This window comes from Malaclemys terrapin, chromosome 6 (genome assembly GCF_027887155.1).
Source record: "Malaclemys terrapin pileata isolate rMalTer1 chromosome 6, rMalTer1.hap1, whole genome shotgun sequence".
Taxonomy (NCBI): domain Eukaryota; kingdom Metazoa; phylum Chordata; order Testudines; family Emydidae; genus Malaclemys; species Malaclemys terrapin.
The window spans coordinates 22897153-23021958 of NC_071510.1; the positions used below are offsets into that span (position 1 = coordinate 22897153).

Here is a 124806-nt window from a genome sequence, read left to right on the forward strand (position 1 = left end):
AAGAAAGCAATGGAAGTAAAGGCACATAGTCTTGCAGCATATTTGCATCAGCCATTCACCTGTTTTCTGGGAAAGGTTAGATGCAGACTCAGCTGGGTGAAATATTTGCTAGAATTTGATTAAATATTGTATATTTAAATTTCAATGAAAATAGCAGGAATTTTTATTGGAATTTTTTCCCTCTGTGTCAGCCAGCTTATTTGAATGTGAAATAAGAGATTAGTTTAGCCCCTTTTCCTATTTGCAAATAACCTGCAAATAAATTCAGAATTTGCTAATGTGTTTATTTTAAATGATTTGACAAATGGTTTATATACATTCCACTCTGATTGCTCAGGAGCTCCTCACCACATCTTTTCCTATGAGTATTTGCTATGCATAATTTGCTACTTGTTCTGTATGATGGTTCACCTGAGCCAATGCTATTGTGTTTGTTCCCAGACTGGTTGCCTTCAAATTCAAAACTGCTTTCAAGATGTCTGCATGAACTTTTCTGGAGAAAATTCTCTTTAAAATATGTATTTATATGAGTGTGTGTTATACTTTCTCATTACACTGCTCTACAGCCAAAATGCTTCTGGATAAGTGAGTTATAAAGGGAGGGGATCTCAATTTAAACCAGAAATGACTAAAATACCTCTTTGACTGGATCTATGAATAAATCTATGACTGGGTTTGGACAGTACTTGCTTTTTAGGCAAAACAATGAATGATGCAATCTGAAGCTGGTATTGCGTCATACATGATATGAATTGCATCATGTTATTCCTAGAAGTCATAGATGATGCAATCATAACAAAGCTTACATCATTCTGCTGAACAAATTGCCCTATATCAGCTCTAGAAATCATACAGTGTCGTGCTCTCTTATTTGTCAGTGTTTGATTTTGCAAAGGGACACATTTCTGATTAGCCAAAGTGAGCAGAGATGCCTCGTACTTGTGTGAACAGTGCAGATAACTTCTGCTATGTTTGTGGTGAAGTGACTTTTGCATCACAAAAGCGCAGTATAACCACTATGGTTAAGAAAGCCTATCGCCTTTATTTTGGCTGCAAAACTGGAGATCAGGACAAGAGGTAGGCCCCACACATATGCTGCAACACTTGTGCAAGAAATCTTTGCCAGTGGTTGAACAGGAAAAGGAAATCTATGCCTTTTGCGGTGCCAATGATTTGGAGAGAGCCAACAGATCATACCAGCAATTGTTACTTCTGCATGGTGCCTCCAGTTGGACAAGGTGTACCAAAGAAGAAAAAGTGGACTGTGCATTATCCAAACATTCCATCAGCTATACGCCCAGTACCCCACGGAGAAGGACTGCCGGTTCCTGATGCACCAGAATCATTCTTACTTGAGTCAGACGAGGAAGAGGAAGAGCATGAGGATGAAACTTCTGGTCCTGAACCATCAATGTCACAGGACCCACATTTTCTCCCATCCTCCTCCTCTGAACCACACCTCATAACACAAGGTGAACTGAATGACCTTGTCAGGGATTTGGAACTACCCAAGAGTAAGGCAGAGCTGTTGGGCTCCAGACTACAGCAGTGGAATCTCCTGGCAGGTGATGTTAGGGTTTCCATGTTCCGTGACCGTCAAAAGGATCTTGTCCCATTCTTCTTCATGGAAGGTGATCTTGTAGCCTGCACCAACATCAATGGTGTGATGGCAGCCCTCAACATCGTTCACGATCCAGATGAGTGAAGACAGTTCATTGATTCATCGAAGATGAGTCTTAAAGCTGTTTTACTGCATAATGGCAATGTTTTGCCATCAATTCCAGTTGCTCATGCAGTCCATATGAAGGAAACCTATGACAACATGAAACAACTTTTGAGGTGCATAAACTATGACCAACATCAGTGGCAGCTTTGTGGCGATTTGAAGGTTGTTGCTCTCTTGCTTGGTCTGCAGACTGGATACACAAAGTACTGCTGTTTTCTCTGCGAATGGGATAGTCGTGCAAGAGAGTTCCACTACATCATGAAAGATTGGACACTCCGACAGTCATTGGGGCCTGGGAGGAAAAGTGTTCAGCATCCACCACTTGTTGAATCAAGGAAGATTTTGTTACCACCCTTACACATCCAGCTGGGTCTGATGAAGAACTTTGTCGAGGCCATTGACAAAACACAGGCAGCTTTCAAGTACCTCCGTGGAAAATTTCCAAGGTTAAGTAAAGCTAAGATAAAGGAAGGTGTCTTTGTTGGTCCTCAGATTCGTGAACTTCTTTGAGATGATGCATTTGACCATGCACTGCGTGGCAAAGCCTGGAAAGCATGGAAAGCCTTCCAGTTAGTGGCAATAAATTTTCTCGGAAACAACAAGGCAGACAACTACAGGTTGTTGGTGGAAAACCTCCTCAAGGCATACAAAAACCTTGGTTGCAACATGTCACTAAAGATACATTTTTTGCACTCTCCTCTAGATTTTTTTCCACCGAACTGCGGAGCAGTGAGCGACAAGCACGGCGAGCGATTTCACCAGGACATTGCAACAATGGAGAAATGCTACCAGGGCAAATGGAGCCCATCAGTGCTTGCAGGCTATTGTTGGACAGTGACAAGAGATGCTCCATTTCATGAATAAAGTGATTTTTAAAGTGTTACATAAACAGGACAGGTGAAATATTATCATGTAAAGCAACCATAAACATATGAAAAGACCTAGGTTTACAATTTATGATTAAAACTCTACTATCTACACAATATACATAGACATAAAATGTAAAAACTTAAATATCTTAGAAACAGTAGCCAATCAGTTGTTTTAACTGTCATATTTGAATTCAGCACATCAAAATACATAATAAATAGCACATTTTATCTCTGAAGCAGACGACTTCTCAAAAATTGTAGACCAGTGTTACAGAGATGTTGTTTTCTAACAAAAACTCACGTGTACAAATATTTCAGAAAATGTTTACAAAGGGCCAAACATTTTTCATAAATGTTTAGGCTGTAGCTGAAATATGTTGTTGGCAGTGCTACTGTTGACTGATAGCTCTTCAGAGCTACTCTCCACCTATGAATGACAGATGAAGAGAACTCAGATCCAAATGCAGGATTTCCCCTGTTTTGTGATATTAGATATAGAAGCTAAAGTAAAGTTTTGGGCTGGGAGATTGACAGGCTCAGGTGGTAAAGTTTTGGGCTGGGACGTTAACAGGATCAGGTGGTCTGGATACCAAAACTGCCTTTGCCATGCTGGCTATAAGGATCAGCTTTGCTGCATTCTGTCTGATCTTGCATAGCACTCTGGGGATCAATGAAATTGAGGAATAGGCGTATATCAGTAGTCCTGACCATGGAATGAGGAATCCATCAGCCTGTAGTCTGGGCTCAAAATGTAGTAAAATCTCATTCTGTGTCAAGTGAATGATAGAAAATTAAGGGAGCTCTCATTTTATTTGTAAAAATCTACAGAATCAATTTCAATTGTGTCACCCTCAGTGGCATGGTGTGTGTGAGGGGAAGGGCGACGCTTCCCCTCACAACTCCTAGTCCTGTGGTTGGTGGAAATTTTGATATGGTAATTTAATCAGAAATCAGTTGAATTGGTTATCTTTCGAAAGCTCTCTCCCATGAACACAATGGTACCAAAATATCTACATTATTGTTCTGGATTTGTTATGTATTTGAGAAAATGTTTCAAAATCAAATTTTAAATTATGTTTTAACACAGAGATGTACTGCTTACATTAAAAAAACATAGGTTTTTGGTAATCCTAAGGAAATTAGCCTTGACATATAAGACTGAAAACATTTATTCATCAAAGTCATCATCGGTGTCATCTCTGCCTAGGGCACCATTGTTAGATATGTCACATTGATTCTCGTCCATGCTAGAGTCATACATCATACAAGATAGGCTGCTGGCCAAACATTTGATGAATGGTGAGCATCTGGTCTTTGCACAAGAGCATTTCATTAGCTGAAAGACTAATTCAGGAGTGTATGATATTTCACACGTAACTGGTGTAATCAGTCCATCGTCCAAGACCGATCCATGCCCACTAGGGAAGGATACTTTTGGATGTGCTTGCTCACCGTGGAGCCATTCATAATTTGCCCTCTTGATAACAGGTGCATCCCTTGTTGGTGGGAATTTTTCGCTGCTTGTCTGTTCTTGGAAAACATCCATCAACATAGCTCTGCAAGTGCCATAATGGTGGTCTGCAAATGGTAACCTCAGCATATGAATGCCTCCTGTGCATTGATGACCTCATCAGTGACTGTCACATTCATTCTAAGCCCCTTCAGAGTGAGGACAGTCTTTGGAGGCTGAATCAAATGCCTTCCAGTAAGATAATATGATCCTTCCAGCCAACCTTCCAGTAGTGTTACATCCTGAAAAGCTGTGGAAACATGGCAGAATGGTGGCTTTTAGTGGTCCAAGTGATAGTGACACATCTCTGAGGAATATATAGCAATTCTGTTCCCCAGCAGCAGGAACAAAAACAGAATCTTGTAGAAGTCTTGGGAAGCATCTCACAGAGAGAACCTGAACATCTGTGTCTTGTGCAAAAATCCAGAGTTTAGGAGCATCTCTCTCTGTGGCATTGATAGCATTCAAGATAATTTTAGTATCAGCCTCCTTAGAAGAACTATGAAGAAACTCCACTGAACAGTGCAAGGTGGCAGTTTCATTACACCCTGTGATGATAAAATTCTTGTTTACCCTGTCATAATTCCCGGTGCTGAAGTCACTATGACCACCAATGCACCAACTAAAAAAGACATACAGGTCACACAGTATTACTTTTTCAGTTGTTGCATCTGCTATGTATCACTGAAACTCCCACATACTGCAGGATGAAATTTTTCCATAAAAATTTAGCAACTGCAAACAATGTATTCATATTACTGTTGATATCAGCGCTTTCTTCCACTTTTGATAGTACCTCTGTGGGATGTATGTCTCACAAGGCAACAGACACAGAGCAAATGCCCATCAGAAACCAGGATTGACAACCGGCAAGTGAGGCAGCATTTGAAACCCAGGGAGCTGGGCATGCCCCTTAGAATAGGGGTTCTCCCGTGTGGGAGGGTAACTATATTACACTAAGTTACTAATAACTGAAACAACCTCCTAAGAGAAGAAGAAAAAAAATTTGCAGAAAAGAAAACAAACAGGGAAGAGATAGGGTAGTTAACTATTAACTAACTAACTAACTGGGTTCTAAAACGAGTACTCCAAAGTTAAAATTTTGACTAAAGATAAAGCTCAGAGGCACTGCTGATTGCACCGTCTCAAGCCAAGGGTAGTAGAGAAGGAAATGAGGGGGGCATTGATCGCACAGCAGTATGTAACTGCCAGAGACAGCGCAAGACAGGGACAGTGCATGTGCGACCAAACCAGGCACTTCTACTGAAATTCTCCGATTACAAGCATAGGGCTGCAGATTCACTAAAGTGGAGCATCCACTGGGACACTCCTTGAAGAATAATTTGTAACTTGTGGGATGTTTCTTGGACTATCTCCCCAGGAGAATCCAAGATGTCTGTCATGTCATGTAAAAGGTCTTGGAAGATTTTAAAATCATCTGGCTGGCTTGGAGTGGAAGGAACTATTGCCTTTTCTGAGCAGAAGAGGATATTTCTGCTGGAATCAGTCACTCTTCAGCTTCCTGCAGGTGTTCTTTATCACTATCCTGTTCTTGCAGGTACAAGCTATGGGACTGAACCAACTGGCCCTCTTGAATAGGCCTATGATATCTTGCAGGGGAGAGAGATCTAACTCGAGGGTGGTTAAGCAAGTAGAGGAAGGTTTCCTAGCTGGCTGCATACCCCAAAGGGCCCAGTAAGACCAAGAATGTATATTACAGGAGTAAGGGGCTGAGGGCTATGGAGATGAATACCCTGGTGAATTTTCCCCGTAAGATCCCAGGGGCCTATGTTTATAAGGGCAACTCCTGGATTCCCTGTCAAACCAGTAAGGCTCATATGAATGGGAGTGAGGTGAATGCATAGGAGGGTAACACCCTGGGAGGATCAGAAGGGGAGGAAGAGACTGAATACTCTTCTGGGGAGAAGAAGGTGGGGGCTACACTGTCTGGTGTCCTAAGGTGAACTCAAATCCCCACCCCAACCAAAGCAGGAGACCTCATTGGTACCCCAGCAGTACTAGTGATTGGTACGAAAGGTACTCTAATGGCAGACAAGAGCAGTGGTGACTCTGGGTGTGTGGTACCAAGTATGTCTTTGATGACAAAAGCATCTGCACTGAAGGGGTCAATGCCAAAGTCAAAAGTACCGGGTCACTGGCATCAAGAGAATTGATATAGGGACTGAGAGGTGGGAACTGGTACTGGGTGAAGTGCAGACTGCTGTCTCAGTGACCAGACCATGCCAAAGTATTCGAGGAATCCAACTTGGTCCTTGAACAGCCTTTTGTTGCATCCATGTAGACAATCACTCAAGGAAGACCATTGTTTTCATTTTGTGACATCAATAATGGCAGACTTGCTGAGCAAGGCTTTGGAACCTAAAGCAAAAAATAAAACCGAAGTAATGGTGGCTTCTTTTCCTCCTAATTTTGTTTTCCTGATAATATTCCCTGATCTTAATGCATCCTATCTATCAAAGTCACTCAAATGCTTGAAAGTTGTGTCCCATTATTAAATTTTCTATTACTTCAAAATCACTGTTAGAATCTGTTTTTCGTTCAAAGCAGAGATGAACAAACCACATAAATTCAGGGGTTCTCAAACTTAATTGCACCATGACCCCCTTCTAATAAAAAAAATTACTACATGACCCTAGGAGTGGAGACTGAAGCCTGAGCCCACCTGAGCACCATCGCCCCAGGTGGGGGGACAAAGCCAAAGCCCAAGCCCAACCACCCCGGGCAGGGGAGCCAAAGCCAAGGGTTTCATCTCTGGGCAGGGGGCCTGAAATCTGAGCCCTGCTGCCCAGGACTGAAGCCAAAACCTGAACCCCGAGTGGTGGGGCTCAGTCTTTGGCCCTGGGCTCCAGCCAGTCTAATGCCAGCCCTGGTGACCCCATTAAAACAGGGTTGCAACCCACTTTGAGAACCGCTGATAAAATAATGATCTACCTACATCTTCTGTGGATACGATGGCCAGCCTGGAAGCCAGGAGACCCAGTTTCTATTCTCAGCTCTACCACTTACTTTGTTGTGTGACTTCTGTACCTCAATTTCTCCATCTGTAAAAGGGGAAAAATTATACTTATCCACATTTGTAAAGCACTTGGAAATCTACAGATGAAAAGTGTTCCTTAGGATGATTGGTTCAAATAATTCCTTTCACTTTTGCCCTCCCTGACTTTTACATACCATTTTCACTTGTTTCTGCACTTTCTTGGTTCTTACTGAGACTGAAAGAGAAAATGCTGAAATAACAAAATATTCTTGAAGAGTTTCTTGCCCAGTCAGGGCAAAAAAAAGCATATCCTTGGTTTCCAGATGTGTGGAACAGATCTGAACAGGGACATTTTGGGGGGGGAAGCAAATATGCTAAAAATGTATTACTTATTAAGTTAATACATTTTGATTTAGGTCTGCCATTTCCATCACTGTATTTTCATTTCAAGTAGAACTTTAGCAGCATTTTATATATATAGAAAAATACATTATGGCATGTAGTAGGTCCTAGCCGGGGCTCGACCCTTCCAGGCAGGAGGGGAGCCACACCGACTCACTACTGTGGGAACAAGCAGTCAGTTAGTCCCGAAACTCCGGCTCTTTGGTGCCGAGTCGGAGCAACCACAGTTAAAGCTCAGGCCCTCGACTGCAGGGGCTGAGCGAGCAAGCAGTTCAGAACCCAGGCCCTGGATCAGGGCGGGGCAACCACAGTTAGCCCAGGCCCTTGGTTGCAGGGGCTGAGCGAGCAGACAGTTCAGAGCCCAGGCCCTGGATCAGGGCGGGGCAAACACAGTTAGCTCAGGCCCTTGGTTGCAGGGGCTGAGCGAGCAGACAGTTCAGAGCCCAGGCCCTGGATCAGGGCGGGGCAAACACAGTTAGGCTCAGGCCCTTGTTTGCAGGGAGCTGAGCGAGTGAATAGTTCAAAGCCCAGGCCCTGGATCAGGGCGGGGCAAACACAGTTAGGCTCAGGCCCTTGTTTGCAGGGAGCTGAGCGAGTGAATAGTTCAAAGCCCAGGCCCTGGATCAGGGCGGGGCAAACACAGTTAGGCTCAGGCCCTTGTTTGCAGGGAGCTGAGCGAGCGAATAGTTCAAAGCCCAGGCCCTGGATCAGGGCGGGGCAAACACAGTTAAGCTCAGGCCCTTGTTTGCAGGGGCTGAGCGAGCAACTAGTTCAGAGCCCAGGCAAGGCACGCCTAGGCTTTCTGTAGCCGAGTGTTGGGTGAGGGGGATGCCTGCCACCCGTGAGCGGGGGTGGCAGGGGGGAACGCAGGCCCACCCACTCCACTGCGTTCCAGCCCGGGGCCCTAACAGTGGTTGCTGCCGCTGCTGGTCAGTGGGGTATCCAAACCGCAACACACTGACATAGGCTCACACTCAGGTGCAGCCGGACCGGGGTCGGCTACCCCCGAGCTACTTCCGTGATCCCCCTCAAAGCCTACCTCGTTCGTTGCGCCGGGACCGGGCCAGTCCACCTGCATGGGCTCCTCTCTGCCCGGGCTCGGCGGCAAGTCCGGTAGCTCTGCCGGGAAGTCCGGCCAATGGTCCTCAGGCGGCTCCTCTGGATAGCAGCAGGGGCGAAGGGGTTCGCGTCCAGTCTCACCCTCAGGGTTAGTGGGGTGCGGTTCCCAGGGATTCTCCCAGTGGCGGGCGTGAACGGGCTCCGGCGGCTCCTCCTCGTAGCGGGCCCGGGGTAGCTCAGGCCAGCTAGGGTCCAGGCCTCGGTCTTCGACGGTCTCCTGGCCGGGAGCTCCTGGCCGCACGTCTGCTCCCTGTGGTGGCTGGCCGCCGACTGAGCTCTGGCGGCCGGCCTTTATACTTCCTGTCCCGCCCCTTGACTTCCGGGGGGCGGGGACAGGCGGTGGTGGTCCCACCCACTCTGGTGCCTGCACGTGGGCTCCCTCTTCTGGGCAGGAGGGGAGCCACACCGACTCACTACATGGCAACATTTGCAAAAACAGCCTCTAAAGTATCCACAAGTTTTATTTTTGAGCGTCCACAAACTTTAGATTTGCAAATGCAAACAGCATGCATGCAAAATGAGTAATCGTTTAGCTATTAAATTCACACATGAATATCCAAGCCCAAATCGTTCCCTAAAATGTACACACAAAAACATGCAGAAACTAACTTAGGAATTGTCTACACACAGAACTTGCATCAATTTAACTGAACCAGTGAAAACCATTGTATAGATACATCATTTTTAAGTGATCAGCAAACATCAGTTTAGTTTGCTGTTGTAATTTTACAGGTGCACTCTAAACTGCTACAAGCCAGGTTTAAATAACTGCAAGAGTTTCCATAACCTGAGAGTTGCACCAATTTAACTGAATTGGTTTTAAAATCATATCTTTTGTACAACTGTACAACTCTGTCAGTGGACCAGGCATCATAGGCTGAGTTCAGGCTACTTTGAATAAGTGACATAATATTATTCAGCCTTAAGGAAATGTCAACTCTCCACCCATTCATTCACTTCAATGAATTATTCACTTCAAAGCCATTTGGAACTATTAAAATTCCACAGTATATCAATATTAAGTAAAGGTAGCTAGGAAATAAACACTGAGGTCCAGACAACGGTTTATGGTCTTGTCTCATCTCTCCATCCTTTCTACAAAATCAGCTTTTTCCTTATTTCACAATGGGACTTTCTTGACACAGTGACAATGTTAAAAAGAGATTAGGTTCTTCTCTGCTTCTTCCCCCAATGGAATTTTATTACATTTCCCAATAGGCTTTTAGCTTGGTTACAAACACAATTAAGAGCCAGTTTACACTACAAGCTAGAACCATGTTTGTGACCAAGGGCTTCCTCACTGGATTGTAACTGAAGGGTAACCAAGGCTTTAGTTCCTCACCTATATGCACATTTTTTTGGCAAATCTCCCAACACTACACTGCCCTGCGACTCCTGCAGGAGTTGTTATGGGCTACTGGTGCCAGGACATACATGTTTTAACCACTGTGTTGTGAAGCTCTGTTCAGAGCAGGTCTGTATGACATGATGGTAAAAATGTTTGTAGTTGGTTTCTAGCATAGCTGCTGCTGGTGAAGCTGCACTGGTGGTGCAACCCGGGGAAATTTCCCTAAAAATGCTAGTGTAGGCACAGCCAAACTGGTTACAAATATATTAGAATACTTATAGCTTCACCAGTGCAGCACAATGTATGCTGTTTCCTGTCTACATTGGTAGAGAAAACCTGTTCCTCTGGACCTGAGTTAAAGACCTCATCCTAAGTGTGGTAACCGTTATAACCCAAGTTTGCAAAATGCCTGGTCATTTTGTGTGGGTGCAAGACTTTTTACAGGTGATGAATAGCTCAAGGGGCTTTCTGTAATGCTTTTTATCTATTGTAGTCTAGGCACCTTTGCCTCTTCATCACCACTACGGCTGAATTCCACCCTTCTTCATTATTCCAGCAGAGTTTTTTTATATGTAACTAAGGGCAAGGACGTGATATACCTCTCTCTTCTGCTTTTAGGTTTTAACTGATAAACACCAATAAAATACCAATTTCTTTTTTATAAAAAGGAAATCTGTGTTAATTCAATAAACACCAGAAAAACACCTGACATGGTTACTTGGACGAAAGAGCTTGCCTACATGGAGCAGTAATGGGGACTATAAAGGTGTGATTTCTAAAGTGCACTGACATGTTGTGCATTAACTGATGCATCTAAATCCCACTGATGCGCACTAAAGGTTCCCTAGTGTGCTTTAACGCAGTTAAACTATGTTAAAGTGCATTAGGGAACATCACAAAGAGATTACTCATTACAGTACATACTATTGTAATGTGTAATGTATATAATATACAGCTATACAAACAGAAATCCTCTGATTCTTGGACCACTACATAAAACTCAAGAATTGCTAAAAATAAACCCCAAAATATGAAATTAATAAGCCCCCAAAACAGAATCCATAGCTATATAGCAAATGATCAAGAGTCCTTTCCCCCTTTATTTTTAGTTGCTCTAGGGAAGCTTGACTCTGGCTACCATCATTTGTCAGAGAATAATGATGAAGAGAAGAATTGTATTCACAAAATTACTCTTTGCCAATTTTATTATTTAGTCATCAAGCCTATTTGGCAGTCAATCAATCTCAGGTTATTTCAGTTATCAAACAGGACTTTTGACATGTGAATATACATTTCCAATAATTCTCTTTATAAAACAGGACAGTCCACGAAAACTGCAGACTGCTATGTACTTCTCCAAACAAGCACATTTGCAAATACCTCCATTACAAGCTTACACTTGCCAAGTTATTTTTCATGTAGTCATCTGAAGTTTCACTGTAGTGACAAATAAATTTGCAGAAAAATTCAAGCAGAACTAATTACAATGTAAATAGTATTTTTTAAAACCTGCTAATGGGGTTTCTCCAATTTTCTTCCACGTGCGATAAAACCATGGCATAAATCTTCCTATACCAGCAGGAAAAAAGAAAAGCTTGTGTGACATTATTCCCTCTTTAAAACGAGACTGAATCTCCAGTCTTAAATCCTCCCAAGCAATAATGAAAGTAATTCTACTAAAAATCAACCAAAATAGTCTTGAGAAGAACAAAATCTTAGAAAGTCAATACCCAGTTCCACCACCAAAATGAAAACAACATGCAACAAATGGGATGGCATATGTGATCTTGGAGAAATTAAATTATCAGATAAGAAATCACCATTCTCCAATGTTCCTTTCTGCCTGTCCAGACATGAGGAACTTCCACTGCAGCACTCAGGTCCAGAACACAGTCAGTGCCTAAAAATTTTTGAGTTGTACTAAAGTACAGCATACAGGCCCTGCCCACAAATGGAAGCACCTAAAAAGAGAGCCACATGCCTGTAATTGTAAAGGCACACATGGTGGCTGCTTTCTACAGTTTTGAAGAGGAAACAATCCATCTCAAGAAGCAGACAGCTCTTAAAAAATGAGGCCTGGTCTACACTACAATTTTAGGTCAAATTTAGCAGCGTTACCTCGATTTAAGCCTGGACCCGGCCACACGATGAAGCCCTTTTTTCCGACTTAAATGGCTCTTTAAATTGATTTCTTTAAACCACCTCCGACGAGGGGATTAGCGTCGAAACTGGCCTTTCCTAGTCAGATTTGGGGTAGTGGGGCCGCAATTCAACGGTATTGGCCTCTGGGAGCTATCCCAGAATGCTCCATTGTGACCGCTCTGGACAGCCCTCTCAACTCAGATGCACTGGCCAGGTAGACAGGAAAAGGCCCGCGAAATGTTGAATTTCCTGTTTGCCCAGCGTGGTGGAGAGCCCAGTGAACACGCAGAGCTCATCAGCACAGGTAACCATGATGGAGTCCCAGGATCGCAAAAGAGCTCCAGCTTGGACCGAACGGGAGGTACGGGATCTGCTCGCCATATGGGGAGACAAATCAGTGCTAGCTGAACTCCGTTGCAGTAAATGAAATTCCAAAACATTAGAAAAAGTCTCAAAGGGCATGAAGAACAAAGGCCATAACAGGACGCACAGCAGTGCTCTGTGAAAATGAAGGAGCTAAGGCAAGCCTACCACAAAACCAGAGGCAAACGGAAGGTCCAGGGCAGAGCCGCAGACATGCCGCTTCTACACGGAGCTGCATGCCATGCTAGGGGGTGCAGCCACCACTACCCCAACCCTGTGCTTGGACTCCATCAATGGAGAATCACGAAACACGGAAGCGGGTTTTGGGGACGAGGAAGATGATGATAAAGACATTGAAGATAGCTCACAGCAAGGAAGCGGAGAAACCGGTTTCCCCAACAGCTAGGATACGTTTTTCACCCTGGACCTGGAACCAGTAACCCCCGAACCCACCCAAGGCGTGCTCCCAGACCCTGAGGGCACACAAGGCACTTCTGGTGAGTGTAACTTTGTAAATATTACACATAGTTTAAAAGCAAGCATGTTTAATGATTAATGATTAATTTGCCCTGGCATTCGCGGCCAGTACAGCTACTGGAAAAGTCTGTTAATGTGTATGGGGATGGAGCGGAAATCCTCCAGGGACATCTCCAGAAAGCTCTCCTTGATGTACTCCCAAAGCCTTTGCAAAAGATTTCTGGGGAGGGCTGCCTTATTCCATCCTCCACGGTAGGACACTTTACCATGCCAGGCCAGTAGCACGTAGTCTGGAATCATTGCATAACAAAGCATGGGAGCATATGGTCCCAGTATTTGCTGGCATGCAGACAACATCCATTCCTTATCTCTCTTTGTTATCCTCAGGAGAGTGATATCACTCATGGTCACCTGGTTGAAATAGGGTGATTTTATTAAGGGGACGTTCAGAGGTGCCCGTTCCTGCTCTGCTGAACAGAAATGTTCCCTACTGTTAGTGATAATCCCAGAGAATTGGGTGTGGGGGGGATAGGAGGAGGTTAGTTGCATTTGTGCTGCAAGTTAACCCGGAAACCGCAGCCCCTCCTTTTAAATTGCAAACCCATTTTAAATGGCCAACCCAACGGCCGCTTAGTATGGGAAATGAGGGTGCTGCTGTTTGAAATCATTCCCACATGTTATGAAGGTTAAAAAAGCCAAAGGACTGTGGCTTACCATGGCTGCCTGCAAGCCGAATTCTGTTGCCTGGCACTGCGTGAGTCATCTCTCACACCAAACCAGCAGGCCCTCAATATAAGAGGAAAAATGCAACCTTGTAACGAAAGCACGTGCTGTGTAATGCGAAAAGCAAGATTTAACTTGAAAGAGTGTACCCATTGTTCTCTAAAATGTGTCTTTTTAATTACCACCTCTCCCTTCTCCTCCACCAGCTGCAAATGTTTCTCCTTCACAGAGGCTAGAAGATTAGAAGGCAAAAAAGACGTACTCGGGCTGACATGTTCTCGGAGCTCCAGATGTCCTCCCACACTGACAGAGCACAGCAGAATGCGTGGAGGCAGACAATGTCAGAGTGCAGAAAAGCACAATATGAATGCGAGGAGAGGTGGTGGGCTGAATCGCGGGCTGAAGAGAGCAAGTGGCAGGCTGAAGAGGATAGGTGGCGTCAGCTTGCTGACAGAAGGCAAGAGTCAATGCTCTGGCTGCTGGAGCATCAAACTGATATGCTCCAGCGTATGGCTGAGCTGCAGGAAAGGCAGCAGGAGCACAGACTGCCACTACAGCCCCTGTGTAACCAACAGCCCTCCTCCCCAAGATCCACTGACTCCTCACCCAGACGCCCAAGAACGCAATGGGGGGGGGGCCTCCGGACACCCAGCCACTCCACCCCAGAGGATTGCCCAAGCAACAGAAGGCTGGCCTTCAATAAGTTTTAAAGTGCAGTGTGTCCTTGTCCTTATCTCCTCCCCCATCCCACCCGGCGCTTCCCTCCTCCTCCACCCCTCCCGGGCTACCTTGGCAGTTATCCCCCTATTTGTGTGATGAATTAATAAAGAATGCATGAATGTGAAGTAACAATGACTTTATTGCCTCTGCAAGTGGTGATCAAAGGTGGGAGGGGAGGGTGGTTAGCTTACAGGGAAGTAGAGTGAACCGGGGGGGGGGGAGGGAGGGGTTCATCAAGGAGAAACAAACAGAACTTTCACACCGTAGCCTGGCCAGTCATGAAACTGGTTTTCAAAGCTTCTCTGATGCGCACTGCACTCTGCTGTGCTCTTCTAACCGCCCTGGTGTCTGGCTGTGCGTAATCAGTGGCCAGGCGATTTGCCTCAACCTCCCGCTTACTCTCACAGATATTGTGGAGCGCACAGCAAGCAATAATAACAATGGGAATATTGGTTTCACTGAGGTCTATCCGAGCAAGTAAACTGCGCCAGCGTGCTTTTAAACATCCAAATGCACATTCTACCACCATTTTGCACTTGCTCAGCCTATAGTTGAACAGGTCCTGACTACTGTCCAGGCTGCCCGAGCCATGGCATTAAGGGGTAGGCTGGGTCCCTAAGGATAACTATAGGCATTTCAGCATCCCCAATGGTTATTTTCTGGTCTGGGAAGAAAATCCCTTCCTGCAGCTTTTGAAACAGGCCAGAGTTCCTGAAGACACGAGTATCATGTACTTTTCCCGGCCATCCTACGTTGATGTTAGTGAAACGTCCCTTGTGATCCACCAATGCTTGCAGCAGCATTGAAAAGTATCCCCTGCGGTTTATGTACTCGCTGGCTTGGTGCTCCGGTGCCAAGATAGGGATATGGGTTTCGTCTATCACCCCACCACAGTTAGGGAATCCCATTGCAGCAAAGCCATCCACTATGACCTACACGGTTCCCAGAGTCACTACCCTTGATACCAGCTCTTTGATTGCGTTGGCTAATTGAATCACAGCAGCCCCCGCAGTAGATTTACCTACTCCAAACTGATTCCCGACTGACTGGTAGCTGTCCGGCATTCAAAGCTTCCACAGGGCTATCGCCACTTCTGAACTGTGAGGGCTGCTCTCATCTTGGTATTCTGACGTTTCAGGGCAGGGGAAAGCAAGTCACAAAGTTCCATGAAAGTGCCCTTACGCATGCGAAAGTTTCGCAGTCACTGGGAATCGTCCCACACTTGCAACACTATGCGGTCCCACCAGACTGTGCTTGTTTCCCTGGCCCAGAATCGGCGTTCCATGGCATGAACCTGCCCCATTAACACCATGATTTGCACATTGCTGGGGCCCGTACTTTGTGAGAGGTCTATGTCCATGTCTATTTCCTCATCACTCTTGTCGCCACGCTGCCGTTGCCTCCTCGCCTGGTTTTGCCTTGGCAGGTTCTGGTCCTGCATACAGTCCAGGAAAATGCGCGTGGTATTTAAAGTGCTCATAATTGCCGCGGTGATCTGAGCGGGCTCCATGATCCCAATGCTATGGCATCTGGGCTGAAAAAAGGCACGAAACGATTGTCTGCCGTTGCTTTCATGGCAGGGAGGGAGGGAGGGTGGGGGCCTGACATGTACCCAGAATCACCCGCGACACTGTTTTTGCCTCATCATGCATTGGGATCTCAACCCAGAATTCCAATGGGTGGCAGAGACTGCGGGAACTGTGGGATAGCTACCACAGTGCAATGCTCCGGAAGTTGACACTAGCCTCAGTATTGTGGACGCAGTTCACCAACTTAATGCACTGAGAGCATTTTGTGTGGGGGGACACACAATCGACCTTATAAAAACGATTTCTAAGCAACTGACTTCTATAAATTCGACCTAATTTCATAGTGTAGACATACCCTAAGACTTCACTGAAGGCAGGGCCTCTTCCTCCAGGAACGGTAAACTTCCTTAATGCAACGTCTTACTCAATGAACTTGGAAGTCTTATGAGGTTAATAAGCCTTTCTTGGGAGTAAAAAATGATAAACCATTGATCCAAATTCCTACTTTCCAGACTTCTTTTAGATAGATATAGAGTCCTCTTTATTGCAGGATTGAGATGGTGCTTTAATTTCTCATTTCAAGGTGCTAGACAAAAATTATGTAGAGAGAATTCTTGGGGCAAGTAGAAAGAGGGAAAACCATCTGGGGAAGAAACTGAGAAACAAGTTTGAGCCTTAACTTGATGAAAAACCAGGCTGAGGCAGCTGCAGGATAGAGCTTGAAGCTCCCCACTCCCCTGGCTGTACAAATGCCTCGCAGAAGAGCAGTTTAACAGTGATGAGCTGTGACGTTATTGATATAATCTGGGCCCATATAGATCATTGTTGCAACCAAGGTCCTGTAGTGGCACCAAATCTTACATAAAGGGGGTCAAATGAGGTGTCTAAGACAAGATTATGGTTTGCTGGTTATAATTATGCTGTTTATATGTGTGTATCAAATTTTGTAGTTGAAGTCATGAATATTGGCTCTATACTGTCTGTATTTCAAACTTATGCTATGCTTCTGGGAAACATCCCAGACAATTTAGTGTTAGCTCTGCCTAGCCTGCTTGATGGCCCATTAAGGACCATCAGCTATACAACTGACCCATTGAGAGAAGGCAAATACGCCTTGCAACTCAGCAAAGTATGCAGGGACTGGCCCATGTGACTCCAGACTCCATTTTGCTGTAATTTTCCACAGTAAGGACAAAAAGGTGTTCTTATACCTGAAAAAGACTATAAAAGGCTGATGCCTCTCCTCCATCTCATCTTCAATCCTGCTTCATACTTCTGGAGGAACTTTGCTACAAGCTGAAGCTCTGAACAAAGGTCTGATGACCCATCCCAGCTGGGGATGTATTCCAGAGATTTGATTTTGAACCTGCAATTTATTTCATCACTGCTACAAGCCTGAACCAAGAACTTTGCCATTATTGTATGTAATTGATTTCATTTAACCAATTCTAGCTCTCATCTATATCTTTTTCCTTTTATGACTAAACCTTTAGATTTTAGATTCTAAAGGATTGGCAACAGCATGATTTGTGGATAAGATCTGATTTGTATATTGACCTGGGTCTGGAGCTTGATCCTTTGGGATCAGGAGAACCTTTTTTCTTTTACAGGGATATTGGTTTTCATAACCATTTGTCCCCATAACAAGTGGCACTGATGGTGATACAGGAAACTGGCATGTCTAAGGGAATTGCTTGTGTGACTTGTGGTTAGCCAGTGGGGTGAGACCAAAGTCCTCTTTGTCTGGCTGGTTTGGTTTGCCTTAGAGGTGGAAAAACCCCAGCCTTGGGCTGTAACTGCCCTGCTTTAAGCGATTTGTCCTGAATTGGCGCTCTCCGTTGGGTCCCGCCAGAACCGCATCGTTACAGGAGCTGAGATATTTCTTAGGGGTTTAAGAGAAACACGTGAGGGTATTCAGCATCATGCTAAGAGAGTCTCATAGATGGTGAAAATTCAACTTTTAACATATTCTAAAGTAACTCCCCTTCTACGGATGAGAGTTTATGGACAAACACTCCTTCCTTGTTTGATAAAGGACTAATCAAACTCTCACTAATGTTAAGAAGAGTCTTTCCATTCCCTTCAATGGGCACTAGATCAAAGCCTAGTTGTCACAAACACCCAGGACAGGACTGTAAAATTTAGGACAGTTCCAGCCAAATTTAGACTGCTGACGGCTTAGGCAGGGTCTAATGTGAAACTTTCTCCAGGAGTCCTGTACGATTGCCTGAATGGTTTTAAAGTGGTTCTGCTCTGAAAAATGAATCTTAAAAATGGCATAAGGGGTTTCCCTGTTTATTATCATTCAATTTCTTAATCCAATATGCTCAGTTTACAGACTCAACCTGGGATCTTAAGAGTCCACCTGCATTGTTTGCAAAAGAAGGAATAGGTGTGATAACGGCAAGGCTAATGGGTGTAAAAAAGCAGTGAAAGTGTTTCTCTCATCCACGTCAGCAGATATAACTGAATACAGAGATGAAGCAGATCTACTGTGTAGGTAATATGACATTTTTACAGTCACTTTTCATAGTAGAGCCAAACATGTACTTTTCTGGTAGGCTTTGGGTCCCCCACCATCCTCCCCCAAACAGACATCCCCAAGTTATACAAACAGCTTAAAGGAGGATTTGAAAGACCCCAAAAGCAAATTGCCTGTCTGGTCAGCATATTTCCGTTTTGAATGGAAATGGAAAAGACCCTGGGTAAATGAAAAAAGAAGGGCTGACCTTCTGGGATTTAGCTGTCTAAATAAATATGGTGATTAGCACATCAAGAAATATGTATTTTATATAGCTCTTGTTCAGCCAGTGGAATCTTTGGTCAGAAGGAAGGAGGGAGTCCTAGGAATTGTGGTGAACCAGCTTGTGTTTGCTAAAAAATTTTGAGGGAAGATGATGGTAAAAGAAGCCAAATGCATTGGAATGAGATCCACACAATGCTAGGGAGAAAGGCAGAAAAGCACCTTGAATTTGGGAGAGGGGACTTCTTTTCTGATCTGAAGGTCAAATTCAAGAAACAGATTAAAGAGGAGTCCAAAGTGAGCAGAACGAAAAGGCTTCCCCTAATGCAATCATACCTGGCACCTTGTTATCAGAAGGGAATCTCGTGGAGGCTGACATGTCTGCCCAGAGCTGGAGCACTCAAGAGACCTCTTCTCCAGGAGCTTGAAGGGGTCCAGGCAACAGGAAGCACAGAAGGCATCACCTGATGAATTGATCATCCCTGATCCACAGCTGGAGCTCCTTCTTTTTCTGTTTACTAGAGCAGTTGCCACAACCTTGCTTGAAGAGCTTTACTGTACCCATGCCCGTTATTTTCAGAAGAAGAAGAAAAAACTGATCTAATGGAAGTGACACAGGAACTCACTGAGTATTCTTGATTGTGACTGGATGGCTATATGGCGATACATGGGAAGGAGAAGCAGTCCACTGGATCTGGATCGGTGGAGCCCAGCCCAAGCAGAAACAAAAATCCATATGAGTTATATTCTATCCATGTTCCTTGTGCAGAACTTCATTTGATGGCAGCAGATGTTATCTCAGCAAAGACTGTGGATACTAGATGGTCATATATTTGCATGTCCAAATAACTAAACATGCAGAAGCCTATATCAAAATTACATTAGTAAAAGTTACATTTATGTGTTGTTGGGTTCCCCCCCCATCCAGCACACTGATTCATATACATACAAAAAATATGAATCTGCTATAGGAAACAGGAAGAAAATAGTTCATCATAAACACATGAAAGAAAAGATTTGACAGAAACACCATTTTGAAAGTAATGAAAATGATTTCTTCTGCAACATCGAAGATAGAAAGCAAAAGGTCAAAAATCACTTCATAATGAGTAAGACTATGATTTAGTCACACGTATTTTTAGTAAAAGTCACAGACAGGTCACAGGTGCTAAATTAGTCACTAAATCTTAGGTGCTGGGGAGGAGGGGGCTGCTGGGGGTGGGGGGGGGCGATGCTCCAGCCATCGCTGCTGCTCCTGGGGCGGGGAGCGGCCCAGGAACCTGCTGGGCTGCTGATCCTGGGACGGGGCAGCCAGTGGCCCTGCCACTGCTGCTCCCCTAGGCGGGTGGTGGCCCGGGACCCCGCCACTGCTGCTCCCCTGGATGGGAGGTGGCCCGGGACCCCGCCACTGCTCCTCTGGGTGGGGGGGTGGCCTAGGGCCCCGCCATCGCCTCTGCACCTCCAGGCAGGGGGCAGCCTGGAGCCCTGCCTCTGCCACTGCTGCTCCAGGCGAGGGTGGCGGTGCTCCTCCTGGACCACTGCTCTGGGGCAGCACCCGGGACCAGTTGCCTGGGGCTGCCAGAGTAGCGGCCGGTGCGGCTGGTCCCAGGGCCGCCCCAGCTGCTCGGGCGGCCCTGGGGTCAGCCACACCAGCTGCTGCAGCTGCGGAAGTCATGGAGGTCCTGGAAAGTCACAGAATCAGTGACTTCTATGTCCTCCGTGAAAGACTCTCAGCCTTAATAATGAGAGTTTCTTTGAAATATGAAATCTGTAAATAGGAAACCTGTTCCTAATTATTGAAATCATATATGTAATGCAAATCACAGCTCAAAGCTTTGTGGCTTAAATAATTCTTTTTGGCAAAGTTCCACACTGCAAAAATTTTTTGTATTAATGCATGCACACTGGAAAGAGGTGCATGTATAAATTCTTCTCCCACAATGCAATAGTCTTAAAATACTGTCAAAACAAAGCAGTACAGCAACTTGATTTATTACACGCAGATTCTTCTGCATTGTTGCTTAACAGTACACTGGTCCAAAATTACTAAAATACTTAAAAAACTATACATTATGTAAACAAAACATAAATAAGACAGCATAGTTCTTTGTACATATAGTTTAGTACAGATTGTTAAGGATCAGGAATATGTACAATTTTACACCATGGACTGGATTTTTACAATGCATAAATATATTTTTTACAGAAACAAATCAAACAAAAATAAGATTTGACAAAAATAAAAAAAGACACATACTGTTATAAACATGCCGCCTAATGGTTCAAATCGTAAAATGAAACATGTCAATGTAAATGTGCAAAATGCTAGATTCCTTTAAACTAAAAGCAAATTTTACACTTTTAACATTTTATATTAACAAGTTGGTCATTTTGACCATTTTATTAAATAACCCTTTGAAAGCTTAGCTTAGAGGGAAATCAAACAGATCCTCTCACATCTCCCACAAGGAAACTGAAAACAGCTGCAATCTAATACAAAGTAGTTTAAAGAAATCAACTATTTAAAGTATGTTTCAAACAGTGTAAAAAATGTTCAACAGTTATAATGATTTCCAAAGTCCAAAGAATGCCCCAAACATGTGAAATTGTCTCGCTCACTCCAAATTCAGGAGGCGGCTTTGTCAGATTTACCTAGGCCAGATGACTGAAAAGCAGGGAAGACACTAGTAGCATTTATGCTTTTGGACACTGCAACTGGTGACAGGGATGAAGACAGAGAAGAAACCACCTTTGATGCTGGAGTATTTATAGCATTCAAAATGGCTCCTTCTGGGCTGACCAACAGTTTCTTGATAGATGTATCCAAGTGAAATACTGAAGTGCTATTTGGTAACTGAGAGTTACCAGCATTTATGGCAGGAACAAAAGAAGTTTTAGCTAAAACATTAACTGGAGGTTTTATCACTGAAGACACAGACAGTGTTGTTGTAGAGGGTGGAGCGCATGATTTAGCAGCAGTGTTTACTATCTGTGGTGTTGCATGTACGATAGGCAGAGTGTTTGCTGTCCCAAGAGAGTTCACAATTTTTGTAGAGCTTTTCAGAGGATGTTTTGATGTCTGCCAACTTAATGAATTACTTGGTGCTAGTGTGATGTTCTGGGGAATATGATTAACAAATGGTACACCTCGAGCCCCTTGGCCATTGTTAAGAAGTAGAGGAGGCCCATGTTTTGGATTAGCAGAGATGAGAAGAACATGGCTGCCTGCTCCAAGGCCTTGCGGTGGAACAATAAATCGAGTGCCATTAATCATGATGTGAGTTCCAGGTGCCAAAGGCGTACAGGTGTTAATAACTATTTTCTGTTGAATACAAGTTTCATTCAACTGACCCATTGCCTGGCTAGTTACAGTCGGTGAAGCAGCAGCAGTCTGAATGACAGAGGCACCTGGAGCACAAGAGTAAGCATGAGCTGGTTTTGCTAAACTAGGAGGTATCTGCTGGCATGGGAGAGAAGCAAAGTTGGAAAAACTAATTATTTTACCTGTATTTGGTGAAGCAGATGGCAATACATTTTGAGGTTTGTGAAAGTTTGCATTAGTTGGCACTGCAGCTGAAATTCCTGGTGACTGAATTTTTACTAGTGTGGGGGGCTGTCCTTTTGGAAGGGGCAGACACTGTGCAGCAGCTGGAACTGCCGTCAAGCGAGGAACAGTCTGAATGACTTTAGTGGAGGCTGCCACAGGTCCAGGTAAGGTAACTGGAAACTGTAAAGCAGATGATACACTTTGAGAAGATACTCTTGGTTGTGTAGTTGAAATAAGAACAGATGACGCAAGATGTCCTGTTTTAACAGTTGATATGGCCATAGTATTTCCAATATTTGATGTACATAGTCGATTAGTTAAAACTGGCCTTATTCTTGAAGAAGTGTCATTTCCACTAACCAAAACAGAGGGTCGCGTGCCAATAGAAGTCCCACTTGGTGTCACTGAAACAGAATCTAAACATGCATTTGCTGTTGTTACTGTAAAAACTTTTGCTGCTTTTGTTGCAATACCTAGAGATTCATTAACAGATGTAATACTTTGACTCACAAAACCGGAACATCCTGGAACTAAACTACCACTTGTTGACAAAGGCAAAATAAAACCCTTGCTGTTTATGTCATCTGTTCCTTTGGGGGCTGCAGATTTCAATATGTTAATTGGTGGAACATGCTGTGCACTGCCTGTGGTATTTACAATGGCTTGACCTATGTTTAGTCCAATTTTAACATCTTTTACTTGAGACACAGTAGGTGATGAACTTACTTTTACTGGTGCCCCCATTGTAGATGGAATTAGAAGTAACTGAGGTTGTTCCGGGGTGTTAACATATGTTTTGCCTATGGAGGAAGGCAGGGCCTGTTTTAATGATTCTGCAACTAGACTGGTGTTTGATGGGCTACTGGGAATTGGAGTATTAATGAAAACTAATTTTTGGGCAGTAACACCAGTGGATGTTGGAGCAGGTATTATATTTACTCCTGTAGCTCTACAAGGAGAAAGAATAGGTGGATTTGTGACCAACATAAGTTTTTGAATCGGAGTACCACGGATCACATCTCCATTTGTTGCTGTAGCAGTCTCAGGTTGTGTAACAGGATATTTTTTGGTTTTAATATCAACTTGTTGCTGTGTTGAAGGAGTCTGGGTAATGCCTGTGCTCCTTTGTTCAATATTTCCTGAAGAAATGCTAACTACATTAACAGTACTGTTTGGAGTTGCTGGCACCAAAGTGCTAGTTGATGAAATAGAGGACAAGAAAGTAGGAGATGATACTTCTTGAGTTTTCTCTATTACTTGATCCAAACTGCCACTAGTGGGAAGCTGCCCTAATGGAAATTTGAGATTTTTCCCTATTATCTGGTTTAAGCCTGCAGGAATGGCTGGAATGGTAACAGAAGATGTTGTTGAGGGGACAAATCCAGAAACAAAAGACTGACCAAACAGTGGGAGACTAGATGCGGCTGTCACCACAGATGAAAAAGTAGAGGTTGACAATGCAGTGGATTTTGGAACCAAAAATGCCTGAAGCTGAGGTGCATAAGTGAAAACTGAATTTGGAGATAAAGTATTAGGTGAAATCTGGTCTGGGTTTGTCTGTACTTTAACAATTCCAGTGTTCCCCCCTCGTGTTGTGACAAGAATGGACTGCGATTCTCTTATACAAACTGTTTTAAGCTCCTGTTTAGCTTCACAGGAGTCACTAGTCTGCTGTGGTGCTACACTGTGAATGGAACAAGTAGTATTTGCAGATCCACTTAGTGTTGTTGCTGATGCCAAAGGTTGACCTAATGTGGAAACAGTGGATGAAGGTAAAGGTACAGAGAATGTGGCAGGTGAAACTGAAGTCTTCGTTTTGCCAGCTTCACTTTGGCTCATTTTAACTGCTGATGCTTGTAAGTTACTTGTTGCAGTTACAGAGGACAAAGGTTGTGGTCTGTTCACTGGACTAGTCACTTGTGACAAATGTGTAACACTCTTGTTAAAAACTGTACAAGACAGTTGAGTGGTAGCATTTACAGCTGGATTTACAAGAACAGGTGTTAAAGAATCATTAACATGTGCTGCCTGTGGAAAAGATGTACAGTGCAGCTTTGCCACGGCTTTTCCTTCTTTGTGTTGTATGAGAAAATTTTGGGGTAAAATAAGAACTTGCTGCATGACTTTTTCTCCTGTTTTAGGGTCAATCACAGGCTGCATTTGAATCTTCACTGAGCTGTTATGGACATCTATTGGTACACAACGGCCACTTGGCATTTTGTATACCATTTGTAAAGGACTATTTGAATTGGTCTCGCAGGGCAATGCTGGCTTTAGTGGGGATGACTCTACAGGTGACATAACTGCCTTTTCAGAAGCAAATATGTCCATACCCATAGGGGTTGTCAGCTGATTTGTTAAGGTCACTTTGTTCCCAATATTCTTAGCAAGCAAAGCCTGGATGGGTTTGGTCTCTTTCAGAAAGCTTGATACTGACGTTGCAGAATCTGTCAGGGCAAATGATTCTAGAGGTGATAGCTCGCTTTGTTTCAGTTCACTCAAACAACTGTTAGTGTGCATCTCACTTTCTGCAATCTGGACTGTAGCCTCATTTGTGCTTAATTTAGCTTTCTTCCTTGGTGAAAGGTCTTTTGTGCTATCATCCAGGTAACTATTTTGCTTGGACTGACGTTTAATAGATTTGAGCAGTGTCTTCTGTATTTCTTTAGAAGTTAATTCTTTCTTCAGTAGCCTGCTCCTTCCTGCAGGAAAATCCATTTCTAGCAGTTTCATTTCATCTGCAGAAAGAATTAAAACAAATAATTGTAAATATATCACAAGTTGAATGTTTGCAACTGACACAGCTATATGATAGTTTATTAGTGTTTAGCTAAAAGCAATGCAGTAGTTTATAAGCATGCTGTCATGTCAAGAATAGTTTCTGATGGGATGACAGTACTTATCACATTACCTACATGCTTAAACAATTTAAAAAAACCCATAACAGCTTAGGCTCCAGCCCATTTACATTTAAAATCCAATTGAGCAAGCACAGAATTTCATTTAAAAAATCATTAAGTCCCAAATTTGTATTTATGAATGCATCAAACTATAACCTTTGCATTCTAAGTGACAGCACAGTTTCCAGGATTTGATGTTACAATACTTTAATTTAAAGAAAATTCAGGAATTAAAAAAAGAAATCCAGAAGTTTTTATACAAAACCAATAGATAGTTATGGCTTCACTGCCTTTCATCCCAATTCATCCCAACTATTAAAAGAGCACAGAGAAAATACTAGGGATTGATCAGGAGTAGGAGGGTACACTGAGGTCAACAGGAATTTGCAGTATCGAACTATCCATAGACAGTCCTGTAGCAGATGCTGTCAGTTCTAAGCTCTAATTCACATTGGGTACCATTTCAGCACCCACCACAGGCCAGAATCCAGAGGGAACAAAGGTAGCACAAAGACACCTTTGCCCATCCTTTCTCTCAGCTATGCTTCCAAGGAGGTCAGCACAGAATCTAGACCAATATAATTCATTATAGTAAAAATAACATGTAATACACAGCTACAACAAACAAAAAACCACAACACCAAACACAGGAAAACTGTAGGCCTTGTAGCACATCCACATGGTCACTAAATCCCAGCTAAGTGCTTACCAAACTCTGAGTGAGCTTTTTGCAGGATCTCCAGATGCTCTGCAGCTTCTGAAGATTTACTGGTTACTGCACTGAAAGATTCTTTTCCATTATCAACTTCACCTTCTTCATTACTCCATAGTTCTCTGGTAAATTTATCATGGTCTGGCTGTCTTTTGAAATCATCATAGTCCTTCTTCAGTCGAGACCTTGAACAGAATGTCAGACATAATGGCTAACTTCTGCAACCTATTTTAAATATTTTATTAAGAAAATACTTAACTGTTCATACTTGTACCTATACTTACTGCCCAAAAACTTCATTAACATAGTTAAGATTCCCTAGCACAGGCTTGTGCCCTTCCCAACTGACCACAGTGACTAAACTTAACCCTCTGAAAACCAGGAAATACGGAGCTAAGGTAATGTCTCCCCTCTTGCCACAACCAAAATTCTGTCCCCCTGGAGCTGGCAATAGTTACTGGGACCAAATCAAATCTGACCTATTGCTAACAGTATCTGCCACTTTTTGTGTTGTATCCAACACTATTCTATGCCGTCATTCCTCTTCATACACTCTCAGAGACCCTCACTGTTTTAGGTGCAGCTGTATTGGTTCAGGAATCAGTTGCAGCAAGTTCCCCGAGCTCACCTTGACATCGGAGTTGAGGTACAGCTCCAGCTAGAGAAATCAGGGATCTCTGCTTTTGGTCAGTGTTATATACTAGATCCAATTAGATGATCATAATGTTTCCTCTTGACTCTAAAAATCTAAGAATGCCTGAAAGAATTTTTAAAATGTCTCGTCTCAGGGTTGCTACATCAGTTGCTATTTACCTCCAGTGCCCGATATTCCACTAGGTATGTAAAGAAGATGTGACCAGAAGAGTGCTTCACCCCATTTTAATACAATTTTACATATTCTCGGCGCTCACCAGAATTCCACATCTGTCCTAGCATTCACACACTACCAGGCACTCTTTGTCCTCTGTTCTGCACTTCTGCTCTGAGAAGTTCTACAGTTTGTTGGAATATACCGAAGTGAACCAGAAGGATAAGATATTGGTAACTGAAGATGATGACTGAGAGGGAATCCTTAGTACAAGGTGTTAACAACTAGCAAGTCTGGAGATTTGTCTAGAACAGGTAAAGTGGTCAAGTGTAATATACAGAGCTAGAAAGACCTATTAACAACATTTTAAATACAGCTCCCTTGATGTGGAGCTTTGTGTTGATCTGCAGTTGAGGTTAAATCTGACACCAGCTGAGGTCAGTCCAATCAGGTAATCTCAGTTTCGTGCAAATCAGTGCCAAAGTTTGAGCCACAAGTGGGTGCAAAAAATTCATAAGAACAGGAAAATTTTATTCAGTTAAAGGTGTTGTATCTCAGGACCCATGGGACCAAAGGAATCCAAATTTCCATAATTAACTCTACTCTGGGCATTGGCTTGGCATACTAATTCTAAAAACAATCTGAGTATGCATGGGGATTTTAGGGCATTTTGAAAAATCAGTTGTTAGTCAAAAAGCTCTGCTCAATCATATCTATGGAGTTGTTAGCACTCCTGCATAACATAAAAACATATAGCTCTTTAAACTAAAATACTGTCTATACCTCACACATAGCCTTGAAGGATTGTTGTCACCAGGATTTTAGCATCAATTATTACTTTAAAAAACGTAACTTTTGTGTTTTGTTCATCTCTCTGACATTGTTCCAAAGGGTCTCTCATTTACCTGTTTCTCTGAAAAGCCTTCATTAGTTTTGGTTCCCATGGTAACAATTCATTTAGCAGTCGTACCAATGTACAATGCAATTCCTTTACTGCTTGTTTCCGATGGTACCATCTTCCCTGCAAACATAAAAACATTTCTTTATTATTGCATTATAGCTGCATCTAATAAATATATTAGTTTGACACCAATGTCAGTGTACTTCCGTGCAACATATAAAAAAGAAAATACAAAACTAAATATATATTACATTTGACTTTATCAATGCAGTCCAGTCTCAGCTTTAGTAAGGCAAACGCTAATCTTATTCAGAATACTTTTATTGAAAACAAACCCAGAAACAAAATCCTCATAAAGGTCTCTTACTGAAATGTTTACCTTTTCAGGGTGCTGAAAACTGGGACTCAGGTCCAATCCTGCAAACGTTTAGACATGTGCTTAACTTTCCTTCTATGAGTAACTTTAAACATGTGAGGTAGTCCTATTGAGCTCAAAGGGACTACTCAAATGTGTAAAGTTTCATGTGTAAATGTTTACATGATTAGTGCCTAAAATTGTATTACAGCAAACTAAACACTATTTTTAATTAAAGGTACATATTTTATGAATTATCAGATTTATATAGACACTTTACAAAAAGAAAAGATATCTTATAATTTTTCAGACTATAAATTTCCCAGAAAATTACTTTTGGGGCAAAAGTGTCTTACAATTGTATTTTATCCAAAGGTGAGTTTCTTGGGAAAGTTCTATACCAGGGCTATATCTGAGTTATCAGAAAATAGAAGGAGGAATACTTTCCTTTTGTGACAGATTTTTTCTAGGGCTGCCAAGCAATTAAAAATATTAATCATTATTAATTGTGCAATTAAAAACATTAATCAGGATTAATCTCACTGTTAAACAATAGCATACCATTTATTTAAATATTTTTGGATGTCTTCTACATTTTCAAATATACTGATTTCAATTACAATACGGAATACAAGATGTACAGTGCTCACTTTATATTTAATTTTGATTACAAGTATTTGCACTGTAAAAAAACAAAAGAAATCGTATTTTTCAATTCACCTAATACAAGTACTATAGTGCAATCTCTTTATCATGAAAGTTGAACTTACAAATGTAGAATCGTGTACAAAAAAACTGCATTCAAAAATAAAACAATGTAAAATTTTAGAGCCTGCAAGTCCACTCAGCCCTACTTCTTGTTCAGCCAATCGCTCAAACAAATTTGTTTACATTTTCAAGAGATAATACTGCCCGCTTCTTGTTTACAATGTCACCTGAAAGTGAGAACAGGCGTTCGCATAGCACTGTTGTAGACGTCGCCGCAAAATATTTAAGTGCCAGATGCGCCAAAGATTGGTATGACCCTTCATGCTTCAACCACCATTCCAGGGGACATTCGGCCATGCTGATGATGGGTTCAGCTCGATAACAATCCAAAGCAGTGCGGACTGACGCATGTTCATTTTCATTATCTGAGTCAGATGCCACCAGCAGAAGGTTGATTTTGGTTCAGGTTCTAGAGTTTCAGCATCGAAGTTTTGCGCTTTTAAGACTTCTGAAAGCATGCGCCACACCTCGTCCCTCTCAGACTTTGGAAGGCACTTCAGATTCTTAAACCTTGCATCGAGTGCTGTAGCTATCTTTAGAAATCTCACATTGGTACCTTATTTGCATTTTGTCAAATCTGCAGTGAAAGTGTTCTTAAAACAAACAACATGTACTGGATCATCATCCGAGACTGCTGTAACATGAAATATATGGCAGAATGCATGTAAAACAGAGCAGGGAACATACAGTTCTCTCCCAAGGAGTTCAGTCACAAATTTAATTAACACATAATTTTTTTAACGAGCGTCATCATGGAAGCATGTCCCCTGGAATGATGGCCGAAGCATGAAGGGGCATATGAATGTGTAGCATATTTGGCACGTAAATACCTTGCAATGCCAGCTACAAAAGTGCCATGCAAATACCTGTTCTCACTTTCTGGTGACATTGTAAATAAGAAGAGGGCCACATTATCTCCCATAAATGTAAACAAACTTTTTTGTCTTAGTAATTGGCTAAACAAGTAGTAGGACTGAGTGGATTTGTAGGCTCTGAACAAAAAAAAAAAATCTACATTTGTAAGTTGCACTTTCATGACAAAGTGATTGCACTACAGTACTTGTATAAGGTGAACTGAAAAATACTATTTCTTTTATCATTTTTACAGTGCAAATATTTATAATAAAAAATATACACTTTAATTTCAATTACAACACAGAATACAATATATATGAAAATGTAGAAAAACATCCAAAATATTTAATAAATTTCAATTGTTTAACAGTGTGATTAAAACTGCAATTAATTGTGATTAATTTTTTAGTTAATCGCGAGTTAACAGAGATTAATCGACAGCCTTAATTTTTCCACTCAGATAACTCAAAAATGGTTTTACTTTCCAAACTGAATCTTAGTTTGTATAATCCTCAATGAAGAATGCATGTTAAACAGAGTAACGTGCATGTATAGTACATTGTTTTCCTTACTAGTTATTTAAATGGGCATCAATTGTGATTGTTAAAAAAAATTAGTAATATAACACTATCAATTTACAGGGCACTTTATATATAAGCATACATGTCCTGCTGTGTGTGTGTGTGTGTGTGTGTGTATCTCAATAATTAAGCGCCTGTGGCGTGCGTGCGTATCTATATATATAATATATAGAGAGAGAGAGCGACACACACACACACACACACACACACACGCACGCACGCACGCCACAGGAGCTTAATTATTGAAATAGTCATAAAAATGAGTCTGGATATCCAGACTCTGTCCTCATACTTTTGCCACGCCACTATGTTCAGTGTACTAGAGGAATGAACTGGACTCAATGGGCCAAATCCTAGATTCGCTCTTGCCATAGATGATATTGAGACAGGGAAAGAATGCATGGTTCTGCTGCAAAAACAGGGAGAGGAGTTGGTGAGAACTCATCTCCACATTTGATCTACACCCTTAGTTTGCTGCAGAGCTCTGCTTCTGTACCCCAGAATGCATGGAATTTTGGGTCAGGTGGCTGCAAGAAGAGTTGGATTAGGGCCTGAAGTTACAGCCCTTCAAGAGTCTGCAGTAGTCTCCATGGCTTGTTGGAAGGATTCTTTTCCACCCATCCCCAGGAGACTTCCCCCAGTCCACAGAATGATCACTCAGGTTGCTAGCTGGTTTGAAAACAGTCCACTGTTTTTACTATGATGTGCAATCATTTGCATTTTATACAGCAGAATGAATGACTACTCATTGCTTATTCTTTAATTAAAACTACAAAAAACAAGGTACTTGAATGAAAAGCTATACATTAATGCCAAGTTATGATTAAGATTTAACACACAGAGAAGTCAGGAAATTATGTGTTTTAATTCCCCCATGTGTAAGTTGGTCACACAGCACATATTATATATTGAAGTAAAAAACTGTCAATGGATACTATAATAAAAAGTTATATAAGTGCAATATAGCCTAATTAGAATCCTGATACTGATTACTCGTGTGAGTAGCCAATAGAACTATTTACAATTAGTTTGAGCAGATTTATTTCATTTTAAAGAGTATATTTAAAATCCCAAATAGAGAATTACAGAGATAAATGCATTTGTATATTATATATTACTATTGGAATACATAAAATGGGTAACACTAAAACAAAACATTAAAATAATTAAATAGAATGAGACTGATTTCAGGACATTGAGATACTGTACATGTCTTGAATTCAGCACAAATTAAGACACATAAAAGGAAGATAAAGATGATGGATTAATATGTGAAATGTAGCTTGGGTGGAACAAAGACTGAAGGAATAGACGGATTTTTCTGAGACTCTTTTACCTCTAGAGATGACTGATATTATGATTTGGGCAGGGAAAGCAGAATTTATATTAGGTGTATTGGGCCACTGAATAAACTTTAAAGTAAAAAGTTGTATAATGTGCTGACCAAATTGGCACAAGCATAGGCTTTAGTGTAAGATTGGACTATGAGCTTTTATTAGATTAAAATCACCTGAGGAGGGAACATCAGATGTGTAGAGGTCACATTCCTCTAACTTAAAAAGCAAGATGAGAAATTCTAAATTCAATTTCTTAAGAAAATTCATGTCATCCAGATTAAAATCTCTGGACAACTCCACATTCTGTTCATTTTCCCAATCATTTCTGTGCGACTGATACAAAATATCACGGCTTATTTGAAATCTAATTATCTTCTTGAATCCCAACTGTTCATTTTTCTCAGGATCCTGGAGTATAGCTGTTGGAGATAAACCCACTGGTATTAATGCATAATGATGAGTAGAACAGAATGTGCAGAGTACTCTTTCCTCACATATGTTCAAAGCACAGTCGATAAGAAAAAAAGGTGCAAGGCCATTTGTTTTACTGGACCAGGTTTTTTATCAGTGCAGTTCAATGTAGCTTTCAGGACAGAGAGTGTGATTTGTGAGAAGACCCTTTGTGGAATAAATGATCTGCTAGCATACTTCATACATAAAACTAGTCAAAAACAATGAAAATAGAAAATATGTTTTCTGAGGTATATTACAAAACCCAGTATTTTACTTCCTACACAAGTGCAAAATAACCAGGACTCTATTTCACATCTATGATAGAATATATAGCCTTGTATTCTTTATTACAGAGAAAACTAATTCACAGTTAAAGGCAGGGATCAGATTGGGTCAGCTCATGGTATTACGCTTATATAAGCAATTCCTTGGTGGCCCACTAGTTTCTACAGAAATTAAGCCTTCATTTAAAAATAATTATTTCTAGTCCCTACTGTCTCAAAGACAATGTTCTGAATGGGACTGGATTCAGTGCCGAATCTACAGACAAATTGAATGAAAAATGGCTGTTACAACCAAATGCTGCTTTTCTTCCTTGGGCACAGAAAGGGCCAAATGCAGTGGAACAATGATGATTCAACTGCACAAAGAAAGAGGGTTTGGCTGCACAGGGAACTCTACAGAAGTGGTTTCATGAAGTGACTAATAAATCTGTCACTTTATGATTCCATGCACAACTCCTTCCCTCAGTGAGGGGGATATGTATATGGGTTTCAACATTACCAAATCCTGTGGGTTGTATTAGTGGAAGTGGATATGCTCCACATCAAGCCACTGTACTGGAGGGGTAAGGATCCTTTCCCCCAAACACTTTTTGAGCAGAGGTCCAACATTTGTTCTTAAGAGAAATGTGACCTCTTACAATTTGTTTCCTTGAGCTTACTGCAGACCATGATTATAACACTTTACAATCAACATTCTTAACTATTTCTCTACTGATTAAACAAATATCCAGCACCTTTGGGGTTGTAGGCAGAGCTTTACATTGGGGGGCAGAGCTGGAAGAGATTACCAATACCACTGCTTTTCTCCCCAATGTGACTCCTATTTATAGGCAGTGGCAAAAAATTTGTATTTTTGTTCTGGTAGTAATAAGTTATGATATTTGGACCTTTGAACAAATGATCAAGAATTTGTATAAAGAAAGGTGTAAAATGTGCTCTTTATTGGTGGCTTATAACTAAATTTAACCAAAGGAAAATATCATTTAGAATGATGTGCTGAATGTTCCCATATGACGAAGGTTAGAGAGACAGTCAACAAATTCTGAACTTAAAACTTACCTTTCTTTTTTTAAAATTAGGTTTCCGACATCCAGAGCAGCCATGGAATGCTGACTCCGCTCTCCGTGATGCCCCAGCATACACTAGTCTGATAATGGCATACTCATCATGGAACCCCAAAGCAGACTGGAGCCAGGATATGTATACAGGGGGTAAGGACTAAACTTTTATTTTTTAAATAAACACACACACACAACCACAATATTATGCAGTTTTATAAGATTTTTAAAAATTCTTATTTTATATCCTACAGGACATAAAATAAAGAATATTAGGAATCTTATAAAACCATGCAATATTGTGGTCAAAAAGGGTGGTGGTGGAAGGAGAAAACTTACCTTACCCTTATAGGCCTGCTCCATTCTGCAGCGGGGTTCGGTGGAATGTGTGACATCACCAGTCTAGCGTGTTCTAGTGATGTTACACGGAGAGGGAGCTGGTGAACTGCAGCTGCTTTGGACATCAGACACCTAAAAACAAAAATTGGTAACTTTTAAGTTCAGAAAGTTTTGAATGCCTTTCTTACCTTATGGGAGAAATCCTACAACAATTCTTACTCAGTCCCACTGGATTCAATAGGTGTTCTGAGTGACTAAAAATGCAGGATTTGACCTTATGGGGGGCATTTAAAATATAAAACACAGGTGCTTCCATTTCAGTTAACAACAAAAGTGGCTGCAGGTCAATGACATGCATTTTAACTTCTGCAACATAATTTCCAAATAAAAATTACGTATAAAATATGTGGCTTTAGTTGTCATCTGAGGAACAGGAGTGGAAACAAATGAAAATCTGTGAACTGTCTTTCATATTCAGAAAGTAGAACTTCTAAAAAACTCATTGCACATCTCTGCATCAATTATATAGTTAAGAATTTCTTCTGTGGCTATGGAACTGGCAGGGAAATTATCAGACTTCAGCTCAATATGTTTCTTTAAAAATATCTGGTTGGGACTGCAAGATGTGTAGGGAGAGCCAAGAAAACCAAGCTGTTCCCAGAAATGAGGCCTAGCCTTTCAGTGGCTGTCTACTATTAACAGTACTTCCTTTAACAGAAAATAAGACTTAATTTCTAATACAAAATGAGTAATAATTTGTTTCTCTTAGCGCTCATGTATTCTCTTAGCAGGCAAATGTGCCAGACTACAATAAAAAACTTCGGTAGATCCTCACCTAATGGTTAACTATTCTTTTCCTCATCAGTGGCACATCCCAATTTTACCTGGTTAGTTACAACAACGTTCTCCACATAACAGAATCCTGAGAAGAGTACAACTACCAACAAAGCGATTGCTGGACAATCTGGAACTATCAAACCTCAACAGTTATCTCCTCAGTGAAGATAGCACTATACATCAAGGGGTTCTCAAACTTCATTGCACCATGACCCACTTATGACAACAAAAATTGCTACACGACCCCAGGAGGGAGGACCGAAGCCGAAGCCTGAGCCTGCCTGAGCCCCGCCAAGCTAGGCCGTGTGTGTGTGTGTGTGTGTGTGTGTGTCAAAGCCTGATCCCCCCTGGGGGAGGGTGGGGGGGCAAGCCCCGTCACCCAGGGCTGGGGGGGGGGAGGAGGGGGGAGAGCCCTAAGGCTTCAACCCCAGTCAGGGGGCCTGTAACCTGAGCCCCACCACCCCGTGCCAAAGCCCTCGGGCTTTGGCCCCGGGCGGTGGGACCCAGGCTTTGGCTTCGGCCTCAGGTCCCAGCAAGTCTAACACCAGCCCTGGCAACCCCATTAAATTAGGGTCGCGACCCACTTTGGGGTCCCAACCCACAGTTTGAGAACAGTTGCATCAGACTTTTGCTATACTAAACCCTTAAACAACTACTGTAGGGTTACCATATTTCAACAAGCAAAAAAGAGGACGGGAGGAGCCCCGCCCTAGCCCCGCCCCTGCCCCTCCCACTTCCCGCCCCCCCAGAACCCCCAACCCTCCCCCCGTTCCTTGTCCCCTGACTGCCCCTTCCTGGGACCCCTGCCCCTAACTGCCCCCCGGGACTACACTCCCTATCTAAGCCTCCTTGCCTCTTGTCCCCTGACTGCCCCAACCCTTATCCACACCCCCACCCCCAGACAGACCCCTGGGACTCCCACGCCCCATCCAACCACTCCCCACCCCCTGACAGCCCCCCCCAGAACTCCCAACCCATCTAAACCCCTCTGCTCCCTGTCCCCTGACTGCTCCGATCCCTCTCCCCACTCCTGCCCCCTGACAGCTCCCCCCCAGAACTCCCAGCCCCCTACCCCCCGCTCCTTGTCCCCTGACTGCCCCCTCCTGGGACCCCTGCTCCTAACTGCCCTCCAGAACCCCACCCCCTACCTAAGACTCCCTGTTCCTTGTCCCCTAACTGCCCCCTCCTAAGACCCCCCCCAACTGCCCCCCAGGACCCTACCCCCTACCTGTACCCTGACTGCCCAAAACTTTCTCCACTCCCCTCCAAAAGCCCCCCCCCCGTTTCTTGACTGCCCCCTCCAGAACCTCCCTGTCCCTTCTCCTGCCCCCCCTTACCCTGCTGCTCAGAACAGGGTGTTGGGCTCTGTGCCAGCCGGACACATGGCTGAGCTCCCCTGCACAACACAAAACCCGGTCCCTGGCCCTGCACAGGGTTGCCGGAGCGGGCTGCAGGAGGAGGAGCTGCCGGCCGGCTCAGAATGCAGGGAGGGGGGGGTGGGAGGAGGAAGCTGCTCCGGAGTCCAGCCCGGGACTTTCCTGCAGCCCTCCCAGCCGCTTGCTCTGCCGGGGGAGGGGGAAATCCCGGACATTGTGAGTGCTTTACAAATTCCCCCCGGACGCTATTTTTAGCACACAAAAGGAGGACATGTCCGGGTAAATCCGGACGAATGGTAACCCTAAACTACTGCCAATTATGTTTTATCATGAAAGATAAACAAGCTGATACACTTTCAGAATCATGCAAAATACAACCGATTACATCAGCACTTTTCTTTCAGAAATGGGTCTTGAAAAACAGTATCAATGAAAATAAAGAAATCTTGTTTCTGTTTTCAAAATACTGAGGCATCACAAAATGAAAGCAAATTAACAATAGACTCCTAGCTGCTGATAATGTCTTCATTTTGTGGTTTAGTCTTTATTACAATAAGCCTAATCAGAGAGATATGGTCAGCCCATTCAGCAGTGTTCTAGTTTCCTTAAGGAAACATAAATTATCATTTCATTAGTTAATTTATAGCATCTTATTTTTTAAAGAAAATTTGGGAAAGCGTAATTCAAAAATAGCAGACATTTTTTCTAGTCTCAGTATGAGCTCTGTAAATTTTATAAACCAATGGCTCTCAACCTTTCCATACTCCTGTATCCCTTTCAGGAATATGATTTGTCTTGCATACCCCCAAGTTTCACCTCACTTAAAAACTACTTGCTTACAAAATCAAATACCAAAATACAATACACTATCACTGAAAAATTGCTTACTTTCTCATTTTTACCATAAAATTACAAAATAAATCAATTGGAATATAAATACTGTATTTACATTTCAGTGTATAGTATTATATAGAGCAGTATAAACAAGTCATTGTCTATATGAAATTTTAGTTCGTACGGACTTTTCTAGTGCTTTTTATGTAGCTTGTTGTAAAACTAGGCAAATATCTAGATGCGTTGATGTACCCCCTGGAAGACTTCTACGGACCCCTGGTTGAGAACCACTGTTATAACCTGAGACAGTAAGATTCTTCAACACAGGACTAGTCATTTGTTGCTCTCTGTCAAAAGAAGCTCCTGGTTTTTACCAACATTCATTCTCAACACATTACAGCATATACTATATGCCATCTCTTGAAGATTTACAGAGTTTTCCTTTATGGATACTAACAATCCTGTTAAATTCCCTTCCAGTTAGTTGAATCTTCCACCCTCTTAACTGCTGATAACCAAACATTTCCCTACACCTTTTCATGCCAATATTTTAAAGAAAAGTTAGATATTTAATTATAACTACTGCTGATGTTTGGATATGTTGCCTTACCTACTTTTGAAGATTAAGATAACCTTCAGATATATAAGGCACTTTAGAACAAGTTGAACAAATAACAGCATCTCTATCATAAATATTTCACAGTCTAAAGGCATGAATCAATACAATGCAGAAAACTAAAATGCAGAACACACAGAGTAGTGTGTGGCTTTTACAGCTGGAATGGTTCAGAGAACAAGCAGGTAGTCAGGAGTTGCCAGAGGATGGCTCTTGGAAAATATTCACTGGAAAGCTGCTCCAACAAAGAGAAAGCATGAAAGAATACACAAAACTGTATGAGAAGGAGCCAAACGGAGCAGTTAGGAAAAAGCTTGGGTTAAATACAGGGAAGGAAGAGGCATTACAGGTGTTTTAAGAAAAAAACTGAAGGCTAGGGCAAAAATATACAGAGCCTTGAAAGTGGGGACAAGTATCTTGAAATTGATGGGCCTGTGAAAGGAATCTGAAAGAGGAAATAGGTGGAAATATAGTCAGAGCAGTAGAAGAAGAAAATTATTTTGGACTTGATTTCAAAAACTGGAACCTAATATTTGACTTATTCATTCATATTTAGGCCCCTTATAAATGACCTCATTTTCCAATGTGCTAAGCATCCAACAGCTTCCCACTGATCCTCCAATGGGAAATGCTAGGTTCTCAGAAGTTTTCAAAATCAGGCCACTCCTAGGTATGTAAATATAAATGTACACGCCTAGCTTTAGGGTCCCATTTTTGAAACTCTTGTTCCTTGACAACACTACCATGGAAAGACTGGAGGAGGGAGAAGTGGTGTACAGACACAGGGAGGCCAGAAAGTAGAGGTAACATTAGTCAAGACATTACAGCCATTACAGAGGAAGAAGTGGCAGGGCAGTGACAAGCTGGCTGTAGTAAGCCAGAGTCTAGATGTAGGGGAAAATAAAATGTTTCAAGGGTGTGACAATTTTTACAGATTTTTTTTATTCTAATGGAAAGTGAGTTGCATGTACAAATCCCTGTACATGAAGATGAAACTATATCCCTTACTCTCCACCCCAACGTAACCCAAAAGCAAGCCCAGATTTTGCCCTTTGTGGTTCTACTTTGTCAGCAGATCATCTTATTTTTCACTTTGTTACAGCCTGCTATAAAGGAATAAAGGTCCATTCACCTTTCCAACTATTTACTTTTCCATATTTATCTCAGGCAATAGCATTACCTATCTCTTAAGTTTCACAACTATAGAAGAAAATTAAGAAATATAACAGGCAACTCCTTATGGCAGTGGGTCTCAAAGCATTGTGTACATATCACCAGCAACATGTACCACAATCAGTAGGTTTATCAAAACGAGAACCTGCTATAACTACATTGACCAAATATTATGAAGGTGGTACTCAAAGAACAACTGTGTTTTGTAGGTTATACATTTTATGACCTAACATGGAATACACCACTCACAAAAGTAAATCAAAGAGAATGAAACTAAGAGGCAACTGAATGACAACAAAAGTATTCTTACCACATATTCATAAAAAACAAGCAACAACTGGGTTTCCATGGGTGCTGAATGAGAAGACTCCATAGGCTTCTTTAGTTTATCAGTTAGGGAGCTTCAGTGAATTCACTAACATTTTGGTAGGACCTCAATCAATTATTTCAGATTCCAAGAATTTCAACAAGCGAGTGGTAGCAAGTCCGTTACAAAATGCGTAAATTTAGTTACTTAAATGTTCCATGTATAAATGTGATGATACACTGGCATGTTGCTGGAATCAGAGACATAGGAAACCCAGTGGTTCTACTTGTCCCAGTCCTCCCTTCTGGACAGAAACTAGTTACTGTAAATGTACCTGAATCCTGAACACCACATGCTTTACATTAACTGGCCAAAGTAAAATCACAAAATCTACATCAGTCATGTCCATCCTTTTCATCCTGAGGAACAAAAAGTTTCTGAAAGCTCAAGGAGCCAAAATCAATATTTTGAGGCAGACACTCTGCCCTATTCTACTCCCTTTATACCATTCAGGCAGAGAAAGTGAGGAGAAACCACACACTAACCTCCACCTGGAGATTCCCCTGGAGCTACAGTTAGTACAGCCAACTCCTATGCCTCTCTTTTTACAGCCCCTGGCACAAGCGTCTGTTGGAAGTGAGAAGAGGAAATGGCTGGAGTGCACGGTGTTCTCATTATCCCTAGCTGGTGTACGGCTCCTCCTAGAAGATACTGCCAGCTAGCATGAGTCAAAAGCAGCCATCAGAAAATCAGGGAGCTGTACCTGGTTGATAGTTTTCAGCTTCTACTCTTTTTATCCTCTCTGGGGCTGCCCTGACCTGCATGGGGAAGAGGAGCCACCATCCTTCACTAGATACTCCTCTAGGCTCAAGCAGATTTGCATCTCTTTGACTCCCACAACCCAGAAAGCAAGCAAGCAATGGATTAGCCAGATTTATTCCCTGCAATTCAATAGGTAAGCTAGCAGGGGAGCTGCTGACCAGCTGCAGCAGGGAAAGGACATTAGCTGCTCAGGAAGCACCCAGCTCACATCAGAGGTACTGCTGTGAAGGGCTGGGGCAGCAAGGAAAGTGGTGCGAGGCGATTTGGCAGGACGCAGTGATGGGACTGATTCAATTCCAGTTTAAAAATGAATGGAGTACCTCATTTTCAGTTCATAATCAAATACACATTTTCTTCTTAACAGGTCATCCTCAAGGGCCAAATGTTGGACAGCTGTGATCTATGCCATTAGGCTGCTACAAATCTAGGAGTAATCAGGAGATTGATCCTCTTCTGCACAGTTTTTCTTGATGGAAGAACACTACCCACGACTAAAGCAAAAGATATTAAATTGTACAGAGGAGTCTAGGATCAAGCTGCTTGATACATCCAGACACAGAATGAGTGAAAAACTTTTTCAATAGGTCCATTATTTTCATTATTGCAGGCGCAGCTGATAGCAACGCTGATAGCTAAATTAAGGTTGCATATCACTTTCCATTATACGAACCCATTTTCAGTTGCTTATAATTTTGTAAAACTTAAAACCATAAGGTCTGAAATTTTCCATGCCACAAGTCTACCTCAGGCTGAACTGTCTTGAAAATTTCAGATAAAACTGTTTAGCCATTTCAGAAAATGAGATCTGAGGAAAATATGCTGTTTTTCCTATGTTAAATAAACCTTACAACTGTTTAATTAAGAGGCTCTGGCACCTCCATGTTTTGGAGCAGAGATCTGAAACTTGGCAGCAGTTACCTTAGTATCAAGAAAAAAGAAGAACAGGAGTACTTGTGGCACCTTAGAGACTAACAAATTTATTAGAGCATAAGCTTTCGTGGACTACAGCCCACTTCTTCGGATGCATATGCTCTAATAAATTTGTTAGTCTCTAAGGTGCCACAAGTACTCCTGTTCTTCTTTTTGCGCATACAGACTAACACGGCTGCTACTCTGAAACTTAGTATCAAGGATATGCTTATTTGCTATTCCTGGGAAAATCCACCCAAATTTGACCAAACGATGAGACACTAAAAACTGCAGTTTGCATGTGGTCAGAGGTATGTTAGCTTAGCAACTAAATTCTCTGAAGATTTACTCCGCACTGAGAATGCTCCATCTCCTCACAGTTCCTAAGTGCTGACAGAACAGCATATGAACTAACCCAATACATTCATTGAGCATGTTCCTTTCTAGAGCTGCAGGAGCTGAGCAGGACTTTCCAAGTAATTGCTCATCGTGGCTCTAGGGATCCCCTGTGGTGCTGGGCAGAGGAACTGAGAGTAGGAGTACTACTATCTTGCCTGTGTTCTGAATGCTCCTGTTGCTAGCGCCCAAGCAGCAAGGAGAAGGAAAACGTATGAATGTATGTATGAAGTATGTAAGTCTGAAGAAAGAAGTTTGGAATGACTAAATATCAGGAATAAAAATCTCTGGCCTAGTTAGGCTCTAGCATCAATTCTGCCGTTTCTAAGAAGTTAACTTCTTCTGATAGTCTCTCATGAAAAAAATCTCTTAAGAGGTGAAGAAGCTGGTTTTGAACTAGAGGGTGTGCTCCTCCCATCATCAGATAAACTCAAGGACTCACTGGTCTTCAGAAATATTTCCAAATCTGGCAAAAATGAGGACAGATGGTCCCTAAATGGAAGAATAAGGGTAAGGCTACCAAAGTCCTCTGGTAAATCTTCATACTAGCTTTTTAGCCAGAATTACAAAAACCTGATGACCTTGAGACCAATCAAAAAGACAGTTTATGCCTCCACTAGCCCTTAATCTTTTCCAGCTCACTAGCCCTAGAGTCTTGGTAAGACTGGAATCCACTTAAGAAGGAAAAGCAGCTGATGGAATTGGCCCTTCTGATACACCCTTTTTCTCCCCTCAAATAGCAGACCTATCACCGTTGTCTGCATCTTTATTGAAAGACCAGAATTTCATAGCTGTGTGCCTACAAGCAGCATTGATTTCAACCAAAAAGAAGTTAGTAGACAAAATCCTAATATTTACAAAAAGCAGTAACCTGCACAACTATGGACTATGCAACACACTATAACAGTGACCAAGTTTTAACAGAGTAAGATAAGAAAAATCTAACTAAATTTAATAATGTAACTACACAGGGAGAGTGTTATATTACATGACAGAACAGACTAGTGGAGAGAAACTGAGGGATGACTTGTGGGTAGGAGATTTTATACACTGTTTTAAAACAATGGGTTTGAGGGACATACATCCTCCCCCCAGCAATGTTTCACTGTGACAGATAATACAACTCCTAAAATGGGGATCAGCAGGGGGAATGTCATGAAGGAGAGAGAAATTCCAGTCGCTTCAAAGGGGTCATAATTCCAAAAAAAGGCCTCTGATAATTCAGCTTCTTCCAATGATCCTGCTAGAAGAGTTTCAGTGTCACTCTTTGGACAGCCACACAGAGAGAGCCAAAAACAAACCAGGCCTCAAGAGGAGTACAGCTCAGCCCAAGACCATCAGATATAAAAAGCCGCTGAACTTTTTTTGGGCAACAAATTAGAAGAGTCTGGTCTTAACTATCAAGACATGATAACACGCAATATAACATAGGAACTGCCATACCATATCAGACAGTGGTACAGCTAGTGCAGTGTGCTGTCTCTGCGAGAACTAGATGTTTCAGAGGAAATTGCAAGAAACCTCATTGCAAACACTTATGGAATTGCCTCCCAAAAAGGGAATGTTATTCTTAGGGTTTATCCACAGGAAGACATAATGCACACTAGCCTGCCATGCAATAACTGGCTCTGTAGATCCTGCTACTGCATATTAGAAGTCCAAAAGTACACTTCGACATACGCAATACAGCACTTTTTAGTGCATGGTAGCAGGGTCCACAAGACCAGTTAGTACAGAGCACGCTAGTGTGCTGTAGATTTACACCCCAGCTTGCCACTCACTAAGTTTCCATGTGGATAATCCCTAAGCTTCTGTCAAAGAGAGACTGGCCCATGCTCTGAAGAATTAAAATGTATATCAATTCTATTTTTTAAATTTCGTATCGAATTTAACTGTGGATGTTACAACTGTGGCTTATTATCAACATAATTTTATCATAATTATCAAAATAATTATCTTATTATCAACATAAATTTATTTGAAGCCTCCTAAACTCTTAGTTTCAATGACCTCTCCTGGCAATAAACTCCACAGGTTAATCATGTGTTGTAAAGAATTACTTCCTTTTATCAGTTTTAAGTTTGTTGCCTAATGATTTCACTGAATATCTTTTTGTTCTTGCATAGTGAAAAAGGGTAAATAGAGCATATGATTTACCTTTTCTATAGCATTCATTATTTTGCATCATTTCCATTATTATTTATTAATTCCCCGTTCAGTAATCTCCTCTTTAAACGAAACTAAACTTAGTCCCAGTCTTTTAATGTTCTTAAATTTTTATTTTATTTTTATGTACCATTTACATTGCTGTAGTGCCTAGAGACCAAGCAGGTCAGGTCCTCATTATACTAGGCCTATACAAATATATAGAATGTGATGGTCCCTCCCCCAGAGAGCGTTACATGGAAGTCTTGTCCTGACTCTGTGCATTGTTTGTATCTGTACTCTCTAGGATTAATGCTATATTCTTTTAGAGACAAGGCAACCAGAACCAAGCACAGCATATATAAAGGTGTTGTTACATTTCAGTTTAATGAGCAATTATGAAAAATTTAGATATTTACATACCCTTCTAAAAGTCTTGCTGGTATTAGATAATCCCTGATAGGAGGAACACCAGCAGAATACACATACAACTATTAATTTGTACTGCTGTACATAGATATTACTTCTATATTACTAATCTCTGCCATTCTGGTAAACCTCTCTCAGATTATTGTCTTGAAACAAGGTCACAGTCTTGCAGCTACAAAATAATTTCAAATGGGGTCCATAACTGCAGCTTTGAGTGTTGTTATAGGCATCATTCTGAGTTTTTAAAGTGAAGTCTCTATTTTTCATAGTCCAGGTTAACATTTAATACCTGCTCCATTTCTCTAAACCTACCAAATCCACTTTTTTTCTTTTTTGCAAATAGAACATTTGTTGTATCAATAACCTAAGGTGACCTGAACATACGTCTTCAAGCACTTGAAGCAATATAGGCTGAATAGCCTAATTTTCCTTCTAAAATACAGAGACAAAGTCATTTAAAATTGTTAGGCATTTCTGTGGCATTTTTATGAACTCTATTGATCACAGTTGCCATAGATGAAACTTTTATCAAGAGGCAGAAAGGAGAATGGAGCTCAATAGTAGAAGGGGTTTGAGCCAAAGAGTCAAGAAAACAAATGGGTTCCACCATTTATGCTTTTAAAAACATTCATCTTGGTGGGAGACTCTCCCTCTTTGCCACCACACCCAATATCTGCTGGATTCTTTGGTCTAATGGGTCTGATTTTGGCGTCTTGAGTTATGTGGTCCAACGTCTGCTAGGTATGAATCTGTCCCTCAATCCCCACTCCAAAGCCAGATGAAATGATCGTGATGCATTGCCTCCCCTGAATGAACGCTTCAGCAGCTGACTATAAATACAAAAGTCAGTTAAGCTGAATCTGACTACACATTTGTGGAAGGGGAGGAGTCAGACATCAGCATAGACATTATGTGGCTACATCACAGGGCCCTATGTAACCATGTGTCTGTCTGGATGGAAATCTAAGCAGAACCACAAATATGTGAGGATTCCATATTTTGAATTAATATCAGAATATGGCCCCAAGGAAAGGTGCTCAGAGAATAAGTACAAATAAACCTACTCTTGTCTAAGGTACTATTGCCCTGCCCAAGCTTTACTAAATCAAAACCCTGAAATAATGGTTAAAGATTGCTATATACTTATTAATTTCACTGTTTCTTGACAGTAATTGTGAACTGAACACTAATATAAAGATATGATGGAAATAAAAAATAAAATCTTTCTAACTAGTTAACTCTAAGGGCTTCCATACAACTACTCATAAGACCCACATTATAACAATTCACAGGCTCCAAAAAATAACTGGAACAATTTTATACCCATACAAAAGAAAGTTTTTGAACATCACATACCGATTTCTTTCTAATGTTCTCCAGATCTTTGAGTTCATTCTCGATTTTTGTGATTAATTCCCTGAGTTCATCAAGATTAGTGCAAATAAGCTAAAAACAAACAAACAAACAAAAAAGACTTGGTAATGCATCATTTAAAAAAAACACACTGAATTTGAAAAAAAAAAAAACACATCTAAAAAACACATTCTAATGCTTAAGTTTACCACTTGATCTTTTCTTTACTTCTGCAATTAATATAACAACAAACAAGGAAAAAATCCCCATAACTTTTATAGAAAAATCTTATTAGACAGACTTCAGTCTTACATACAGATGGAGCAGCTGAAATCTGGATGTGTGGCTGCGTCTCCATAAGTTCTTACATAATTTACACTTCCCCACTTGTCAATGCCTGCATCAGAATCCAGGCACTTTCTAAAAAATAAACTCACAGTGCAGAATAACACAGATCAGGAAACTTGCCCTAGTTTTAACTGTGCCTCTGAATACCTTTGTGCATGTTCCAAATGATTCCTTAGCAAGTGAACCCATGCTAACACTGAGCTGCAATTGTGCTAGTAAGGTAATTACACCTTATTTTTGTTTGTTTATACAAAGTACCAGTAAATAAGTGTAACTAAAACAGAAAGTCAACAAAAGACAATGGGCCAAATTCAATCTTGGTGTAAGGAAGTACAACTTCATTGATTTTAATGAGTTGCACATGTTTTCACTAGACACCCATGAAAGGTAATCCAAATAACACAGCTGTTTTCACAAAGTAACATGATTTGAACAAAAATAAAGCACCCAATATAATGTAACCCAATATAATGTACTGTTACTAATTTCTTCAACAAATGGCTTGTTTTCCTAATATTTCCTTTCAGAATGTGGCTGTTAATTTCTTGATTAACTATGGGCTTGTCTGCATTAAAAAGGCTGTGCTGCTACAGCTATGCTGCTGAAGTGGTTCTGTAGATACCATCCACAGCAATGGGAGGGATTCTCCCATTGGCGTAGGTAACCCACCTCCCCGAGAGGCAGTAACTTGCGCTGTCTACATGAGGATTTAGGTAGTTTTAACTATGCTGCTAATTAGTGTGGATTATTCACACCTTAATGTAGGTAAACCAACCTAATTTTCTAATGTAGATCAGGTCTATGAGTACAAACATAATGTGAGCAAATAGTAGAAGAATTCTGGTTTACTAATGTCAACAATAGGATTTTAATCTAGAAACCATAAAACTAGAAAATTTTTTTATTCATAACATTGAATTTTAGGAACTGTAGGTCGGTGGTGGTGGTGGTGGTGGTGGTGTGTGTGGAGAGAGATTTCAGCTGACAGCAACTTTTTTCCAAAGGCTATAACTCTGCATGGTTGGTCACTGGATTTAAAATATCAAAATAAGTGATATCAAAAACCATTCAAGTCCATCTTCAAAATGTTCACTAATGATTACAAACATAATAAAATCTTTTAACAACAACAGAACACAAAATAAAAAACGACAGAATACAATTACTAATATTTATGGCAAATCATCAAATTATTCTAACTCACTCTGATTTCAGTTGTTTTAACACAGGAAATTTTAGCATGGAAGCAAGTTAAAATAAAATTGTATGTACACCGATTTGACTATTTTAGCGTCCATATGCCTACCTTCCCCCAATACAATTTTTTGTTGTTGTTTCTGATACTTCCCTTCTCTATTTTTTTTAAAATAGCCTTGTTAATAAAATATAGTACATGATCTTTTGGCAAGATACTGAGGTTTGAAAGACAGCTAATGCATACAGGCAACAATTACTTTCCATAACATTTTACTGAAAAAAAAAGAGAAGTTTTATGCACACTTCAGAGGGTCTTTTTAAGAAAGTGGAGTCACTCTAACTTTATTAAAAAAAGCAGAAATGAGAGAATAAGTGAGCAAATGATCAAGATATCTTAGGCTTTTTCAAAGTATTCCTTTTTTACTGCAAAAACAAAAAGTATATGTTTGCACAATCTGCTCTTCAGGTAGCTAGTAGTGCCACCTATTCTTAAGTTGCCCAACTCTTTCCATTATAAAACTGTTTTCAGTTGCTTATAACTTTGCCAAAACTTGAACCATTTGGGCTGAAGTTTCCCAGGCCAGGTTTCTGCCTCAGACTGATGAATTTTTTTTGTTTTGGTTTTGGTTTAAGTTTCAGAAAAAATGGTCCAGCCATTTCCACAAACGAAAATAGGGAAAATACATTGTTTGGCCCAATACTGAATAAATTATTACAACTGCTTTGTATAAAACTCTAGCACCTCCATGGTTGGGGGCAACAGCTTGAAATTTGGCAAGGAGATTACCGGGGGAAGATGAACTGTGAGGGAGAAGGGATAACTGGAACTCAGATCTAGAAGTTAGACCTGGATGGGCATGGAGACTGGGAAAGGGAAAAGTTGCCCACAGTTGGAAACTGGGATTAGCTAGATGAGAACACTGGGATGAGGAGCTGTGGAGGTGGAGAAAACAGACTGGGATAGTGACTGGATGAGGGGGGTGGGGCAGAAAGTGTCAGGCTTAGGGAGAACAGGAGCAGAAGGACTCACAGGACTCCTGCATCATTCAATGTACAGGATGTACTGTGTTCTCAGGATGAATCAGAGTTATATAGTGAAGGAGGCTGTAATACCCCTACCTCATTTGTTGCAGAAGTTGGAAGGTGTGCAGTGAATAAGGCAAGGAATTACAGGAAGAGAAAGGATGGTCTCATGATTAAGGCATGAATACTACCCTAGAGAACTGGATTCTATCCCTGCCTCTGCCGCAGAATTCTTATGTGATGCTGGGCAAGTCACATCCAAACTTTTCACAGATGTTCTTGGATGCCCAAATTGAGACCCTAGGGACTGATATACAGAAATGCTGAGCACTTATAGTTGCACATGAAGTTAATGGGAGATGTGCTCTGAATATATAAAGGGCTATATAAAACTAAGTTGTCTGAAAAATCAGATCTTAGGTGTCAAGTTGGGCACCCAAAGTGGATACTTTTGATTTTAATCTCTAGGTATCTCAGTTCCCCATCTGTAAAATTGGGATTATATCATCCCCTCACCTCACAGGTGTACTGCGAAGGTAAATTAGTTAATGCTTATGAAGCACTCAGATACTATACTAATAAATGCCTTAAAAAGTCCATGAAAATATCACTAATTGTGTATTCACAGCAGGATTTGAAGAATTTGCAGTAAATAAAGCCTGAGGCCACACACTGAATGAGGATACAACAAAATATTGAAAAAACAGCTCCGTCAGTGAACACTATCAATTCTGTGCACTGAATGATGACAGGATTCTATGGAGGGAAAAAGTATGTGATGATGTAATTATAGACTGTACCATAATGCATAAGCGCAAGAGGGCAGAATTAAGGTTGCACAGGCTACTTTAATTTTTAAATTTCCTAAATTTTGGGTACTTGACTTTGAAAACTTAATGATTTTTAGCAGTTTTTGTGGGAAATATAATTTAAAGGATAGTTTTATGGCCTCTTAATGGAGGATCAAATTATTTACAATATTTCAAATATGAGACAAATCAAAGAAATATTTTCAGCCTTTATTCTGTATTTTCTTGCATTTGCAGCTTTAACCCAAGACTCTTTACTTTAACTTCTACTGTATTAGGGAAGAAAAAAGACTGTAAAATCATAATGTACTGTTTCCCCTTAATACAAGATTTAAAATACATTATTCTATCTTCCTCTATAAAGCCCACTGACACATAAAAACAACAACAAAAAGAAGATAAGTTTCCTTATGCATGCTACTTTGAAATGGGAGCAAGCAGTCAGTTGTTTGAATGAGACTGCATAAAGAAACATACCTTCTTTTTGTTGTTGTTGAAGGACTAGTAAGCTGAATTTAATGTTTCATTTTTTTGTGATAATACTGCATTCTAAATTGGTTCAAAGATTTTGCCACTCAGCTTAAGGGAAAATGCCACTAAGGAAACCAGAACACCTACATTTTTCTTCATGTTGTCATGTCCTTATAGCTAATTGCTCGGGGGTGGGGGGGAGGGCAAGAGAAGCATGTAAAACAACACACTTTCTACTACTAAATATTTTGAACAAGAAAAAGAATGTGGGAAGAAAGCCGTGCCCTTTATGGTTTTTGCGGGTGGTGACGGAAGACAAAGTTTGGGTTTTTCAGGCACCTAGTCTGCAAATATTTATGTATATGATAAAACTAAGCGGTGTGAATAGTTCCACTGAAGTCTATGCACATTCGAAGTTAAGCATGTACATAAAAAAGAATAAAGGATTTGGGCTGATTACCAAATATGGGCTTGATTTTCAGAAGTGTTGACTAATTACTATGGCACTCTGTACCTCAAAGCAGCACCCTGGAACCCCCATATTTATGCCATGTAAGGTATCAAATGAAAGGTCATGATTTGCTGAAACCCATTTTTCTGCCAAAATATGTATATCATTAGTGTGTATGAAGTAATCAGATTTTGCTGTATGGTTGTTACTGAAATATGCTGTAAGTTTGCTAATGACATGTTAATGATGATGGGCGATCACTCATTACCGAGTATGATCATCTTCCATGAGAGTTATGGGTCCTCAGGTGGCTAATAAGGCCAATCTTTGAACCACAAGTTCTATTACAATGAGGGCAGATATTTTCAGGCTCAGCAGGAGGCTGTTGACCATGACTGGAGACCAGTCTCTCCTTCCTCCTGCGCCCTTGTCCTCTTTGGCTTGTTGGCGAGCAAGTTCAAAATGCAGGGAACCATCACGTAGGACTTCACTCCAATTTAAGCGATCCTGGGCAAGTGTCTCCCAAGTATCAATATCAATATTAAATTTTTTAGGTTGTCCTTCAGCAAGTCCTTATAACGCTTCCGTTGTCCATCCACGTTACGGTACCCTTCTTTTAGCTGAAAGAACAGGACCTGTTTTGGGAGGCAATGGTCTGGCATCCGGACAATCTGACCAGTCCAACGGAATTGCTGACTGATGATCATTGCCTCAATACTGGTGGTCTTTGCTTCTTCCAGAACACTAATGTTGGTGCGCCTGTCTTCCCATTTGATCTTCAGAATCTTACGAAGGCAGCGTTATTGGTGCCTCTCAAGGACTTGCAAGTGGTGTCTATAGGTTGTCCAAGTTTCAGACCCATACAACAGTGTTGGGAGAATAACAGCTTGATAAACAAGAAGCTTGGTGTCTGTTCGAATGTCATGATCTTTAAAGACCCTGTGCCGTAAACGAGAAAAAGCTGCACTGACACAGCTCAGGCAATGTTGAATTTCTGCATCAATATCTGCCTTGGATGAAAGATGATTTCCAAGGTAGAGGAAATGATCGACATTCTCCAGTGCCACTCCTTTGATTTTGATAGATGGGGCATGTAATACCTCATTTGGAGAGGGCTGATAGAGCACTTTAGTCTTCTTGATATTAAGAGTGAGATCAAGACATGCATAAGCATCAGCAAACACATTCAAGATCGTTTGAAGTGGGCAAAGATTGCGTTGTGATCAGCATACTGTAGTTCCACAATAGATGTTGTGGAAATCTTACTCTTGGCTTTCAGCCTGCTAAGCCTGAACAGTTTTCCATCCATTCTGTTATTTCAACGCCACCTGTAAACTTCCCAGCAATTAGGTAAAGAATGACGGCAATAAAAAGCACAAACACAGTTGGAGCGATGATACATCCCTGTTTGAGTCCTGTTTGTACTATGACAGGTTCACTCAGAGCCAGTGCTGCTCAGAACAGTTGCTTTCATGTTATCATGAAGCAATTTTAGGACATTGATATATTTATCAGGACATCCAATCTTAGAAAGTACAGTCCAGAGGGCTCGGCTTTAGTTAGATCAATAAAAGCCATGTATAGTGGTCGGTTTTGCTCCTGACACTTGTCTTGCAGCTGCCGTGCTGTGAAGATCATATCCACAGTTCCACGACATCGGAAACCACTCTGTAACTCCAGTAAAATTTCTTCCGACAGGGCAGAAGGCGGGTTGCAAGGATCCACACCAGAACTTTGCCTGCAATAGCTAGGAGGGAGATCCCACGATAATGTCCATAATCCACTTTATCCCCTTTCTTAAAGAGGGTGACAATCAAGACATCCCCTATTTCACGGGGTAGCTCCTCCTTTATCCAGATTTTAAGGAGAAGCATGTAAAGCTGCCAAATTAACTCTCGTCCACCGTTTTTAAAGATTTCAGCAGGGATCCCATTTAGACCTGCTGCCTTGTTGTTCTTCATCTGCATGGTGGCATTGTGTACCTCATACAAATTGGGAGGGTCTCCGAGCTCATCCCTAAATGGTCATTGAGGGATTTTCTCAAGGACTTCATCTACAACCACAGAATTACTGTTAAGGAGATCTTCAAAATGTTCTTTCCAACGAGAATTAATGGTTTCGTTGTCCTTCAAAAGTGTGGTTCCGTCCTTAGAGCCAAGAGGATTCATACCATGACAAATTGGCCAACAAATAGTGCCAGCCTTAGTGGCACTAAAGATACCACATGTATTGTGGATGTCCGTGAGACATTGGAGTTCTTGCACTTTCTTAGGCCACCATTTGTTCTTAAGTTCTCTGGTTTTACATTGTACTTCCGCCCTCGCCTTGGCATGGGCTTCTCTCTTTATATTACAATTTATGTTGTTTTGCTTAGCATGAAATGCCATTCTCTTCTCATTGAGGAGTTGCTAAATTTCAGCATCATTCTCATCAAACCAGTCCTGATGTTTTCTGGTGTGGTAGCCTATGGTTTCCTCACAGGCATTGATGATTACTGCTTTCAATTGGCTCCAATGTTCTTCAATTGCTTCTGGAAACTCTGATGGAAGCTTTTCTTCTAAGACTGCTTGGAAGTGGTCATGCTTAATAGGGTCCTTCAAATCTTGAACCTTCAGCTTGCGCCTGACCTGCTTCTTTTGCAGCCTCCATTTGGGAGCCATCTTAATTTTCATTGTGGATCGAATAAGGCAATGATCTGTCCAACAGTCATCAGCACTTGTCATTGCTCTTGTGAGAATTACGTCACTACAATCTCGGGCACAAACTATGACGTAGTTGAGGGGATGCCAGTGCTTTGACCGTGGGTGTCTCCAAGATGTTTTGAACTTTTCTTTTTGTCAGAAAAGGGTGTTCGTAACAATAAGTTTATGTTCAGCACAGTTGGTCAGAAGCAGAATTCCATTTGAATTGCTTTTGCCAACTTCTTCTTTCCCAATAGTTCCTTTCCACAGGTCTGAGTCTTGTCCAACAGGTGCATTGAAAGCCCCCAGAAGGATGATCTTGTCTTCTGTAGGGGTCTCCAATAAAATGGTTTCCAACTGAGAATAAAAAAAATCTTCCTTTACATTCTCATCGGCATCCACATAGGCACTCACAATAGTTGCCTCTTGATTTTTGGTGAGCCTCAGTCGGAGTGTCATAAACCGTTCATTCATGCCAACTGGTACCTTAGAGAGGCACCTTACGAGCTTGTTCTTTATAGCAAAGCTCACTCCATGCAATCGGGGTTCATCTATAGATTTTCCCTTCCAGAAGTAGGTGTATCCTCCTTTCTTCTCCCTCACCTGTCCTTCATCAGCTCTTCTAGTTTCGGACAAAGCAGCAATATCGACGTTAAACCGACTCAATTCACAAGCAATAATGGCTGTACATCGCTCTGGTCGGTCACTGTTTGAATTGTCCATCAGGGTACGTACATTCCAAGTTCCAAAGTTGAAAAGTTTTTACATTTTCGACCGCTGAGGTGGTGATTCTGCTGAATGCAGCTATCCAGCCAGGAAAAACAGAGGAAAGACTATTTTTAAGGTACCTTTTCTAAACCCCTCCCCATGTAGGGTGAGCAGAGTGAATCTTAAAAAGGACTGCTCAGTCATGGGTGCAGCTGCCGAGATACTCAACCCGCTTCAATCCTCGAGCAAGACAACTGTATCCCACACCCACCACCTGTGTGTCGGTCTGTGACTAGGAACTTCCGGATTTCAGTGTCCTGTTCCCATCACCACTCGCGAATCGCCACCGGACTTTTGACTTGTGCAAAAGTCATTTTCCTAAAAACTGGAAGATGCCTGTGCGGAACTTCTTTTAAAGTGGTAAGACTGATGCACAACCGTCACCACGCTATCCTTGACAGATAGAGGACTTTAAACCAATGGAATGGACACCATGACAATTGGAAATGCTCTATTTGCTGCAGCCTTCATCCACCTTCACAGCTATTGTAACATTACACAACAGTTTCACCTCCATTGTGCAGTTATCCTCCATCTGCTCTGCTGTTAGGGACTTCTTGGATCCAAGAAGTCCCAAGAAGAAGCTAGTGACATACAGAGGTGACTGTGGCATTATCTGATTAAAATATGACCATGTAGATTATTGTTGCTACCACTGTGATATAATTGCAACAAATCTTATACAAGGCGTGTCAAGTAAGGCGTCTATGGAACGGTTCTGATTTGCTGAATAGGATTATACTATTTGTATGCATGTATCATTTTGTATTTGAAGTTATAAGTATTGTCCGTATTCCTGTATTTCAAATATGTTTGCTCCTGTGGTAATGCCCACAAGGTATTTAGCCTGCACATCTTGAAGGGACTATACAAGTTAAACGGCTCATCAAGGAACACTTAACTCACAATGGACCATGGAAGACGCCCATGCACACCTGATAGACGTCTAACTAGAGTATCGGTAATGGCTTCTGCTATGACTGAGCAAAATCATGCATGGACATGTGACTTGCCCATGTGACTCCAAACACCATCTTGTTACCTGTAATTTTCCACAGTAAGAACAATGGATTTCCCTTCAACTGGCAAAAGCTATAAAAGGCCCTGGAAACACCTCCATTTTGCCTCTTTCCTGCTCAAACCTCTGGACTGTGAACTTATGCTAATGGGAGCAGTCTAACCAAAGGACTGAGGACCTTCCAATGATTTGGAAGCAACCAGAGATTTAACAAGACAGCATGGGCGGCGAGTTCTATGGGCCCGTGGTGCCTGGGCACCATGGGCCCGGCTCCAGCATTCTGAGGCCCGGTCTCTCCCCTGGCCCCGCCTTCTGTCCGGTGCATCCCCCAGGCCATTTAAAACAGCCCGTGACCCCCACTCATCACTGGCAGCGCAGCAGAGCTGAGCAGCTTCCTGACTGCTCACTCCACGTGGCTGCCAGCCCCACCCTGCAGCCCCTGAGCAGGGTGGGTCTGTGTGCCATCCCAAGAGCCCCTGTGGCCAATGGGAAGCTGCGGGGGCAGTGCCTGGGGGTAGCGGCACATGGAGACTCCCGGCCCACCCTGCCTAGGAGCTCCAAGTAAGTGCCACACTCCCCCACCCCTTCCCAGAGTCTGCACCCCGCCCTTTGGCCCCCAAACTCCCTCCCAGAGCCTGCACCCCAACTCCCAGCCCAGAGCCAGCACCCAAACTCCGACCCAGAGCCTGAACCCCCACCTCCTTCTCCCACCCCCTCTCCTGCCTCCAAACTCGCTCCCAGAGCCTGCACTCAAACACCCTTCCAGAGCCTACAACCCTCACCCCCTCCTGCACCCCAACCCCTTGCACAAGCCCAGAGCCTAGATCCAAACTCCATCCCAGAACCTGCACCTCCACCCCCTGCCGCAACCCGGAGCCTGCACCCAGCACCCAAACTCCATCTCAGAGCCTGCACCCCAGACCTCCTCCCCCACCCAAACTCCCTCCCAGAGTCCAGCCTCTCACCCGTCCTGGACCCCAATCCCCTGCTCCAGCCCAGGGCCTGCACCCCAGACCTCCTCCCCCGACCCAAACTCCCTCCCAGAGCCTTAGGCAGGTTGGGGACGGAGTTGGGGGGGGGGGCAGATTCTGGGCACCACCAAAATTTCTACAAACCTGCCGCCGCTTGCAAGCCAGCAATTTATTCCATCACTGCTACAGGACTGATCCAAGGACTTGGCAATTATTGTGTGTATTTGATTCCTTTTTTATAAATAAACCTTTAGATTTTAGATACTAAAGGATTGGCAACAGCATGATTATTGAGTTATATATTGGGTATGTGGCTGGTCCTTTGGAATCAGAGGACCCTTTTGTTTGATGAAATGGGTTTAAATAACCATTCTCTTTAAGTATAATGTCTGGGTGTTGAATCCAAGATTGGAATGCCTAAGGAGACTGCTTTTTTGACTTCTTGTTAGCCAGTGTGGTGAAACAGAAATTTACCTTTGTTGCTGGTTTGGGAGCATAACTAGCAGTTTTGGGTGTGTCTGCCCTGTTTCTCAGCAGTTTGTCCTGAATTTGGTATTCTCAGTTGTGACCCACAAAGGCACAGTGACAGTGACCCCCACCCAGCTAGGGTTGCCAGGCATCTGGTTTCTGACCGGAATGTCCAGTCGAAAAGTGACCCTGGTGCCGCCAGTTAATACTGCTGTTAGTTACATGTTTGTATTTTGGGCATTCACACCTGGTGGCTGTTAGAAGGTGTGAATAATAATTTGCTCAGCCACTGATATTCTTTTTAACGGATCTCCCCAATAAGATCTATCCTGATAAAATGAAGTTCAATAAATAATATGTAATTGGCATGTCCACATTATGGTTTTGTACATACAGCGTGAAGAGTTTCTATATTGCCAGATATGTCTCATGTATATAAAGCAACTTCTGAGAACAATTCTGACCTTTATGTATTTGTTTTACAATAGGTCTATGTGCAAGGATAGCAATACTCTTATGATTATTAAAGTGCCTCACTTTGCATATTTCATATCCTAAAAACAGGCTTGCAGAGCCTCACTTAATTAAAAGACTACCACTATATTAATGAAATGCTATAAATATTTCTTGAGTACATATTTAGAGCACAGGTCACCAGGAGAGCATTATAAAGGCACACTTTATCCTGCCATATCCAAAAACTTTAACAGTATTTCCACTATAACTCCTTTCATATGTATATATGCTTGGACAGGACTCCTCTTCTTCAGCCCTGCCTGCACACTATTAAAAAAGATTTCCTGGTAAGGCTGAACTGTCAGTATTGACAGGTCATAACTTAGTTAAAATAGTTTTGAAACTCACTGGGGCTCCATATTATCTGGAAGACAGTTTAGATAAGTTATGTCTTGCCTACATTGGAATCATAGCTCGACTAACAAACAGTTTTTAACAAACAATAGCATATTCAGGGCCTTATGAATATTTAATTGTAAATTAAAATACATGTGGATAATATGCCAAGAAAATACAATTTTTGTGGCATACTTGACATATTTTCCTTTCTCCCCTCTGTTGTACCAGTACCCTTTCCTCCTCCATAATCTAGCACTTCTACAGATGCTAGTTGCAATCTAGTACCATACTAGGAGCACAACAAAAATGTTTAGCTATAGGTAGTGATCTAGCATCTAGGGTTAGTTACAAAGCATTACCATTTAGAAATTCTTCCTGTGACCTCTTCTGGGACACTGCATCTTCACAGAAGAAATGGTTCTATTTGTGGTTTTCCAAAATTATTCCAATTTATGTAAGGCCTAAGTGCTAAGAATATTATTGAGGCCTTTTTTTTAGGTAAGAGATATAAAAGAGTAAAAAGACATTCTTGTAGTTACAGGAGCTCTCCAATCCAAGTGAACAGGCATACATAAATCATGATCTATAATAGAAATCCTGAAAGACTTTAGCTGTAGTAGCACAAGAAAACAACACTATTATAGTTAGCATTCTCTGAGCGCTCCAGTCTAAAGTTCATGTACAGATAAGAGTTAAAACTTAAAAAAAAAAAAAAGATTTCACAAGTCTGGCTTTTTTCAGTCTCAGAGTAAATCAAGCAAGGACTCCCTTATACAAGGATATGCAATGTCACACAACATGTAAAAATGCAACTAATTATACCCATAGAAACTACAGGTCTGTTAATATGTACATAGTATTACCTGAACCACTATTAGTTTTTCAAAGCATGTTCTGTATTTTTTCCTTGACAAACGATCTTACTTACGTAGCTCTCAGCAACACTACGGAAGGTTGTACATGATTAAATATATACGAAAACATTTACTACCACAAAAAGCAGCACACACATCCAAAGAATTAATCTGATAGGATTTTCAGATCTGCTTGTCTGTGATGGGAAGAAAATAAGAGTCACTCCTCATTAATTGCAAGCGTAACTTCTAGAATCACAGTCAATTGCAGTAGGAGATACATGCTCTAAAGACATTTAGATTTCAAGTATATACAACAAAAATTAAGACATTTACCTGAAATTCTGGCACCGCAGGCTTTGTGACAGCTTTCCTCTTCTTTGTAATTGCTTTTTTAGATATGGATTTTTTTCCTTGTAAGATTAAAAGAGAAAAGTTTCATAATGCTGTTTATTGCGCTTCATTAATAAAACCAAATTACATACAACCTTGAAAGTTATAATTTAACTAACAGATAGCTGATGATGAGTCATGTAAACATCATGAAACAGAACCGGACTCAGCAAAAGCAAACATTAAACTACAAGTACCTGTGTGCGGGGCAGCCTTATTTCAACAATGAACAAACCCAGTATAAACTCCAACACACCAAATGAAAATTAAGAACATTAGTAAACTATGAAAGAAACATTCACACTACCATTGTGATGGGGGGATGGGGAGAGGGGGAAGATGCATAATTTAAACCAGAAACATAAATTGGTTTAAAAAAAAAAAAAAAAACAAAAAAAACTTACCTACAAAAACTCTTCTCTGATGTTAGTATCCCACATTGATCCACACACTAGGCCTGGGGCCTTTGGCATGTGATATTAAGTGTGCTCTCAGAGCACAAGTAATTTCTAGAAATCACCTCATGGACACACTGGAGTTACCATACCAGAGGAGACCACTGCTCAGTCTAGTCCAGCAACCTGTACCTGGCTGCAGCCAAAACCTAATCTTGCTTTAGAAAAGGCAAACACTTTCCCCACAATGTGTTTCCTTCCCAATTGCACAATGTAATGATATGAAAGAAAAATTCCTATTCAACTTTAAAGGCAATCAGTTTACCCTTGAAATATCAGGGATAATATTCCTTGTAATCTCTCAATCTAACAAAATAGCTATAAATGTTACATGTGGGCAAGATACCCAGGGAATAAATTTCTTTATTTCTACAACCACCCAGAACTGTACATATTTAACATCATTGATCTCTTCATTTGCACTCTAACCATTAATCCATCTCTGCCAAGACTACTATTACTATTCCAAATCTCAGAGTAATTTGCAAAAAGCTGCAAATGAACAAAAATAACCAAATAATTTAAAAACAACCTACCACATAAAGTTCCCTTTTTTCCCCCTCTAGTATGAATCAGGTAAAAAATTACCAAGTTCTTCTCATTGACTTGCCTGGAGTAAGTGTTTCGGGTTTTTTTGTGAAGTGATTAAAATTTCATTAACCATATTTTGGTCCATATTTTTCCAAATTTAGTCTGATAAATTTTAATTATTATTTTAGTGTGCAATGTACTTTGTAGTGAATATTCAAAGATATGGCTCCTGTTAAGATGTATCCAGAACAGCATAGAAAATAATAGTGAAAATATTATTTATATATATCAATGATACATTGTCACCTGGAATACTCTGTTATGGAATATTCTGTTCTCATCACACTATTTCAAAAAAGATATAGCAGAAACAGAAGTGGTCTAGAGATGGGAGACAAAGACTTCCATATGAGAAGCAGCTGAAAACCACTGGGACATTATAATTTAAAAAGAACTTGAATAAAAGAGGACATGATAGATGAACACAGAATAATTAATAGTATAAACAAAGACTGAGCACTCCTACCTGCTATAACAACATATGAACAAGGGGACATTCAATTAAACTGAAAGGTGACAAATTATACAACTATTAAAAGGAAATGGAGCAACAAAGAAATGCAAGGCCTGGTTGCCCTAATGAAACAACATCATGAGAAGAAGTGTTCCTTCTCAGGAGGAAGCTGCGTTGAAGATGATGAAAGGAACAGGTCTGAACACGGAGGATCTTCAAGTTGGTAAACTTTTTTATTTCATACTTCTTTCTTAAGGACTGCCTGTCTTCCTTCTGGACTATTCTTGAATTCTCACGTTTGAGCAAAAAATATAGTTGTTACTCTATGGTACTATCATTTTAGATGCAGTTGTGATTAAAAAATAGCTGAAATAGGCAGATCTTTCTTTTACAATTTCACCTTTAAAGTAGTACTGAGTGTCAGTGAATGCAATGAGTAATATGAAATGAGCAGTATGCTAATAATAATTAAATAACTGCATTGACTTATTTTGTTTAGGAGAATCAATCCTCAACATACAGGATTCTGAAGACTATCCATCTTCAAGATCACCATCATTTTCTATAATTTCAGAGTTATCTGACAATGGTAGTGTTTGTCACATCATGTATGTTACATAGCCACAGTATAGCACCTGTAGCAAAAAGGGAAAAAAAAATCTCCATCATCCAGAACAATAGATAAGTTTGTGATAAGAACCAGCAGATTACAAAAAGAGGTAATTGATGGAAAAATTGCCCTGTTTGTTTACGCACAAACTCTCCTTTCCGTATGATTGAGAAACCATATTTCATTAACATGGTTCGGTCATTAAGACCAGGATACAGTCCACCCAACAGAGCAGATGTAGCAGGCAAATTGCTGGATAAAGTGTATGAAAAAGAAATTGAGCAGTGTGCAAAAGGTCTAGAGGGTAAAATTGTTAACCTGAGTCTTGCTGGGTGGAGCAATGTCCACAATGATCCTGTTGTATGTGCTTGTGTGACAACAAAAGAAGGGAATGTCTTCCTTACAGAAACAATTGATACATCAAGAAATGCACACACAGCAGAATACTTAAAAGAAGTAGCAGCAAAAGCCATAACAAACTGTGAAAAAAAATTCAAATGTCTAGTACGCAGCTTGGTCACAGACAATGCTGCAAATGTTTCCAAGATTAGAAGAAACTATTTAGAAAAGAGTGAAGAGAGTCCCAAGCTAATAACATATGGTTGCAGTGCTTATTTGATGCACCTCCTCGCCAAAGACTTCAGTGTTCCAGAAATAAAGGCGAATGTTGTTGAAACTGCAAAATACTTCAGTTAACAACCACTTTGCAGCAGCTGCACTGAAAAAAGTGGGAGGAACCAAGCTAACTCTCCCACAAGATGTGCAATGGAACTCAGTAGTGGACTGTTTTGAGCACTATATCAAGAACAGGCCTAATCTGATGAGTTTATGAACAAAATAGTGAAAAAATAGATAGCACTATCATAGCCAAAGTTCTCAACACTGGGTTTAAGTTCCATTTCTTTCCCTCACTCTGTCTTGTTTCTAATTAAATCTGTATTCTTTCTTAAACAAATCCACTTTTGTTTTATTATAAGTGCTCACAGGTACTATGTAATTTACAAGAGCAGTGGTTTAAGGTAAAACTGGTGAACTGGGGTACACTGCTCCTTTGGGGGCACAGGATTGGGGATATCTATGAGTAGCCAGTGTCAGGGGCTAGACATCACAGGGTAATAATTCAAAGGGATTCGGGAATTGGGACGCACCTGTTAACCTGCAAGGTGAAGACTGGGTTAGCATTGCCCAGATGAAAGTGCTTGAGTGGCTGAAAGGCTGGTGATGTTAGGGAGCTAACACTCAGCTGCCATAAACAAGACTCCCTCATGCTGGAGAAAGGGGATAACAAGGTGACTCTCAGTCCTGGGTACCCCAAAAACTGTCTCAGCTACATTTTAAAAAATGTTACTAAATATTCAAAAGCTAGGAAATTACAGAATTCATTATGCCTTCATTAATTCTGCTTCCTTATGAGCACTTTGAGATTTATTGATGAAAAGTGCAATGCAAGAACTACATGGTATTATTATGTGAATGCACCACAATTCAGTCGTTAATCACATGATCTTTTTTCCATAGGACCTTTGCCTCAGTTAGTACTCAGTGAAAGAATGAGGGGTGTGTAGTGAATATGGCCGTTGTTTCTACGACTCTGAGTCATTCGCTGTAGAAGGTGGAAGATGTGTAGAGAATGAGGCAGAAAAGGCACACGAGCATTTAATTTTCAGCCAAGAGAGAGTAGGTTTTGTGATATATTAAACTAGGATTAGATTACTTGCTGTTAGTGCAAAACACAATGTGATATGATTTTAGGAGGGAGATGGCTTCCCTCTAATATTATGTGACAGCCTTGCAATTGCACACATAACTAGTGTTGTCAGGGACAAGACATTTAATTTGCAAATCACTCCTTGCATTACACACTTATTCAAACACAGGTGTATACAAATTATATATGCACAAACTTTTTTTTTTTTTTTTTGGTAAATATCTGAAAAATGTAAGCCAATGAGATGACTGAGCAGACACATTATTCCAGTAGTGGTCAGACCAGTGCCAAACACAGACATAATATAACCTCCTTACTACTCCTATTTAATATTCATCTGTTCATGCACCTAAGGATAGCATCAGACCTTTTGGCTACAACCTCACACTGGGAGCTCATGTTGAGCTATTATCCAACAGGACCCTCCCAAGTCTTTTTCCAGAGTCACAGCTTCCCAGGATAGAGTCCCCCCATCCTGTAAGTATGGCATTGTACATTATTTGTTCCTAAAATATATGATTTTACACGTGGCCAGAATAAAATGCATATTGCTTGCTTGTGCCTAAGCTGACCAAAAGATCCAGATAGGTCACTGATCCAGAACAATCTTCTTCATTATTTACCATTCCCACAATCTTCGTGTCATCTGCAAATTTTATCAGTAATGATTTTCTGTTTTATTCCAGGTCATTGGTAAAAATAACTAGCATAGGACTAGCACTAGAAGCACAACTACTACTTGATGATTCCCCATTTACATTTTGAAACCCATCCGTTAGCCCATTTTTAATCCATTTAATGTATGCCATGTTGATTTTGTATCATTCTAGTTTCTTAATCCAAAAGTTGTGCAGTACCAAGCCAGATGCTTTTCAGAAGTCTAAGTTCAGGCAGTCCTCGATTTTACGACATTCAATTTACGACAAACAGCACTTATGACGCTTCTCGATTGACACGCTGATTCAACTTACAACAATTGGTTTCGACTTTACGACGCTCGGTCCCGCAATGGAGTGGGTTGCAGTTCCCAGTTATGACGTTTCAACTTAAGACGCAATTTTTAGAAACCAATGACTGTGTTGTAAGTCAAAGGACTGCCTGTATATTACATCAACATGTCTATTTTTATCACCCAAACTTGATATCTCAAAGAGTTAGCTTGACAAGATTTATCTTCCATAAATTCATGTTGACTGGCATTAATTATATTACCTTCTTTTAATTTTTCATTAATCTAGACCCGTATCAGTCATTCCATTCTTTTACCTAGGACTGATGTCAGGCTAACCGACATATACCTATCCAGGTGGTCCCCGTTTACCTTTTTCAAATATTGGCACAACATTAGCTTTCTTCCAATTCTTTGTAACTTCCCAGTGGTAACAATATTTTATTTTATTTGAGAGAATGAGACCAAAGCCCAACAACGGGAAAAGCAACAACAAAAATTCTTGTTGGACTACTAAATTTGAAGTGGCTGTGGAGAAATCATCAGAATTCACTTTCCGCAGCCTGGGAACATCTAATTGCAGCTCCCTCTTTTCTCCAATAGACAGAGAGAGCTTTCCTTCCTTATTCTGAACTGGAGTAATATGTACTATATAAAGTTCCATAGGTCTGTTCTAAAACAAGGACCTTATTTTTTCTTAAGTTTTAGTGCTTAAACTACCATATTGACAGCCCTGGGGACTACTACACAAATCAGGCATTAGCAATAAGAGTACAAGTTTCCTCCGTAATGACATGTCCATGGGCCTCAACTCAGACCTAGAAGACCACCTTTAAAATGCAAGAATATAGTGTAGTCCTATACTTGATATACCTTGACCTCTCTGCAGAGGTCCAGTAAGACATAGATAAGATAAATTTATAGCAAGTCTAAGCAAAAAATAAAAGTATCAAATACCCAAATAACTTCTGCACTCAGCAGGTTTTATATTCTGATATTTTAATTCCTTCCTCAAAGCAGTCTTTGATCAGCCAAAGTTCCAGGTTTGAAAATGCACACTCACTGAATATATGAGATAGAGCTGACACTAGACTAGAAAGGAATTTATCAAGTGATGCACCACTAAAATAATATCTGATAATTAAACCAAGTGTTTTTGAAAGCCATGATTTATTTTAACAGGGACAATGGAGATCATATTTACCATTCTGACCGACTTTAAACAAGTCTACTTGTATTTGTAAGTTTCACGGTAAGGTCTCACTGATGCAATTCTCTCAAAATATCTCATAATGGCAAATATAGTGAACATCCCAGAAAGATATTTTTTGAGACTCTTGAACAATGCTCAAGACCTAGCTTTTGGAAATTATTTTTAGACAAAATTTTGCAAATGCTATCACCTGTAACCTGTGAGGAATTCCTCTTGACTTGAAATTGTAATGGTTTACAAGATCTGGAACCTCTTATAATAAAGAAGGGTGGGGTTAGGTGAAGGTTTGCTGCATAGAAAAATATGGTTTGAGACCTTGTGGCTCTTGATAACTTGTTTTAGTAAGATGCAAATATTTTCACAATGGAGCTTTTTTGAGTGGAGTGTCTGAAGCCTATGCCATCAGATTCTCATAAATCCAAAGCAGGGACTAAAAACAGGGAGTGTCTTAAATCACTCTAATTCTTGCCATTAGCCACAGCAAAATACAGGCTTATTATCTACACTTGAAATGCTGCAGCTGAATTCCAGCACTATCTAACCAGGGGTTAGGTAGGTTTAACTGCGTCATTCAGGGGTGTGGGTTTTTCACACCCTTGAATGACACAGTTACACCAACCTAATTTCTTAGTGAGAACCAGACCTAAGGGTGAACTCATATAGCCACTTGGTCCTCATGCTTCTTAAATCCACGAATTGTAACATTTTCAACCCAATCCCATCAAAAAAATTGACTTGCCCTACCAGATCTTAAATTGAATTGCAGGCCTGAACTATCTGTTAAAAATAGTAACACCCGGTTACCTTTATAAGGGTGTAGGACACACTTTATCCCCTCCTTTTGTTCCCTGAAGTTCAGAGGGCAACTGAAATCTCATTTGTTAGGTGCTTCTTTTATTTTTAAATGTAGACTATTCTAGTCCCACCCAACAGCTCCTCATCTAGAAATACGCAAGGTTCAGGAGTCCAGCAAATCAAGAGACAGAATGCACGTCAGGGGTTTCTATGCTGACATTGTCTGCATCTGTTCTCAAAACAGCAGAGGTCTTACAACAAATGGATAATTAACTGACTCACAACACAGAATGATGTTAGCAAATAAAATGAAATCTCAGTGACACACATTTCTGAGGACATTGGTGCTGAATGACAAACACAGAGGCCTGATGCTTCAAGAACCCTGTTACAACTTAGAAAAATAAAGTGGTCCTACAGTATTTCATTATATGCTCATGACCTAGTTGACAGGCCTTTCTAAATCTAGATCAGTGGTTTTCAAACTTTTTTTCTGGCAACCCATTTGAAGAAAATTGTCGATGCCAGCGACCCAGCGGAGCTGTGGATGAGGGGGCTCTGGGCTGGGCTGCAGGGCTCAGGGCTGCAGAGTGGGGGTGGGAATGAGGGGGTTAGGGTGTGGGAGGGGGCTCTGGGCTTGCTGCAGGCTCTGGGGTGGGGCCAGGGAAGAGGGGTTTGGGGTGCAGGAGGGAGCTCAGGGTTTGAGGGGGCTCAGGGCTGGGACAGGGGGTTGGGGTGCAGGAGGGGGTCAGGACTCTGGGCTGGGGGTGCAGGCTCTGGGGATGAGGTGTTTGGGGTACAGGAAGGGGCTCCAGGTTTGATGAGGGGCTCAGGGCTGGGGCAGGGGATTGGGGCACGATCTTACCTCGGGCAGCTCCCGGTCAGCAGTGCACGGGGGTGCTAAGGCAGGCTCCTCGGAAGCAGCCAGCAGCAGATCCGGCTCCTAGGCAGAGGCACAGAAGCAGCTCCATGCAGCTCTCACCCACAGGCACCACCTCCCTCCCCCCCCCCCAAGCTCGGTGCTCGGGGCAGGGGCAGCACACGGAGCCCCTGGCCCCCCTGCCTAGGAGCTGAACCTGCTGCTGGCCGCTTCTGGGGCACAGCACGGTGTCAGAACAGGCAGGGACTAGCCTGCCTTAGCCGGGAAGTACCGCCAGCAGGACTTTTAATGGCCCAGTCGGCGGTGCTGACCAGAGCTGCCGCCATCCAATGCCTTGCATTCCGCGACCCACTACTGGGTTGCGACTCAGAGTTTGAAAACCACTGATCTAGATTACATTTTATGCTATTGTAACAGAATTTTTACATCTCCAAGAACAGAGTTGAGGGTGTGGATGGAATTTATACTAAACACCACCAGATTAATTACCCATGTGTTAAAAGGAATCAGTACTTAAATCTCAGAGTCTGAATTCCATACCAAACAAACCATGTTTATGTTCTAAATAAGTGTTTGCAATTTTGACTACAAAGAAGGGAGAAACAGTGAATACTTAGCAAGTGTATTGCTTTGAAGCTCTTAGAACATTATTACAAGGTTCAGGATTTATATCAAAGCTCCTTTGAAGCCAAGTATTTCAGGGAATCTCTTGCATTCTGGTAGAGCTGTCACACCATCCCAGAATGGGCTTTCTAGATCAATGAATCAGATTTACAAAAATCAAAATAATTATTTTAATCCACTTTCGTAGAGTTGTCACAGTACTGCACCTCTAATCTTTCCTGGTCTCTCTAAGCACACCCCTCTAGATCTCAAGCCTCAGGAGCTGTCACCGCTCAATGTGGATTCACACAACTGTCCCACACTCAGACCAGGCCTTGAGTTGCAGTCTCCTGTGTATCAACCATGATCTATCTTAGCAGGTCTCACTTGCGTGATTAATCGTACTGTTAAACAATAATAGAATACCATTTATATAAATGTTTTTGGATGTTTTCTACATTTTCAAATATATAGATTTCAATTACAACATAGAATACAAAGTGTACAGTGCTCACTTTATATTTTTTTTATTATAAATATTTTCACTGTAAAAATAAAAAATAGTATTTTTCAATTCACTTAATACAAATATTGTAATGCAATCTCTTGATTATGAAAGCTGAACTTACAAATGAAGAGTTACATACAAAAAATAACTGCATTCAAAAATATAAAACTTTAGAGCCTACAAGTTCACTCAGTCCTACTTCTTGTTCAGCCAATCGCTCAGACAAACAAGTTTGTTTACATTTGCAGGAGATAATGCTGCCCGCGTCTTGTTTACGTCACCCGAAAGGGAGAACAGGCGTTTGCATGGCACTGTTGTAGGCAGCGTTGCAAGATATTTATGTGCCAAATGCGCTAAAGATTCATATGTCCCTTCATGCTTTAACCACCATTCCAGAGGACATGCGTCCATGCTAATGATGGGCTCTGCTCGATAATGATCCAAAGCAGTGCAGACCAACGCATGTTCATTTTCATCATCTGAGTCAGAGGTCACCAGGAGAAGGTTGATTTTATTTTTTTTTGGGTGGTTCGGGTTCTATAGTTTCCGCATTGGAGTGTTGCTCTTTTAAGACTTCTGAAAGCATGCTCCACATGCCGTACCGCTCAGATTTTGGAAGGCATTTCAGATTCTTAAATCTTGGGTCGAGTGCTGTAGCTATCTTTAGAAATCTCACATTGATACCTTCTTTGCGTTTTGTTATATCTGCAGTGAAAGTGTTCTTAAAATGAACAGCATGCTAGATTGTCATCCGAGACTGCTACCACATGAAATATATGGCAGAATGTGGGTAAAACGCAGAGCAGGAGACATACAATTCCCCCCCAAAGAGTAAAGTCACAAATTTAATTAATGCATTTTTTTTTTTTAAACAAGCATCATCAGCATGGAAGTATGTCCTCTGGAATGCTGGCCAAAGCATGAAGGGGCATACGAATGGTTAACACATCTGGTAAATACCTTGCAATGCAGTCTACAAAAGTACCATGTGAATGTCTGTTCTCACTTTCAGGTGACATTGTAAATAAGATGCGGGCAGCATTATCTCCTGTAAATGTAAACAAACTTGTTTCTCTTGGCGATTAGCTGCATAAGAAGTAGGACTGAGTGGACCTGTAAGCTCTAAAGTTTTACATTGTTTTGTTTTTGAGTGCAGTTATGTAACAAACAAACGAACAAAATCTACATTTGTAAGTTGTGGTTTCACGATAAAGAGATTGCACTATGGTACTTGTACGAGGTGAACTGAAAAATACTATTTCTTTTATCATTTTTACAGTGCAAATATTTGTAATAAAAATATAAAGTAAGCCCTGTACACTTTGTATTCTTTATTGTAATTGAAATCAATATATTTGAAAATGTAGAAAAACATCCAAAATATTTAATGAATTTCAATTAGTATTCATTGTTTAACAGTGCAATTAAAACTGCAATCATGATTTTTTTTTAAAAATCGCAATTAATTTTTTTTGAGTTAATCGTGTGAGTTAACTGCAATTAATCGACAACCCTAAATAAAATACAATACAACTCATCTAGTTTACCAGGTGTTCAACCATCTTCCACACGGGGACCCTAATAGGACCCGCTCCTTATAGACTCTTCTGCAGAGTCTTTCTCTGTCACCTTGTCTGCCTATCAGAGCTCAGTGACATTCTCTGGAGAGCTTCTGGTGACTCCTCCTGCCCTCTGCGGGGATAAAGATACTTTTTAAGTGATGATAACCCTTTTGCTCACTAGCTTCCCAGCCTGAGAAAACAGCTAAGTCACTTCAACCTAGAGCCTGAATGGATGCCATTGTCTTCCAACAGTGTGCTTGGGTGTTCTTATGTGGAAAGCCATTGTGTTACCACCATGTACAAACAATACTGAATTCAAGCATTACAGTTGTATAATGAACATTCTTCTATTTCCAATATAATTTAAATCAATATAGTCACACAGGAAATTCTAATAAAACACCATAGTTACACAGTAACTTTACCTCACTGACCTTGTCACAAATTATTCATAAAATGGTTACATTTCAATATTCATAATACTATATCAGTTGCACGTCTATCACAAGGCTCTTGATAGGTTAAAGGCAACTTTCTCTGGTGAGTCATATTCAGAATTATGAAAAGTTTTAAGCTAAGCAATGCATAAACTATAATTGTTTATAAAGATATTTTGTGAGTTATCTTGGGACGAAACATGAAGATACAAAATGTGTTTCTCCTTCTGAGACTCTTATGGGGGAAAATGTGTCATATTACAGAGGTGTGCTGGAGCATCTAGCTAAGTTAAGGCTGTACCTAGTTGTTCAATTTAACATAACTCGAAAACCAGCCTATTAAAAACACAGAAGAGTATTTTAAGAATCAAAAAGTGAAAACCTGTTATTTCTGAAGGAGGTAGAGTATACCTAAGAATAAATATATACTGATACCACTGCTTCTGAGATTTTACGACATTTTTTACCAAATCCCATTAACTGCTCTCAGTTAACATACATACCTATAAACTGGCAATATTTAGAAAGAGTATGTATGTGAAATCATGCTTTTTATATTCAAATATGCTAAAACAATAAGACATAATTTCTGTTATTCAGTGTAACTTTCAGTACAACACAAAACCAATTCTGCCATGGGGTGGGGGCAAGGGGGAAGAGGCAAGGGTTCTGCTTCCAACAAGTACTCCTGCAGTAATTCTGCGCTATGCACAGACGCAGAATTTATGCGCGATGCAGAATTTCCCTCCCCCCCACTAAATACATTCTGCTGGAAAGGTGTTGCAGTTATGCCTTTTGCCAATTGGGGCTGCTGTGTCACCAGAACAGAGAGCAGGTGTTCCTAGGCCAGCCCCAGCTGCAGATAGGGAAGAGAAGAGGCTGCCTTCCTCACAGTGCCCTGCCCAGGGGGCCCTGGTAAGGAAGCATGGGAAGGAGGTGGCTGAGTGGGGACACATGGTCACATGGCGGAAGGGGAGAGAATGCAGGGCCATATGGCGTCGGGGGGGGGGGTGCAGGGAGATTGTGGAAGCTGAGTGGGGGCACAGGGACACATGGGAACAGAGAGGTGCAGGGACAAATCGGGGGTGTGACTGAGTGGGGATGCCAGGCCACATGGGGATGGGGGGAGGATGGGTGGCTGAATGTGGGCACAGGGACACATGAGTGGAGGGGGTTGCTGAGTGGGGGTACAAGGCCACATGGGGCAGGAGGAAGGGGTGCAGGGCCACCTGGGGATGGGGGAGTAGGAGTGGCTGAGTGCTGGTTCAAAGACACATAGGGACAGGGGAGATGTGCCTGACTGAATGAGAGAGGCTAAGGGTCAGCCAGGGTCTGCCTGGTGGAGGCTCCCTAACAATCCCTATTCCATACTTCTCCCACCCACACCCAACAACCTTCCAAGTTCACACCCAGACTCCTTCCCAGCAATTACTTCCCTCTCCCTCAGCTCCTCCTTTACCCCTGACTCCTGCAAGCCTTTTCACTGCTTCTGAGGGGTGCAGGAAATACATTTTTGTACTGTAATTTAAATGAATTATTACTCAAGAGTTCTGTATTAACATGCCTAGTAAGAAATCTATTTGTCAAAAAACATTTATTAAATCTTTTTTGTTGTCTGTATTGGTACAGACATATAGGTGCTGACAGGTATTTTGAAAAAAATTACCAAAATAATTGAAACTGGTGCAATTATATTGTGTTATTTTGAGAAAATATGCAGTATTTTAAAATACTGTACACAGAATTTTTAATTTTTGGCACAGAATTCCCCCAAGAGTAAACAAGCCATATCTGAGGGTCATTGAAGGGCTGACAGTCTGAAAGAGCTGCACCAGCAGATTTTACAGATCCACTCTGCATCTGCCTTTAGCTGCTATTCTCCATTCTTTCTGCCTTGTAGTAGCTACAAAATCTGCTTCGGCAGAGCATCCTGACTGCGTATCTTCACTTCAACAAACCTCAGGTGGCTCATCAGAAGCAGAGCTCTGCAAGGTAGATTTCACCCTACCCTCCCTATATCAAGCATATCTAGTGTCGATGGGATGAGAAGAATGCCCAATATCTCCTTCATGGTTTATTGTAACCTCTTCTCCCTCCCCGGTTGGTGTGGTGAGAATGGGGTAAGTAAGGACTGATGTTACTGCTGGGAGCAGACAGAGAAGAGGGACCCGGGGAGGTGAGCCCACCAGTGTTGGAAGCCCATATATCTACCACTCTGGGCCATAAATGCTGAATGGGCTAGGACAGACCCAGGACAATCTCTTGCCCCATTCAGTCAAGCAATCTTCCTGACCCTATATGTCCCTCATTATGGCCCGTGGTCATGCTCCCACATTGTGCATCCTAAGACTGAGGAGAAGGGGTTCCCTTACTGCTGTGAGATCCATGTGTCATATAACAGTATCTCCACAGCAGCAGCTCCTCTGTTTATGAAGATGAGGATTTTCATCACACAAGAGAACAAGCTGAGAAAAAAATGTACGTCACGGTTCTCCCCAAACCCAGCTAGGATGTTCCCTCCCACCTTTTCCTTCCCTCTCCCCTGCCATGTCCATTTCTGGAATTCAACTTGAGTGATTATCTCTTGCTCTATGTTCCTGTCAGACACTGTCTGGGGTGAACCTTTTTCTCTCTCTAGGTTCTTACATCAAATCATCAGTATGTGGATGCCTTGATTTGCTCTTGGTCTCTAGGCTCAATCAGGGCAAGGCTGTAGGGAAGTTCCATGTCTGTCTGAGGGTCTCAACTGTGGAAATTCCTCCTAGAGGAGGTCCACAGAGCACCTCACTCACTCTCTTTAGTGCATGCTAGAAGTTTCATCTACTTCAGTTGACCCATTTTTTTAGTCTTTGGAGTCCCTCCTTGGGCATTTTTTTTTTTTTATTTTTTTTTATTAACCGTGTACCTTTTATCTATTCCTCTTACTAGATTGAAACTGATCCTTTGGCGCTGTTCTGGAGTTTTTTTTTATGCAGCACATTGCACTCTTAGCTGATTTCGCTTTAGTATTTTTTGTATTTGTCTCCTTTGCATGGTACTCAGATGCCTTGTGATAAGCACACTATAAATGTATTACACACAAAAAATATATGGAGGCTCTGGCATCCTGTACAACCTCCCCCACATTCCCAACAGTCACCTTGATACAGGAAATGCTGAAAAACTCTTAATGTGTGAGAGCATTCCCACGCCATCTGCTGGAGCCCACTTAATTTAATAGTGGGAATCTATGAAGGAAAAGTGTAGATAGTATACTAGAATTACAGGGAAATGTATTTTTTAACAAATCATTTACATTCTTTAATATTTCCCATGAAAAATTCACCATAACAATTCCAGTGTGAAACTAGGATTCCTTATCATACAAAGTGCAATTTGATATAAATAACCAGGTACTCCCATTAGTTTACTGCTAGATTTACTACTTAGTTACAGAAGCTCATTTTATGACTAATATAATACTATTTCATTCCCACCTTTTTTTTTTTTTTTTTTTTTTAATTTGCAGCCTAGCATACTCATTTCTGTTATAATAGGCTCTCCCAATATAACATGCTTGGTACCCAAAGTATACCTTAATAAAGATTAGTAGAAATAAAGAAGTCCTTAAAATAGAATCAAACAAATTACAACTGTCTACAGACTCATTTGACAGTAGATCCTAGCTCACAAAGTTGCCTTAATCAAGATAATATTGTTTATGTTTTAAGCATTAAAACAAAATGAAAAGTTAGTATGTTACAAAAATTGAGCATCAAATTACAGCCACAGCAGCTAACACAGATGAGGAATTTGTGATAGCAAGATTTTTAGTGCTCAATGCACTATATATAAGATATACAAAGTGAACCAACTAAAAATAGCAATTTGTCCCTGATCTCTGTCATAGTAATCAAGTTATCATATTAAAAAGTGTATTATTTGTAACAATAGTTAGTAAAAAAAATCAGACAGAATAATTTTTAAGGGCCTGCTCCTGCTCCCTTTGAAGTCAATAGCATAATTTCCATTCATTTTAATGATGAAAGGTCAGGCACTTTGCTCAGTCCAACAATCTGAATATTCAAAATGTAAAAAACTTTTCACTATGTACACATGGCAAAATAGTTTGTAAAATCATTTCTTTAAAAAACAATTGGTATTTCTGAGAGCACTGTTAGTGATGACCACCTTGCTAAAGAGTTTGACAATACAAGTATGGCAGCACCATGTAAAACAGTGTGCACAATTTATATCCTGTTTAAATACCACGCTGCTATTTTACTCGTGCTAGTGGGCAGTGGTGTCTGTACTCTATACGCTACGTAAGTGTAGATATAGCCTCAGATGCTTTTTGCATCAAGTGAAAAGCCTCCCAGAAAACTACACTCACTACAGGCTACCCTGAAAACTCTGCACTTTAATCAAGTTTTGTCAAATTTTATCAACTGATGGACCTGCTCTGTGCATACCATATATTGGATGTGAAACTCTTAATATCAGAAACATAAAATGCGTGATACTGTTCCCATTCACAAAACAAAATACAACAAATACAGCTACAAAGTCTATTTTAAGAACAGTCCACTATCACCTTCTCTCTCATTTTTAGTATAATAAAATCAACTTACCAGATTTGTGCTTCTTGTGTTTTGTTTTCTTTTTGATGATAAACAATTTATTCTGGATCTCAGGTTTGTAAGTTTTGAATGGGTGAGGATGAATCTCACGCTTTCTTTGCAGGTCATCACGCTTTCTCTGCAGATGTGCATTCAAAATGTCTTTCAGTTTCTTTTTTTTCTTTTTCTTCTTTTTTGCCCGCATCTTAGTAAGTTTTAGTTTCTTATTATTCCATAGTGAATTCTCCAAAATCATTTCTCTAGTAACTTTGTGGCATTTCATGTCTGGATTGTTGCTATGACTCCCATTCACATGTGCTTGGCAGGTTTTAAGGGTATTTGTTTTTAATGGGCTGGGCTCCGTTTTTATTAGGGAAGCTTCATGATCTTTCTCTCCATTTTCTACAACCCTGATTTCTCCTGGGCTGAGAGGTTCTCCAAAGCCAATAATTTCTCCTGGACTAATTGGCTTCTCCTGGTTCTCTTTACAGCAGCCAGGGTTTTTTTTGTCACAGGCTCTATGCATTTTAATTTCACAGTTGGGTTTCATTTCTTTTTCCGTGGTGATACTGAAGCTATCCAAGTGAATTTTTGCTGGACAACAAATAAGAGAATCCATACTTTTCCCTGCTTCGATCTTACAGTGAGGTAGCCGCTCTTCTCTACCACCAAATCTGACTTCCCCATTGTTTTTGCTGACATACTCACATTTCACTTTCTCCAATTTAATCCGTGGTACTTTTTTTACTTTGATGGGTGGAGTTGGAAATGCAGGAGCTTGAAAAGGCTTCTGTTTGTAAATCCGTACATCAGCACCACAGAACTGTGGAAAATGAACATAGGCATTCTCCAAGAAATCATAACCAAGGATCACTTCCCTGCATTCATGGATAGGCTGCCCAAGCACAGCATCTTGAACATCTTTTTGTGTTTCATATACAAAGTCACAGAGGCCTTTTAGCAGCCATACTTTTTGGTAGAAAGGGAGCTCATGAAATGGTTTTCCCTCCAAAGGATTAATTTCCCCAAGGACTTTAAAAAACTGGGGGCATAGCCCAAGCTTTTCTGCACAGCCATCAGGGTTGTCAGTTTGCCCTACAACAGTGTACCACTGTTGCACTTTCTGTCTAAGTGCTGCTTCCCAAGTCCTGTAAGGAAGAGTTGGTCTTCGATGCAAGGTAGATCTGCGATGAGGAGGACTTAACAAAGAAGTCATTATTTTGGATAAAAAAGCATTACATTGAGGCATTAGAAGACAACGTTCCAACTCATAGAAGACTATTTCAGGCAAGTTTAGAATTTGTTGTGCTAAACAAAGGAAATGACCAATAGCTGGAATTTCCCACATGGTCTCCATCCTTGTAGGTGCTGCTTCAGCTAAAAGTGACTTTTCCCATTCTTCTATTTCTTTCTGACTAGCTTCTTCTGCCTCTTTTCGTTCTTGCTCTCGTAGCCTATTAAAATAAAAGAAATTTCACAAAAATTCAGATGTGATTTACCTTAAAAAACAGTGAAGGAGAAAAGTCAAAAATACAGAATGAAAAACAAATAGACATTGTTTAAAGCAACAAAGAACACAGCACGTAAAATCAGAATTCAGTTTGTCTTTAATATGGATTACATAACACATCAGTACTCAGAATGGGAAAGTGTAGGTGATTATACCTTACCTACACTTCTTATTGCTGTCAATTGGAAAAAGAGGTGAGGGGATGAGAAAAATCTTGGCAGATACTATCAGGTATTCCCCCAACAACACTTCTACAGCCCTTTTATCGGCAGACACTGTTTTCTCACCAAGTATCCAATTAAAATCCTATTGAACTGCATACCTCTTGAGACTTTACCCTCACACTGCTGTACTGTGACTTCTAACAGCTATCTTGTCTCGTTTTCACTTAACATCTTTCTGATTTATACATAAATATACACACTTAACAAAAGGTATTCTAATGTATACATACCCTTTTCCCCATGTGTGTTTTATTAGCCAATGTGCAAAGTGGGTTAAAAAGAGCAAATAAAATGTGAGGATGCATAAAGAATGAGATGGAAAATAACACAGAAAATATAACGATATTACATTTATAAATGGTATGCCCTCAGCTGGAATAATGTATTCAGTTCTGGTGCCGCATCAAAAAGGATACAACAGAAATAGTGCGTATTCAGAGGCAGGTGATATAGAGACCTACCTAGAAAAATTTCAGTAGAGAGGTTGAAAAGACTAAAGCTACTTTAGACAACACACTAATATGAGGGAATTTGATAGATGTATACAAAATAATAACTAATATAGAGAAGACAGACAGGACACTTCTATTTACCTTTTTCATAATACAAGTACACAGGTACATTCAATTAAATGCAAAGGCAACAAAATTAAAACTGTTTGAAGGAAATGTTTTCACTACACACAAAATTGGCCTGTGGAACTAACTGCCACAAGATAGGATAGAGGCCAAGAGGTAGCAGATTTCAAAGAAGAACTGGACATACATATGGACAGTAAAGAAAGATTTTTATTTTTATTTTAAATTTGAATGGGGGTATAAACCTTCTTGTTTGAGGGCATTCACTAGACCAGGGGTTGGCAACCTTTCAGAAGTGGTGTGCCGGGTCTTCATTTATTCACCCTAATTTAAGGTTTTGCGTGCCAGTAATACATTTTAACGTTTTTAGAAGGTCTCTTTCTATAAGTCTAGAATATATAACTAAACTATTGTTGTATGTAAAGTAAATAAGGTTTTTAAAGTGCTTAAGAAGCTTCATTTAAAATTAAATTAAAATGCAGAGCCCCCCGGACTGGTGGTCAGGACCCAGGCATTGTGAGTGCCACGGAAAATCAGCTCGCGTGCCGCCTTCGGCGCACATGCCATAGGTTGCCTACCCCTCACTAGACTAACTCAGAGGTTCCCAAAGTGGGCAATACCGCCCCCTGGGGGGCGCTGGAACAATCCAGGGGGGCAGTAGTAGCCTCAGGTGCAATTGGGGGGCATTGAATAAAAATAAGGGGGCAGTGGAAGCATAAAGAAAGAAGAGAATATAAGAAAATTTTGAAAAACCGTTCGTACATGTTTCATTGGTTGTGTAACAGAGTTAAAGTTGTAGTGATTACTTTATTTTCCAAATAAATTCACAAATTATAACCGATCAGGTGTCAAGTCCGCCAACAGCTCTTAACAAGCAAGTGTTGGCAGGCGAGCGTGTTGCGCATTGTCGGGAAATCCAGCATGCATCAGCAGGAATATGTGCGTGTAATGACTTGTTTACAATACGATACTATAAATAGGCGACATGTATGAAATCTAATTTAGATTGTTTCTGAATTGTGTAAAAAGCAGTTAACAATAGTGCAATAAATATTTAAAATTTTTTATTCATATTCGATACCTTCGATCTTTATGGATTACGGATCACATACAAAGCAAATTGTATTATTGTTGTTTCAATAAAACAGCAATTTACACGTGAGTATTTTTATACATTTTCTTACATATCTACTGTATGTCTCTGTGTCTCTAGTGCTTACTAATAATAAAATCATAGCAGGCTTGTGTCGATATAGTACAGTACTATTTGAACTGTACAGTCAATATATTTGTCATATTTTTATTACAATATTAATGAAAACAGGGGAATGAAATCGTAAAAAAACTGTTAACTATTAACATTTATTTAATAACTTCTTCTGTACAAACGAAATTTAGGACGAGGAGAATTCAGCCAGTTTCCAAATTTATCAACAGTAGAAAAACATGATGAAGACTTGCTTACCTATTGTCAGCACTTGGAGGCTCTCCATTCTGATTGGGTTTTGGACCCTTTTTCAAGTACAAACACAGAAGAATCTCCAAAATTACAAGAAGAACTGATAGAAGTAACAACAAATGAGGAATTGAAATTTAAATTCGAAAACGGCTACCAACAGTTCTGGCTGCAAAAGCAGATACCTACACTTTATCCTGGATTATGGGCTATAGTACAAAACTTTTTAATTGCATTTCCTTCATCATATTTAGTGGAACGTGGGTTCAGTGCGGTCACAAATCTGTTAACTAAAAAAAGAAACCACTGCAAATAGCTAATTGCGGTGATTTAAGAATGCTGCTGACAAAAACAGAGCCGAACATTAATAAATTGATAGCAGCGCACCAGGTTCACCTTTCTCATTAGGATTATTTTGAATGTTATTCGTAATTTTTATTTTAATATTATCCTTCGTTATCTTAATTTTCTGTGTGTAATGCGAATGTTACTATGGTTGATTTTAATAAATAATTTTATAATGTCAAGCTTCAAGGTGTCTTATTTACAACAACATCTTTCTTTACTATATTGTAGGACGTAAGTAGAAATATAGATACACAAAAGAACGCAAATTTGTCACTGCATCTTTCTGTTTGTTCGCTTAAAGAATGTAGATTTCCATGGGGGCGCTGAGTAATTTTTTTTCTGAAAAGGGGGCGGTAGGCCAAATAAGTTTGGAAACCTCTGCTCTAACTCATAGGTTTAGGGGAAAAAATTTCCCCACGGAAAAGTTATTCCAGAACTGCGTAGAGTTTCTTACACTTTCCTTTTGAAGCATCTGGTACTGACCATTGTCAGAAACAAGGATATTGAGCTAGCCCAATCTCCGGTCTGACCCAATATTGCAGTTTCTATTATCTTATTTTCAAACTGCTTGCCTCAATTCTCCCTCTTAACACAAAAATAAATTAATATAAAACATAAATTCAAAGGATCAACTCCTCCCAATTAAGCCAAAAGACCCTACCAAACGCTGACTCCATTTGATGACAGAAAACTATTAATGAGTACTAGCCTCTAAAATATACATAGAAATGTATAAAGTGGCAGATTTATGTCTATGTATTGCATTAATAGCCTAGTTTAGATTGCATCTTTGTTGCAAAGAGGGAGAAATATACCACAGACTAGCACTTTTCACAGAGAGAGTGTGCTATATGTATTTATGAATGTGCAAGAACTACAGACAAGTATGTGATATCAAAATGTAATTCCAATGAAAGTTTCATCTGACAAATCATGAAGAAAGTTCAAATGGTTTGTAATGGATCCCCAAGATGAAGTTTCCTAATACTATATTGTTGGATATTTGTTATTTATGTACCTATTAACGCAACACTAAAACATTTAAATTAAAAAATTTCAGTAAATTCAAAAGTTGATGTTCCCACATCAGGGTTAATTCAGCCACATTATACGTATGAGGCCAAATCTTGCTTGCTTTACTTGGATGATTAAGCCCATTGAAGTAAACTGGACTACTTGCATGAGTAAAGTGAGCTGTATCTGTCTTGCATTATATTTCAAAGTTAGCAATTACAGGCAGTCCTCGACTTTACGACATTCGATTTAGGAAGAACAGCAATTACAATGTCGTAAGTCCGAGGACTGCCTCTATTAAGATTTTAAATATATGCCATTAACAAACACACATGTACAAAGGTGTCTGAATTAATTGGGAACCTTCACGTCTACATTTTCTAACTTTTGTCCACTGAAATGTTATACAATATTGTATTAACATAGGGTTTCTCAGTTAATTTCCTGAGGGTGGGGCAGTAGAATAGAAAAAGAGAAAGTAAAAAAAGTTAAGTGCTCAACACCCACGCATTCCTAAACCTCTCCTCCACCTGTGAGAAGCCTGCCGTTCCTTCGCAACTGCATAAGGCGGCTTCCAAATGCCTTATTTCCTCCCAAGCAGCTAAATACTCTAACATACGGTAGTGTGTTTATTTGAATATGTGAACTCTACATTGAAATAGATGTATAGGTAAGTTCTGTATATTAGAGCACCTGGGCTTGAAAAAAGGTGGGACCAAAAGGGTTTCTGCATCTTGGAGATGGGAGTGTCAGGGTTGCCACTGGGAAGGGAATGGTCAGGTTTAGCAGATGGTGAAGGGGGCCTGTCACTAGGAATAGCTGTTAATAACCAAAACCAATCCTTAATTTATTAAAGATGTTGAAATTACAGCCAAAGATCGCATGCAGGCACACCCATGCAGAGTATAAGTAGTAAATTTGGCTATATAAATATTTTCCCTATATCAGTAGGGAAAAGCACATTTAAGGTTTTTTTAATTTTACTGTTCTGATTATCAGTTCAATAGAACTTTGAAAATATTTTTGAAAGTGATTAAAGTAATTAGTAAAAATTCATGCAATTAGTACTGCATTGGTGAAATGTATAGGCATCAATATTCCCTCAATTATCATTATTATTTTTTGTACTGAGGGGACTACAAACTCCCCTGAACATTACATTTTTGTCCTCTGGTCACTTACTTAAAAAAAAACAACAACAAAACAAACAAACAAAAAAAGTGAGGGGTGAGCACAGGGGCGGGGGAGGGTAAAGGAAGAGGGGAGGGTGCAGTAAGGGGTATGTACGAGAGGGATTGTGCGTGTCTGAGGTACAGTGTTTAGGAGAGGTTCTGGGGGGGAACTGGGAGAATAGGGTGAAGGGAGGGCTGCTCCAGGGTGGCTCCTCCCCAGTCTCACACATTAGTCTCTACTGCCACCATTCATGATGTCCCAGAGGAAAATGCTTTGCTATGCAGCAGCTAATTTAGGAGCCTGGGGTAGGGAGGGAGTAGGGTGACCAGACGTCTCTGGTCAAGACACAATTTGTCCTGATATTTCGCTCCACCAGCATTTTTTTTTTTTTTGCTCCGCCAGCAGACCCCCCCCCCCCCCAGGGTCCCGATATTTTCTTCCTCATATCTGGTCACCTTAGAGGTGAGAGAGACAAACACTCACACACCCCACACACCTTCCCTGGGCTATGGGTTTCAGACCATGCCCACTGGGGACTAATAGGAATGGGGCTGGGCTGGAGCTCACTCCCCTGCTGCCTCTTGGCAGCAGCAACTGCCTTGTCCTTGGACACGAACTACTGGGCAGATGAGATACGGGTATAGGGTCAGAGGTGTGTGGTTCTGCCTTTTCAGGCCACAGCTCTGGAACCTCCGCTAACCCAGGCCAGCACCACAGAGCCCAGACAGGCTCCTCATCTGAGCTCCTTCACAAGGGGCATCCCAGAGCCACAACCTCCTCTTGGTTCAGCCAAGAATGACACAAAAACAGAAGCACTTGCATTCCCTTGCAGGAAGGAAGAAAGTCCAAAACCTCTGTCATGGGGGAGGGAACAAGCACATTCGTCAAGAGCCACACCACAGGCTTGCTGGGGCCACACAGAGGAGAGACAAGCAGCGTGATTTCTGAGATGAGCCATATTATAAGATTGCTGCACAGTTTACATGGAATTATGATGGGTTTTATTAAAACAAACTACAAAAAGTATGCCACAGTGTACTTGTTAGTGTAATGTTTTTACTCTAATTCCACTAAACAATATCATTTTTGTCAAAATATTACCTTTATTTGTCCCTTTATTACCAAAAAGACAATCTAAATTAAGGAGGAATTCTCAAAATAAAAACAAAATCCCAAAGACATCTTTGCTTACTGCTTGGCAAAAACCCACGCAACTAGTGTCGATTTTATTGTTTTTAAAACCTGTTCTTGAGAATGAATCTACATCATTTAATAAACATTTATTGCACAAAGTCTTTCCATTTCATTTTATCACACAATATTTTGCTGTGGCCATATTTTATCTCCAGTATTGCATAACTAGTTTGGAAAGAGCAACTAGAAATTAAAACATGATTTCAATATTTGGTGTGTGATTGTGTGTAAAGTAACATTTAAAAGGGAGTCTGTTTTTATCTGCCAATCACATAGGTAATAATGGGAAGTACTGTACATTTGGTAATGTCAAAACATTGACATGATGAAAACACTGCAAAGAGTGACTGCAACAAAACGATACTATTATCTGACTAATAAAAATATCTGATCTGAACATTTTTCTCTGAATGACATGTCCAACAAGCTGTCATAAATAGATTTCCTCTTCTTATAGTGGAATCCTACATTCCTTAGACAAGCAAAAATTCACACTGACTTCAACTGGATTTACACTGAATAAGGGCTCTAGCTGAATTTTAATGGCCATATGAACTTGTCAATTCTGGGTCTTGCACTTAAAGACTCCTCTTATGCTTCCTGTGGAGAGAGAACTTTCAAAATTTTAACTATTTGAAATTAACATAAAAATAACTCCTGGATGGTAAATATATCTGAAACAAATTAAGAAAGCAAAGCATTAAAACTCTACATTTGAAAAAAAAAAAATCATACTCTGAAAATTATTTACCTGCTACTTTTAAAAGTAACAGAGTATGACAGAAAGCGATTAAAAACTATTTTTTTCTGTTTATTGATTGCACCTTGTGTATAGTCAGATAGGGCCCAGTTAGGCAAAGGGCCTTAAACTGGTACATAGTGCAGGTGGGCACAACAAACATGTGCCATGCCCATGCCCCGTGCATGTTATAGTTGCACATAATACATTTTGTTGGACATATTTGTTCTTTAAAAATACAAATTAGGAAATTATATTCAATATGACTATGTTAAACATTATCTAGGTTGCTCAATCAAGCACTCAATAGTTATGAAATACTAGAATTATGGTTGACCACACCACCTAAATTCTGCCACCTTGTTCACTTACCTTATGACAGAGTCTTCAATCACATGATCAAATACAATATTTTTCCAGAAGACCCCTGCTTCATTCAGTATACAGAAAGGACACATGGGCTCAGAATTAAGGTTGTGTTGCCAAACCCAATTCTGTCATTCCTGAACTTTTGAGTGCTTGACTTTGCAACCTAAATTACATTCTTTTAACACTGGGTTGGGTTTTTTTAAAATGTAATTTTCTATAAAATAGCTAAAGGTCAGATTTTGAAAAAATATTAGGCGTCTAAAATGCAGACAGGTGCCTAGTGGGATTATTCCACTAGGTGCCTAAATATCTTTGAAAATCTGGCTCTCCATCACTAAACCCAGTTTTACAATTTTTATTCTTAATTCAAGCAAGCAGTCAATGGGGTCTTACAAAGCTCCCACAATGCGGAGCTGATAATCCACAGAATCAGGAAGATGGAGAAAATTGAACACAAGGAAACTATAAAAAAAACAGTCAGATGTTATTACGTGTATATGCACAATTGCAAAACAAAATATAATAAATTTGATGCGAGTGTAACAAGTACACAAAAAATGTCAATTTCAATAAAGTAAAATAAACTACTGTAAATAAACATTCTATTAAAAATGTTCACACCCACTGGTTCTTCAAGGGGTTCTTTTCAGATTGGGTCCACACTGGTGAACATGCCATTCAGAAAAGAAATGAGCAGGCAAGAAATGTTCAGTTTTTCCTCTCTCACGGCTTATCTGTGAATACATTCTAAGTGGGAAGTAACAAAGAATCACCAACGGGAATAGTAGTATTGTACGAATATAACCTTAAAAAACAAGAGAAACTTATCAGCCTGGTGTACTCATCTCCCAAAAGATGCATCCAAAGACACTTGTAAATGCAATCTGTAATATTCTGCAAAAATCACAAATGAAAAACCAAGCTACTATAGTTTATATATTTCTTTCACTGAAGGAAAGGTTCCTTCTGCCCAAAATAAGACCGAGTATATTAATGCCTGATGAGTAGGATAATCCATAGGTTATTATACTTCTGATGTACAACATCTGATCCATCTTGTGATAATAGATTTGGACAATTTCATTTCTTCTACACCTTTAATGAAATGAAATAATCAGCAACAATGGCTAGCTGAATCCCTCTCAAGTAGACCTTGACATTCTTCAGGCATCCAGTTTTTTACCATGAATGTTCTTTATTAGCATACTTATCATTGCATGGGGGAAAAGGATGGCGAACTAATTTTTTGTAATCTGAAAAAGACTGATTAATCTTTTGGTAAAAATATAAATTATCTTTAATGTTATTAAATTGTACTTAAGATGAATTAGCAGCTTTAAACAAAGTATTTCCCATCTAGCACTCTTTTTCTTGATGTGATTGCTGTTTACATGGATAAGTAGCAGATGTGGCAATATCCTGGGAAAACCCTACTGAATTAAGTTTTAGTATCTTTGGAGTCCATCCTATTAAATGCAAAGATTATATATTATTGTGGACATGAATTATCAAAAAAACTATACTGAACGTGGCAGACAGAATAGTCTTCTGAAGGACAATACATGTGAAGTGGATTTCCTGGGAAACATATAGAGGGAATTGAATGCAAATTCCTTCCACCCCATCTTCAGTTATTCAAAAACCCAAGTTTTTGATACTACACCCTGAAGAAAGAACCATTGTCTCCTGGTTACCTGTTCCTGAAGGTTGGAGAACAAAGGTGCAAGATGCATGAAGAAACAGGATGATCTGCTTATTCTGAGCTAAAGCCATTATTAGTTTGTAACCACAGAAAAACTCCATGGTGGGGTTTGAAGGAGTGACTCCTACAAGAGCCCCTACTGGAGATGAGGAGGAGGAGGATCTCTGGTAAGGTTATTAGCATGCACGCAGGTTTTATTTTTTTAGTATGTTTTTTCTGCAGTGCTTTCACCTTAACAGATAAGGCAGCCTACGTCGACCTAACTCTGTAAGCATCTGCACTAAAATGTAGCTCCCACTGATGTAACTCGCCCACTACACTTACTTAACTCCTCCTCCGAATAAATAAGCGCATAGATTGATGTGGTTCGATTGAATCAAAATGTCAGTGTAGACACTGAGTTGCTTAAATCAACTGTTGCTTCAGAAACCATTCCACAATGCCCCACACTGACAGTTAAATCAAGCTAAGCACTCCTGGTGAGGCACTGCTGACACAAGGAGCGTACTGTGGACATGCAAATGCAATTTAATTACTCCAGTGGCTGTAGGTCGACGTAACTTAAGTCAACTTAATTTTGTAGTGTAGACTTGCCCTCAGATATTTAAGGCCCGAAACTGGTGTTTATAAACAAAACACTCCATCAACCTTAACTACCCAAGAAGTTAAAAGAGTCAGAACAGGCGCTTGACATGGCATGCTCTACTCCCAAGGAGGCAGAAATGGGGGCTAAGCAACCATGGAAGTTAATGCTGTTTGATGCTTCATTAGTTTCTCCTAATGGTGGTCCCCACAAAAAAGTCACATAAAATAGATGTGAGCCAATTCCAGCATGGTTAGCTCAATGGTCATGCTGCCATTGAGGAATCTGGAGAAGAGAACTGGAAACTATGCAGTGGCATCATGAAGGTACATGAGCCAAGATCCATGAAATTACCTGCGGATCTTCAGCCTTGTTCCTTTCCATTCTACTGTTTTCATATCTGGAGGAGAATGATAGCGGAGAAATAGGCTCCCTAAGAAGACTTCAGATTTAATAAGTAAGTTCTCCCTTTCCACTATTTTCTATATGGATGTGGATACTACGACCTTGAACTACTACACATAATAGCAAATGAAAAGGAGCACAAGCGATATGCCCTATCAACATACAGTCCTTGTAAGAATGATTCCCAAACATAGTTCACAGAGCCCCAGAACAGAAAAAGAATACTGTGGGATAAGTTTGGGATTGATAGGAGACGGTCCATAAGTGGATCTCTTTCAAAGTGCTCCACAGAATGAAATATTTATTGAACAATACTTTAAAACATCCTATACAGAACATATAAATGGACATACACACACCATACAGAGAGAATAAAAAAGGTGATTGATTATATGCTATTGGTATCAGGATGAATATAACTATTCTCAAAATGTATTGAATTAAGGAATTATAAGGAATGTATTGCTCTAGACTAAAAGTTATATGTAGTTTTTTATTTCAACAAATGTGAACTAAGAATGTTTCAAGTTACTTGTTTTCTGCACTTCAGTAGTGACTGCTTATAGTTCTGCTATAGTCATACAAAAATGGTCATAGGGGAAGTATGGTAAATCAGGATTGAGCAAACAAGGAATATGTCCACAGACTACTGCATTCTCACTTTCAAATGCTATTACAAATTTCCTGATATTAAAATATCAGCAGTTTTAAAATCATTTACACCATTACAGTGTTTGGGAAATTTTCCAATAACAAAAGTGAATTAAGACTAACTAGAGCTTTGCAGATACCATTTTGTAATGGTAAAATTATGTGTAATTCATGGCACAGTCGCAGTAAAAAACAAAACAAAACAAAAAACACAACAGAATTTCACACTATGGTCACAGTAACCTCATGGACCCTGCTGTCGCACATTAACAGTTTGTTAGTTCACCTTGATCTAGTTCTCTTTGAAATGGGACTAGATCAAGGTGAACTAATCTCCTGTTAATGCACAGTAGCTGATCTTATGACCTGTTAATGTGCAGTAGCAGGGTCTACATGAACAATTCATTAGTAAAAACAACAAAGAGTCTGGTGGCACCTTAAAGACTAACAGATTTATTTGGGCATAAGCTTTCGTGAGTAAAAACCTCACTTCTTCGGATGCATCCGAAGAAGTGAGGTTTTTACTCACGAAAGCTTATGCCCAAATAAATCTGTTAGTCTTTAAGGTGCCACCAGACTCTTTGTTGTTTTTGTAGATACAGACTAACACGGCTACCCCCTGATACTTGAATTCATTAGTAAGCACTGACCATCTGCTGCACATTAACTATATGTCAGTTTACTTGGATCTGGCCCTTTTTTCACTGAGAACTAGATTGATGCAAAACTAAAATTGCTAACGTGTGGCCACGGGGTCCATATAAATGGCAAAATGGTTCCATGACAGTGGTGACCTTTCAGTGTCAAGTTCAAATATATGGCAAAATTCATGGGTTCTGTGACAGTGGCAATCACCATAATGTAATTGTGTTCTTAACTATATTGTAGTCTAGGGTTCAAAAGTGAACTCTGTACCACAAAAAATAGGTGATGTATTTGGTCTTCCAGAAGAGAAACATTTGAGAAATGGAAAGGCAAGACTACAAAAAAATGTACTTTTTCCTTTTACCTCTTTTCTTCTTTTGCTCTCTGTTGTTCTTCTTGTCTCAGAACCTGAACCATTATGGACTCAAAAAAGCCTGTTGTCAAGCCTGCTAAACTGCGAGGTGTGGAACGACGCCTTGTTGAAGTGCATGCTGTTCCTTTCTCATCTTCCAACCCATAGTACCCTTTGGATGTTACTGCTATTGTTGTCTTCTCTCTCAAGTGCCTTGCAAGAAAAAATAGATCAATGCAAAATAATTTTTCCTGACCAGCAGCAATCCACTACCTACACCTTTAAAAACGTACAACAACTAGGTTAGGTCAGAAAAAACTGATATTGTTAGAGTGTCATCACTATCTACAACTGAACTACCAAATTCTTCAGAGATGAAATGACCACTCCTTTACAAAATATTAAAACTTAGATGCCATCACCTGAGAATTTGTGAAGGCCTACACTATTAAAAACGGTGAATAGCTATCTCCTAAATAAATAATTAGATTTTCTAAATTAATTTCCACATTACGTATTTTTTAAACATCTATACACACAAGTATTATAAATTTGAGCTCAGATAAGGCCATTTTCAGAACACACAAAAGCATTCCGAAACAAAAGATATGTTGCAAACTCAACATGACAGATTAAAATTTGAAACTTTGGCAGATTACAAAATTGGGAATATTTTACTTTGAAATATTTAGAAAATGAAATAGCTGAAAACAAAGGAATAATCTTTTCTTGTTTTAGATCTCTCTCTTACACTGTGTTAGGAAACTAATGAAGTTTAATGATAAAAAATACTTTTCACAACACTGTCTTTTTATTCAATTAGTCATCATTTTAGATTGTCAAAAATCAAGAAAAATTACACACACTTTTCCTGGGTTACTAAAGGTAAGAACCCAAACCACCACCAATTTCCCAGACTGTACCTAACAAAGTAGAGAATGCCTTTCTCTACTACAAATAAATAGGAAAAATATATACACAATAAGATATTAGAATTGTTAAAGACTGAAGAGTTAAAGGTTGTTTTGTAAAGAGTGTTAACAGCAAAACAGAGAAAACGAACTACCAGTTATTAATAACACTAGGCAATTATATTTTGTAAGCTAAGATGCAAAAAATAGTAAGTAATTCAGGTTGTGAAATTTTATGAAGGCAAAAAATATTATTATTAATTTAATATATTCCCTGACATACTGGTGAAGAAGTTTTGGGTACAAAGAATGCATCAAAGGGAGCTACTGTCCAAAAAAAACTTCTCACATTCAGGTTCACAGGGTGTGAAAAAGCCACAATGCCATTCCAACATCACTCATCCAACACACTGAGGATGAACATGATGACAGCAAGAAGCAAAATATAGAAATACCTAAAACAGCCATGTTAAAGCAATGTCTCCTCACTACCCCGGCCTGAACATGAAGCAGTTAAAAGCAGGGCTTTGGAGCGGAGCCCGGAGCAGGAGTGCGGAGCAGCAGAGCTGCAGATTTTTGCCTGGAGCTGGAGCGGAGCACAGCTCAAAAGCCCTGGTTAAAAGTGTAATCCTGGGAAATGTCAAGAACAGAACATTCCCATCTGTACTTGTACACTACTTCTACTTGTTCCTCTCCACTGTAAGCATAATAAAAAGGTCCATAGCGTTTGGTCACTTATAGACTATACTGCAATTTACTCTGAGGATGTTGTTAGGGCCCACCAGCAAACAAACTGGAATAGCATGCAGCAGGCAATAACAAGGTAGCACTTAGATTGTAATCTCATTTTTAGGATGTAAGCTCTGCACGGCAGGAACCTTGTCTTCCTATAGGTCTGTACAAACCTAGCACATTCTAGGCCAGTGGTCACCAACCCCTCAATCACATTTAACTGATCAATCCTGTAGGATCTCCAAGCGGGGCTGCCGCTAAGACAGGCTCCCTGCCTGCCCTGGCCCCATGCCGCTCCCGGAAGTGGCTAGCATGACCCGGGGCCCCAGGGGTCTGCTTTTGCACGCTACTTGTGCTTGTAAGCACCACCCCCGCAGCTCCCATTGGCCAGGAATGGGGAGCTGTGGAGAATGAGAGCTGCAGGGGCGGTGCTTGCTGGAGATAAATGCTGCCCAGTGGGAGACCACACTCCAACCCCCTGCCCTGAGCCCCCTCCTGGAGCCAGCACCCCAAACCAGCCCTGAACCCCATCCCGGAGCCAGCACCCCATACTCTCTCCTGCACCCGAACACTCTGCCACAGTTCACTCCTGCACCTAAACTCCCTCCCAGAGTTTGCACCTCTCACCCCCTCCCCCATCCCAACCTCCTGCCCCAGGCTCAGCCCAGAGCCCCCTCCCACACTATAAACCCCTCAACCCCAGCCCAGAGCCCACACCCCTTCCTGAACCCCAACCCCCTACCCCAGCCCGGTGAAAGTGAGTGGGGATGGGAGAGAGCAAGTGATGGAGAGAGGCAGGGATGGAGTGAGTGGGGCGGGACTTTGGGGAAGGGACGGGATAGATTCTGTGTTGCCCTTATATTCAGAAAGTAATCTTGGGCATAAAAAGGTTGGAGACCACTGTTCTAGGCACTGCTGTAACAAAAATAATTTATCAGAATGGTTGCCACTTGCTTTGCAACCCCCACCCCACTTGTTATCCTCAATGGTAATCCCTTGGCTGATGGAGTCCAAATCTGAGCTCAGGAAATTGGGACAAGACTATCCTTGGTGAAGAGCCCATGATTATGAAATACATATATACAGGAGATAAAGCCAAGTCCAATTCTAACCATATTTAGAGTAGTCTCCCAAATTACTCAACACAAAAGGAATGAACCACCAACACAATAAACTGGCATAAAAAGAGAAGAAAGATTATCTCTGCTTACTACAGGGTAAATACTGTGAGCAACAAAGGAATCATTGGAGTTTGTTAATTTGCTTGCTATCCCCACCTTGTGTGATGAAACTACAGGAATTCTGGCAATGTACCATGAGAAAAATCAAGGCACAGAACTGAGTGGCAGAGCATTGCACCATGGGATGTCTATCCAGACTACTGAGTGGTTAATTCGAACAAGCACAGAGCTACATGGACACAATGATTAGCAAGGAAAGTACCTTAAGCTGGAATAACACAATGGTGTGAACACACTTCAGTTCAATGGAGTTAAATACCTTCACTTATAGCAAACAAATTAACTGGATTTAACATCCCCATATAGACATGGCCTAAGAGCTTGTCTACGTGGGAAGCTATGACGACTTAATCAAAACTGAAGTTAACGCACATTAACTTCAAAACTTTAGTTACTTCATCTTAACTTTCCAGAGTGTCCCCATGTACACTAATTCTAATTATAGTCTGATCTAGAGTGGTGAAAGGAAGGAACAGAATTAGATGGCAACTATGCTGCCTGGCAATGAGATGAGTGCACAGGTGATCAACACAAGGTAATCTCGGAGATACTCCACCTTGCACAGGTGCTAGAGTGCTTAGCAGAAAAGCAATCCAGTACCTACCGTGTGTGTATATTTCACAGCCAATACAGTACCAGAAGAAAGAACTACAGTTATTAGATTTTTAACATCTAGCCTATATCCGTAGAAATGTCTTTAAATGCAGAGGTGTGTGTATAGTTTGAGTTGGGGATTGGATTACTGCCCTGTAGCAAGGTGGTCACCCTGCTCTGGGGCAGAGGGGTTAAAAACAGCTGGGGAGGGGGGGAGAGGCTGTGGCTGGAGAAGGCAGCTTGAAGGCTGAGCTGATTGGGGGAAGTGGCTGCAGCCGGGGCCACGCCCCAAACAGACTCAGCTGGCCCTATAAAGGCAGAGAGCTAGGCACTCAAACACAGTCTCTCTCTATGTGCAGAGAGAGAAGGGCCTGGCTGTAGGGAGCTGAAACAGAGTACCTAGGTGGAGCAGGGCTAGGGAAAGGCTGGGGAGCTCCAGCCTGGAAAGCCCCAGGCTGTGGCCTAATGGAAACCCAAGGTGATACTGGGGGTTGCAGAGGGCAGCCCAGGGCTCGGCCAAGGCAGCAGGTCCAAACCCAACCTTGTCTGTGATGAGTGACCTATACTGCAGTCTGCCCCAAGGCATGGGGGCTAGTTGGTGACTGGCAGTGGCCTTATTCTGAGGTGAGGTAGGGATAGTGGGTGGGGGTTCCCTGGGGAGGGGAGACCCTAGTACTGAGGGGGTACTGCCATGGTGGCAGCACCCAAGATAAGGGCACTGGGGTCCTGGGAGGGACATGGGGGCCAGAAGTGGCAAGGTGGCTCACTGGCCTGCAGAGGGCGCTCCAGAGAATGGATTGAACTAATTCCCTGAGAGACCAGCAGAAGGTGCCGTGGGGTGAGTCCACACCCTTACATGCCCTTATAAAAATTTTGTTCTTTAATCAAGTCATGCTTTCATACCCAAAGAATAATTTTATAATACATGTGTTTAGATTAAAAAATGTTTACTGCACAAGAGCTTCATCACCTATTTATCTGTACATTCACATGCCAGACAATTAGTAGGTAGCCTTCATTTTACAATTATTGCTAAAGAATGATACCTGCTTTTTTATGCCACAAACCTCAACAAAAATCCTAGTTAGCGTGATGGTACTGACTTTTTTTTTTCCTCCTTGGTTGCAAATCTTATGAAAGTTTTCATATTAAAGCAATGTGAATTTTCTTCTTTTGTATCTCATTCAAATATCTTTTGCAGCTGTACTGTTTCATAATATTTTATGACCAGTTTCTTCTCACTTTTAACTGATTTTTTTTTTTGGGGGGGGGAGGCCTTTTGTGTTGATTTTTAAGAGTTTTCTACTTCATCAAGTTCAGCAGAAGCTTTAAAATTACACACATTTTCATCAGTCCCTAACTCTTGACCATATTAACAATATGGTACCTCATTTAGCCAGTTACTGAGTGACTGCTGGCAGTCACTCGTGTTCAGAAACTAAATTCAAGGTCAACCAATTCACTGTGTCAGTTTGTTTAGGAAGTGGTTTTCAGAGTATCTTTTAAATCTATAGAGAATTTGATTCTAAAATGCAACTTTATATACCAAAGGTTCCCAAAACATTTTTGTTGAACTACTCTTCTGAGATTAGTGTTCCATGAGTGCCCCCTTCTTTCTAAGAAACAGGAGGCCAAGGGGTCACCGATGGTCAGGGGGGCTGATACAGTGTGCCCCACACTTAGAAAACTTCTGTTACACAGTGAACCCATTTCTTCACAGATATGAACTAATTTTCTCTTTTCAGATATCCCATATCTGACTGGAAAAGCCTTCTAACTGACAAGAGCTAGACATAGTGCACCCCAAAGCCAGTCTCCTGTGTTGTCTAAGAGGAGCTGCTTCAGGTAATCACAAGCAATCAAGCTCCAATCCCACTAACGGCATTGGTGCAACCAAATTTCTAAGACAAGGCCTGAAATACACTAGTTGAAAAGCAAAAAGGTTTCTGGGGTAAATCATTGTCCCTGTAGTTGACCACCTTCCTACAAGCATTTCTTTCTACATGGTATTATCATTCCCAACCAAGCTGAGTACAAAAATCTTGTATATATCCCTGCAGTTCAGTCCTGAAATATTTAATACGAAGTTTCAACTTTCTATCTGTTCATAGCTGTACTACTTTTAAAGAGTACACCTTAAAAATTGGCATCTTTCACCACCCAGACAAAACATCTCATTCACCTTTTATTGATGAGAACACCCTCAATGGGCTTTGACTTCATCTTCTTGTAAACCTCAGGTCTTATTCCCACACCATTCTTGTGTACACATCACTCAGGTCTGGTCTATACTACCCGCCTGAATCAGCGGGTAGAAATCGACCTCTTGGGGATCGATTTATCGCGTCCCGTCCGGACGCGACAATCGATCCCCGAATCGGCGCTCTAACTCCACCAGCGGAGGTAGTAGTAAGCGCCGCCAACAAAAAGTGGCAGAAGTCGATTTTGCCGCCGTCCTCACAACGGGGTAAGTCGGCTGCAATACGTCGAATTCAGCTACGCTATTCACGTAGCTGAATTTGCGTATCTTAAATCGACTCCCCGCTGTAGTGTAGATGTACCCTCAGGCTAAATGTAGTAATCTAAAGGCATTCTTCAGTTCCTGTTCTAGAGATGCTCACAGTCCATTGCAGCAGGTGAGAAGTCCAGGACTCAGCACTAGAAAAGCTTTTATATAGCTCTCTTAGAGAGTCTTCTGCCATTTTCTGCTATATTTGCCATTTTGGATTAACTGGGTCCTATTTTTTTCCCCCATCAGCAGTTTATAATATGAATTTAACTAGCTGTTGCAGCTATACTTTTATAACAATTATAGAATTAGGTCCCTCTGAGAAATTACTAACGTCCAAGTCTTCACTTATTATCCAGATTCAGCTTTCTTGAGGTTCAGTCATCATAACTCAGATGGCCTAGTTTGAGGCTAATGTGATAATTACTCTCAGTACTAACACTACCTGTTTTCAAAATGGAGAAGTACAACATCCCTCATGATAAAACTCACTTATCATTCCATTATTGTGACATGCTGTACTTCAAATTAGCATCCTGGAACACCCATATTCACACTGTCATATGACTAATACCTCTACCCCGATATAACGCAACCCGTTATAACACAAATTGGGATATAATGTGGTAAAGCAGCGCTCCAGGGGGGGTGGGGCTGTGTGCTCCGACAGATCAAAGCAAGTTAGATATAATCCAGTTTCACCTATAATGCAGTAAGATGCTTTTGGCTCCTGAGGACAGCGTTATATCAGGATAGAGGTGTGTGTTTCCTACAACACATGCTTTTTTAAATCATTTTAAGTCTTTATCTGTTGAATTGTATGTACTATCATTGTATGTTAAGTTATGAAGTGTTGCTGTACGTATTACTGAAATACTTTGAGGTTGGGAGATGCCCACAGCTGGCCCTTCATTGGGACAAGGAGCAACCATCACTGGCCAGATAGGCATTAATGGCCCATCAAGAAGAATCCACTATCCCAGAGACTTCTCAGAGAGGGCACATATGCAATGGGGACTGCCTCACCCATAGGGACTCCCCCAGGTGAGGGCAAGGATCTTTCTAGCAGCTGGAAGAAAGTATGAGAGGTACAGTGACATCACTTGGCCCCTCTCTCCCCCCCCCCCCCCCCCCCCAAATCTCAACACCTGAAAGAACATCTGGAAGATAAAGACTTTGAAATAGGGAGATTGGTCCCAGGCTGGAAGGGAGCTCAGTATGAGTACTGAGAAGTGTAAGCTGCCTGTAACTTCTATCAGGGTGAGAGACTGTTTGATTCAAATCTTGCTTAGTCTGTCAAAGTTAAAATTTAGACTGAATTTCTAGGATAATGAACTTTGATCTCTATGCCTGTTACTTATATTCACTTAAAATCAGTCTCTCTGTAGTTTTATGTTTTACCTAAAAGTGTGGTTTTGGTTGAAGTGCTTGGGGAATCTCAGCTCAGATTACAAAGGCTGTTGCATGTCCCCTTTCCTTTGAAGAAGTGGCAAACTTATTAATGAGCTTGCCCTGTCCATGTGAGCCTTGAGCAGTGTAAGATGGTATATTTCTGGGGTGATTGGCTGGTGCCTCTCCCTGTACGATTCATAAGTGGCTCAAGGATCATTCATACAATTTAGCCGGTTGTGTGGCTCCAGACGTTGATGGCTGAGTGATTACAGCGGGGTGTTTCTGCTTGTCACTGTCATAGCTTTCTGAGAGACAACCCAGGCTAGAGAGCTAAGGAGGCACAGTGGTCCCATAGTTCCATGTTGTACCCTGGGAATCCCTGTCACAATTATACCTCTACAAATGGCTTTATAACTGTGTAATCCTATTTGGTTAACTGGCCAAACTTTGAAGGTCATATACTTAACCTGATAGCATTTTTCTGTTTGATCAGATGTGGCATTGAGGTGGATAGACAATTCCAAACTTTCAGGGAATGTTCTAGGCACCAATGGCCAAAACTCTGGAAAATTAGAAAACTGCAAGAGAAATGAGGATTTTTGGAGCCTCTGCCATCTGTTTAACACACAAGCAGCTTCTAGCATCTCTGCAATTGCCTACAGATCAAACAAATGGTTGATGGCACCAATGCCTTCCAGCACAACAATACCTATATTTCATCTCTGCCCATCATCCCATTAGAGTTTAACCCTGAATGACTGATCTCCTAGACCAGTGGTTCCCAAACTAGGCTTTGTGAACTCCCAGGGGTTCACAAAATGTTACAGGGGGTTCTCGGTGGGGGGGGGGGAATTCCCTAATGGTGGACAGAGCTGTCCCGAGGGACCGCAGGCAGCAGAGGGTCAGCAGCCCGGAGCCCCTAGACTTCAAGAGCTAAGCAGATCAAAGCAAGCATATCTATCACATGGAGATTTAAACTTTAAGACTCCTTATAGGAAAGGGAGGTAGATTTTTTTTGCTGTTTTTAAAATTACATAGGCAGCTAGTATTCTTAAAATTATGAAGAACAAGTTTAAGCTTTGTTGTAACATGCATTGTTTGCCTGGACTGCTCAAGACCTGAATGCTTGTGTAGGAGAAACTCTGTGAGGTGGATTCTTAAATACATCTGATACTCCTTGAAGAAACATATGAGCCTTGTCTTATAACAGGCTTATTCAAAGTGATACAAGCTACGAAAGTGAGATCTTGGAAGAGTGTTGCCATTTTCATAATGTAATAAAATACTTGTAATGACTTAGTGTGTAATAAGCATGTCATAAAAACAAATTTTATATTTCCAAGATCACTGCTTTTATAGTTTATACTCAGGTAAAGAAGAAAATCCCTGGAACTATTCATTTTTAGGAGAGGGTTCACCAGACTTGACATTTTAGTAAAAGGGATTCACAGATTAAGTTTGTGAACCACTGTCCTATACAAATAATAATGGTAGGGGAAAGTGGGAGGTAGGTGTGCACTCAGCCCCTTTGAATGGGAGAACAGCGGGCCCTGAAATAGCACGAAGAGGGAATGGGAGGCTTACAGAACCTCTGGGGAGGCGGAAACTGGAGACCCTGATATGGGGTGAAGGGAGAATAGGGATCACAAGAAGCCCCATGAATGGGGGTCTAAAAGAGACATTGTCATGAGGGAATGGGAGGTGCACAGAGCTCCAGGCATAAGGGAAAAGACGCAGGGAAAATTCCTGAAAGAGGCCAATGGGAGGATGGCACACAAGGACCTTTTGTGTTGGAACACAGGGATGTAAGGAGTCCCTGATGTGCAATGAGCTCAGCGTGCAGAAGGTACAAAGTATGTTACACAAGTAATGATTTATTTACAAACCATTATTATTCTAAGCCACCAGTAAATCTGAAGCTAGTCCACACACACAGCCACCAGCAGCTATCCACTTCAACCTATCAGAGCTAATACTTGTATTGCAGGAGACACCCACAGATGTTCCCATTAAAGATTGATTCATCTTTCACTGTCAGACCTGCCCACCAATTTCAGATCCAGATTAAGAAGTCTAGCCAAAACTCTACTTTTGATGATAAAGAAATTTTGGAGATAGAAGAGTTAAATTTAATCACTATTTTTAAATTTCACATTCTCCAGTTGTCTTGACTAAGAAGAAAGATGCTATGAGGGATATACATGCCTATCAATATTAAAAAGAAATCTGCTAAGGATCTAGAGGGTTAGCGATATCATTGGGTCTGTTTTGCCTCCTTAGATTAGGGACGTCGGGGCAGGTACTGAATCTTCCTCTGCTTTTATGGCACCAACCACACCATTTATGGGCCAAATGAAGTGAGGCAGGAGCAGCAGAAGCACCCTGAAAGTGGGGGGGCCAGAGGCACCCAAATGGTGGCCCCATCCTCGGACTGCCCCTTCCCCCCACCAAGGCCCCACTCCACCTCTTCCCCCCCAAGAGCCTACCCCTCCATTCACTCCTCTCCACCACAACCCCATTGCTTGCCCTGACATCCACTGAAAAGTGGGGGGGCCATGGCACCATCTGTTCCAGCACCCCTGAAGTGAGATCTAATGCAAAGTTCTTATCTTGGCTTTACTCTTTGGCCCAGATCCACAAAGGGACTTAGGTACTGCAGCACCTAACTTTTAGGTGCCTAGAAAAAAATCCATGGAAGAACAATGGGAGCCACAAAATCTAATTTAGTTGTACCCTAGGCTCCCTAGTAGGGTTACCATATTTAAAAAATAAAAAAAGAGGACACTCCACGGGCCTTGGCCCTGCCCCTTTCCCCACCCTCCAGCCCCGCCCCAACTCCGCCCCTTCCCCAAAGTCCCCGCCCTAACTCCCCCTCCTCCCTCCCAGCCACGCGAAAAGGGCTGCCCGAGCGCTACCAGCTTCACGGTTTGCCAGGCAGCCTCCATACCCTGCGCCCCCAGACGGCGCTTCCCCAGCGCAGCTGGAGCCCGGGAGGGAAGCGCCCAGCCTAGGGTGCAGGGTCTGGAGGCTGCCCGTCAAACCATGAAGCCGGTAGCGCTCGGGCTTCGGGCAGCCCCCATGCCTCCGGACCCTGCGCCGCCGGCCGGGCACTTCCCCTCCCGGGCTCCGGCTGCTGTGCTCCTCCCCTGACTCAGACAGGACTGGGGCAGCACAGCTGGCAGGCACGGGGAGCAGGGAGGAGCTCAGGGTTCCGGTGGAAGCAGAAGGAGCGGGAACCAAAGGGGCCTCGGGCAGGAGGGGTGGGGCCAGGGACTAGCCTCCCCCAAAGTTGGCTCATGCACCACCCATGGAATTTTTATAGCAGAAACTTAGGCACCTATCTCTCTCAGCGCCTATCACATTAGACAGCTGCCGGGCGGGGCGTTCGTGGATCGTAGTGGTGCCTAACATTGGGGATTTATGGATCTGGACCTTTAGATATATCTGTAAGTAAAATAACGTTAGAATGCTTATCACTGCATAAGTGCCAAACAAAACTAAAAGATGCATAATCTACCTCTAGCAGTAAAGCTCTCCTTTCAAAAGGAGTTTCTCCATTGGCTATGCCCTTTTACTTGGTTCTACCAGTATCAAATATCCAAGAGAAAGTAGCTTGGAGGCAATACTAAAATAAACAAATACATTTTTTAGCTGTCATTAAAGTTGGGAGGCTTGGGCTCAACCCCTCCTTCAGAAACAAGTTCCCTAAGCACAAAGTGTTGAGCCCTAGTGTGCATGTGGTTTTCATTACATATTTGCCTCTGCACATTCACAAAACGAACAATTTAAGGAAAGTGAGGCAGAAAGTGGCTTTTGCCAGGAGTGAGTCCACAAACCCTATAAGGTTCCCTCGCAGAAGTGTGCCCCTAACCCACATATTTGGACCGGTCAGAATCTCTTCAGTGTCTCAGGTAGACAGAGACGTGTCCGCTACACTTACCGGGACAGCAACGCCAGCTTTTGTTCCAGCATCATCTCCAGCTTCTGGGCCTGTTTGGAGAGCCAGTGATCCACCCCGTGCAGCCGGTAACACGTCTCAAGCATTAGCCGAAAATCGGCCACGAAATCCGTGATTCCAGTGTATTGTCCACTGGAAAATTTTTCTTCCATCTTCAGCAGCCACATCCCGGCCGCTTGCTGTACAACAGAGTCGCTGCCGCTGCGACCTGCCAGGGAGGCGGCTCCTCCTTCCTCCGCGACAGCGGCCTGGTCTCCCAGGGGCTTCAGAAAAGGAGCCGTCAGTGGCCGGTGCTTCTCCAGCAGAAACTCGCCCAGGATCCGGTAACCCTGCTGGAGCTCCGGGCTCAGGTTCTGCTGCCAGCGGCAGCGAGGGCTGCTGTCCCCCGCATTCTCCTCCTCCGGCTGCTGCTCTTCCTCCGCTGGGCCGCCGACTAGAGCTGGAGCGTCTGAAGTATCTCCGGCGGCCGGAGACTCCATGTCCCGCTCGGGCTGCGCCAGGCTCATGCACCCCGCACACGCTGGGTCCGAGCTCCGCTGCTACCCGCCAGCGACCGAGCCTGGGGACGGGCTCCTCAGCATCAGCCAGAGCCCCCTGGGGCCAGTCCCTCCGCGAGCGGCCGGGTGGGAGGCCGGGCTCCCCGGTGTACGGACACACGGCTCGGTCCGGCTCTGTGCCAGTCGGAGAGAAGCTGCTGCCTGCTTCCGGCTGTCTCCCATTCACAGTCACCGAGAAGTTGCCGCGGTCTGTCCCCGCACCAGCCTCCCTCCCTGCCGGGGTCTCCGCCCGCCCTAGGAAGCGCCCAGGCAGCCGCTTTTGCTCTTTGGGCCTGGTTCCGCCGCCCGCAAAGGGGTCTATGGCCTCCCCTCTCCCGGCACATAGCCGGGCATGTCTGCGGCCGTATCGGCCTCCCTCCGCCGCGGCTCGGTCTTCCCCCAGCCAGCTACGGGGGAAAGGGAAACCGCCCCCGCCAGCCGCCGCTCGGGTCTGGCCGGGCTGACCCTACCTTGGGCCGGCGAGAGAGCCGAGCCTGCCCAGCTCTTCCCTGGCCCGGGCAGCTGCTGCTGCCCCGCTCCCGGGCTCTGGGTCACCCCCCACGGGAGCTGGGGAAGCGGCCGCTCTCCGTGCCCGGCCCAGACTCCGCAGCCAAGCCCGGCTGGGGCCCCCGCTCCTCAGCCGCTGGTCGCTCGCTGCCTCGGCCAGGCTGCGGGGCCTGGGTGCGCGGCGGCGGCCGGAGCGGCGGCCTGTCTCCGCCTGCAGCTGCCTCTGGGGCCCGTGTCTGCGCTCCGGCAGCGGCGGGGACCGGCCGGGCGTCCTGTCCCCCTCCCCTCTACCCGTGGAGGGACATGGCTGCGGGCGGGGAGGCGGCGACGGCGGGAGCCGGCAGCGCTGTCAGTTAATGGCCGCGGAGGGGATCGGCTCGGCCCCCCCCGGGCAGGTTGGGAAGGGGCGAGAGAAAAAGAGAGGAGCCCCCTCCCTCCAATCCAACGCGCATGCGTAATGGCAGTGGCGGCCGCGAAATAGTGCGCTGGTTGTTTTGGATGCCAGCTGAGATGCCGTCATTAGACAGCGACTTCTTGTGGGACGGAGTGCGAATCTAAGGCGCATGCGCAGTCTGGGGGTATTGCCCCCGGGCGGGTAAGTCAGTGCGCATGCGCAATCTGAAGACGGCGCTGAGTATGGCCTTTGTCAGGAGAAGTGAGGCAGGCTTCAGCCTCAGGGTAGCGCGGCCTGGCAGCAGCTAGGGTGCTGCTGGAGATAGGTGCACCACAGCCACCCCTTGCTGAAGTGAGGGTGTTTGCACGCTATGGGCAAGACCAGAATACTGCTGTCATCATTTTGCAGCTCAGCCACTGCAATTTCCTCTGCTCTGGCTTTGACAAATGCAGCCTTGGCCTGCTCATCTCGCGTCAGCGTGCTGCTGCATCGGTCATTGTCGCTTTGTATCCCTCCACCTGCTTCCCCCTTTACTAGCTCATCAAACGGAGCTGCTTCTGTTCACTGCCAAGGCCTGTCTCACCTCCTGCCCATCCTCTCTCGTTTGCTATCAAAACGTCAGCTCCCGCCTCTGATCCACTTAGGATGCTAACTTTAATCTCCCACTTGTTGCATTCTCAGACAATTTTGTGCTTCACACTTTGTTATATAATGGGCCTGAGGACAACAATATGGTCTGCAAATGATCTCAGTGGTCTAAATCCTGCTGTTTCTCTCTGCATTGCAAGTCTATTTGTTTCTTGATACATTCCAAGATGATGTTGCACATGATTTTCCTAGGCATTAAGAGTAATTTGTTTCCTCTCCTGTTATTGCAGTTGGTAAGGTCACCCTTCTTTGGCTATTTTACAATAAGGCCTCCCTTCCAATGGGTTGGGTTCTTTTCTCCATTCCATGTTCTATCCAAAAACAAGGAAAGTCTGGAGGATTGTTTTGTCACTTGCTTTAAGCATCTCTCCAATAATGTTATCCTCTCCATCTGCTTTTCAATTTACTGATAGTTTTAATAACTTCTTCCACTATAATATCTCCTAAATCAATATCAAGCTCTAGTGTAGGCCTGCATCACATATTTATAATAGTTTGCTCGGGCTATTTAAAAGAGCCTGAAAATGTTCTGCCCATCTTTTCCTTTGTTCTTCTCTGTATTAAGAGTCTTTCCATGTGCCTTTTGAATAGGGCCTCCAGTACTGTTAAAGCTTCTTGTTAACACTCGTATAAGACTATCAAACAGCTAACTTACAGGCAGACATTCATCTTTGACAAAGTATTTCAAACCCTTTCCTCAGGCTCTATCCTCCTTGGCCACAGTGTCATTCCGTTCTTGGGTCAAGTGAGAGTGACCTCACTCCCTAGGTCAGGTTCTTTGTTTGATAGCCTTCTTTAACCAGGTCAAACTAATACATCAATTTGCCTAGGGGGTTAGGCTTCCTCAAATAGGTTATTACCCTCCCCCAGTGATTTTAGTTCCTGTAAGAAACTCCTGTAACTCCCTCATGGAGCAATAATACAATCCCTAGCCCACAATTATACATACAACATTTATAAAGTTGACACAGTAGTATTTTGAGATGCCAAGTATCCATAATATCTCTCACATCTGTACTATAGCCAATCCACAAAAATCCAAATTAATACCAAAAGTAATTTTCAACATGTTGCACCTAGAAAAAGACAGCTAAAGATACTAACATAATCATCAAAAACACTCCTCTCAAAGTGAAGAGTGACATTTTCAACACCTTCCAAGTTTTGTTGTCTAAGACAGCTGCAGATTTAGTGGCATCCAGGGCCAACCGGTTTTTGCCACCAGTTGACCCTCCCGAAAGATGGCCTTGAAGGATTCTCACCTCTCCGGCTGCTTATCAATAAAGTCAATAAAGTTTATTGTACTTTGTATTATTGTATTTTGCTGTGAGCACCTGGTAATTGGCAATATGAAATTGTAAGGTGGCCGAGGAATACGCCTTCCTGCCAAAGAGATAGAGGCGCTTACAGTCCCTGTCATAGGGCTTTGCCCTGGAATGATGTTGTCAGCCTCAAGAGTTTACAGCATCCACCATGATGGAATTGGGAGGTGGGTGGGAGAAAATGAACTCTGATTCATTGGCGAGGACATAATATTTCTTGTCTGCATGCTTGCATGTTGGGCAACCAATGCCGGAGTTTGCCACACCGGTGTAGCTGGGTCTAAGATGCCCTTGTTGATTGGGAGGGTGAGTTCTGAGGAGGTCAAAGCGTGGAGGTTGTCAATGCGCTGGTGGTGTGTCTTTGACCTCCTCCAGTGGTATGTGGAGGGCATACACTACTCTTTTTGCCAGCTCCTGGAAGAGACAAAAGTTGTCTGCCATGAATGGGGGTGAGGGCTTGTTGTCTGTTTCCTGAGGCTCTGAGGCCCTCAATGCTCTGGCTGAAGGAGCGTGCCTGGAGGGTTGTCAGGCGATGCTTGAAGCTCACGAGGCAGGCTGTCGGTGTGCCACCCAAGGGTCCCAGTATGGTCATTGCGGTGGCATAGCACCTGGTGGAGGTGCCCATGGATGGCTGTACCAAGATGGTGGAGGTGCCATCTGCTGGTACATTCCTGGACCCTGTTGATAGTGGGTTCCATATGGCACGTGGAAGGAGTACTGTGAATCCTCCTCAGGCTCACTATGCCCAGCCAAGGCTCAGTGCCATGATCTTGGTACTGAGGGGCGGAGAATTGGATGTCTCCGTCATAGCCAGGTCACTGGCCTGATGGAATTCTACCGATAGTATCGGTCCGAAACTAATCGGCATGGTGGCCGTGCTGGGGAGGATGAAGTCCTCATTTGTACCAATCTCTCCAGTGCTGAGTGGGCTATTGTCACTGGCAATACCAATGTGGATTTGCGTACCGGGAGCGTCTCCTTAGGGTGTTTGCCCTATCGGTACTGAAAAGTAGGAGCCCATGCCCAAAGGGTCTGTGGGCCCATCAGCGGCACCAGATACTGATGGTCACTGTGGGGCATGGGTGTCAGATTGTGGTCCCGGTCTGGCGGTGCTGAGGATACCAAGGTAGATGGCGATCACTTACGGCTATTCCTGGACTCGCTGAGGGGACTTCCCGCTCTATTTTTTTGACTTGTGGGAGGAGTCCTCAGTCTGTTTCTTTGACCCACTATTCTTCAAACTTGAAGGCTGAGGGGAAGACTCACACCCACCGGAAAGTTGGGGTCAGAACGCTGCCTGCATAAAGACGATTTTTTGCCAAAGCTCTCTGTCTTTGCAGGATCTTGGCTGGAGCTGCAGGCAGAGGGAGCACTTTTGTTGGATGTGGCCCTTGCTGAGGCAGATGCTCTTGGAATGCTTTTCCACAACAGGGATTGCCTCACTACAAGTGCAGCACTTCTTAAACCCCGGAGAGCTGGGCATACCCTTGTCCAGGGGAGTCCCTCCCCCTCCCCCACACCAGTGGTTGACAAAAGAATGAAATCCTTCCTTCCCCTTTTTTTTTTTTTAAGGCAATAGCGTAGTAGAAAAGAAGAATGAGGAAAAGAAAAAAAGAGGTTTCAAAGGAAGCTAAAAATTGAAGTTCTCCGATCAGCAGCACAGGGATGCAGACATGCCTACAGGGAAGCACCCATAGGGACACTACACAAAGGAGAACACTATTACTTTTAGGGAATGTGCATTTGTAACTTCCTGTACGGTTTCGCCCTGGTATTATCCCCTGATGTGGGCTGAGCACTTGCCCTACTTCAATAAAAGTATCGCTTTGTAGGGAGCACTGTCCATTTCTGGAGCTACTTCCAACCTCCCCAAAGGGGTACCACTACAGTTTCAGGTGGATGGGCTAGGTCATGTTATCCCCTCAGCCAACACCAGGGTGCTCCTGCCTGCCAACTATAGTATTTTGTCCAGAAGAAAACAGTACCAACTTAGTTCAGATTGTTTTATAAGGTACTTTTCATCTGTTCAAGGAAGAGTGAAGTGGCCACACATTTGGCTGTAACTGAAAATCATCCACTTCCAAAAATAGGTTTTCTGATGCTAGAACATACATACATGAAAAATATTTCAAAGGTGTCCAGAATCATATCATGGTTCCTAGGTTCTCAGTAAGTTCACTCTGGGAATTAAATTTTATACTAGTCAAGCCAAAGTCAAAGGGCAGACTGTTGGGTAAGTTATAGAATCATAGAAATGTAAGACCGGAAGGGAGACTGAGAGGTCATCTAGTCAAGTCCTCTGAAATGAAGCAGGACCAAGTATACCTAGACCAGGCCTGACAGGTGTTTGTCTAATCTGTTCCAGTGATGGGGATTTCACAACCTCCCTTGGAAGCCTATTACGTTTCTGAACTATCCTTATAGCTAGAAAGTTTTTCCTAATATCTAACCTAAATCTTCCTTGCTGTAAATGCAGTAAATTTCTTCTTGTCCTACTTTCAGTGGAAATGGAGAACACTCACTGTACTCTTTTTAACAGCCCCTAACATACTGGAAGACTGTTATCAGGTTCCCTCTCTGTTTTATTTGCTCAAGAAGTTTGATGTATGGTTTAACAAAATATTTCTAAGATGCCTATAATTTTGGAATCTAGAAATTTCCATGATAATTTTGGTAAACCTTAGTTTGGGAAGAGCTTTTACTCCCTGTTGCATAATCCCTTTGCTCTTCTCAAAACAGCTGTGAGTAGAGGACACATTGTGTAGTTCTTGGTGGGGGGAGGCTGCATGGGTCTGTTTTCTTTAGAGGCTTCTAATGAACTCCCACTTATACCTCAGTATGTAGCGAGGTTAATCTAGTGTCTGTTTCAGTGGAGGCCTGTATAGCTGCAACAGGCAATTTTCTGTTGGCACATTTCAGACACCACACAGTCTCAGCCTCCTCGTCATGGACCAAGACCTCTTATCTCCACGCACACGAGTGATCCCATTTTACTCACTTTACAGTTGTATAAGTGGCTACACAAGTTTCATGGTCATGGGAAATTAGACCTATGACATTTTAAAGTTGATTATTTGGTTCTTTCAAGGACTCTGTTTGTCAGGTATGCACATGGAAACACCTAACATATCTGTTGTATAGGTCTGATTCCTTCCTCCTAAGAACCCAGTCTTCAACAGCTGAACTCAGATCAGTTATTGCAAGATTGGGCTCAGGGTTCACTGGTGCATCTGAGGAAGCATGGAGCTTCTTTTCTATATCTGCCCCTGTGAGGGCACCCATAGAAGGGACTGATATATCAATTATTCTGTGAAGACTTATTGAAGGAGACGCCTTTCAGTACTGCCCATCTCTAAAGGAGTATAGTATCATGACAATAGCTCAGAAACCACGTTGTCACTTATTGAAATTAGTGATGTAATCTGAGACTGCAGGAATGCATTTTTATAAATATAAATAAGTCTCAACAGTTTTTGTTGACCTCAGTGCAGCCTTAATCACTATTGGCCATTCAGCTTCCTAAAAGTCTCCATAGCTGTGAAGGCATCTATAATTACCAAAAATAGTTTCACAAATAACAAGTCTGTCTCTTTTTCACCCCACAGCTGTGGTGGTGGTTCCTCTTGTTCACCATGTCACCTTCTCTAGGAACTAAAACACAAGTTGCATTCTTAACCCTCTGCTCTCTTCTGTGTACCATATCTTCTTCCAACTGGTCATTACCTTTTCCTGGAAGGTTAACCACCACTCTTATGCTGATATTCAGCTGTCCATATCTTTTTCACCCCTTTAATGACACTCCCTGCTCACAGTGACCAAATAAACTTATAGTTTTGTCTCCACTTTCTTCAGATACAGTAAGAGTCTCTAACATAGAGGTGCTTCTTTAATACAAGAGTACAACTCAATCTCAAATTGCCTCCATTGCCCATAATCTTGGAGTTTATTCTTGACCCTGAACTTGCTTCTCCTACATCTGTAAATATACTGATAATTATTTCTTCATTAGCCATTTATAATGCTGCTTTGCCTATATCTACTGGAACTCTCTTCCATATAAGTACCTACCATACTTTTAGGCAAAACCAGAAGTCTCCTCACTTTGACTATTTCAACTCCATACACTATGGATTCCCAAGTCCTGGCTCTCCAGAAACACAGACTGCTACTTCCCACCTTCTCATGCATTTGAAACAATGCAAACATATAATTCCATCCTCAAAGAACACTACTGACTTCTCTTCCATTTCACATTCCAATTTACAGACTGTACCAATATGATCTCGATCTCTCTCAATAAAGGAACAGCTGCCCAAACTAATTTGCGGCCACCACCCCTTTCCAGTTCTGGCTTACCTCAGCACAGTCCCAGTTATAAAAGAAACAGGCCAACTTCCTTCAGCCTAGCCCAGATTTAAAAAAAAAACAAAACTTGATTCACAGCTTCCATCTGGCACATCTTCTTTGAAGAGCAAGGAAGTAAGTTTCAGAGATTTTCTTCACTGACTCTGAACTAGTTCTTTACTTCAGGAACCCTGCTCCCTAGTTCCCAACCAAACAGGAAGGGGAGAGATTTTGTCCATTCAGAATTCCTCACTATAACAATTTCATCACTTCTTATGATTTTTGAGCTGAGGCAACACAACTGTAGACTCCACCTCCCAACTGCATAATGGGCTCCACCTGTTTACTCCTTTCTCAAGGCTGACACCTCTCTCTGGAAGAGGCTTTACCTCTCCAACAAGTAAAGGGGTTCAACCTCTTCTAGGTTCAATTAGGGATAGGTTATATACATCCCATCACCACGCCTAATTCAGTTATCACTTGCCTCCCCTATGCAATTCCTACCAACTGCAACAGGCTTCTTGTATCTTTCTCTTTCTGCCTTATCAGCTCTTCATCTCTTTTCAAGTATCTGCTGAAAACCCTTCCCGTCCCACCCCTTACCTACACTTCATTTTCCCTACTTCTGGCATCTTTACTGTCCCTGTTATATATTTCTAATTCTATTTAGGTCAGTAAATATTAAATCCATAAAACTTGTGATACATCTGGCATAGGTGCAATATGACAGGAAGTAAAGATTATTAACATTCTGGGTCGATACCAGCAGTGTGCTATTGTCTAACTCAGAGCCGTGATGAGAGGGGCCTGGTTGCTTGTTAAACATGGAATGTGAAGGAGATTCATAGAGGTGCTCTTGAAAGCATGTCACCTGTAATTAGTGGAAGCAAGAGACTTCAGGAAGGAATTTTGAAGTAAATATGATTTAGTCATTTGCAAAACACAAAATGGACAAGCTCAAATGAGTAAAGGGGGAAAAGAGACCTAACCTTACAACAGCTTGAGAGAGTAATTCTAGATGGATGGAACCAAGTATCTTAATGGAACTATAGGATTGCTTTAGCTCCTGTGGTGTGCTGAAATATCATGTCCTCCATCTCTGAGGTGTTCTGTAAAAGGTGGAAGTAATGGCAGATGATTTGGGCTGAAAATGATTCAGTGAGAAGCTGCAGGAAGAGAGAAGATGTGGGCACAACTGTCACTCCTGAGGGACCATACAAAGAGAGAGAGTGGGAAAGAGAAGCTGCTGAACCTACCCCTTTGCAGGATGATAAGGCAGGGAGAAGAATAGAAAGAGAAAGTCCCCTCCTGGGCAGGAGCGCCGCCAGCTTTTTTGCCGCCCTAGGCGGCGGAAGGTCCCGCCCTGAAATGCCGCCCCCCACAAAGGTGACAGAAGGTCCCACCGCTGAAATACCGCCGCGGTTGCCGCCCTCCAAATTGTAGCGCCCTAGGCGACTGCCTAGGTCACCTAATGGGTTGCGCCGGCCCTCCTCCTGGGCAAAAGAAAGTTGAACCCCACACTGACCTCTGCCAACAGCTAGGAGGAATGCAAGTACTATCCTCCTTCGAGCTGCTGCTCCCCATGTTCTTTAGCAACAGACTGAATTCTGTGGCATAATTCCGAGTTTTATAATAAAATTCATAAAACAATATTCACAGAAAGGTCTTTAATAAAACAAACAAGATTTATCATTCATTTTAATATTTCCTACTTGTTTCTTCTTGCCACAGAATTCAGTACTGTCTACAAGAGAAAACAGGAAGACTTGCTGTAGAATTTCAGTCTGGTGTGCTTCAGAAAAACACAGAAGGAACTGCTCCTATTTCTGTGATCTTAAACACATATATGTGTTTTGTATTACTGCTTATATGTTATGAGACTCCATACCAAGATCCAACTTGGATGCATACACCCAATCAGAGTGAAATCTGAATTTCCTGTTTGTAGCCAAGGATAAAAGTTAACGGGTATAGTTAGGCATAAAGGTGAAAAATAAGAATTAATGTTGTAATACTGAGCCTACAGGCCTCAGGCTTATACAATATTTAACTTAGCCAAACAAGGCCTCAGGCCTAAAGAGAATCTGACAGAAGTAGCATGACAGAAGTGATCCTATGTCAGTTACAGGAATAGAAGTGTTAACTGCTAAATACATATTGCAGTGTACCAGTTAAAGTCATTTAGCGTATTTTGCAAACATAGAGTGTCAACAATGTGCTAACCAAAAGTTGTTATGGTGATTGAGTGATGTAAATGTTAAGAGTATAAAGGGAGCTAATAAGAGCCTATGAAAACTGGGGCACCCAAAAGGTAGTGGGTGACTCACAAAACTGGGTGCCTGGGCAACAAAATTGCAGATCAAATTCAATGTTGATAAATGCAAAGTAATGTACATTGGAAAACATAATCCCAACTATACGTATAAAATGATGGGGTCTAAATTACCTGTTACCTCTCAAGTAAGAGATCTTGGAGTCATTGTGGATAGTTCTCTGAAAACATCCACTCAATGTGCAGCAGCAGTCAAAAAAGCAAACAAAATGTAAGGAATCATTAAGAAAGGGATAGATAATAAGACAGAAAATATCATATTCCCTCTATATAAATCCATGATATGCCCACATCTTGAATACTGCATACAGATGTGGTCACCCCATCTCAAAAAAGATATATTGGTATTGGAAAAGGTTCAGAATAGGGCAACAAAAAATATTAGGGATATGGAATGGCTGCCATGTGAGGAGCGATTAATACGACTGGGGCTTTTCACCTTGGAAAAGAGATGACTAAAAGGGGGATATGCTAGAAGTCTATAAAATTGTGACTGCTGTGGAGAAAGTAAATAAGGAAGTGTTATTTACTCCTTCTCATAACACAAGAACCAAGGGTCACCAAATGAGATTAATAGGCAGCAGGTTTAAAACAAACAAAAGGAAGTATTTTTTCACACAACCCACAGTCAACCTGTAGAACTCCTTGCCAGAGGATATTGTGAAGGCCAAGACTATAATAGAGTTTAAAAAAGCATTAGATACGTTAGGGTTACCATACATCCGGATTTTCCCAGACATGTCCGGCTTTTTGGTCCTCAAATCCCCATCTGGGAGGAATTTCCAAAAAGCTGAACATGTCCGGGAAAATAGGGAGGCATGGTAAGGGGACCCCGAGTGTGAGTGGTTGCAGCAAAACTTACAACTCCCGTGATCTGCCGATCTGCCGGGGCACAGAGGTGGCGGGCGGCATCCGAGCACACAGCCACCTCCTCCCCAGGCTCCAACTTTCCCGGCTCCCGCCGCTCTCCATCGCGCGCCAGGGCCGAAGCAACCTCCCAGGTGCAGCAGATCGGAGAAGTTGTTAGTTTTGCTGCTGCCACTCACACTCGGGGTCCCCCGAGCGTCTTTTGCCCGAGCACTACCGGCTTCACGGTTTGCCGACAGGGGCGGAGTTGAGGCGGGGACGGGGCCCCCGTGGAGTGTCCTCTTTTTTCAGTGTTGAAATAGGGTAACCCTAAGATAAGTTCATGAAGGTTAGGTCCATCAATGGCTATTACCCAGGATGGGAAGAGATGGTGTCCCTACCCTCTGTTTGCCAGAAGCTGGGAATGGGCGACAGGGGATGGATCACTTGATTATTACCTGTTCTGTTCATTCCCTCTGGGGCACCTGGCATTGGCCACTGTCGGAAGACAGGATACTGGGCTAGATGGACCTTTGGTCTGAACCAGTATGGCTGTTCTTATGGGTGTGGAAGTTCAAGTAAGAAAAAGGGGTTGAAACCTTCCTAAATATGTATGAACCCATAGGGCATCAGCATAACACATTATAAAAGTTGTCTCCTGGCCTGTGTGCCAGGGGGCTGTAGGATGATGAGCACTGGTAATGATGGTGAGAATGAAGATAACTGACCCTTTGGTTTTCTCTGCAAGGGACAGTGTGAGTAATGGAAATGCTAGACATTTCATGTTGTGTTTTTTCCCCTTTACCAGATTGCTGTGTGTGTATGGTTTGGTTGGCTAACAAAAGTAATTATTACAAAAAGACCACCGTGTTGTCCCTGTTGTACACCATGGGGTCCCCCCTCTATTTGTAACTTCTTTACTGTAGAGAATCTTGGGGCTGAATCCTCACAAATTAAAATAGGCGTAAACCCCAACATTGGGGTGGGATGGGTTAAAGTAACCCATAACTCTAGATAAGGCTACAAACGTGCAATTAGAATCACAACTTTAAAGCTAAAGAACAGTACAGTCAGTATATAATTATAATACATGCAATGGATTGCTACCTTCTACAACAATTGCAAAACATGCTCCTATTTCATAACACCTGCAGAACTGGATCTCAGCCTCTGCCCCATTCCAAAAATAGCAATCTTAGATATTTTTGGCTCTCATCATGATACCATAGTATCTGATCACTTCACAAGCTTTAATACATTTATCCTCAACATCCTTGTGAGATAAGTGGGCACAATAGGGAAGAACTAACAGAAGGGGAACCAAGGCACAGAGAGCCCAACATGACATAGAAAATGTGTTGCAGAGCAGGGACTTGAATCCAGCTTTTCAAAGTCCCAGGCTAATGCGCTAAACACTAGGCCATCTTTCCTCTCCACTATAAGTCTGCATGAATTGACGTTCATAATTTCCTGGCCCTTGTGGATTTTCCTGCATATGGGTCAACACTTTCCTTCAACAGAAGAGTTAAAGTTGTAAGAAAGACACATCCCTTGCCTCTCTTTTTAAAAAAGCATCAAAGAAGCCTAGCTGGATATGGCAGGTTTTGTGCTGAATGGGAATACATACATTAAAAATAAATAGCATGTTAGATTGCAATCCATTTCTGAGTGGGCAATTGAAATATTTCTGTAAGTGACACCATCACAACCTGGACCAGTTCCCCTCCCCGGGCAACACGTCTGTTGTGAGTGGACCCAACAACTAGATACCATGTGTTTCTACGCCCCCTGGATCTGGGTAAAGCCAGGTCATTAAATAAAATAAAAGGCTACAAAGTGAATTTAGTGATGTTGTATTACATCATCATTGGTTCGGCTCCGGTTGCCACAATTTCAAACTGAGTGAAATTGCCTCTAGTGCTTTTCTCAAATTTGGAGACTCTAGGAACACACAAAGTCCAAGGATAATGACTGCAGACACAATCACAAGAACAAAGTCTTGTCTGTACTACAAGTTTTATTAAAGCAATAAGTTACAATTACCCATGCATATAGAAATCCTACAAAAAACCCAAGCAAAAAACAGTTACTCACCTTTGTAACTGTTGTTCTTCGAGATGTGTTGCTCATATCCATTCCAATTAGGTGTACACACGCCGCGTGGACGGCCATCAGAGAATTTTTACCCTAGCAACACCCGGTGGGCCGGCTGTGGAGCCCCCTGAAGTGGCGCCTTCATGGCACTCGATATATACCCCAGCCGACCCAGCACCTCCTCAGTTCCTTCTTGCCGGCTGCTCCAACAGAGGGGAAGGAGGGCAGGTTTGGAATGGATATGAGCAACACATCTCGAAGAACAACAGTTACAAAGGTGAGTAACTTTTTTCTTCGACTGCTTGCTCATATCGATTCCAGTTAGGTGACTACGAAGCCTTACCTAGGCAGTGGGGTCGGAATGAAGCAACGTGGATTGTAGGACCGCTCTACCAAGTTGTGGCTCTGCAGATCTCCTGGATCGGCACCTGGGCCAGAAAAGCCAACGACGAGGCCAGGGCCCTTGGAGTTAGCAGTGAGGGGAGGGGCAGTACACTGGCTGGATCATAGCAAGCGCAGGTGGATGCAGGACGTGATCCATGAAGAGATCTGCTGAGAAGAGGCAGGGAGGCCACCGCAATGAAGAGCTAGGTCATCTTCCTGAATGGCTTGAATGGCTTTGTATGCTCAGTGTAGAAGGCAAGGGCCCTACGGACATCGAGGGAGTGCAGCCGCTGTTCCTGGCGACTGGCGTGCAGTTTTGAATAAAAAACCAGGAGAAAAATGTCCTGGCTGATATGGAAGGCTGATACTACCTTGGGGAGAAAGACCGGGTGAGGCCAAAGCTGCACCTTATCTTTATGGAAGATCGTGTAGGGTGGTTCCGAGGTAAGGGCTCTGAGCTCAGAGACACGCTGCGCCGACATGATAGCAACAAGGAAAGCCATTTTCCAGGAGAGGTAGAGGAGGAAGCAGGTGGCCAGCGGCTCAAACGAGGGCCTCATGAGTCTGGAGAGGACCAGGTTAAAGTCCCATGCGGGGACGGGCTGTCAAACCTGTGGATAGAGACGGTCCAGGCCCTTGAGGAATCTGCCAACCATGAGATTGGCGAAGACAGAGCGGCCATTCGCACCCAGGTGAAAAGCCGAGATGACCACAAGGTGAACTCTGACAGAGGATGCTGCCAGGCCCTGCTGTTTTAGGTCCAGGAGATACTCCAAAATGAGAGGCACGGACACCTGGAGAGGGGGTGTGTTGCGCTGAGTGCACCAGCACGAAAACCACTTCCACTTAGCCGTATATGTGGCCCGAGTGGAAGGTTTCCTGCTACCCATCAGTACTTGTTGTACAAATTCCAAACAGAGAAGTTCTGAAGGGTTTAGCCACGCAGCACCCATGCCGTGAGGTGGAGAGATTGTAGGTCGGGATGGCAGAGGCGACAGTGATCCTGAGTAATCAGGTCTGGAAGAAGAGATAATGGGACTGGAGCGTCCACAGAGAGCTCCAATAGCGTGGTGTACCAATGCTGTCTGGGCCACGCCGGAGCCACCAGAATCACTCGTGCCCTGTCCTGCGTACTTTGAGCAGGACCCTGTGCACAAAGGGAAATGGGGGAAAGGTGTAAAATAGTCGACCTGTCCACGGGAGCAGGAAGGCATCTGTGACAGAGCCCAGGGAGCGGCCTTAGAGGGAGCAGAATGCCGGGCATTTCCGATTGCTGTGGGAGGCATATACGTCAACCTGGGGAAACCCCCACCTTCGGAAGATGGGGTGGATGACATCTGGTCGAAGCAACCACTCGTGGGAGCGGAAGGACCTGCTCAGGTGCTCCGCCAGCGTGTTCTGGACCCCTGGGGAAAAGACGCTACTAGGTGAATGGAGTGGGCTATGCAGAATTCCCACAGTCAAATGGCCTCCTGACCGAGGTTTGTTGATGTAGAACATGGCCGTGGTGTTGTCTGTGAGGACTGTCACACAATGACCCTGCAGCCACTCCTGGAAGGCTTGACAGGCAAGGTGCATCGCCATCAGCTCCCGGAAGTTGATATGAAGGGAGAGCACAGATGGGGGCCATAGGCCCTGCGTCTGAATGTCCCCAAGGTGGGCGCCTCATCCCATGGCTGATGCATCCATGACCAGGAACAAGAAGGGCTGCGGGCTGTGAAAAGGGACTCCTTCGCACACTACCCGGGGATGTAGCCACCAGCAGAGGGAGGCCAGGACCCGCTCCAGGACGGTGACCACCAAGTTCAGGCTGTCTCGACCTGGCCGATAGACTGATGCTAGCCAGGTTTGTAACGGGCAGAGTCGAAGTCTGGCATGCCTGGTCACGTATATGCAGGAAGCCATGTGGCCGAGAAGACTAAGGCAACTTCTTGCCGACGAGGTTGGGAATCTCTGAAGGCTCCGGATGAGGCCCACTATAGCCTGGAAACGAGCGTCCGGCAGGAGGGCTTGTGCCAGCACGGAGTCCAGAACTGCCCCGATGAATTCTGTTCTCTGGGTCAGTTCTAGTGTTTACTTTGCCACGTTGAGAAGGAGGTATAACTGACAAAACTTGTCCATGACCAAGCGGAGGGGGGATTGCACCTGTTCTCTGGTACATTCCTGGATAAGTTACATTCCTGGATAAGTCAGTCGAGGTAAGGGTATACCTGCTCCCGCCGTCGACGAAGGAAGGCCACAACAACCGCCATACATTTGGTGAACACTCGGGGGGGGGGGCATGGATAGACCGAAGGGAAGGGCTGTGAACTGATAGTGTTTGCGGTTGACCACAAAGCGGAGGAAGCATCTGTGCGCCAGATGAATCGCTATGTGGAAATATGCGTCCTTCATGTCAAGGGCAGCGTACCAGTCTCCAGGGAAGGTATAATGGTGCCCAAGGAGACCATGCAGAACTTCAACTTTACCATGAACTTGTTGAGTCCACTTAGGTCCAGAATGGGCCGAAGCTCGCCCTTTTCCTTGGGGATTAGGAAGTATCGGGACTAAAACCCCCTGCCCCTTAGCTCCCTCGGGACCTCCTCGATCGCCCCCACGGCGAGGAGCGTCTGAACCTCCTGAATAAGGAGTTGCTCGTGAGAAGGGTCCCTGAAGAGGGACGGGGACAGAGGGTGGGAGGGCGGGGAGGAAGAAAATTGGAGAGAGTATCCCACTTCCACCGTGCGGAGGACCCAGTGGTCCGTGGTTATGCAAGACCAACCACGGTGGAAATGGGATAAACAATTCAAGAAAGGTTGGTTAGGATCCTGAATGAGATCCGGTACATCGTCCTTGGGCGTTCCTTCAGAAGGCCTGTTTTGAGCCTGACGAAGGCTTGGATGGGCCCTGGCCTTGCCCAGACTGGGGGTTGGAGGACTTCCTCCTGCCATTACGCCCCCGCCTCCTATAGAAATCCTGCCTCAGCCGAGGAGGAGGATAGGAGCGTTGTTGCAGCTGCTGGGGTTTGAAGGGTTTCCACTGGGTAGCTGGTGTGTGCATGCCCAGGGACTTCATCATCACCCTTGAGTCCTTAAGGCTTTGTAGTCTTGAATTGGTCTTTTCCGAAAACAGACCCTCTCCATCAAAGGGGAGCTCCTGAAGTGTTTGCTGAAGTTCCGGTGGCAGGCCGAAAGCTTGCAGCCAGGAGATATGCCTCATCGCAATCCCTGAGGACAAAGTACATGTGGCAGAGACCGCAGCGTCCAGCGAGGCCTGCAACGAGGTTCATGCCACTGTTTTGCCCTCTTCCACTAAAGCCCCAAACTCCTCTCTGGACTCAGGAGGTATTAACTCCTTAAACTTCAGCATGGAGTTCCAGAAGTTACAATTGTAACGACTCAGGAGCGCCTGCTGATTAACGATCCTGAGCTGAAGTCTCCCCGAGGAATAAACTTTGCACCCACACAAATCAAGGCGCTTGGCGTCCTTTGATTTGAGCGCAGGGGCCTATTGGCCATGCCGTTCTTTTTCATTCACTGACACCACCACAAGCGAACAGGGCTGTGGGTGGGTGAACAGATAATCGTACCCCTTCGATGGGACAAAGTATTTTCACTCCACTCCCGTAGCAGTTGGGGGGATGGACGCAGGTGTCTGCCAGATTGTCCTGGCAGTGGTTTGGACGGTCCGAATAAGGGATAGGGCCACCCTTGATGGAGCTTACACAGACAGAATATCCCCCACGGGGTTCTCCACCTCTACCATCTCTTCTGCCTGCAGGTTCCTGTTCCGTGCCACCCTGCGCAGGAGGCCTGGTGGGCATGGAGGTCTATTGGAGGAGGACCCGAGACTGCAGTGCCTGCCATTGCCTCGTCAGGTGAGGAGGACGAGGCGGCCACGGGGGGAAGAGGGTTATATAGGGCCTCTTGCAGAGCTGGGGCCAGTTGTCCTGTGCCAGCGACCTCAGGGCCCGGACCAGGAATTGGTGTTGGAGGAGGTCCTGTAGCAGGGAGAGAAGCTGCCACAATCTCCATGCCCCCTGGGGCAGGCCGACTGGCAGTAGCCTCTGGCACTCGTGGCTGGGATGGAGCTGATTGAGAAGCCCCAGACGGAGCACCCTGGACCTGGTGGTACGCCCAGGGCATCCAGAACGGCCATTCAGTGGGTCCTTGAGCGGGACCCTGCTCCTGCGCCTGCCAAGGCCCAACCCCTGACTCCAGGCGGCTATGGTCCAAATGGCGATGGTCCGAGAAACACGACCCCACCTCCGATCCCGAAGAACGAGAAGCGGAACGTGAGGGCCACTGTGGTGGCGAGCGGATCTGCGCTGGGTCACATCAACAAGACGATGGGTAACAGTGCCGCGATGCTGGGGAGCAGTGCCAGGACCTGGACCGATACCAAGACCTGGAACGGCAGCTGGATCGGGATCTGGGCTGAGATGATGACCAGCGTCGAGAGTGGCGTCAGGTCCAGGATCTGCTCCTCGATGGCAACTGGTGGGCAGAGTGGTGCTGCGACCGGGACCAGCATCGGGAGTTGGAGCAGTGCCGCGAGTACGACCGGCGCCGCAAAGGAGAGGCCACATGGCAAGAGACTATAAAAAGCTGCTGCAGCTCCTTCATCTTGTCTTCAATCCTGCTTCTTACCTCTGGAGGGACTTTGCTACAAACGGAAGCTCTACACAAAGGACTGATGACCCATCCCAGCTCTGGATGTACTTCAGAGACTTGATTTGAACCTGCAGTTTATTCTATCACTGCTACAAGCCTGAACCAAGAACTTTGCCATAGCTGTATGTAATTGATTCCATCTAACCAATTCTAGCTCTCATCTATATCTTTTTCTTTTATGAATAAACCTTTAGATTTTAGATTCTAAAGGATTGGCAACAGCATAATTTGTGGGTAAGATCTGATTTGTATATTGACCTGGGTCTGGGGCTTGGTCCTTTGGGATCAGGAGAACCTTTTTTCTTTTACTGCGGTATTGGTTTTCATTATCATTCATCCCCATAACAAGTGGCACTGGTGGTGATACTGGGAAACTGGAGTGCCTAAGGAAATTGCTTGTGTGACTTGTGATTAGCCAGTGGGGTGAAACCAAAGTCCTCTTTGTCTGGCTGGTTTGGTTTGCCTTAGAGGTGGAAAAACCCCAGCCTTGGGCTGTAACTGCCCTGCTTTAAGCAATTTGTCCTGAATTGGCGCTCTCTGTTGGATCCCCTCAGGACCAGCATCATTACAGCTAGGGAGTGTGGAGAACAGTGAAGCAGGACTCCACAATTCCAACGACTGTTGTGGGCGGTAAGAAGGAACTGAGGAGGTGCTGGGTCGGCTGGGGTATATATCGAGCGCCATGAAGGCACCGTTCCACAGCCGACCCACCGGGTGTTGCTAGGGTAAAAATTCTCCAACGGCTGTTCCTGCAGCGCGCGCACACCTAATTGGAATCAATAAGAGCAAGCACTGGAAGAAGAAGAATTATAACTGTAGTCATACTCACATTGTGAAAGATATTCTAGGGTACAATGGACCTCTCAATAGATGATCATCGCTAGAGGAATGGTTCCTGTTGGGGTTTCCCGTAGGATCATTCCTTAGGTCTTCCCACTTTTATCCAACCATGGAACCCTCTTTTGTACTGCAATTCTATCCACAGTTAACACCTTATGCATATGCATGAAGGTGTTAACCCTCGTGTCTTTATCTGTACTTCCACACCCCATGAATATTGGGGTGCCCCATTTTTCATAGATTGTTTGTAGTTCCTTTTATTCTTATTAGCATCTACACACAACATGTACCCTACAGTCAGGACAGACTTTTAAAGAGGTTACAATCAGGTGTCTCGTGGTCTTGGACGATACATTGCGGTCTACTGCAATCTACTTTTTCATAATATCAGCTGTGGAACATCTTTACAGTAATCTTACTGGCATAGGGTTATTCCTTGGTCACCCACTCATGTCAAGCATTCTTAAACCTATGGCCTAGTATGGTTAAGCTAAAGTTTTACACTTCTCAGCCTGTAATCCTTCCGTTTCAGCCACTTTACTTATATACTTAATACATACACACACACACACACACACACACACACCACTCAAATACTTATCAATCCTATACTCATATAATCAATGTATGATAAATAGATTTAAACTGTGTAGGATTATAGATGAATAGCATATGAATTGACCATAACCTCACATAATATGTTAAATGGATGCTAAAATGAATTAATTGGTTACACCGCCGTTCCTAAGTCTGGATCTCTGAGGCACACTCCCAGCTGCAGAATGCATGTCTGCCACCCTTCCATGGGATATGGGGTTTTGCAGCCCATTCCTCTTTGAATTTCTTAATTTTAATGCACATAGAATCTGAACCTTAATGCCATAACACTTATTTTTGCTTTCATCCTTCCCCACGCCCCCTTTTTGTTTTAAAAAAAAGACAATTATGCAAGCGTATAAATAAAATTTACTCCTGGACAACCAGAAGAAAAATAAGTAAGTAAAAAAAGTGTTTGTCAGCATAATGTGTCCTGCTGTTACTTGTGTTTGCTCTTCTAAAAACAAACAAACAAAAAAACAAGCCAAAGAAACAAACCCACAACCCCCTCCACTCCCACCTCCCCCCCCACACACACAGGATAAAAGCTGTGTATTTTGTGCTAAATGCAAAAAATCAAAACAATTTTTTTTTAAATGCAGTTTGTAAGTCTTACCACAGGAGAGTGATATTGCACAGAGACCAAATCCTGGTCCCACTGAAGTTAAAGGCAGAACTCCCATCAGTTTGAAATGAAACCAGGATGTGGTTCTTACAGCATAAAAACTACTAATTAAATACAAAATGAAGTGATAAGATACAGTTTGTTATACAGAGCCATGGGGGAAAATATTTGTGCCATGCCATGTCCAAGAAGGTGGTATGATATTTTGAGACCACAAGTAAAGATCATCCAACTATCAGATTAAATATAATTTATAAATTTAATTCCTTCATAGGCCTTGCGTTAGCTTTCTAGATTATGGGTGAATTTCACCCATAATCTTTTCAATATGTCAGTATATATTTAATGGGACGTTTTGGAAAATAAATGTCAGATCATGGTAAACTTTTTCAGCCTATAATTAAATTGAGGTAAAAAATTCCTGAAGAATGTAACTGTTTAAAAATATTTCAGATCATGCATTTAGGCATATTTCCATAGAAAATATAGCTGAAAGTATATTATATTTAAGACAGTTCTCTATATTTTGGAGGAGAGGGACTATATTATGCTTCTACCTATGAAGAAGGGGAAATCATTTTATTTTTGGTTGTTAAGATCCTGGTGGCAGTAAATGGAAAGATTAAGTTATAAGAAAGCTACATATTATAGTCCAGTCATATGAAACCCAGGATCTCCCTGTTGCTATTTAGTTACATTTATCTTCAGGCACAGAATCATCAGCTGCATAAAACCTTTCAGTTGAGAAAAGGTTGGAGCATAGATAAAGTATTACGTACCAACAATTATATTTCATGTTCTGAGTCCATTTGGAAGCTCAGTATAGCCATGAAATTAAATTTTAACCACATTAAAACTTTTCTATCATATGCAGAGGCTTTAAGTTCAGACAGATTTTTGTTGCCAGACTCCCTTCCACCACTTTGGAATTTTATATCTTTCCTATTCTATTCAGCATACACTAGCCTTTCTGACAAGTTATCTCCTGGTCTCCTCCTGCTACCTATTATGATGAGTCACACAAGAAGCATCAGCAATGCCTCTTTGGTAGCTAGTACTTCATAATTTTTTTTTTCAGATTTATTAAAGACCCTCCTAGCAAGCTGTCAAAGTGAGTTTGAGGAGGAGCTCTCACTCACTAGAAAATGCCTCATGCAACTAGCAAAATATATTAGCCTCTCACAGCTAAACTCCCTACCACTTGCCTTCTCTTGGCAAAGGTGTTCTGAATTGAAAAATGGGAGTGTGAAAGGCAGGTGGTCTGAAACCTTATAAACCAGATTGTTCTGGGCAGATAGAGTTCATTAGCCATAGTAGGCAGTCCAATTAGGAAAAGTGACTGATTTCAATTCAAGAAGGTCAGGGTTGGCCAGCCAGTATGTAAAAACGGTACCAATCACACATGGATTCTTGTCTTCAGGGAGTGCATCACTACATAGTAGGGTGTCCCCTGTAAGCAATGCACAACAGCTTTGCCTGATGGCTGTGGAAAGCGGGAAAAGGCTACCACATTCTGGTAGGGTGACCAGACAGCAAATGTGAAAAATCAGGACGGGGTGGGTAATAGGAGCCTATATAAGAAAAAGACCCCAAAATCGAGACTGTCCCTATAAAATCAGGACATCTGGTCACCCTACATTCTGGGTACATGCAGCGAGAACATTTGGTTTCCATGACCGTGGGAACAATAAATGGGAAATCACGAAGTAAAAGATGTTGAAAAGTAATAAAATGCCCAAAGTGATCAAAAATCCATGAGCATCATATGAGTCTGCAAAACAGTTTGAACTTCCCAAGGTTGCCAGAGAGTGCTTTGCAACATCAGCGCTGTTCATTAGCTTCATCATAGCTCTGGAATTTCCTCTGATATCGTGTTTATAAGATGTCTGAAACAGGGCCGGCTCTAGATTTGGCTGCCCCCTGTCCCAGCCCTGGGCTCCTCACCGCACCCCCCTGCTGCCCCAGCCCTGGGCTCTCCCCACCCACCCACACCCCCTGCTGCCCAGCTCTGGGCTCCCTCATTCCCTCCCACCATTGCCCCCCCACACACACCTCCTGCCGCCCCAGCCCTGCGCTCTCTCCCCCCCGCCCCCACCTGCACCCTCCTTCCGCCACAGCCCTGGGTCACTGGTAACTCGCTCCCACGGCAGGTCATTCAGCAGGAATTTTACATGTGCACAGAATTCAGACAGCATTGGTTCCCATATAGTTACAGAACTGCAGTAAAGTGGAACAATTTTCAGCTTGTGTGATTGGAGGATATCTGGATGCATATTATAAGACTGTCCCACATAAATGAGGAAAAGTTGAGGTGCCTTTATTATTCTTTTGTTCCACTCTTTCTTTCTATGGGGAATTTGCCAATGCAATATCACTGTCTTCCTTTTACACAAACAAACAAAAAGGCAATGGCTGTTGAAAATAGCAATTCCAGTCCTAATAACCACTGGGAAGCATTTCTTGCTCAATTTTATCCTACTTTTTCTACAGCAAGTTACAGTGGATCAGTATATTTGATTTGGGAGAAATGAAGTAACAGCTGCCCAAACTGAGCTTGAGCACTCCTGAATTTTGAGGTGTTCAAATCTGGAAGGCAGGTGCTGGGGGGGGGGCAGGGAAGGGAGGGGGGCTGTGGCTCTGCAGAGGAGCACGGCAGCATGTATGCAGCAGTGTGTCTGGCGCTGCGCGGAGCCAGACATGCTGGTCTGAGTGGCACGGTAAGGGGGCTGGGGGGTTGAATGGGGCGGAGGTTCGGGGGGCAGTCAGGGGCAGGGAGAAGGGGGGTTAGATGGGTCAGGGGTGGGGGGGGCAGTCAGGGGAAAGGCAGCAGTTGGATAGGCATGGGAGTCCCGGGGGTTTGTCAGGTGACAGGTAGGGGGTGGGGTCCTAGGGGGGAAGTTGGGGACAAGGAGAAGGGAGGCTTAGATAGGGGTGGGGTCCTGGGGGGCAGTTGGGGCAGGGGTCCCAGGAGGGGGTGATCAGGGGACAGGGAGCAGGGGGGGTTGGATGGGTTGGGGTTTCTGTGGGGGGCAGTCGGAGGGAGTGAATGGTGGCAGGGTGGGGCTACCCTCCCTCCCTGTGGAGTGTCCTATATTTTTAATTTTAAAATATGGAATCCCTACTCACAGTGCAGCTCTCCATTCATAGCAGGCTGCAGCATGAGGTCTCAGCTTCCTCACTCCCTCCCCCTCTTTCCTGTTGGTAGTGGCCAAGGGAATGCTGGGAAATGTAGTTCTTTCCCTGCTCCAGGGCTGGCTCTATAGGCAGGGAGCTAACCAAGGAACTACAGCTCCCAGGGCCCCCTGTTGGTTCTCAGCTCCCATGCTAAATCCCTGCCGCCCCTGCAAATGGGCTGCCCCAAGCATGTGCTTGCTTTGCTGGTGCCTAGAGCCATCTCTGGTCTGAAATGCAGAAGCTAAATGTTGTGCTAAGGCTTCTGTGCAATAGACACCACCTGCACTGTCGTCTGTGTTTGTGACAAGAACATGATATATTCCACTATTAACTTCTATAACTGTAACAGAAAGCGATGTTCCTCCAAGCTTAAAAACCAACACATTGCTTTTCCCAGTGGGTGAATCTTGTCCAATTCCATATGCCAAGACAACTGCAGATGGCTCATGAATTAATCTCAGAACATGCTGAGCCCAACGGGGGGGTTAGGGATTGGGGAGCAGGGCCGGCTCCAGGGTTTTTGCCACTCTAAGCAGGGGGGTGGGGGTGGGAAAAAGCTGCGATCGCGATCAGCTCTACCGCTGCTGCTTTAGTCTTCAGCGGCAATTCGGCGGCAGGTCCTTTGCTCCGAGAGGGAGTGAGGGACCAGCCCCCGAATTGCTGCCAAAGAGCCGGACGTGCCGCCCCCCTCTCCATTGGCTGCCCCAAGCACCTGCCTACTGGGCTGGTGCCTGGAACCGGCCCTGTTAGGGAGAGACCCCACTCCCAACCTACTATCTAAACTATCAATACTAAATTAACACTAACTATAAACTGTAATGACTAATAAAAGAACTCAGGGAGCACTTGCTGAGCAAGTGAGCACTGTTCCAACAGCCGTCATGGACGGTAAGAAGGAATTGAAGGGGGGGGTCAGGTTGGCAGGGTCATATATTGAGCACCATGAAGGTACCACTCCAGGGAGCTCCACAGCCAACCCGACGGGAGCTGCTAAGAGAAAACTTTCTAACAACCAGGCACACGGCGCGCGCACACCTGATTGGAATCGACATGAACAAGCACTCGAAGAAGAATAAAGGATAGTGAGAGAGGCTTGTGGATAAGGAAGTTTGTATGAAATTTGAGGATGAGGTTCTATGACAACTAAAGTGATCACGATGATATCAGTGAGGCTTGAGGGGAAATATCCAAATGTATTACAGAAAGTGCAGCTAACTGTGGCCAAACCAATAGTGGAAAATTTCATGGCAAGGAAATGTGGTGTAGTCTAACGATGTGTAGGAGTTGTGACAGGGTCAGGCCAGATTGCTACAGAAGAGTGTTCCTTTTGAGTAATGGGATGTGGGTGAGCGTTTTGCTTTTCCCAGTGGGTGAATCTTGTCCAATTCCATATGCCAAGACAACTGCAGATGGCTCATGAATTAATCTCAGAACACCCACTGCTGAAAGGCCCTCTGCCAGCCTAAGGAGGGGCTACTAAACCCGGAATCCAACTGAGTTCGGGGGACAACAAAGGCAACAGGAACAGGTGTGGGGGTCAAAGGGCCAAAACTAAGGAACCGGAAGGGGACACCGAGCAGAGAATCCCGGATAGCACCCACTGCTCCTCGAAAACATCGAGAGAGTCAGCAGCCGCTGCCCAGAGGAACTCTGCCTGGATACGTGAATGGATGAAAGAACAAAAAACAGCCCCCACAGTCGCAGGCCCCCCCTCTGCCAACCTCCTCTCCCTGGTGTTATGAATGGCCACCTGGCCATGGCTAGGAGGAGGTTGATGAGGTGGTCCCGCGACTTTGTGAGGCCTCGGATCGGGTGTGCGTAAAGAAATAAGTGCGGGGAAAAGTGCAGCCAGAACCTCAATAAGAGGTTCTGGAGGATCCGGAAGAGGGGCTGGAGCCTGGCTCACTGAAGGTACGCGTGCGCCATGGTCTCCCTCATGCCACAGAAGGGACAGGCTTCAGGGACAGTGGTAAACCACGCCAAGTACATGCCCATTCTCACAGCTCCATGCAGGAGCCGCCAGCTGATATCCCCGGCGGGCCGTGGGATTAAGGTGGAATAGAAACTGCCCCACCGGGGTTCCCCATCCTCCACTGCTGGTAGACGGTCCCGCCACTTGGTGTCTTGGCGGGACACGAGGGTGGGGTAATAAAGCATGTATAGCACGAGTGCGTACAGATGGTCCCTTGGCGCGGTTTGGAAACGAACTGGCTGCATGACATGCAGCCGGCTGGAGGTATGGGGTGGGGGTAGGCCGGGAAGGCTCACAGGGTAGGGGGCCAATGGAAAGATCTGGAGGGCCTGGAGTGAGGGGCAGGCGGGGCACACCCTCTCACAGGACCTGCTCGAGGAAAAACTGAGCCACGGGAGACAGTGCTGCCTCCACCTCCTGGAGTATGCACCAGGGGGTCGTAAGGGTGGAGAGCCCCATGCGCCGACCGAGTGCCTGGGAATCCACCCAGCCCCCCAGGTCATAGTTCAGGAGGTCTCCGATCTCGGTGACTCCCGCTAGGACCAACCTCCGGCACAACAAGGAGGACTCCGCCACCTGCTCACGAAGATGGGGATTGTGTAACAGGGGCTCCGTGAGGAGATTCACCCCTTGGTGGCCACAAAGGACCTGGTTGCTGAAACCAGCCTCCAGGTCCGGAGGAGGTCCTGGTAGAAGACCGGCAGCTTGGAGAGGTCTCGCGGAAGACCTCTTGGGTGGAGAAAAAAGAGCTGCTGGTCGTATCGGAGCTCTCGGAGGTGGTAGAGGAAGGCATGCGCCAACATGCTTCATGCCGAGCCACCTGCACTATAAAGGAGTCTCTGCAGAACCTGGAGGCGGAAGACATGGACCTGCGTGCGCATGCACGTCAGACCCTGTCCGCCCTCCTCCAAGGGGAGATGGAGAACCCCTGCAGAGACCTAGTGCAGTCCCGGCCAAAAAAAACCCAGAACCAACCTCTGGAGATTGGCCAGGAACCCCGGGGACAGGCACAGGGTGTTGAGTCAGTGCCAGAGCATGGACAGGACCAGTTGGTTGAGCACCAGTGCTCTGCCCCGGAGGGAGAGGCACCAGAGCAGTCCTGTCCAGCTCCGCAACCGCCCAGTCACCCTGCCCTCTAAACCGTGCCAGTTCTCCGGCGGAGACGGATGCGTGGCAGAAAAATAAACGCCAAGATAGAGCAGTGGACCCGCGCTCCACCGGATGGCTTGAAGCGCGGGTGGGAGCGGGCTCGCCTGCCACCCAGCCCCGACCAACAGGCCAGAGCTCTTGACCCAGTTGACCCGGGCGGAGGAGGCCGCTGAATAAACAGCTGGACAAGCCTCCACCCGCACCAGGTCGTCCGGGTCCTAGACCACGAGGAGCATGTCGTCGGCATACACTGCCAGGACCAGTCGCAGCTCCGGCTCACGGAGCACCAATCCCGTCAACCTCATGCGAAGGAGACAAAGGAAGGGCTCAATGGCCAGAGTGTACAGCTGTCCTGACAGCGGGCAGCCTTGACGCACCCCTCGCCCGAAGCTGGCAAGCATGGTCAGGGTCCGGTTGAGCTTGACCAAGCACTCTGCGGAGGCGTACAGCACCTGGAGAAACCCCACAAATCGGGGTTCGAAGCCGAATGCCCGCAAAGTGCCTGGGAGATAGGGAGGGATAGCTCAGTGGTTTGAGCATTGGCCTGCTAAACCCAGGGTTGTGAGTTCAATCCTTGAGGGGGCCACTTAGGGATCTGGGGCAAAATCAATACTTGGTCCTGCTAGTGAAGGCAGGGGGCTGGACTCGATGACCTTTCAAGGTCATTTCCAGTTCTAGGAGATGGGATATCTCCATTAATTTAATTTTTAAAAGATACCCATGGTCCATCCGGTCAAATGCCTTCTCCTGATCCAGGAACAGGAGGGCAAATGACAGACCATCCCTACACCCAAGGTCCAAGAGATCCCAGACCAGATAAAGGTTGTCAAAGATGGTACGGCCCGAGACGGCATAGGTCTGGTCTGGATGGACCACGTCCGCCAGCACGGACCATAGCCGCAACGAGATGGCCTTTGCCACGACCTTATAGTCTGTGCTGAGGAGCGAGACGGGATGCCAATTCTGAAGATTGCGGTGGTCCCCCTCCTTCGGCAATAAGGCAAGCACCGCTCGCCTGCACGAAAGAGGGAGGACCCCGCTCTCCAAGGACTTGGGCCAGACGGTGGCCAGGTCCGGGCCGAGGACGTCCCAGAACACACGGTAGAACTCCACAGTCAGCCCGTCCATGCCCGGAGATTTATTGGTGGGCATGAGACGGAGGGCTTCCGAGAACTCAGCCAGAGTGAGAGGCAGTTCCAGCCGTGCTGACCGTCGTGAGTCTGTCCCAAAGCACTCCGCAGGCATCAGCGTCGGTTGGATCCGGGGAGAAAAGGCCAGCGTAGAAGGCCCTGACCCTCTCGCACATCTCCACCAGATCCGTGAGGGGGGCGCCGTCCTCTGCCTTTTAGCAGAAGACGTGCTTTTTCGCCCCCCCTCTTCTTCTCCAGGGCGTAGAAGAAATGGGAGCCACGATCCATCTCCCGCAGGAGACGGATGCGGGATCGTACGAAAGCACCCCGGGCCCGAAGATTGTCAAGGGTCCGGAGCTCTTCCCGCTTCTCCCGGTACGCTCCACAGAGGGGTTGATCTCCGGGGCTGGCGGACAGACGCCTCTCCAGCTCCAATACCTCTCGCTCCAGCTGCTCTATCACCACATCCCTCCGCCGGCAGGCGCCCCGCGTGTGGCTACGGCAGAAGAGCCGGGCGCGCACCTTCCCCACATCCCACCACCG

General features: G+C 43.0%; 1 protein-coding gene across 2 annotated transcripts; it reads right to left on the minus strand.

The window, feature by feature from the left end:
• Positions 1-20648: 20648 nt before the first annotated feature.
• On the minus strand, positions 20649-98179 carry KIAA2026 (KIAA2026 ortholog). Of its 2 annotated transcripts, XM_054032132.1 has the most exons (8): positions 96700-98179; positions 85393-85593; positions 72450-73891; positions 57018-57094; positions 44771-44860; positions 27545-27660; positions 25829-26016; positions 20649-24957 (listed from the first exon to the last, which is right to left on the minus strand). In XM_054032132.1, exons 1-8 carry the CDS (start codon positions 97221-97223, stop codon positions 21299-21301), a joined length of 6297 nt encoding a protein of 2098 aa, XP_053888107.1. In that variant the 5' UTR covers positions 97224-98179; the 3' UTR covers positions 20649-21298. The 2 variants fall into 2 exon arrangements, with proteins under 2 accessions (XP_053888107.1, XP_053888108.1); XM_054032133.1 differs by lacking the exon at positions 85393-85593.
• Between the last annotated feature and the right edge of the window lie 26627 nt (positions 98180-124806).

Coding starts and splice junctions, on each gene's coding strand:
- KIAA2026 (XM_054032132.1), bottom strand. CDS start 97,223: ATGAGCCTGGCGCAGCCCGAGCGGGACATGGAGTCTCCGGCCGCCGGA. Junction 57,095..72,449: donor ACACAAGAAGCACAAATCTG/GTAAGTTGATTT, acceptor TAATCTTACAAG/GAAAAAAATCCATATCTAAA. Junction 24,958..25,828: donor AAAAGCTCACTCAGAGTTTG/GTAAGCACTTAG, acceptor TTCTTTCTGCAG/ATGAAATGAAACTGCTAGAA.